We start from the raw sequence: 117,556 nt of genomic DNA, 5'->3' as shown, positions 1-117,556 counted from the left end.
AATAGAGAAAAGAGAATCAACATTAACAAAAACATAGTACTGAAAGATAGTGCCTAAACTTAATAAAAGGCAATTTACACAGCCTGTTTGATTACTGAGATTGAGGCACTGTTAACAGTTTATTTTAAATCAATCTGTATACAGAAACGCATGTTCAACAACACAAACTGGATACATAGTTAAAATACAAAAACATAAATCCTGGTTGGTCCTACATTTGCTTTACCATATACAACCATTAATGACCCCATACTAAAGAAACATTTCCTGAACTACAACCATACTTGCCTAAAAGCAGCCATTAAATACTCACCGTTGCTATTGTTCTAAAAATACCTCCTGCCCATTCTCCAGTAGGACTAGTTACCTGTGTAGCTGTTTATCTTTCCTCAGCACACTGAAGAGTAGTGCACAACACACAACAGAATACTGTTGCTACATGCTAACTTAAAAAAAAGAAAAAAGGGGCAAAGAAAAAAAAAGAACTCAATATAAATGAAAACTAGTTTTATTTGCAATGGTCACAGAAAGTTTTACTTTAAAAAGGAAGACTCCTAGTTGTGTGCATGTACAAGTCTCTCTGCTTCTCGTATAGTGGGCAAATTGTTCAGACTCCAGTTCCCTATAGAGAAATACGACCTCTGTAATTGCTGTCAAGGTCAATCAGAACAGGATAAGTGCTTAAGTGCTGGACATATAATTTACATCAGCCTGGAGCAATTTTAACATGAATTTTCAACTTTATCAACCTGTTCATTTAATGCTTATTCAAACACTACAGTTTTGAAAAAAATAGTTATTTTGAAAAAATAAAGTTATCACGTAAGTCTATTTGACAACAATTTCTGCTTTCAAATAGGCACACTGCCTTCTATGCAACCATCTATAGCAAGATTTAGAAGAACTATGGATTTGAAGAACTAAAAGTCAAATGGCATCACTTTCCCTTTCGAAATAAACAACCCCAAGATGCTCCAGGTTGAAAAAGACAAAAAAGCAGAACCATAAATGGTAATCTTATTTCCTCACAATTTGAGGATATATTTTTTGTGCAATTAGTTAACTGTTGTTAGCATTTATTCAATTTAACTGAAACATCTCAATTCCAATACACAGTCTGCAAAGTTCAGTCTCTGGGCTACATCTGTTAACAAAATGCTGCTAAGAGAAAGCAGATTTGTTTAGGTTAGACAGGAATGTGTTCCCAACAGATTCCAGTAACAAGGTTGCATTGGTAGTGAAACGATAGATATATGCAATGATGAATTTTGACCCAAATGTAGGCTTTATTTACCATTCCTATTTAACACCTCCTTAAACCCACTTGGTGCAGTTCTAAGATGAAAGCAACCTGGGATGGTAACAGAGCAAAACCGATGCACAGTTCATTAACCAAACCAGGAAACACTATTCTTCATGATATTAATTAAAAAAAAAAAAAACACGAAACAAAAAAAAACCACCAAGGAAAAACGCATAAAGACCAAATTCACCTTCTTCCTTTCTTTTCCTTCACACCTGTAGTTAAGAAAACACAAAACTCTGGGACTATGCTAAGCTTATCATAAATGCAGGAAAACAAAAAGGAAGGTACTGAATGTGCCCTTTTACAGCTTTGACCTAGGAAAACAAATCAGCCCAATATTCTGAGGATATTTATTTTGCCATAGGAAAGTGCACATATTCTCTGCACACCAAAGATGACACTATCTTCTTTAGAAAAAGATGCCTTGTCAAGCTCTCAAAGAAATCTCTCGATTTCAACTCATATACTTGGCTACCTGCTAGGAACAAGATTTACTCCTCCTAAGTCACTGAAATAACACAAGATTATGTGCCTGGCAAGATCACATTTTATACTACTTTTCTGTAATTCCTAAACTCACAGTTTTGAATCGGTCGGTACCACAGTTAGAAATACTTGGAAAAGCAGTGCAATTACCAAGGGGCATTAGAAGTTGACATAAAAATTCTGACCAAAAGTGCTGCAATGCTAACAGACATGGTAGAGGAAGGCAAAGGCTATATAAATTACTAAACAATGCTATTAAGCAGATGCCATGTCATACTGTGTATTTGCATGTGCTGTAAGTCCAGAACAACTGCCAATTGAAGAGTGACTGTTTTCTTGTTAAGGCGTATCACAGAATCTTTGAGTTGGGAGGGACCTCTTGAGATCACCTAGTCCATCCCATCCTGCTCAAGCAGGGTCATCTAGAGGAGGCTACCCTGGACTGTGTTAAGTCAGGTTTTGACTCTCTCCACAACCTCTCTGGGCAGCGTGTTCTAGTATTTGACCACCTTCACAAGAACAAAATTTTTTTCTTGTGTTCAAATGGAATTTCATGCATTTTATTTTGTGCTCATTGCCTCCTATACTGTCACTGGACACTACCAAGAAGAGTCTGGCTCCCTCATCTTCATCCCCTCCTGTAAGGTATCTATACACTTTGATAAGATCAGACCCCCCCGCCAGCCGCAAAGCTTCTCCAGGCTAAATAGTCCCAGCTCTCAACCTCTCTTCATAGTAAAGATACTCCAGTGCCTTAGTCATCTTCATGGCTCCTTACTGGACTCACACCAGTACGTCCAAGCCTCTCTTGTACTTGGGAGCCCAGGATGGGACCCAGCACACTAGATGTGGTCTCACCAGGGCTAAGTAGAGAGGAAAGATCCCTCTCTCAACCTGCTGGCCACGCTCTTCCTAATGCAGCCCAAGTCGCTGTTGGCCTTCTTTACTGAGAGGGTGTGTTCCTGGCTCATGGTCAGCTTGGTGTCCACCAGGAGCCCAAGGTCCTTCTCTGCAGAGCTGCTTTCCAGCTGGTCAGCCCCCAGTATATACTGGTGCATGGGATCATTCCCCCCCAGGTTCAGAATTTTTTATTTCCCCTTGCTGAAAGTCTTAAAGTTCCTCTGTGCTCACTTCTCCAGCATGCCCAGGTCCCTCTGAATGGTGGCACAACCATCTGGTGTATCAGCCACCCCCCCACAGTTTGTATCATCTGCAAACTTGATGAGGGTGTACTGTCCCACCATCTAGGTCATCAATGAAGATGTTAAATGGTACTGGCCCCAGTATTGATCCCTGAGGTACACCACTAGTGACTTGCCTCTAGCTGGACTTCATGCCACTCATCACAACTCTCTGGGCCCAGCCATTCAGCAAGTTTTCAATCCACCTCACTGTCCCCTTATCTAATCCATACTTCCTCCACTTGTCTATTAGGATATTATGAGAAATAGCATCAAAAGCCTTACTGAAGTCAAGGTAAACAGCATCCATTGCTCTCCCCTCACCCATCAAACTAGTCACCTCATTACAGAAGGCTATCAGGTTGGTTAAGCATGATTTCCCCTTCATAAAACCATGATGAATACTTCCAATAACCTTCTTGCCTTTCACATTTCTGGAAATCGTTTCCAGAATTAGTTGTTACAATACCTTCTCACCTCCTGCGGTGAGGCTGACCAGCCCGTAGTTCCTCTTCTTGAAGACAGGGGTTACATTTGCTTTATTACAGTCTTCAGAAACCTACCCCGATTACCACAACCTTTCAAAGATAATCAAGAGTTGCCTTGCAATGGCATCAGCCAGACCCCACAGCACTCATGGGTGCAATCCATTAGGCCCCATGGACTTAGAGATGTCCAGTTTGTTCAAGTACTCCCTAACCTGATCCTCCTCCACCAAGAGTGAGTCTTTGTTGCTTCGTACTTCTCTTTGGGTCTCAGAGACCTGCGATTCCTGAAAACTTGTTTCTGTATTAAGGGTTATCTTAACATATTGACCAAAACCAAAGCATTTCTAGATCAAATCCTGCTCCTAACTCTTCCCCACAAAAGCCTGCACATGAACAGTAGTATTTTCTTCCAGTCCTCCTCTACGTGTACCTATTTTAAGTTAGGTACTGCTACTGCAGTTCATGACAATAAGACGATATATAGTAAAGAAATACCTCTGAAATCAAAGGAAAGTTTACAGAAGTGCAATTACATTGACTGAACTATTCAAAAATTTAAAAAAAAAAAACAAAAAACAAAAACAACCCCCAAAACCCCCAAACAATTCCAGTGTGAAACACAAGGCAGAGAAACATCAGGTTATAGGAAAACATATTGATTTTAGATGAGCCTTAGAGTAGCTAACTATACCAGTTACTTTTAACAGTGATGAAAAGAAATACTACCTTCACACATGAGAGTTTTTTTGACTATTGTATAGGGTTCTTTCCCAATGTGGAATGAAGGCCACAAACAGATTCAGAGTAATTTAAAGACTAAAAATAGAAACATAAAAAAATACCACTGTGGTGAGTCACATGTGAAGCTCACCAGAAAAAGCACTCTGTCAAATTGGTACAATAAAATCTGTGCCCTTGAGGTCAATCCAGTTCAATCAAGTTCATTAACGTAAACGCAAGTCAAGCCTTTACATTGGTTTATTTTCATGCCGTCCTCCTACCCTCCAAATCTGCTGAAGTTGCATTAAACTTCATTGATAAAGTTCTTGCGAAAGGAGCTCTGAAATGGAGGTACATTTCTCAACCATGCGACTGCAAAACTACATGATAGATGACCCGGGTTTAAGATTGCACATGGCAACTTTTGCTATTCACACAGAGGACAGAAAGAAGAAATACACAGCAACAGAGTGAAGGACTGAGATTCTATCAATACTGCAAATCAATGCTTTTCACAGTGCCATCTGGCAAACATCATTTAATGTAACGTTAACGGGAAGTATAAACATGATATACAGACATATGTACTTCCAGATTCTGTGGTTACTAAAATAATTTCTAATGAAGGCTTGGAAAACGCCTTCAGGGATACTGCCAGGTAAGATTCTGACAGTAACTCTGCAAGATCATGATAACATGCCTAATAACCATTGAGAAACAAGAAATTCTGCTGTGCCAGACTTCGATTAAGGACCAACTTTGAAATCGGGAATCTTTGTTGTACATGCAAAAAGGCTGCAGCAAATTACATACATGCATCATAAGTATCAGAAGTGTTCTTTCACACATGGAAAAATAGTCTGTTGAGGACAAAAGACAGTATGGATCCAAAATCTGGGTGCCAGACATGCTGTAAAACTGCACAAAAATATGGGGGGAGGGAGGGGAAACCCCAAACCAAAAAAACCCAAACCCACACAGTGACCAACTGCAACAACCCAACAAATACCTCAATGAGAAGCTATGTTCTTCCCCAACAACAGCTGGAAATACAAAGTCGATCCCAGGACCTACTGCAGACAGAAGTGAAGGAGACCCCAAAAATGTAACAGGTCTATTATGGAAGTGACAAGAAAATAAGCTTTACAAAAATCAGCACATGGAATAGGATTGTTTCTCAGTATGCAGAGAACCAAACTAATAAGTGCCTTTTTTTTTTTTTTTTATTAAAGGTGTTCCAGCCTTCTCTTCCCCTTCCTCCCTCAGATCCCCAAAATCAACACAATTCTTTCTAGCCCTCCAGAACATCAAGCAGTCTAGCACAACTAAATAACTGTCCCAGAAGTACATATGTAGCTATAAGATGTTTACCAACCAAAAGTGTCACTATCATTGTGATGCTGCAGTTAAAGAAATTAAGTTTCTTCAGTGTTCTTTGCTGCAAGTCTCTATATTCAAATTTTGTGACAAGTCTTTACTTCCGTGATGTTAATCTAGAAATTCAGAATTATGTCATTAATCAACATAGTATCTACAGGAAAAAAAAAATATCTTTCTTCCATCGTAAAATAAGTTATCCCGCACGTTTGCTTTCATTTTGTATTAATTGCAAAGACAAAGAATCAGATACCAGCATTTGCTTGTTTCCTTGACTTTTCATTTAATATTTTATGAGTCTTAAAGACTGCTAAGAAATACCCACCATGGTATAAGTGGATGGTCTAAACAAACCCAAATTACAAAATTAATTACAGCAGCAATTTCTCATGACAATTTGAACAGATTTCCACTATTACTCTGGATTTATCTTGTATCAGAAAACACCTGCGACATATGTACATCTGTGTTGTTAGCCCTCTTTGGCAGGGGAACTCTTTAAGTTTACAGACACAGTGGAAGGATCATCTTGGAGAAGGCCAGACAGACATGGCCAGAACATAATCACCAAGCGGAGGGCGCACGCACGCACATGCACACGCACACCCTCCCTCAGGTACCGCTGCTTCCCTCAGGCTCGGCTCTAGGTTCCCCAAAGCAGAATCTCTAATCAAGGCCTTCAAAATAAAAAACATAACTTATTCTGTCTGTGGTGCACAAATTTAGACAGCTTGAGCTGGGTGCCTCCAGGGAGGGACCCCAAACACTAAAATCCCTGGGCAATTATACCCTTACAATCTAAGTTCCCACCCCTCACACCATAGTCTGGTCCAAGAGTAATATTTGGGCCTGGGGTCATCTTCTCTCCCACTGGGTCCTTTTTATTGTCTCTATGCAGGTTCTTTCTCTTTCCTGTTTTTTAGGCTAGTTGTTACTAGTCTCCTTTGCCTGGCTCAAACTGGCTCTGGGGCTTTCGGAATCTTATTCCTCCAGTCAGAGAACAGGTCAACATTAAGCAAAGGATTAAGCAAGCTACGAGTTGTGCTTTATCATGAATGACTACTTTTTAGCAGCTAAACAAAGTCCTTAAAACCCTCCAGAACATATTAACAGCCTCTATAATTTATATATATTCCTATGCTATTACAGCCTTACAATCTTATCCCATTATTGCCACGTGCTATTTACGTCTCATTCGGGTGTGGTCCGCATGCTCATGTAGCTCATCTTTGCCACCTTCCACAACAAACCTTGGAGAAGAAACAAAGAGAACAGCAAGTCTTGCAGTTCATAAGAAGCAGGAAAGTCAATGGCAGCAAAACAGAGAAAGACCAAGGTAGAAAGGAGCTCAGCTAACCTCCAATTATCTATAAAGATGCTCTTTTGCTATGTATAGTCTATGTGTGTTTAGGAAGAATTGTTAACTCCCTGCAGCATGTTTGGACATGTAATCACTTCGGGATCAAAATAATATTCCTGGCTTTCCTATGCAGTAGTAAAATACAGCGTCAATATGCTTTTCAACTACTAGTTACGTAATATGACTCATAAGTGCCGTTAAAAGGCCATTCTTCCATGGACACAAAGGGGGAAAAGAGTAACTCCATTTGAAAATGAAAGAGTGACAGCTATTCAAAGGGGAAAGGCCACATACAGACATCAATTCAATGGTGCTGCACCTGCCCACTTTAGACCTGAATTTGACCCAAAATACCAAACTGGAAGAGAACAAATAAGCTCTTTGAAAATACATTTATTGAAAATAGTGAATGTATTAAAGTCAGAATAAGAATCACTACTCTCCAAATACTAAATAAGCTTCACACTTACAGTGTGTTTTTTAACTGAGGCTTACATATCATCACAAAATAAATACACCACCCATACTCCCCCATATGTACATAAATCCTCAACATCCAGTACATCTTTGACTTCATTTTTAGCCATGCAAAATGTAAAGGTTCAACAAAGTAAAATTACTTGATTATGGTTTAACCTCAAACCTGTGACAAAACTGGATTACTGAACTCCGCATTATCATTACTTTGTTTTAATGCTGTTGCATTAAGGTAAAATCTACTTGCTGCAAAAACTTAGATACGGTTCCCCCAAGCTTTGCTCAGAGATTGTGAGTTAACTGATAAAGGACACTAAGCTCACAACCATCTAACAAAATGAACTGCAGCACTGTTATGTTCAATAGGTGTAACAATGTATGCCTTATATACTTGCAGCTACAATAGGAAGAATTCAGTATCATCATTTAACACACGCTCAAGGGGGCCCCAAGGCTCCAAGTGACTGACAGCTCCAGCTCCCCCAAGCTCAGAGACTCACCCCATCTAGTGCAACCAAGATATACTTTGTGGTTCCTACAGCTTCAGTGACTCCAACGGACAATTTAAAAGTTCATCTGCAGGCTATACAGGAGTCTCATATTATAAAACACCCTGAGTTGGGATGACATCAACTACAAACACGGAACCTTCTCTGCTCTGCAGCATGAAGAAGAACAGACCTACTAGTTATGAAAAGGGGAGAAAACTGCACAGTCTGAAGCAGATTTCATATAATTTAATAACATAATAAACCCAAAGAATCTTATTTTTCAGATGCATTTAAGGCAGTGAAAGTAATCACTGTTATACATGTAGCTTGACAACAATTAGCTTAAACATGCTTTAAAAAAATGCAGAATTGTTCAATTAAAAAACAAAAGATGGCCAATGAGAAGCACACAGTGTACAAATATTAAAGAACCTTGCTTTGAGTGTCCCTGTATATATTTTAGAGAGTGTACCCATCAGTATAATCTGACATCAGCGAACAAAGATTTTAACTTACCTTATTAAGAATCCTTTCTACCATAGAAGTCTGGCTCACATTTATGTGATACTGCTCTAATTTCAAAACAACACTTCACTGCCTGAAGAGAGATGGCAATTTAGAAGCCTACTCCTCTCCTCTTCAGCAGGTTTTCATAGAGACTCATGTTCTCAGTGAGCTAGAAGTTCAACAGGATCTGAGAGCCGTTACAGTTTTTCTAATTTGCTTGCCTATCTGCCTCTATTTACTACCCTTATTGCTTCAGTCATGGTAAATTCAGGATGTAATATGCAATTTACCAACTCTTTCAATGAGTTTTAGTAAGTCTGCTTCTTAAAAAAAAAAAAAAAAAAGCAGGGGAAGGAGAGAAGAGTGAATTTTGCTACTACAAGTCCTTTGGGTTCCACACAGATTCAGATAAGAGTGGAGATAAGTCCTACGCTTTACAGCTGCCTTTATGATTTCTTTACTGCAGCAGTAAGTGGTAACAAGCATTTATTTCACCTGTTATTTCTGTAATTTTCAAACAAAATCTGCCTTTGCCTACAAGCACAAAGCCTGCCTTTACCCATAACTCTTTTAAATGAGGATTCTATTAAAGGAAGTGAGTTTCTCTTTGTACTGGAAGAACTTGAAGAAATGCAAAGGGAAAGGTGGCAAAGTGAGTAGATCCCTGGCAAAGAGGTATTATAGTTCTTTACCATTATAGTGGAAAAAAAAAAAAAAAAAGGCTTCATTGACACAGTAGATTACTGAGGAGTACAGAGAATAATTACACTCTGAAACTGAGAGAAAACAACATACTAGATATAGTTGCTGGGAATCTTCTAAGGAGGAAAGTCAGAGAGCACAAGGAACAAGCAATTAAACAGCATGGCAAAAAGTAAACAAAGGCACAGAGAGAATGATCATGGAAAGCAAAGAGACAGAGGAATCTCACACACAGGGAAAAGAAACAGCAAAGGATGCAGGAAAGGTATTCATGAAATCGCATCGGGTAAGCAGAGGTCCTATGCCAGATTTTGATTTAGGAAGATATATATGCCTTGATGCTGCTTGCTGCCTGATATGCAAGATTTAGAGATTATTTTTAGGAAAACTGAGACAATTCTCACCTGAATTTTTTATTTCAGAGTAACATTAAACAATCAACTGCTTCTGTCAGTCAACGACATGCCGTATCTTTTAAATAAATGCATTTTGAAAGGACGGATTTTCAACATCATTAAAATAATGTCTTGGGGGATGGGGGAAGACAGCACTTACATCGACATGATTGCAACTGAACAAAACGTGAAGCAAATAAACCATTTGGCTGCAACTACAAAAAGCAATTTAGCCAGTGGAATTCCATGCTGATTTTCTGCTTTCTTGGACAAGAGGGGCATGAAAACCTGCTACTGACATATAAAACACAAAAGAGCATCTGTCAAAATACTGCTCTCTGATCTTAAACTGGCAGGGTTGCAGAGAACAATTCTGCTTTTAACTAAAGAATGAAACAAATCACTGGTTTCATCAATTCTTAATGGACTTCAATTTCAAAATTAGCAGCAAATGTTAATACTGCTAACTTAGCAACGCCTGTGTATAAAATGGAACAAAGAAAATCAAATTGGTGATCTAACAGTAATGCAACTTCTTTGGGCCAGTATTAGCATTTTTGAGTGGTCATGTGAATACCCTTCCTCTCCATGGCTCAGCTGAAAATGAGACACCTGTCACGCAATTACATTACTAAGCACAGGACATGACCAAAGCATGTAGGGCAATAGTAAGACAGATAACATTAGTCATTTAGTTTGAGTGCAATGCAGAAGTGTTTGTGTTGGGGATATTAAACATACATGATCAATATTAATATAAATAATAAGACTGTTATTGAGTACTTTGGCCAATTCTGCAAAAGTAAAAATTAACATTTTAAAATTTTTTACAAAGTTACAAAATATGCAATCATCGCCAGCGGATTTTAGCACGGTTGCTGCATAAAATAAACCTAGTATTTTGTAGCCTATACCTGGTTTTAAACTTGAGTACAGTCCACAGTCTGAGCAAAATGCACACAAGCTGCAAATAAGCTAGCCCCCGAAATACATATTGATGGACTGAGTTTTTCCCATTTTGCATGGATATTGCACACCAGGAGTTAGTACCTATTATTTCTTAGAGAAATAAAATAAAATAAAATAAATGACCCCAAAAAGCCATTTCCTAATAACTATTGTGTAATTTTTTCCTTAAGAAACCTTACAGACTAAGTAGCAAAACATGGACTGAAAGGTTCCAGGATATAGGTAGTATGTAGGCAGAGATGAGAAACTATTGTTCACAACTCCCTTGTCTCAGAAAGGTCAGTTAGACACTTGCTAGTAGAAAATGCATCCCATAAATAGAGTGATGATTTGATAAGAGATTGCAGTTAGGTTTGTACAGAAATGGAAGACAAAAATCCCCAAAGGATATGTTGGCAATTTTGGTCTATCAATCCAAAATGACTAAAGATCCTGTGTGCTAAAAAGGAAAGGTGACAGCTCTTTTCTCTTGTTTCATCTTGGGTTTCTGGGTTTTCAGTTTTGTTAACTACTGGTCTTGATTATGCTTCTATACTGTTTGTGATGATTGGTCACCTCACATAACACCATATTTTCTATTCTCTGGTTTTATGCCAAATTTCAATGAAAAAGTAAAGCAATTTAACACACAAGTAAAGACTTCATAATGATCCCAAAGCCTTCAGACAAAAACCTTTGTGCAGAACGCAGACCAACTCAAATAATAGTGAAATTATTCCCTCAGTTCATCAACGTTGTCATAATCACAATATTGTTTTTATAGGTATATTTAGAAAACTAATATAAATGGTCATGAACATCAAAGCAAATGCTCAGTTTTTACTTAAGCAAACGTTGGCTGATTCTTCGTGCCATATTCACCAAGTTGTAACTAGAAATACCTGTGGCAAAGGCCACACCGAACCCCCTGTGGACTAAATTTTCTCTATAGGGGAATATATATGATAATACATCATGTATAATCTGTGTATATAGTGATACATGTCTGTTTATAACAAGCAATATAAAAAGGATTAAGTAGGATTTGTGATAAGGATTTGTGCATGATTTGTTCCAGTTTAGCACTTTTTAGACGTTATGACATCATAGTTAATTCTAAACCTCTTGATGTATTTAACCTGATTTATAAGAGTATCATATTCTCACTTGGGTATAAGAGAAACGGAATACTAAATATCACAGCTGACACCCTTCCCAAAGGCACTATCAAATATTTCATTGAAGATCTTAAGCTGTAATAACCCAAAATCCCAGCCATTAAAAAACCTTCACACATGAACATATCCACTTACTGTTTCAACAAAATGCTTCTAATATTAGAGCTACAGCTCTCCCATACAAATCAATTCCTTGTTTCACTTTGTCACCATCTATGTAATAAGAGATATTAGAATTGAATGTAAGGAAGATCACCCATTATTAACAGATTGCATTAATTACCTTCCTAATGACGTTAATAATTCTGCAAAATAAGGAACACTCGAGACTTCAGAATGGAATCAAACTTTCATTGTGTCAATGGCAGCCAACTCATACATATTGCTACTGGAGTAGGAAACTAAACTTCAATTCCTTCAGAACGATCGGTGCAATTTCCTGTAACTATCGCAAACTGTTGCCTCTTTTATCAGTTCGCTTTACCCTGTATTTACAAGTACTCCTCTACAGAAACTTCTACCATTGACTGTAGCCTCTAAGTAAATAAGTAAAATTTTCTTCCCTCAATTTCTGCCTCAGTAGAACAGCTATCATGGCAAATCTGCTGTCTAATCACAATAAAAATTCCCGCGAACCACTGAACTATTGTTTCAGTAGGTAGGCAGCAGAAGGGAAACTGTATCAGACAAGTTTTAAATGAAATCCGAAATGCAAGACATTATAGAAAAAAAATCATTTTGGTTTGTTCAGAATCAGCACATCCAGCCTGGAAAGAGTATGAAACACGATGTCTCTACTCATACCTAAAATACAGAAAAAATACGCTTATTAAATTCACCGCATAAGTTCTCCACATACCAACGCTATTTCAATGTTACTACAGTCCCTTTACATCCAAGAGATGAAAAGAGAAATAGCTGAGTATTCAGATGTCTGCAACTGTGAGGACTGGAATTCCAATCACTGTTAGATCTAACCAAAGCCTGATGATCTTATGCAATACTTGCTTCTTGGATTGCATCAAACATTTACTTTGTGAAAGATTTAGATGATTTTAAGTACAGATTTTATCTTTTCAGATCTGAGTCAGAATCAGCAGTACAAATGAGCAGGGTGTTTGGCTGTTGCTGGACTGGTTTGGTTAAGTAATACACATCTTTAATTGAAAGCAGGGCGTTTGTACTGGTGACACCAATAATGAAATATGATCTTTTTGTTGAAAGGTGTAGGACATAGCTGAAGCTATAAATCATTAGTCTTTCTGAATGCCTAACTCAAAAGCATGCTTTGCTTTCCCTCGGCTTGCCATCAAACATCCATCCTCAGTAAGGCCAAAGCACACAGTTCTTCCAACGGATACTTCTAAAATATCTTTTTCCACAGGATCTGCTGCAGTGATTTAGGGCTGTCCCTGGATCCTGTATCATTTTCTCCTTTTTCCTTAGTTCACTGATTTTATTTTTTTTCTTCTCCCTAGACTCAACACCCAACAGCACTACAAGTACACGACCTCTCACTCTGCAAAATAGGATTTAATTACCTCAGTGGACATGTGAGCAGGACAATGTAAAACTTCTTTGGGGGAGGACTGTACTGCCTCTAGGAAGACGGTTGGTTAGGCCTATATAGGATGCACCTTTTGACGTGCCAGACCTACCTTGTTCTTCAAGAGACAATCTACACTCCTTAGAAGGAAGGCTCATTCAAATTCAACTGCATCATCCCTGAACAGTATATGATGCCTGCCATTCCTAGTATCATTTTAACACTTTGGGTTAAAATATGGAATTTGGGGGAGAGATGAGAGAAATGAATAGCAGGGGTTAGAACAGAATCCATTCTGTAACTACAAATAGGGTGAGGGCAAACACTGTCAGCGAGCTGTCATTAAAACCACTTTTTTTGTTGTTATTGATGGCTAGTTCTTCTAATATAAAGAATTATAAAATCAGACAGATGATGTGTGGCAGCATATAAAAAGGAAAATAATTTTAATGTTAGGAGTATCCTATCTTTTCAAGAAAGCAGATTTTGCATATTTTTTTGACTTAATATTACCCGAGAATACCCTTACAAAATCTGTAACTGTCAGGTGGTATGAATTTAAGAAATTCCAGTAAAATTTGTCCCTTTAACAACACAGGTTATGGAACCTGGCCATAAGCATGTGATCTGGAACAGAACTTGGCACAAACATATTTTAGCTAGGAGCATTTTATCTTAGAAAGATACACTCAGAAAATTTAGTTCAGCAATGTGTAGACTACAGATCTATAAACCCCAAAAAAGCTATATTAGCACCTGAGCTGAACACACTCCATTTCTACCCTGTGTTTGCAGGTAGACTTTTTTGACCAATGCATAGTAAGGCTGCAGCATGAACAAAGCCCTTTACAGACACCAAAGAATCTCCAGGAGAGACAGTACATCTATGAGAAAGATTTTTTTTGGTGTCTGATAGAGGCTGAGCTCACCCATGATGAGGATAACAATGCAAGTTCTTTCCTTTATTCAGACTTCCTTTTTCCAAACTTCTATTAAAAGCTTGCCTAACTAGAGTGTATGTATAGTCCTCTAACAATTTCAGTTTATCAGTGATCGGCCATGCTTCTCTTCCGCCCCCAATACAATATTGCCCAAATCCTTCCAATAATCCCTATGCTTACCACCACCACCAATTATTTTTGTCTTGCCTACCCGCTGGGCAAGCACTGGCCTATGATGTAGCTGTAACATTGTGCTAATCGGTCGGTAAGGCTGCACATGCAGAGTGGCCAACAGTTGTACCTGTTCTGAATGGGAGACTAAACAGAGCATTTTGCATTTCTGATGCTTCAGGGCTGCACAAGCCCTTAGTTTATTGAGCAGGCCTTGTGAACAATGCAGTATCAAAATGGCCACCCCTCTGTCAAACCTGGTTAAAATTGGTAATCAGCTCAGAGGTTACTAACAGGGACATGAAAGACAGACATGGCACAGTTGAGTAATTCTCATGTCCTTAGGAAATCAGGTTAAAATATAAGTTTGGGGTACTATTTGTTTCAAAGATGTTTTTCTCTGAAATTACAAAATTAAGTTGGAAGTCTAATAAAACAGCACTGCAATTTGTAGTCGTAAAGTTTGAGTTTTAAAATAAGAGAGAAAACTACCACAAAATTTCTGTGGTGCATGGAAGATGGGACATGTTAAAACTCTAGTTTTATGCATTTATGAAAGCAGTCAAGAATCATTGACCGAAAATGGCTCTAAAGATTAAAGACAAGTCTCAGAAAACAGAACAGCTAAAATGAACATTACAGGTGAGAACGTTGTTATACCAACCCTAATGTGGAAAATTATGCATTTCAAGCAAAATCATAAATATTAACCTGCATGAACAAAATTTAGAACTATTCCCTTTCTTAAAAAAAAACAAAACAAAAAAAACCCATTCTGAGTTACTAGTGCCATTTTCTTTGTTTCCCGTTGTGCTCCTTGGTTGCCTCGCAATCCCAGATAGGGTTTGATCCAGTAAATGTTTCCAGATGTAAAGCTCATATTTAATACTCCACCTAGAAGTAAATCTTATTCCCACTAGTTACTGTTTGTATAACCCTTCTGAGTTCAGCCTTTAAAAAAAAAAAAAAAAACACAAAAAAAACCCAAAGTCCATATCCATTAGAAAGTTACTAACTTCCTTATTCCTTGTCAAAGATAAAGGAACACAGGCCTAGGCCATCAATCAAGGTATGCAGATCATCCATTTTAGTAAGGTAAAGTTCCCACTGACTTCCGTGGAACTTGGGATCTCAGCCAGGTTATTGACAATCTGACTCAGGACCAACAGAGAAGGGGAGTGTGGGGTAGAGAGCGACAATCTCCTCAATCTTTCCACTGCTCCACAGCAACAGCACAGGCTTACATATTTAGTCTATGCCATTGTGCATTACCTACCATCCTATTGTAAATATAGTAAATAGCCCACAAGACATATTAAAGGGACAGAATAAGGCTTTTACCCAATTGTTCACCCAACAGAAAAAGGACAGTACTTAGGTTACCTACAGCATTCTTTCATTGGCCAACAAGTGGGGCTAGCCTTCAGTTGTGTACAATACAGTAGATTGCTTTCCATGCCATCTAGCCATCTTCCGGGCATCAGTAAAGTTATTTCTGTTTTTTCCTATTACTTCTAAATCTTCCTTGAAACTCAGGCCAGAAACTCAGTGAGATAACAGACATGGTAGTGCTAAAAACTACTATAATCAGGTCTACAATGCTGACAGGACTTCTGTGTCCCTTTGTACACCAAGATAAGAAATCAAATGAAGCCTTTAAACAGTGGCAAGAAGCATGATGAGATCTCTAAGACTTAACTCTTTGCAAAAAGAATAATAAATTTCTACTATTATCCAGAAATCCAAAGTGCCTCTCAGATAATTTACCTCTCCCAGACAAGCACAAGTAAATATACACACTGAAAACTGCCTATAAAAGGATGTTCAGGGATCTCAGTAGATTCTTCTTTGTTGTCTTTCCTCTATTTCCTTGCAACAGAATAACTGACTTTTTTTGAGCTACATAATTTTGCCTCTTTTGAGGAAAAGAAATCAAGTCGTTTCTCCTAAAAATAATTTCAAAGTTGCTTTATTAATGTAAACTTAAGAAGTAAGAAAGCAAAAAAGTAAAATAATAGCACATTCCAGACAGTTTATTAAATAAAATACAAAAGCACCCCTTGGGTGCTGGAAGCATTCATGCTTCAGCCTTGTGCCTTTACAGCGGCCCCGTCATGTGTTAATGATTACATATATTCATTCACTACCAAAAATAGTTTCCTCTAGAATTATGCACAAAGAACATTTGTCCACAGTGAATTTCAAGCTTGGCTAGTCTGCTTGGGTTACAGTTACTCCTAATTTTACAGTGGCAAAAATCCAGAAGTCTACTTTGTGTTAGCAGTTTATCTTTTATGTCAGAATATTTTATTCATTCATTCAAAAGTTAGGAAAGTAGCAGCACCTAAAAGCTGAAATCTTTACTTTACCCATGGAACCAGTTATCACAATATACAGATCACTATACCAAAATCCTAGTTCGCTTATCTGGAAAGAGCATATCTCTCTCTCTCCCTCACCCCCCCTGCTTCTCCTCTCATTTTGGTCTCCTTAGGAAACCTCAAGTAGGATCTTCTTGATCACTTTCACATGCCTTAAGAAATTAGTATATGCTATCAATATAGAAATATTTGCAAGCTTAGTAAGTAACGGTTAGAAAACCAGTAGAAAGGGAAATATACAACAAAAATCATGTGTATTTTTAATATGTCCACAGTCTTAAAAAATATGAGTGCCTCAGGGTCGGGGCGGGGGAGGGGGTGTTGCTGCACATTTTTCCAAGTACAGACATATATTACATAAGGTATAAAACATTTTACATATATTTTAAAAGTTAGCTGCATAGAAGCCTCTCGAAGATTTCTCCTGTGTTGCTTTGAAGCCCTCTATTTCCCCCCGCCTCTCTCCTTTTTTTGGATGCAGAGAAAAATTGCTCCATTCCTGCTTGGAATCCAAAGAACAGGAAGTAACGTCTGAGCTCCATAGAGATTCATTTTTATTTGCTTACAGGACATGAAGGATTCAAAAACTGGCTTCATTTTTCAGTATCCTTAAAGGACCTAACTTTTTTTTTTTTCTTTTTGGCAGGGACCATGGTTGGAACTTCCAAGTTCAGCCAAAATAGACAATAAAACAGTAAGAAGGCATAATGCCAAAAATGCAAAGGCATCAGCGTCCAGAGCATAATTCCACCCTTTTTTCTCTCCCCGCCCCCCCCATGATTTACACAGGAAAACGTAAAAACCAGAAAACTCTCTTTGTCCTAGAATGAACTCCTCATATTTTAAAACAGCCTATGAACATCTCAGACCCACTGGAGGCGAGCTGAAGAATGATATTGCTCATTTAAGCTGACAGATTTTTTTTTTAATCCATATGTTTTATTGTTATGTTCTTTTGAATATCATACTTTGTTCTGCTTCTTGGGAGAAAACATTTGTATGAAGTAACAACATGTGGTATCTCTCACACAACACAATATGAAATTTGGTTCAAGAGTAGCCTTTTTTCCTCCTCCCTCATGACACACAGTTTTAAACATTATTCTTACTGGAAGCAAGCCTGTGCTAGCCTCTAAGCCAAAAAAGTTCCAATTAATTTAAAAACCTCATTTTGTTGCAGCGAAACTGATTTTTTTAAATTTTATTTTTTATTTGGAGAGTCTAACCTGCAAATAATGCTATGAAAATTATGTGAAATGACCAACAGAAAAGTAAAGCTTCTCTGTGAAGATATGTGCAAATGTTTCCTCACATTTGCAACAGGAAGCCAGGCAGGATGGGTCTGGGGGAAGGTCTGGAAGCTGTACAGCAAAAGTGGAGGGAAAGACAAAAATAGATTTTAAAGAGGATATTGTCTTCCTTACTGCATTAATCCTTGTTTGGAATTAGAAGCAAACTATTCAGTGTTTCCTTTTCATCGCATAAAATTGAACCTATATAATTTGCAGAAAATATCCAGAAGCCACACAATGCCTTCTATTTATTAACAAAAGTCAAAGAACTACCTCTGCAGAAGCATGTGTCCAACTCATAAACCAAAAAATGGCAACATAGAGGCTATCTCCTTTATGTAAGAGGTGCAAAGTGCACCTGAAAAATATTAACTTTTTCTTTCTGAAGAAAGAAAATAAAGAATAACTATGACACATTACAAGCAACTAAAATGCTAACTGAAGAAAAAAGGTAGACTTTTTGCGAGGGTGCAAGTATTTTTGCAAAGCATTTGTGAGGCCAAACACTAGAAACCTGTGTAACTGTAAAGAAAAATAGAAAAGACGATCAAATCACTGAGGATTTAAACACACGGTTTTCAGAGGAACTGCAGTATGAACTCACTTTGAAACAGGTGGGGCAAAATGCCACACTAGTCTGAGCTAGTGAAAATACAGATCACCCAGCACAATTAGTAGGAGCGTAGTAGAAACAACAATAGCAGAGTAAAAAGAAAGGAAAAACAAAAAAAAACAAAACCCAAAAACAAACAAAAAACCCCCAAAACCAAAAAAAACCCAAACAAACCTGAGAAAAGTTCCATGGCATTGACATTTCAGGTTGCCAGGTTCAGAAAAGAAAGTGTAGCAGGTATGGCAAATTCAAATACACAGCAGATGGCTTCTGCCCGGCCTTGTGCTGATCATGTGAATAAAACAAGGCAAAACAAAACAAAAAGCCAACCAATGAAAACAAAAACTCAAAAACACATCACATACCATGCAGACAATCAGGACAGTAGACCCTGAAAGGATGAAACAATTGGCTGCTATGGATTATTTAACAAATCCCTGTAAATTAAAAAAGATGAACGATAGATTGTCTGTTTGGATACTCAATACACAAGTATTTGCATGAGACATGCATCTTGCTGGTGTCATGTCAAAAACCACATGAAGTTACGAGGACAAACATCATATAGCATTTTAGATGGGGATTTCTAAAAGAAAAAGAAAAAAAAAAAGAAAAAAAACCCAAAACCACAATGGAAGCTGACAATGTAGCTGGTAAAAAGATATCCACTAGGATGCCCAGGTTTCCAGAGGAAAAAATTAGGCTTTTGATTATGGATGGGCTGGACACAAACCTCTGCTTCATCTGAATGATCATGGTATCTCCTGAAAATTCAATTTCAAGTCCCTCATGTATCCATTCTACAAAGGAAGTCCTGCTTCCTGGCTAGACTGTAACTTCCCTTAATGAACTGTAGCTGAGTTCTAGTGGTATGTTATGAAAATGCACCAAGCAGCACAATTACTGACTCTGCTGTGGCCACTGGACTTGTGAGACGTTGTTAAATGTCTATCAACACAGTCCTTTGCAAGCAAGTGCACACATGCTCTGCCTACTCTCCATATTGGCTGGGTGCAAGTAAAGCCTGAACACAGCTCAGGCTTGATGCTGTACTGACAAAGATGTACTGTTTTGAGGCAAATCTCAAACATTTTGCATTCAGTTGTTTCCAGCCATAAGGCTAACCCCATTTACAAAAGACTGCATATAGGAACATTTAAAATTTTCAAGCGCTTTTTTTGTTAAATTGTTACGTCCCAAACATTACTCAGAATTGAACTCCAATTTACCCCATGGCTAAATACATGACTCTTCAGCTCTAACCTGGGAATCATAAACAAGAAATAACAACAGTCAGTACAATAGAAATAGCTTGAATCTTCAGGATACTATAAACCCAGTACAGTAGTAAGAATGTGGTGTATAGACTATTTTAGAGTGGGAGAATATTGCTGCAATATGCCATAATAAGAAATGTCTATACCCTAGAAATCTGTAAATGTACAGGATAATCACATCCAAAGACACCGGAGACAGGTGCTCAGAGTGAGGTCTCTATTTGCAGTTTGGGTTTGGCATTGGGAGGTGGGTGTGTGGGTGTTAATTCATTTTTGGTTTTAAGGGGGGGGGGGTGTCTTTATTTTGCTGACTTCTAATGTACATACAAACTACATTTGGAAAGAGACAATATCAGAATACATATACCACTTCTGCAATAATATAAGGTGAAAGGGCTCATCTGAGTTCTAGGAGCACCAAAGCAGAAAGAGAGCTGATTCTAGAGCTGATAAATTTTCACTCTAACAGGACTCAGCATTAGCAGAAACCCTTTGTGTGCTTATTTACTAGTACCATATTCTTTGTTAAAGACCTAAGACAAAAAAAAAAATCCCACCCCTGCATACTCTTTATCAACCTCATGAACACACTGTTCAAATGACAGCAGAATGGTTAAGTGGCCTAGTGGGCCTACAACCAAGAAAGCAAGCTAAGACCGGAGGAATGGGAATGAAGCCAATTGTCTAGACAGCAAGCAAAAAAACATGCTGGCTAAATTTAATCAGCTGCCTCCTTTATTTTGTAAAGTGAATGGGTAGATTATAGCCAGGGTGACACATAATTTGTGATTGAAATTGCTTGTTTAATTGTAATTTAAAGAGATGAACTTCATCCCTGTTCCACATCCATCATTTTCATACTTGCACATCAAACCAAGAGCCATCTTCAAAATAAACAGCAGCTGTTGAAAGCCCCCTACTTCAGCAGTGGCTCTGCACTCTCCCTCCCTATCTTTATAGATTCTTTTGCTGATCCCCTCACTCACCCCTAAAAGAGGAAAAGAAGCCCTTTTCCAGGCTACCATAAGCTCTCTGCTCTCCACAGAGGGTCTTTTAAGATTCAGACTGGCAGCTTCTTTCTTGAGAAGGGGGCAAAGTTGGCAACGGACAAATAACGTGATTTATAACATATACTGACTACAATCAGTTGCACAGACTGCAGTACAGAACAGCTGGCAGGATAGTGAAGAATAGTTCTTATTAGAGATCTGCTATTTAAACTCAGTAACTATATCCAAATTTTGATCCAAAGGCCTTAGAACAACCATGGTGGAATTCTAAAACATTGTGGGAGGTGGGGATAAAATGGTGGTACAGATGTCTAAAACTCTCAACACTCAGTTTAACCCTTCTCTAAAATTTAAGGTGGAATTTGTGATTACAGACCTCATGCAATACATCACCCAGTTGGAAGGAAAACAGGAAAAAAAATGGGATATTAGTAATAGTTACAGCTAAAGCAGAAAACTCTCAATCCCAAAATGAAGTGTTAATGTAATTTAAGTTGCCTCTCCCACCACCATTGCTTTGTCTTAAAGTACTGAAATTTGAGAAAAATCAAGATGAGTTGGTAAGATTATCTCCAATCGTTTATTTTTCATCTAACACAGCCACTGAAAGTCCCAGTGGAAATTTTAATGAACATTTGAATATTGACCAATTCTGTTGCTTAAAGCCAGCTTTTCACATACTTTGATGCTGCTGCTTATGGTAGTAAAAATATCTCTTAAGCAATTGTATACAGAATTGACAAAGTTTTGCTTAAACCTATGTAAAAAGTATTCAAATGAAACATTTAATCCTGAAACTGTCAGCCCTGTAAAAGTAATAGCACCCTTTTTAATTTTTTTTTTTTTTAAGAAAAGCAGAATTGCCTTTTATTACCTTCTCAGGTTGAAGTAAAATAGTGTATTATGATCCCTTTTTAAAAATAGAGAATGGTATCAACAATAAACTCCTTACCCAATGCGAGGACACAATATAAAGAGTTAATAGCATTACAGGTTCTTTTTAATCTAGAAAAATATCACTAAAATACATCTATAATTAACATACTAGTTTAAAAAAGTGTACTCACATGTGCTGGACAATGTTTCCTGAGAAATTCTGGTGAGTTATAGCAAGCTTATTTATTCAAACAGCAACAGCTAAGTAAATATTGAAGAATATGCACTGAAAACATATTCAAAGTCCACAATCACAAGCACTGATGTTAAAAATCCTATCTCCTGCACTCAGACTCAGAGAACATACATGATCATGAAATTCACACCACAATTCAAATAATGTCTATTTCACATAGTATCAGAAGTGACAGACCAAGAGCTATTTATAGGCTTTTGATCAGATGTCTGTAAAAAAACAAATAAACTTAAGAAAATTGCATCTGATTCACAGATAATCTTGATCAAAGATATTATATTGAACTGCTACGATCACAGCAGGTTCCCCTAATCACCTCCCAGTATAAAATACTGAAAAATAAACACTTTTCTGCTCACCAAAGGAAAGCATGGATATAATTTATTAATTCAATACATTACCTCTTAAAAATGCCTGCTAACACATAACTACAATATGCTAATAACAACAAATAATTATATATGTGTGTGTTATTTGTATATACACAGAAACCCCCCTGGTTTAATTTTTTTGATAGGTGCAAACATTGAAAGGAAAAAGAAAAAAAAAAATCAGCCAGTGAACCTGTATGGAATCAATAGACTACTACTAAGTTAACCTATAAAATACAATACTGCAGATGATTTTTGGGTCAGTTTGCAGGCTTTCTATTATCTCCTGCATCAGGGTGGCATTGGGTTCCATGCACCTGCATAACACAAGCCAGCACAGATGAGAGCTGCACTATAGGCAAGAAAAGCTTGAGGAAAAAAAAAAAGAAAAAAAAAAAAGGAATCACATGTTTGCACTAGGAAAGATGCTGTTCCTCAGTGTTCTGTACAGCTTCCGGGATTGCTTTACCTCTCAGTCTGGAACAGCTACCATAGTAGATGAAACAAACTTCACTACAGGGCATGGGTTGTCAGTGTTTTATTTAATTCCATATTCAATGCATATAGCATCTAAAATACAGTCTTCACATACAGTGGATTTCATCCTTTGTTTACTAACTTGGATGTATGGAGGAATAGGCCAGAAGGCACACATTGTGAACACTGAAACAGTGAAAAACAAAATGAAGAGGCAAAGCAAAAGTCTTACGCTCATGAAAGAGCAAACACCTATGCTAGCAACTTTCTAATAACCATAAATTCATGTCAATGGAAGAGATGTAAAAAAGGTATCAGGAAGAGAATATAAAGAAATACAAATGACAAAGTATGGCAAACTGATATGTATTTGATTCTGGGATAAAAGTTAAATGAATAGACATGTACTGGCAAAAGGCCAGCTCCTAACAGAACACAAACCTTGTAAGGTTTGAGTTCTGTTTTTAATTTTAAACCCATGAACTTTAAGTGGATTTGAAATCAGGCAAAACATGTTCATCTATTCCTATTTATAATAGGGAAGACGGACTGAAGTCTGGTAAAGCAGAGCACGTGTATCCTGCTTTAAAGACACCACAAAGGAGCAGCTCACAGCTGGCAATGCCCATCCTGGAAGACTGCAAAGTGTACAGGCCTCCTGATTGTCAAAAGCTCTCTTTTGTCTGTTTTTTGTTGTTGTTGTTGTTTTCAAGTTTACAAGAAAAGGTTTCTATTCAATGAGGCAAAGGGGACAGGGGGACAGGACGGGGGGATCCTCCTGTAGAATTTCATGCAGGCAAGCCTAGTTGGAGAGACGCACTGCACACATTGCAGCAATAGCATTACTGAAACCACTATGGTCTAAGAACATAGGATAGACAAATTTGCAGAGATCAGTAACAACTCTTATTAGGCAAACAGAGATAACTGGGAAAGGGAAACAATGTTTCAGGCACACAAGGACTTGTATTTCAGACCTGAAGAAAAGCTGGTGTGTCTGAAATCTCACTTGCTTTTTCCAGTTTCATTATCAGGTCTACTGCAAGGTATTATTCCTCTCAACAAACTCCTTTGAACAAAAAATTTTTTTGAAATTATATGTAAAATTTCATTTACATTCGGAAGCCTAGAGCAGGCTTCAAAACAGAATGGTAAGAACACCGTTAGCTCTGGCTCTAATGCTTGTGCTGTAATTTGTTTCACGGTCTCTCGCTGAGACATCTCACCCTTTACCTAGCAAAGAACATATGACACATTCTCTTTGGACAGAATTATTATCACCACACTTGGAATCAACTGAGAAAAGCAGATCAGAAGAAGGTATTGCTGCAGTTGGAACCTGCTACAGCCTGATGTCCCATGTCATCCATACCAGGTCTCTGGAACACTACATTCCTCTCTGGAATAGCCAGTGTTCAGTACGAGTAATGCAATAGCGCACAGTGGTTACTGCCTTAAGCAGAGAATACCAGAACTGTTAATGACAAAGAGGAGCATGAAACTCATTCTTCAGCTTTTCCTTCTTTCCAATGAGCTCAATCAGAGCAAATTCTTTGGCAAAAAAAGTTAACAAAAAGATCCAAGAAATCAAACATAAATCTGGTAATCTGCCGAGAGGGGAAAAGCAGACGGGGAAGAGAACTGGCAGGCTTTATTATTAAATACACTTTGTGTTATCCAACAGATCCAAGATTAACATACAGAGATTGGATTCTACACAGGAAATCTATTGTACTGACTGCTCTCCAGTTATATATATTGATGATTTCAGAAAGATCGAATGCCTAACTCTGAATGCCTCAGGAATAAACATGAATAAGTTTCTATTTTCTTCTTTGAGATAGAGCTAGTCAAAATTTTTCCATGGAAGCTGTTCCTCAGCAGCAAAACAGGTTTTCAATTTTTTTGTTTTGTTTTGTTTTTATGAAAAGTATCTGCTTTTGGATATTTTCCTGAGATGTAATCCAGCTAGGAAACCAGGCCCCTAGAGCAAGTAAGCTTATTTTTATAATCAAAACCTGAAGTTTTCAGTTTTTCATTTTAAAGTTGTAATTCTGTTTGGTGGGAACCCCTTTCTAGTGAGACCTCTTTTTTGGGCATTTCCATGCAGGGAATCCCTTCAGAATTCCATAACATTGGTACGTTTTAGCACTTGGATTTAGATTTTGCGTGTGTAAACCATCCTTTTTCCCAGTTTTAGTTTTCCATTAAGTAGAATTTGCAGAAAAATAATGATCACATGAGATCACAGTCTATTCTGACCTTGTTCAGATGCTTAGTACTTGTGAACTTGCAGCATGAGTCATTGGCCTTCCTGCTCAAAGGGGGCTCAATGAGAGCTCAGGACACCATGGTTTCTGAATACGGGACCACCCTATCTTCCCCTCACAATTGGCTTCGTCTCACTGCATGGTCCTTCTGTGAACCAACAACAACCTGCAGAAAGAGCGCTTTCCTTGATACACTAGTTTAGCATTTTTAACTGTAAAGACAGTTAAACACCGGAATTGACTGCCTGGAAGGCCTTAGACTTTTTACCACTAGATGTTTCAAGACAAACACTGACAAACTTACTACTGAAGCTGATCCTGCGCTGGGTGACACTCAAATGACAGTTTACACGATTCCTCAGCTGTGCTTTCCATAATTCTACAACAACTTGCTCCAACTGACTGTAACAGAGATTGGACAATGATTTCATATCCTAGTGTTTAAGAGAAGTGCACCAGGTTTAATTCCTTGCCAATTAAAAATAGATAATATTTAAAATAAGGAATAAATGTTAATCCGGATTAATCTCTCCAATTTTAAAATCAAGAAAATCTTAAATTAAGGTCTTTTAACCTGCAAAGCTTTTCTGTGTAATTTCTAAAAGCCTGCTTTTCACTATTTCAGCCAGAAACAAGTGCTCCTAGACAGAAACCACAGTACCGTTCTACAACCAGAGCTATGTGTTTATGAAAAAAGTGATAAATCCCTGAAAAGAATTGTCTGATAACTGAAGTGCTGCCGCAAACTGCTTTGTAGCAAAATGAATAAAATAAGCAAATTGCTTTAGACTTGACAAAATTCCATGCCTAGAAAATCTGCATCTAATAAATAAATTTCCTTTTAAACCTTTTACATAAATACAGCAAGATTCAATGCTAAATGAGAAGCAGGCCATGTTAAATTTAACAACTGACTTTTTAAAGTAATGATTTCCTATTTTTTCTACATTTTTAATGAAATAAGCAGCCTTTATATGCTAGACATTCTGGATTTAATTAATTTCAGAGATATTTAGATTAATTTTCTCCCTTGGAGAATACTTTCAAGACACTGATCAACAGTTTCCTAAGATTAAGTTAAAGAACTACATTCATCATAAGCACTTTGTATCTGTTATATACAATTTCTTTTTATATGAAAAATAAATACATGAAGTATAAATATTCTTCTTTTTCTTTCTCACCTCCCCAAACTTACAAATCAGCAAGTCTTTCCACAGTAACAACTACGAAACAGCAACTGAAATTGAGAGACATGCCTACTATGAAATGTAGATTAGAGCATTAATTCTGCTAGTTGGTTACAGCAATACGAACTTTTAAGATGTTTTTCACATTTAGTCAACAGTTTTGTGTGATTTTATACAGTTGCAATGCCTCAACTAGATTTTTTTTTTTTTAAGATTGTAATCTTGTTCAATGAGACAGCACTGATTAATTTCAAAAGGACTCCTTATATGATCAGATTTACTTGGCTGTGCTATAGAAGTCAGCACCTGGAGTTCCAATGAGTACTATCTACTCAGTTTAACATGCATTATATATAATTAAAAATGGATAACCACACTGGTTCCATAGCCATAAAACTTTTAAAACTGCCTTTTACGTCCCATAAAGCAGATCTGTGGGTTCCCAAACTTGCAGTTGAGTACTAAGGGGGATTCACAAGTAACTCACTCTGTTTTGTGACATAATGAGAAAGTGGCTCTCAAAGTAGTTTTAATCATCACAACCCAAAGAGTTCTAGAATAACTGGTTCCAGCGAATGATATTCCACACTTTCTAAACAATCCGTGTAAGGGAATATCTACTCTAGCCCTCTCTACCTAGTAACACCATTAGTTTGTCTGTTATCCCAGGACTTTCATTCCACCCATAGAGCCATCTTTTCTTCTTAAGAAATACACCGCTTCTTCCTATCTACAAACCATCTCCCTCCTTCAAATTCTACACCCTACAAGGTACCCCATATTTTCACCTTGTTTGTAGTCTTCTCCCTCTCTTGCACTCCTTGATGCTTTTCTTTACTGTGCCCTTTTCCTTATTGAGCTTACACACGCTTAAAGTTTGGATAAACTACAAGGAGAAAATTATCAGTGGTATAAATAAAAGTGGTAATACAAAATTTAAAAAGGCATCAGAATAGATCACAACGTAGATAAGTGCTACAGAGAAAGGTGAAAGAGAAACAGGGTTTGCCCAAACTGAAAATAGAAACAGATTGCCAAAAATGTCATAGTAAATCCACAGCTGAAGGGGGAATACAGATTATACCTTATAGCATACAAACCAAGGCTCCGCTCCATCTCTCAGACAGCGTGAGCAATTGCTGCAGGCACAGAGACCTATAGAATTCAGTTCTTCAGTTGCCTCACTCTCAGCTCTCCTTCAACACCGATCTGTGCAAGTCTTTCCATGCTTAACTGCTTCAGCCTTTTTTACTAATGCACACCAATGTTTTTGCTTTTCATGGTATTTACTTAGCCATGGGACTTTTATGTTTCTTCCTAGTGGAAGAAAAAGCATGAAGCATCATCTTCACTATATACCTACTAATGGAGTTAAATGCCATCCTGCATACTGGAGGATTCCTTAATACATCACTTCTGGGTCATACAACATATATGCAACTAGAACTGTGCAGTAATTGGAGAATTAGAAGACCAAGTAGCAACTGTAACTAAATAATTTAAAGTCATATTTCATGATCTCATGAAACCATCAACTGTTCTAGCAAAAAATACAAAAAGCTATTATCTTCTCTTATGTAAACACCCCAACATTATTCCTTTTTCTGTCTTCTCAACCTCCAACACTTTATGAAAAGCACTGCTCTTAGGCCAACAACAAGACAAATTTAAATTTAAACAATGCATAGGTCAAACGAAAGAGTGAAACATTTCAGTTTTATAACAGATGATGCCATTCAAATTGGAAAAACAGCCATATTATTTTCCCTTTGTTTATTTTAAGAGAAGTACAATACATTGCAAACATCACTCCTGCAGAAGCAAAAAATTAGGACTAATATACAAAGATTTGCTAGGGAAAGGGGTGGATGCAGGGGGATGACCAATACACATAGCTCAAAAGGCAAAGCCATTAAATCCAGCTTACAAGAATCAGGTGTTTGGAATTAAAGAGAAAGTATAGGATTTCAGCATGTTTTTCGCTAAAAAGAAAAAAAAAAAAAACTTCTCTCAACTCTCCCTCACTTTCCCAAACATTGAAAAAACATACCACAGAAGACATTTAGAAAATGTATAGCCCACTGTTAGAATTGCATTCTATATAGCTTGTGATGAAAGCATGTGCCCTATTTATTAGGTGCCACTCAAAAGATCTCACATTCTACTGCTTTTGTACTTCAAACTTCATTATCATACGAAAGTGTACCAACAAGTTTACCCATAGTTATTATACCATACAGCTATAGTACAAGTTTTGATGCAGCATTTGGTGCCCAGGATGTGCTCCTGAAAGAAGCTATGCCACTCCCCAGGAATTTTTGCATATCTATTTTGCTAATTATTCTAACGACTTGTTGGTAGAGACCAGTTCTAACTTTCCTTACACACCAGCAAAATAAATAACAATGCTATTTCAGCATCTTAAAGTTCTGTAACCTTTCAGAAGTGTTAAAATAATGAGCGCAAAAAATATGGAAGCTGTACTTCTGTATTCACAATGTATTCCTAAGAAGCCAACATAACCCTCAGCTTCTTTAAACCATTTCAACACTTCAACACTTTCGTTGTTGCAAAGCGAAAAAGGAGCCTGTGGATGGAGTATATGTACCCACTTTATCTCTCTTTGTATGCTTCTTCCCAGTATCACTAGTATAGATAACTCGGTTTCTGTCCAAGTTATCTAAGCAGAGGACAGCCTTCACTCTTGGCACATTATTCAAATGCAATGTTTTTATAACCTCCATTAGCTGTCATGCTTCTTGAAAGTGAAAAATGTTATATAAATAAGACAACCGAGTGCTGGATTACAGCAGAACTTTGTCAGTATATATTGTTAAGCAATCATTCATTGCTAGGCATGACATTCCTACTGAAAGGATATTTTAGTTTATTTTAACGGTACACAGAGAAAACTAGAGGAGTCAAAACACTGAAATTACCAACACTGACCTCCACTGAGAAGAATAGGGCAATGACTGGCTAACAGAGCCATGATATACAATGAAAGCAACTATTTTAAGCTCATCAGGGTGACAATTCTGAAAAGTTTAAAAGAATTTTTCATAACTTAATCCTGGAATGTAAGAACAACTTCTTCTAGTGTACTGTGTGGAAACCAAGCAGTATTTGTTGCTTGTTTCTGCACATACAGTGGCTTTGCTAATAGTAATGTGGCACCATTTCCACATACAGCCTTCGAATAACCAACATGTGCAGCCAAAGCATGCTTGCTGAACTAGCTCATGAAAAACGTCAATACATTTCTATCCATATTTAAAATCAAGGATAATTTTGTTGTTGCACAAGCAAAGCAGTGATAAATTAACACATCTTGGTCTCAGAAAAAATGGCAGCATTCAGGCTTAAGAACATGCATTAAAATACCATTCACTATCAAAATATTGCAAAAGAAGGATGCTGTCTGAGTCCTGATAACAGTAAGACTCAGCAGACTAGCTATAGGTATCTGGTTTTTAAAAAGTCTTACTAAAAACATTTAAGCTAGCCAAGACAATTTTGACTCAACCAGGCTAGAGCAGCTACACCTAGAGTTATGTTAGCAGAACAGAAGGATGATAGCCTTTGGCAAAGTTAAAAACAAAACAAAATAGAACAAAACAAGGCAACTAACTGACAGTGAGTTAAGTTGGTAATCACTTAACTCCAAACAGCTGTAGCCAAGAGCATGCTTGACCATACCTTACATCACTAAGATAAACTCTATTGGGAGATCCTTCCTTTTCTCCACTACTGAAAATGTTTAGTGGAAACTCCTTAGATTTTAAAGGAGGCCCGGTGAATGAAGCTTCCCCTTTACATTTGTCCCAATACAGAAACTGGTATCTGGCTAGATTCTGAAGGAAGATAGCGACCAATCTGAGCAGAAAAATCAACACTTGCCCATCTGATTTTTTTCCTCATTTGTTAGAAAATACTCAGTTCCATTCTTAATGCAGATACAGATGTTTTCTTTAGGAACTAAACAAAAAGAGGTATTTCACTAATAAAAAGAGACTAGCAAACCAGTAGCTGGTTCTTTAATGCATATTCCATTGTATTATTCTACTCAGAGCCTGTGTTTTTATCACAGGCAGCATGATGGAGAGCTGCCAGCAAATACAGGTGGCATTAACAGCAGTTAGATTGCTGTTTTGCTGTGATCATGAATACACGGTAGCTAGGTGAATTCTTTTTATTTACAAGCCAACCAATATTCAGTATTGAATTTTTTTCTCCTAAGCTTCTGTGTATTATGTTAAAATACCAGCAAATGATATTAAGAAATAGAAGGAGAAACAGCTATGAGAGCAAGCTAAGTGGTTTGCATTTTGAAATTTAATTTAAAAGTTAGAACTTTCATCGTTCCTTCTTCCCTCATCACTTTAACATATCTTGGATAAAAATTTTAAGGTTTATTTTACTGAAAGTATCAGAAAGTATTAGCAGACATTAAGAATTATTTACAAAAGAAATCACACATCCTCCAATCTTGTTCAGCTGTACAGATCTTCTCCCTAACAACAGAAATAACTCATGCTAGTAGTCATGCATTCATCAATATACAGTCTTTTACTACTAAGCCACAAAAATGGACTTGTGAATCCATTGTTTTATGCAAGACAAACTATTATTTGGTAGAATAACGTAACAAGCCACAATGGAGGTTCTGGTAATGCTGCCCTCTGACCACAAGTTACTTTTTTTTTTTTTTTTTTAACAGAAGTAATGACCTAGACCAGCGTTTCTCATACCTGAACTGCAACTCTCAATGAAGTAACAGGAAGATTCAAAGGGTGGGAGTCATAAATAGGTAGGGGAAAACTTAATTAAAAAATTAAGCTATTAAAAAATAACAAGAAAAACAATAAAACCAAATTACCCTGATTTACAGCTGGAAGCAGCTCATTTCCTCCAGGGGAGTCAGAAGCAGCTATAATTATCAGCTGCACATATTTACACTAGCTAGGGAACTACCAGCTCCCTTAAACTGCTGGCAGCAGCTCAGTTCCTCCCAGGCAATATATAGAGTGTTTACACCTGCAGCTGATAATTACAGCTGATTTTCATGCCTTTCCCACCCCAACACCCTGAGGAACTTAGCTGCTGCCAGCAATTAAAGTAGGACAGTAGTAAATTTTTCCTTGGGGATTGCATAAAAGCAGATGAGCCCAAACAGTGTTCACATTTGCAAGAATTTTGGGAAACACTCATCTACCCCATCCACTACTTCATCAGTGAAGAAAATATGTGTTAATTAATACAATCAAATATGCCTGAAACTAGGACCATGCTATTTTTCAGGGTTTATAAAAAAACTCTTCTATCTAGATATAACAGAGGCGTACAGTAATTCAGGGCCAGAAATCACACAGCTATTCAAACACTACTTACAGAAGACTTCAATTTCATACTGCTTTACTTCATTCTACCTGAGCATCTGATCTAGTAAAAACATTGTGTCTCACTCCTCAAGCCATCAGTGTTTCCAAGAAACCATCCAATTCACAAAGGTGGTATAATATAGTCCCACTGTAGGTACATGGGGCATTCCTGGAAGATTTCCCTACAGGCACACGGGTCACAGGATTAGAAAAATCATTAAGCTTCCAAAAATGTGCTCTCCATCCACACTAAAATTTGGCTTAGCTTACTGAAATGGAAAAACGTTCTGTGCTGGCTGCTGCCTGCTTTACCACATAGAGTGGTAAATTTTCAGATGGTGCAGTTATGTAAGGGGTAATCCTTTCCATTTGTAAATGAGAATATCCCTACCTTAATATAATAAAAGTATATGCAGCAGTAAGCCACTTTTGGGTGAGTGGGCAGTTTTACGCTGTCTAGCAATGCTGTATGTCCTATTTTTATGCTACGAATTTATCAAGGCATCATTCTACATAAATGTAGATTCTTCCTCCTCTCTGCCCACCAGAACACTTATCATGAAGATACGCATCTTCCTCAAGACTGACATTTATTTAAAAAAAAAATTAAAATATTTATTTCTGATGCAGAATATGATGTTAACTATACCCTCTGATAAGCCTCAGATACACTACACAATATGCAAGATGGAAAAAAACCCTTCACAATAGATATATATTCATCATAATTAGCTTTAGAACATCAAATCAGAACTTTTTTTTTTCCTCCCCAACTGTTCTGCAAGCAATTTTCTCCCAATCCCATCTTTCTCATGCATTCTTTTAACTGAAAGAGAGAGACATTTTCCAGGGGATCTCTTAATCATGTAGTGGGCAAAGGCGTATACCACTAGCCTATGGCTGTGGACTTGTTTATTTTCTATGAATGGGGAAACACAGCATCAGTCTGACAGTTTCCAGTTCTCTGAATTTTACATTATTTATATACTGTAAAACAGAGCATTTAAAAGAAAGCATCGCCCATGTACAGTCTCAGTATGAAAATTCTGAAAATCTAGTCAAAAGAATAATGGCAGGGTGGTTTTATTTTTAAAAACCACTAGTTATTTTCAGGTCATTTAATTTTACAACTTCACCTTTTGCTTTTGGAAAACCTATAGATTTCAAAACACATACAACATCACATCTTCCAGTTTCTAGGTACTTACAATTATATTCAGCTAGGAATGTGCATCTGTGCCAGAAATAAAACTCAAAAAAAAAAAATCTCATAATCTAAGCTTTCTCCTAATTTATTTTTAAATTTAAACTAGTTCATTCCACAATTAAAATACGCTCTTTGTTATTCTTTTTACATTATAGCACACTGCATGATTACTGTACTTTCCAGTGGATAATTGCATAAACAGACCTACTGCAGAGCGGACGTTGATGTAGCGGAGGCTGTAACCCCGCATTCCTCACAAGCAGCCCTGTCCTCCAAGCTGTCATGGGACAGGGAGGCATTCCACGGCTACACCCCCTTAACCATTGCAGGTCTGTCAGCCCCAAGCACCACCCTCTACCTTCACTGACATGTAGTTACATTTCTTAATAGTCATTTTTGTCATTAAAAGCCTACATGGAGGCAAGGTTTCACTAAACTACCTCCCAGCAGGTAGAGAGTAAGCCTTAAAACTGTCTTGTGTCCAGTGTTTCTGAAAGGATAGCTAACATGGACTTTGTTGCAGCAGCTCTAACTTGCAGGTTACAGGGGCCAGTCAACTCAAATTAAAGGCATTATAGGTCATAACATGTTTACCTGTGATGAAGTCAGAGACAACGTGCAAATTAAAATTCTAGTTAACTAGGAATATTTGATCAGGAGATTTAGAAAACATCTGCAAAGCAGTTTGAGGTTACTTCTGAGTTACATTTAAGGTCATTAAAAATTTAGCACTCAAGCAAAACCATTTTAAAGTGGTACATACATAAGATATAGATCACTACTACTACTGCAATGCATATGAACATAGGTACACCAGCATTCTACACCACATAAGGGATCAAATATTGAGAAGTTCATAAAGTTTTACAAACTAGTAAGTTGGCATTACTTTACATCCATTTCTTCAAATAAACAAAGAGTGATCAGAGAGGGATAGAAACCATACAGTGTCCACACTCAGGCTAGATCAGCAACAGGTATTAACAGTAGAGCTTGGGAGAGACATCATTACTGAGCCCCCACAGAACTGAAGAAGTATTTTTCATTATTGAACCTATTCTGTGAGAAGGAAAAACAGATCAAAACCAGCCTTCAAAATGCACAGTGAAGTCCCACTGGAGAAAGAAAAAAAAAAGGGGAGAAATAGAATGAATGAATCAAAAAAGAATTACTCCTACACTGCTGGCAGCTACTTGGGAGTTACAAATATGTTCAGATTTATTAATTCAAAGGGCTGCCTGAAGAGGGAGAGATTAAGAAAAAAGTGAAAGTTAAATGTCATTGACAATTAATTCCTCTCCCTTCTCCCTCTCCACCCTACCTCACCAAGTCAAAGCTCAGAAAGAAAGTCCTACTTCTGATCAATTAGTATACGACAACCTTAACTTACCTAAAGCAGGTCACCAGGCCATCCAGAAGAGAAAAATGACTACTGGCTGTCAACCTTGCCACTCCCTAATTTCCCTAGCAAAGGATGCCACACACATCTATTTGATCACCTGGCTCAGTCAGCCTACACTCCTACAGTGCTCCCTATCACAAACAGCTCCTTCACGCCCCCTCACCGCCGCACAGCCCTCTTCCACCATCCTTTCCTCTTCCACCAGCAAAGACCCTTCCTTAAGCCTTCCCCAGTCTTCTTCCCTGTCACTTTATCCCCCTTCCTGGGGCGAGAGGACACTGAGGACACAGTCTCCCCCTCCAGCCATGAGGGCTGTGCCACAGGCTGCTTGCTGCTCCCCGACCCCCCGCCAGCTCCCACCTGCCCCTTCCCGCCGACGGGCCTCCCGCACAGCGCGGGCTGAGCTGCAGGCACTGCCTTCAGCCCCTCTCCGGAGAAAGACAAGACACCACCTTCCTCTTATACCTTTATTTTTTAGGGGGGGGGGGGGGGGGGAGTTTATTTTTGTTGTTGTCTGGGTTGTTGGGTTTGGGGAGGGCTCTCCAAGATCTTTCTCACCCTGTGCTCGCCAACAAGCCGCCTCCACAGGCAGCTCCAGCAGGACGCGACCGACCTTCCACACCTCAGCACAGCCCCTTCGGCCCCCTGCCTTCACCCCCAAACCCCTCCGCTGCGGGCAGGGAAGTGCCACCATCCCCGACACCCGGAGCCCTGAGCCACGGCTCGGCGACTCCCCCCGCCCCCGCCGGTCTGTCAGCGACCCGAGCAAGCGCTCGCAGCCCCGCTCGTGTGTCGTCGTCGTCCCCCAAAAAAAAGGTTTTCCTCACGCTCGTTACTAATTTCTTGCACAGCCAGCCTCACCGCCCTCCTTCCCACACTTAGGAACGACGAACGCTTCGGCGGAGCTCGCCACCGCACAGGCGGACGGACGAACGGATCACCGCGTCCCGGTCACCTCACCTCCACAGCGGGGTCGGGCGGGACCGAGGGCCGGGGGCAACCGCCTTCCCGCCTCCAGTAGCCGAGGGTCTAAGACCCTGCCCGCGCCTCACTCACCTTCGGCTGGGCCGTCAGTCAGGGCAGCCGCCCGGGCGGGGGAGGTCGGACTCTCCCGCCCAGCGGCCCAGCCCCGGCCAGGGAGGCAACGAGGAGCGGCGCCGTGCACCTGCTGCCGGCCGGCGGGCGGCCGTTGGGCTGGCGCGGCGGCGGCGGCGCAGGGGTGAGGCCGTGAGAGGGGGAGGGAGGTGAGAGCGGGCGGGATGAGCGCTCGGGAGACCGAAATTAAATCTGAGGGAGGTTAATTGAGCAGTTTAGCCTAATCCCGAGCGCCGCTGGAAGAAAAGTTCGCATGCCGGCGACGTGGCTTTCCGCTGGTGGAAGCGCGGGGAGCGGGGTTCCCCTCAGCCGTCCGCGGGGGAAGGGAGGGCGGCGGCAGCGGCGCGGCTTGTGAGGAGGTAACGTACGAAGTCAGAGACCGCAACGGAACGCGCGTTTTTGTGATTCCCCACACACACCCCCCCCCCAAGGGGTAGTTTGGGGGTTTTCTTCTTTTGCTGCACAGCGGAGGGTTTGTGAAAGGCTCTTTATTTCCTGTTAAAGAACTAAAACTCATGTGAAAAACACGATATTCTTACATTCATGCAGCGCCTTTATTCCGAGACCAGTTTACAAGACGTGGCCCTGACTTTGGGCTACTGAGTAATTAGCGCAAGTCCCCAAGAAGTCTTCAGGTATTTACAGGATCTGGGTTTATATATGACTAAGTATGTCAACTCCAAAATATAGCCGCTTTAGGATAAAGAATGGCAGCCCAACAGGGACAAGCACACCCTGCGGTAGTGGAATGGAGGGTGGTTTAACTTGGAAAGACAGAATTAAAGAGAAGAAAAAACAAGAAAACACTTGATACCTCAATTCTGAATGCATCATATTAAAGGATTAATCAAATTACTTTATTCAAAGCTCCATAAAGGTGTCAAGCAATGGTATTTTCCTGTGCATTTCATTTTCCTTTTGCATCCAGTCCCAAGGAGGTGAGGTGATTGCCCTTTCATTTTCAACCCAATGCATCTGTCAATAGTTTCCCACTAAATCTGCAAAAACTTAGGTCAGGGTCTTTGTGCTTGGGATGAAGCCCATATAGAAACAACTAAAATAAAGTATTTTTCAAAAAAATCAATTTTAGAATCTAAGAATGAAAGAAAAAAGACATCAGACTGATAAATTTTTTAACAGTGATTTTTAATATATGCTAAACTTCTAAGAGAATTTATCTGAAACCAGTTAGTTAAAGCGAAGAAAAAAAAAAAACAACAACTTAAAAAGAACATGTATGTTATAGTTCATAAATTGGGGCACAGTTGTAGCTTGCTCATATGGCATCCTTAAAAGACCCTGCACTCTTCTGAACTATGATGGTCTAGGTGAAATATAGCTCTTGCCCCCTCTAATCAAACATTTCCTATTTCATTATTAAATATATAATTTACACAACTTCTCTTTCAATAGCTAATTTGGAGTGATCAAATGCTAGGAGTAAAACCTTTCAGTGTACAGGGAAAAGTTAATTCCCAATTCACAAGGCAAAATCGTTCAAGTGGATTTAGGTGTCTACACATGGAAAGAACTGTATAAACAAAGGTTTCACTTCTGACTGGGAAATACTGATACCTATGATTTAAAATTTTTTCAGTGTACAATTCAAATCTTATAAACTTTATAAATAAATTGTCAGTGTTTTGTGATAAAGATACTAGTATTTACTTTTTGTTGATTAGATGCTTCTGTTCATGTTATGCGTATAGATAAAAGATAAGAATTAGTCACCACTTGTACATCAATCTGAAAACCTAAGATACTCACTGTTATATTCTAGGACTCTTATCTTAGCACACAAGAAACTTGAAAGCATTAGAGATGTCAAATCAGTATGTTTTTCACACTGCCTTTTTTTAACCTAGATTTCAACAGTGTTTTGCTCTACCACATGGTGCAGAAAGGCCTAATAATTTAAAAGTCATGTTTATCGTCATTTGTAAAAGTGTCTTCATTCATTTATTCCAACTAAGTTTATCTCCTCTTTTTTTTGCCTGTTGGAAGTTGTATGTACATAAAGACTCTGGAAGTCTTTTCATGATTACAGAAATGTGACATTAATCATGTTTGAAGAAATTAATATGGTAAACAACAAAATTCTGCTAACAGCATTAAAATACTGAGGTACAATCTACTTTAGCAAGAATTGTGTAGAGCCTTTAATCTTGGTTTAGCTGAATCATTATTTATTCATACAAAGTGTGTAGTTGGAATTTTATAGTAATATATTAAGCTGTTAGCAGTTTACAACCCTACTTGCTACTTTTTTGATACCTGTTCTATGTTTATCCATGTATTACAGCAAATAGAATATTATATTGTTAAAATCAAATTTCAGTTCTGTTTAGCATTTGCTCACTGCTTCACTTTCTTTAGGCCTGACCTTTTCTGTATTTATATCCCATATAAAGGATTTCTTTTTGAGTTTGTGATTTTTTTCAAATGTAAGCATAGGTTCAGTATAGCTTTAGTTGAATGATACACATCAATGGCTTGCATTTTTATCTCTCAACATGACATAGTTTTAATCTGTAGTAAGGAAGAAAATGCCACCTCTAGTTAGGAGAGAATTTTTTGAGTAAACCATAACTTCATAACCAGCGCTGGAGTGTTCATGTTTCCACCGATAGTTTATATGATAGCTCAAGTGGATGTGAATTTTCAGTAGCAGTGATTCTCTTCAGTGTTAAGCTGTTTTCATTTATGCAAGTCCTTAAGAGCTGAGCCATCCTTAGGCAGCTTGGAGATTAAGATGTGGAGCTCAAGTCTGAATAGCTGTTAAAGCTGCCCTAGAGAGCCATGCTGCCATTCTGTATCATCGACCTCTCCTCCTGATCAGAAGTCAGAGCAAACCAGGTAGGAGTTACACCACACGGACGCAGCAGGCAGTTCTTTCAAAAACTTCCTTTAGTAACTTCCACCCCATTTTTCTTCACTTGCTGCAGTTCACTTCCAAATCAAACCTCGTCAAGGGACTCTGCGTTGTATAGAAATCACATTAATGAATAGAGAAAAACTGCTGATTTTATCTAACTGTGGAAACAACCATTTACCTGGTATACCAGGCTAAGCCACCATCTCAGGAAACAGAAGGTAACAGCAGCATTTCTTAAAAAATATTTGAAATAGTTCATGACACTAACAGCTCCAAACTTTTCATTCTGAAATCACATGTTAAAAAAAAAAAAAAAAATCTTTAAACAGCATATTGTCCTTTCCCTTCTTTTTAATAAAGTTACATACGTGGCAGATAAACTGGAAAAAAACCCAAAACATGAAGCCCAGAACTTAGAAAGCTACTAGAATCTTGACCATGATGCCTGTTAAACTGGCTGCCTTTAAGCAAATCAATATTGTTTCAGTTATTTCCCAAGGTTGGAAAACCAGACCATAACTATTGTACCAAGCTAGATAATCACAAATTATTGGCATCTGCTTCATTGTACTTACAAAATGGGAGCCAAGAGCAAAATTTCTTGGGAGGATCAGCTGGAAGTGATGAACATAGGGGAATTTTACAAGGAGAAACATAAGAATTATGCATTGTGTCATGCCAAAACCCCATTGCCATACTTAAAGCTTGCTATTGAAAAGCAATAATTTAGGCAAGGAGAATTACATAGGTGAATGTATTAGGTTATCATTTTTCATTAATTCTTTTTCCTTCAAATTTTAAAAAAATTTGCAAAACCCAACAAGAGATTTAAAGTTAAAATAGATAATGCCAGTGATGTCTGACACCCTGCGTCATACAGAATTAACTTCTCATCACATAGGTACAGTTTTTGTTGATTAAAAGCAGATATGTGAGAACAGACTTCAGCACCTCATGTTGGAATTAGTAGCTGGCAACCAAAGAATAAGGTATTGCAATTCTGGATTACATGCCTCTCGTTTTTACTTTTTTGACACCTGGCTACGCAAGTTTCTGACTGTAGTTGAGCAACTAAGTGCTGTACACAATTCAGACTGACTTGGAATGGGACCAATAATCAGGTTCAGACTGAATAGGAACTAGTTAAACTAGCTAATGTTAGAAATACTAACTGGAAAGGTGCACATACTGAGGACTTAGACACCTTAAAATCTGCAACAGAAAAGTCCCAAACTGTTTCCCAAGCATGGGCATCGATGCTTCCTTTAAACAAACAAACAAACAAAAAAAAAAAAAAAAAAGAAAAGTGTGTTAGATCATACCTTTTTTAAAAAAAAAAAGCCAAGAGAGAAAAGAGAGAAAGAGGCTTTCACCTTTTAACCCAGTCCTGCAGATAGCAGAGCATTTTATCATACGTTCATTTAAAAACAGAAGCTGCTCTCTGACTACCAACTAGAACATAGACCTCCCCCTCAGTGCCTTAAACACCATGTTATGAGGTCATTCTCAGTCTTTGTTTTTCCATCGCTGGTCCAGGGAGCCCCTAATTCCCTATGTACCTGCCAGTGTTTCCAAGGAAACTAAGCAAGCAAAATACTGCTAATTTCTGAACCAGTAATCAGGGCAAGTTCTACGTTTGTTTTGAACTTGACCTGATATCACCCAACACTATGCAAAATGGCCCAGAAAACTCTTTTAGTTCCTGCCTTTGGTTTTTTCCTGACGTGCTGTCTATTTCAGAAGGAGTAAAAGAATCTTCATTATTCATTTTTGGAAAGGATCAGTTCTTAATCCCCAAAATGATGAAGAAGAACAGAACACAGTCTTTTTATACGATTTCCTAACATTCATAAGAGTTTCTGCATATATGTACACGTGTATACTTTGCTACTCTCTTAGGGCCATTGGCAAGCTGAGCCAAGCAGGTGGATTTCTACACCTCTGAAAAACCACAGATATCAAGGGACTTCAGCAGGCTATGGAGGTCCACCTGAGTAGATCTGACTGCACAGTTGGGGTCATAGGTCCAGCCTGACTACCTAGACTTCTCCAGCACTGCTTTCATTCAGCCTCCAAGGGTTGAATCACTTTGAAACCTACTAATGCAAATAACAGCAAAATCTCCATCTGAGATCTTGGTAGGTTTATAATAAAGCCCATGCTCAGCCTTTTTAATCCTCCCTTCGAGTTGGCTGTGTGGATAAGCCGCACAGCAAAATATCCCAATAGAGCTCACAATCTATCAAGATTCTTGGAGACAAAATCAGAACTGAAAAACTTTTGTTTAAAAAACACCTGCAATTACAAACAAGTACATAGAAATGTTAAAAAGAAGTTACCAAAAACTAAATTTCCACAAAAATCAGAAGCAGTTCTGTGGCTGCTACAGTCATTAACTATTATGCATTTGGCATGATTCACAACAGTCAGCACACTGCTAAACTGATTATAACTGGATCCACTTCAACGTATAGTGTGTCACAAGAGGGACTAGAATATTGTGACCCATAGGAAGGTCACCGAGATTAAGAATATGCCAAAAGCATCAGATATTCTAACTGCTGCATAAGTAAAGATCTGTATGATTTTCATCAGTGCTGACGTGGAATCAAAGGGAGCCAGAAGATTAAAACCGAGCATGAGTATGATTAAAAATGTATGCACAGACATCGCTGGTTTATTTTTAGTGCAAGAGGACAATAATATATAGTGACCACTGGCTAATAATCTACAGCATACACAGATATTGAAGTTTCTGTATTAATTTAGTACCTTACAGGTCCAACTCAAGTACAACTTTCAACTCTTGAAGGTATCAGCAATGAATAGGAAAATGATAAAATCACTACTTAGAGAAGAGAATGTAAAAAACTGCAGCTAGATTAAAAAACAAAACATTGCTTAACTTTTCAGCAAATAGCATAGTTATATGTATTAAAATGGCAGTTTATTCTTCCTTCTACATGATGGCTTAAACCAATCATCACAGGAGTTAAGGCAGCCCAGAATAGAGCGTTGTACAATTGGTTAGATGTGACACAGTAAAAGCTTTCTTCACAAGGCACTCTTTTTTATTTGGTAAACCAAATCTGTATCATGTTGTGGCAAATACTGCACTTTCAGTTTTCTAATTAATCGGCTCCACAAACAGAAACAGCATAAATGCAGGGATGTGTATTAGATTATTTAGCATTCTTCCATTTTAACATGCCAGAGCAGTGGTAGTAACACACATGCAAGAAGCTTTAAAAACATGTTATTTTTAATCTGGCAGTATTAGTTTAAGGGCTGAACAACAAGGGGTGGGGGGGGAGGCAAGGAAGGAAAGGACTGACTGTACTGTAATTATATAGCATCAATCAACAATATCTACCAAATTGTAACGTGACTTGGCCTGCTGCACAAGACTGAATCTGCTGCAAACATATTCTAGGCACCTGTGGGAGAGATCTATAATGAGAATGATGGAAACCACAAATTTAACAGGTTTTATTTAGTGCTATCATATTTCACTGCACTAGAAAGCATGAGTGCTTTAAACAGGTGACTTTACCAGGTAAGCACATTGTCAAAACTTGTTTTTAATAATACACTAGTCTATAATAACCTACAATAGTAACTCAAACTGACATTATCTGTAAAGCGTAAGATCCAATAAAATTCAATTAAATACCAATCTAACAATGTTTATGCAAATTACTTTACTCCATCTCGTACATTCCTTTATCTCTGGGGATCATTCTCAATTTCCTTTTCTGTAGCTTTTCTAGCGCTACGCTGCATTTTGGTAATATCACCACTGAAGCTGAAGACAATATTTCAACTATTAAGCCTACCAGAAAATTATAGTTAGATTTATATCTGTTTTAGTCATACAACTTTGCTTTCCAATGATTTTTCAAAGTACTTTTCCATAAAGACTAGAAAGTTCAGACAGGACACCAACATTGTTTTCAGTCTATTCTGACTTTCAAACTAGTTTTCAAGTATATTAATAGCCTTGGTACAAGCATGTTCATTAGAAAGAAGGCTGTTAGCACATCCTAGGTTGCCAGACTCTTCCCATTTTAAGTCCCAGTTGCTTATAACTTTGCCAAACATTAAATGCTTGGGCTGAAATTTTCCATGCAATGTCTGTGCCTCAAGCTAAGATGTGTTGGAAAATTTCAGCTAAAGAAATACAACCGTTTCCAAGAATGAGGGTAGGGGAAAAACATTCTGTTTCACTCATGAAAAAAAAAAAGAAAAAAAAAGAAAAGAAAAAAAAAGAAAAGAAAAAAAATCAGAGACATTTTCACTGCAAAGATCACTTGCTCTCATGCACTGCCCTGAAATTGGCAGGAAGAAATAGTTTCATTAGGAATTACACTTTTTTTACTTTCCCCGTGAAAATCAACCCTGTATGGGCTCCTTATAAGCCTTTGAAAAATTGTGGCCTGCGTGAATTCACTACAACATGGGATTGGAAAGAACTGCCTAATGGACTGAATTCAGTCCCATGCAGTCATGACAAATGCACGGTAGATGTCCAGGTCCAAGAGCTCCGCAATCTTGGCATGTGCTCCTGCAAGCCCTTGGCCCCAAAACATTCTATTATAATGCTCTATTACAACACACTGAAAACACGAAGCTTGAGATTAAAGCCATTATGCCAGTTTGGTACAGGAAGAAAGTAGCAGAACTGGAGAAAGAGGTGGGAAGGAATTGCTAATATAGTGGCTGAATAAAATTTCAAGGTGACCCAAGGACCGGACTGCTGGGCAAACAGCAGGCTACAGGGGAGGGCAATGGTCCTTTGCAATTTGATGTGGGGGGAAGATTCCTCCTGACCCCAAGTCTGGACTTCAGTTACAGCAGCAACCATCACTGGCAATGACATCCATGCTGACAAGACTTTCATCTCTGGTCTGGGCATTACTGGAGCGTGTTTGTGAACAGAAAACACGGTATCTGTCTCTCCAGTACTTTTAGTGACCCGCTGCTACTGACAAAGAGGAAGAAGCTGATTAATTCAGAAATCAGAAGAACAAGACCTAGCCCCACAGCAGCAGCTGCGATGCCTACAAAGGGAGTCAACTGGGAGGAGAAACCTGGATTGGACTGATATTGGTTGAGTCTGTAGGGGCAAGGGAAGACTGCAGTGCTCGACAACCCACATATGGCACACACACAGCATTTTCAACTTTGATATCCAGATGATTTCAAAAGGCTGTTCTGCCACCAGCCTTTCAAATATGCAAGCCATCACTTTTCTGCAACCACAAAATAGCAGTTTGCTAAAACTGTGACTTTCCTGGGATATTCAGCTTCATAAGCCATGACAAAAAAGACAGGCAGCATCCCCAGAATCATGATTGGCACCAAAGTTCTTATAAGGGTTGTTATAAAGAATGAACAAGATTCCAGCTTATCTGAACTTCCTTTTTGAATTGTATAACTTACAATTGCTTCCTATTTTGGTATTCTTAGCTGATTTTGCCCCCGTCTTCCACAAAGCTCTAGCACAGTCATTATGCTTTTTAGTACCTGTTGTGGTTAATAACCTCTGGTTTCTTCACAGGGGCAACATACAGACACAATCACTCCAACTCAGTCCAGAGCATTACCCTGTTATTTTACAAAGGCATCTCATGCAAATAAAAAGCTTTTGTTGTCAGAGCGTCATAAACATCTAGCTACCATCAGCCCAACCTTTGACCTGCAAGCAACAAATGAACTAGTTGCAGATCTGGTGAAGACTGTGAGAACCAACTTCTAAGTAGCTATCATGGCTCATTTCTGTACCAGCTCAGGTATTTACAATAAATGCTGTGGTTCAAGAGGTTTGGGGTAAGTTTCTACACGAGTTCATGAAAACTTGTTTTTGTATGTGGAAATTCTGGAACCATTGCTGGTCAAACTGAAAAGTTATATAAACGCATTATGTTTTCTCCTTGTATGCATCCTACAGATATGCCATGTGCATTTAAAGAGAGGTACAATTACAGCATGAATCACATTAGCCTTGTTTACTCCAGATTCAAAGCTTCATAGCACTGCTCCAAGTGACTGCCCATCATGAAGACTTGTGCAAGGACAAAATGCTCCTCTGATAGATTCACAGCTGTTTCATTCTGCCACAAATAGACAAAAAATGAGCATCCTGCTGAACCATTAAAGACAGACAGTGTACCACATATCAGTGCTTATTCACATTCAACTTTGGATGGCATTAGGACAGCTGGGATATATCCCTGCATGCTTTAGCATCACCCACAAGTATTCAGAAACTGAAGATGTCTGGTATGTTGTGGTAACAGAAAATTGTGAGCAGAGAGGGGTAATTTGTAGGCCTTGAGTTCAGGGCAGAGCCATAGAGTTTACTTGCTGTGGAGAAGTGCTGTAGAAGTGATGGACATTAGAGGATAAAGAACTACATCTGCTTCTGCTGTAGAGGTCCTATATGGTAGAAATAAAATAATAATAATATTTTCCACAGCTAGACACCTAATCACGTAGTGCTTCTTTTCTGACTAGAGATTCAAGAACATGATCTGAGGAAATGCAGAGCTGTCACAACTGGAGCTAAGATAATTGAGGATTGCAACTTAGGCATATAAAGTGCAATAATAAAGCTATGAACTCTTGAAGCTCAGGAACCTCGACTTCAGCATCTGAAATTTGTGAACGCTTTTAGCCTCAGATAATGCCTATGAAAGACAAGAAAGCTGCTTGGCAGACCAAGCAGTTTAAGAAGGTCCGTGGAAGGATGACTATTGTAGAAGAGGGATACCCTTTGTTACCTATGACTGTCATCCCATGTTGTTACTCAGTTGTGTATGGGTACGTGTATTTGTATGAAACTTTTGGACTGTGTGGGTGAAAACACATTTTAAATTATCTTCTCAAAGTAATATCATACATCACAAAAAAGCCTGAAATAGTAAATCAAAGAAAGAAGAAAAGCTATTCTACTACATCATCCACAATATGCTGCTTTAGAAATAATATATTGTTCCTCCCTTCCCACAAAGGCTATCTTGCGTAAAAAGAAAAGGGTGCAGGCTTGTTATTTTGCAGCAACTGTAGTAGTGTGTGCATATATTGGAGCATCTTTAGAAAAAATCATCCCAATGTTATTTTGCATTATGGGATAGATAGATCTTTTCATCTGGAAGACCCAAAAGAACTGCCAGTGAATCGTACTGGTAACTGCACTTCTGTTTCATCCATTAGGGGTAGAATCAGCATTTTTTAATTGAACAAATAAAATTCTTAGTCAAGTCAATTTTGATGCTTTAAAGAAAAAGTCAAGCATAAGCTAGGCACAGCAGTTTCAACAATATTTTGAAGTGGCTTTCTTCCTTGCTCAACTAGTTCAAAATGCACAAGCAAACAATTTTATGAAACATCAACCTGAGAAGAAAATCTTTAAAGTTCATAAAAAAGTAGTCCCTTCATACATTAAGTTATAGATGGATGAACTGGGAGGTCTGAATGGGCACCAATTCAACATTAAATTGCACCACTGTTACCACAAAGCCACCCCCCCTATTAACACGTATAACTAACATTTTCATCATTGATCTACACTATGCTACCATATATCAATATGATCTATATATTTATTGAGTTCTTCATGTGATATTACTTTAAGACTCAAGGTGTTTCATTTCGGATGGAAAGGGCAAGAGCCTTCATCACAGACTTTGCTGTTCTCCCCTCCAAGTCCACTTTCCTTTGGATCCTGTTTTGCTCCATTCTTACCTGTACTGGACACCTAGAAACTCTAAGAGGGCTTCATTCACAAAAGCAGTTATAGGATGAGGACCTTCCTCTGGTTTGTGAACCTGCTACTAGCTGCAGCCTGCATTGAAATCAGTGAATATTTGAAGAGAAATCAAATCAGAGAACAGTACAGGAATTACAAAACTTGCTCTCCTAGAGGCAAGTAATGTCTTCATTTTATTCTTTTCTTGTTTTCTCTCCTCTCATAAGTGCATGGAAGATCTACCCACTTTAAGCATCTCCTAGTCTTTGGATTTGCATATGGACAATTTAAAATAAACTTTTATTGTTAACTTAACAAAATGCCCTAAACTAGAGGGGAAAGGACTCAGTGCCATTGAGCAGTCGGTCCTAACTTAGGTCCCTCACCCAAAGTCTTTATAGTTATTGACCTGTCTAAAAGTTAGCATATGCTTAACTCTATAGGATTAATGTGTTCATGAACTAATGAGTATTTTAATAATTTAGGTACATATATAAATGCAAGAAAAACAAAATAGTGGAATTCTAAGTTAAAAAATGAGGGGCTTTATGGTCAGAAATACCAAAAAAATTAAGTCATTCAACACAATGGTGATTTATCACTGCAGAAGATTTAGCTCTTATGGGATGCCCTGAAACACTTGATAAAGGTTTCTGTTCCACAAAAAATATTATATGCAGTCATTGTGCCTGAGCTAACTTTGAGGCTAACATCACTTCTTAAATTTCTCAAGTAAAAGCTTGACGTCTCAAATTCATATTGCACAAGTCTTTGCATTGATTTTCCTTGTTTAGAAATTAAGAAAGAAATCAGGAACAACTACAGTGCATATACACTTTGTTAAGTATTTAAGGGACCTTAGCATGGTTAAGTCTTTTTAATGAGGGAAGAAATCTTAACTATGCTAAGACACTATAAACGCTTAAGTCTCCTTAGGAGTTTAGAGTAGCCCAGCCATGCTAGGACACTGTAAGAGCTTAAAGAAATTTTAATTGGTTAATAAGCCGTAAATTCTTTACCAATCTTAGAGTTAAGTGCTATAATCCCAAATGCTTGATTCTTTTATCCAGTCAAAACAATCAACAAGGTCAAAACTGTAAGCCTCTGAAGTTCAGTATAATTTTCCTTTGTATCACTGGGCCAAAGTCTGCAACCAAAGTCTACAATCCATGCTCAAGCAAATCTTCAGTAGTCAGTGAGCTTGGCCTGCTCTGAATTAATATCTCTTTGCCATTTGGATGAATTTGAACAAAGAGTTCAGTCCTAAATACTGGTTACCTGAAATGTTACCTGAATCCTGCCCCAAGCCTCCGGTGGTACTCACTAGATGTATTTACTTAGGATTGAGCAAAAAATCTGCAGTCAAGCACTGAGTTGCCTGCTGGTCTCTTAGTTCCCAAGCCAGTGCCTAACTAGTGGCATGTCCTGTGACCAAGGAAGTCTAGCAGGAAGATTAAAAAGACGTATCAGTTATAAATAAAATTGAATTTCAACCATACAAATAGATTATCTTGTTGGGAAAACAAGAAAATCTAGTACTTCCTAAGAAAATGCAGCAAGCAGTTAGCGATCGCTTTCAAAATGGCTGCTCCAGATATGTTAGTGAGCTGCACATCAAAATGCTAAGATAAAGTTCCTATACCTTATATAGTGGAGAGTTGTAACTACCATGTAAAAACATGCGTTTATAATCAAATTATCTGTGTCCGTCTCCGTCCCACCTCCTCGTATGCTATTGGTTAAATACACTTATTTAAAATTTTTTAGGTGTAGCCCAATACCTAATTTTTTTTTAATGGTTGGCTGACATTGTTTTTTCTGACAGTAGTTGATACTAGTAAAAGTAATTTACTGACCCTTCCTGGTTAAGTACCAGCAGGACAAAAACTCAGCTGAACATCATTTAACAGGGCAGTCACTATAAACAGAAACCTCTGACTCTGAAGTCAGTAAGCCAAAGGGAATGTGAGGATTAAGGCAGTGTTCCAGGTAAATTTATAGGATTAAATTAGCCAGATTAATTTAAAATATTATGTCACAGTGATATAGCTGAGAAAATACACATTTATTAGAGAGCAGTGACTTTCTTGCAATTTTAGTACCTATTTCAAGAGGGAGGGAGCTTTTAAAACCACCTAATAAATTTGGGCATACTGATCCTATACACTGCTGCTTTTAAGCCTTACAGATAGCAAAAGACACACCCCCCAGCCCCCCATCAATATATCAATATTTCATTAGTGGCAATGCTATGTTTATATGTTTCCTGACTTCTTGCAGAAAACTTGTTTATGACCAATAGACATCCCTATGAATAGGTAGTAAATTTTGGCCACTACTCATGGACTGGAATCCTACTGTCTCCTCGATATAGAAGGGGTCTATATACCAAGGCCCTATATTTGTAGAATGGAACAATCTCGCAGAATAACTATAGCTATATTGCCAGTGAAAGGTTAAACTGCATTTTTGCAGCTTTGAAATGAATCAGAGGACATTACTGAAGAGCAGTTATGCTTCTTATGCACCACTAAACGAGGTTTGAGGGGGTCTTTTGTTTATTTTTGTTTGCTATGGAATCACCTTAAGCAGCAGCAGCCCATAGCTGGACGTGTAAAGCCTGGTTCAGATGTTTGGTGTGTCATAATACAGGGGAACAAACAAACGATGGGTGAAAAAACAGGAGGTACCACACAGTTTCTGTGGTACCGAAAGAAAGTGCGGTAGACAATTTTAAGGACTTAGAAGAAAAAAAAAAAGGATGAAAGAAAACCTTGTAACATTGGCCCTGTTTAAGACAATTCTCAGCTAGAGAGTTGCAAGAAACACAAACAAGGGAACAGAAGAGTGTCCAGAGAAAGGAATCTGGTTCTGGAGCCACATCGAAGGCTTGCAATGAAGGAGGAAGACAAGGAGGCTGGTAAACAAAGATTTAACATCCTGGTTGAGATGTTGTAGTATGCAGGTTTTAGACTTGAAGTGGCTCCACATGGCCTCAGAGTTTTGTGGTGTTACCAGCTATATGTACTGGAAAGTGGCAGTCAGTCTTCAAAATATGATGACCTAAAAATAATTAGATTTGTAAAAATAAATATCTTATGTGCTTTTTTTGATTACAATCTGTATGTTCAGGAACAAGTCAAAATTGGGTTCAACTTCTTTCTCTACAACTGTAAAAACTAGAAATCATGATTAAAAATATGTATTGTTTAAAAAAAATGACATTTCTGTCTTCTATCACATAAGTTTAAGGGATGGGACAAATATGCCACATCCATGCCTGTGAGCTAATCTGCCTCGCTACTTCCTGTAACAGTCAGTTTTACTGGAACAAACTGTAATTATGACCTTCGTTTGAATATTTGCTGTTGCCTGAGTGTAACTCAGCTTAATAGTGCAATTGCCATATATCTGACAAATCACTACTGCTCAAACAAGACTAGTCCCAGGCCTACCTGAAGCAAGAGAAGAATCATTACTACTCTTTATTATACTCATAGTTCATAACTAGAATAGTGCTTATGTTCATCTAGCAACTTACAATTCCTAAAAGCTATTGAAACCTAAGAAAGCATTGCAAGTTATAAAACATGTACTTACTACAAGTTTCCTGGATTTTGAAAAAAAAAAAAAAAAACCAACACATTTAGATATTTAAAAATTGCAAAGCAAATGCTATGTTAAACAGAATAAATATATTTGAAAAAATGTTATTTGCATACAGGCTAATTCCCTCTAAATAGCAAAAATAAGCACCTTTACAAGCTATCTGTAGATACTTTTTAAGGGCCATTTATGCTTTTTAGATATGAGAATAGACTAATTTTTCCATCCTTTATTTTTGCCATAATCAGATTAAATTGTTTCCAAAACTGAAGTTATTGAAGTTACATGTATTATATATGTAAATGTCACATACACACACAGACATATAGATATACAATTTTCAAGCTTCTCTTGGCTGGCATGAGGAAAAGGATGGAGGACGGACCAGCAAAATGATTGTAGGGAGAAATTATCTGAGCCATCAGCTACTTGGCCAACTCTCCTAGCAAACCCAGGAAGGTTTCTGCTTAGCCTTATTCTAGTCTATTTGGTTTGAGTATGGCTCACATTCCTTTTAGCTAATTCTTTCTAGCCAATTTTGCTGTGTTATGGTTTAGCTGCATGCTTGCTTTTCCAAGGCTGGATTAATCTAGGCCACTCAGGGAATTTTTTTTGAATTTTTTTTTTTTTTTTGGTGCTCCTCATAGCATCAATTTTAAGTCACATTTCTGATTATCTTTCTTTCTTTGTGCTTATTACCACTACAGAGCTTAGGGCTATTGGTCTTTTGGACAGTTAGCAATTGCACCTATTACAGTGTTTGTTCTACAGTTCTGGGGAAAAGATATTGGAGATGAATCTTTTCCTTTCCTTCCACCTTATTATACCAAAGGAATAGCATCTCCCAGATATACCACATACAGTATTTGCGTACCAAACACTGATGTGTTTGGATATTTGTAGTTAATAAAAGAGGTTGTGGCCTGATATTTACTCAATCGGTGTTGATGCCAAATTAGTTGTTTCACAGTAAGAGCTACTCAACAGGTGCCAAGGTTGAAACTAGTGAGAGTCTGTGAATGCTATTTTGTCAAAATAAATTGGTAACTCTCTGCATTTAACAATTTCCAATTAAAATTCAGAGAGTGGCTGTTACTAGAAATCCGCTATGCATTTTTTTTTCTGTTTACACTTGGTAGGTCTCATTCAGGTCATTATTGTTGCCTGTGTTCAGTAACAAGGGACAAATAAAGAGCTTCTTTCTTTTCAAAAAGGCCACTGGTTGTGTTTCTAGTTCTGATACAAAAAAAATTGTACTGTGAATTCTTGATCTGTTTCATTATTTTGACAGCTTTCATACTGCCTGACAGCTATTTATAAAATAAAGGAGGGGGGGAGTTTCATGGCATGGTGACTTTTCCCAGCTATTTGCTAGCTATCTAATGCCACAAGGAAAATTAATGAATAGTCTAGAGACCTAATGAATTTGAATGCATACTTATATTCTAATGAAGTCTGTAGGTCTGTCTTGGGCACGCAGTTGAGTACTTGGCTGTGTGTCTAAGTACAAGAAAATCCACAATAAAAAAAGAATGCAAGCTTAAAACTTAAATATATTCACAATACACATTTTCAGAAGTAATCTCTGGAAAGATGTATGTATTTTTCCAGGGATATTGTCTTTACTTAATAGTTGTATTTAATTCTGAACTTACCTGCTTGTGACATACTAGAGAACCACCAACATGCCTTCTTCTCTACCTCATTCTATATATGTGCGGAAAAGGAATAATCTGTTGACAGACAAACATATATAATGAGGTTTGCAATACTTTTCTAGCAGCAAGCATGCTTTATAGCTTCTGTAACATCACAACAATGTTAGCCTATTGTATTTTTTTCTAGCAGACTTACGTTAAAGAAACAAACTTCCCTCTGTGCAATTTGCACCAGCAAAAGGAAAATGGAGCTATTCTAAAATCTTGTGCTGGTGTTAAAATAACAGTGTTGCCGCTATTCCAAGAGTGCTACAGCAAATAAATCACAGCAGTACAGTGCAGTACACTGCTGTGTCCACAGGGATGTGCCCCCCTTTGCTTTCTGTCACCAGCCAGCTGCCTTTAGGTGGTCAACATGCAGACAAATATGGTTGAAAAAACCTGAAAAGGAATGATCTTTATTTATATGCAGTGCTGTCTGGACTTTAACCAACTTCTCTGCCTCAACCTGTGGTTGTTCTGCCCCACCTTGCCTTTCTTCTGTGGCTTGCAACTGAGGGACAAGGTGGAACATAGCCCTGTATGACCCTTAGAAAGCTGGTTTGCTCCTGCATCACGTAATCAGATCTGTAACTGCATCAAAACCAGTTCAGACCACGGGTAACGTGGCCCTCGTTTCTCCTCAGCAATGTCTTCCGTGTCCATCAAAGGTCAGTGCTCCTACATGCCGGCCTGGGTCCTGCTTGCCCTCCTTAGGAGGTAAGTTGCCTGAAGCTGCTAGCATGTGTCTTTTTACGCTATCTGTTTGGGCAGATAGCCCTCAGGCTTGGCGGAGACTGACCTAGAAGGACTGGAGTTGCCCTTCTTTGGTAAGAATTTCTATTTCTGGGCCACTGTCGCGATGAGCTCATGCCCCATCTGTGATACAGTGTGGGCTCTCCAGCAGCACCTGGAAGACCAGCATTGTGGGCATGGACTCAAGTGTCCGTGTTGCTGGAAGAGAAGGGTTGGATCTCAGAAATATCCTATAAATCATCAAAGTGGCCATTAGGAATCTGTGTTAATTAAAGATCAGCTATGCTGCAAATCCCTGATAGGTGTCTGTTGTACATTATTTATTCATTCTGCTCCATAAGTGCCATGAATAGCACGACCAACCAGTTAATTCATATAACAGTAATTATATAATCTGCTTTGCAAATACAGCCAGGCAGAGACAATATCATTCCTGGAGCTAGAGTATTTCAGGAATGATGTCAGCCAGTTCTATTTATATATTACCCAGCAAAACTATTTTCTCAAAGTACAGCGACAAGCAAAGAGACACACCAACACACACAAGCCTGTGAGATGGACAGATCTGCCCATTGGGTCCCCAACCCTTAAACTGATGAAACAGGTTTAGATTGCCTTGCTTAAGTTGCATTTTAACTTGTTTTTCAATATCAAGAACATTTGGAAACTATTACACAAACCATAATCCAGATTATTATGGAACAGAGTCGCTAATCTTAGTTCCTTGACTAAGACTCATTTGTTTAGTACCAATATTGAAGGAGTTGGGGTAAGGGAAAACTGTCTGGAAAGGAAGAAATTGCACACATGAGGACTTCAAGTGCATCACATCACACCAATTTTAACCTAAAGAAGAATTTTATACCAGGAAAATCCAAAACCCAGTAATAAAACCCTAGTGGCATCTCTGTTTAGCTAAATAACCAACATTTTTTGCTTCTAGAAGTCCAGGATCATTCAACTGACTTTACATGGATGTATATGAGTATGGCCTTACATTCTTTTTCATCAGTTTCCAATATGAATGTGGAGCTGGAGACAAATGGGAGTGTCACCTCCAGTCAGGACTGCAATAAACTAAAAAAACCCCCTTTTTTGTAAGCGAGGTTGGCATCAATGTGGCAAGTCATCAGACCCTTATAGTCTTTTCAACTGTACCAGAAGTGTGGAAAACAATCCATTTAAGACAATATCCCAAACAAAGACTTTGTGGTGATGCGGGGGTTAATTACAAACAACAGAGGTTCATTATACATTCCAGAATGTTGTTCTCTCACACAAAAGGCGCTCTCACTTGTTAAATGTCTAGCCTAGACTATCAGAAATTGCATTACACTTGCTGCCCCTCCCCTTATTCCCGGACTTTCTTACCCTGGCCTTTTTTTTTTTTTTTCCTTCCTCCCATCTCTATTGAAAGATAGTAATTAAACACTAAAGCCTCTCAGTTTCTGCAGCACTGCAGGGGAACTCCTCCCTGTAATAAGCTCCAATTACTGGCTGCGACTGCAGCTGATGAAGGATTATCCTCTCACTCGGCTACGGCAAGCTCTAGAGTATAATCTTCAATTAGTTCAATTCATGTAGCACACTGGCAGGCAGGCCACTACATTTCCCACGACTTACACAAACAGCCTTTCTTTGACACCCCCCAACTCCGCACAGATGGTCCCAGGACTGTCTGTTGCAAAGTTCAGTGCATCTGGCCCCTAAACCCACCTAATGCAGGCAGCAAAACAAAGACTGGGACTCAAGTGCTCTACAGTACCTATTTGTTTCAGTAACAGCAGGCTTTTTTTTTTTTTTTTTTTTTTAAATAAAAGAAAGAGAAATTATTCAAGGAGTCAGAAAACAGGTGGATAAACAAAAAACAAGCAACAAATCTTCTGGACCAATGCTATAAATCACTTCTAGTCATCTTTAACTACGTTTAAATTTCTAAAAATCCAGTCTTATACTAATATAAATGATATGTCCGCAACAGGCAAAAGCTAAGGAGGAGAAAATTAAAACTACAAGTCTATTTTTAGCTCTTTCCCTTTGTGCTTAGGTATTGCTGGTATCTTCAAGAAATAGTTGATTTTTTTTTTTTTTTTTGCAGCATGTCTGTTCAGTACTTGGAACAAAGGCTGTTGTGAACTCAGATTTACTCTGGGCTCTGACTTCTGCATTCTGACATTTTATATGGTCTATGTATCAACTTTAATTGCTGACTTTAAAAAGAAAGTGTTACATATTTAAAGAAAATATTTAAAAGCAGGTAAAGTTTAACTTGTTGGTCTGCCTTTATGTTTTTGATACTGGAAGATTTTGCTGTATGACAGCTAAAAATAATAATTAAACAGACTAAAATAGATTAGTTCCACTGACATCATCGTCTCGTACACTGAATAATTCTGTTGCCACTGCCTTCGCTTCAGGGGAGCTCCCAGGACCATAGGGAAGGCTGTACCTAAAGGCACACTGCTCCCAACACCTGCTTTTATGGCCTTGTATTTACATCTGTCAGATGCAATTTCCATTGCTGCCTCCATGTGGCTGCCTAAACAGAAAGAGAAGGGGTTGTTTTTCCAAAATGGGGGCTTGTCTTCACCTGGAAAGAGGTTGTGTAACCTTGCAGGATGAATTACAGCAGATAATCGACCATATTGTGAAAAAACACACCACCACAATGGTAACTGCATTGGTACTGCTTTCCCATATCGACTGGATGCAGAGGCCTCCATTTCCAAGCCTATAGGTCAAAGAAATTTAGCAATATAAAGATAGTCTTTCGAAAAATCCGCCCTACCATAGTAACAAACGTCAAGTGTGCATTTTTAAAATGATTCCTTGTCTCAGGGCCTCTATTTCCAGGATCCTAAGGAGCAGCATCTTACTCCATACTGCATCCCACTGAGCGGAGGAACGGGATGTCCTTGCGTGGGGACCCAGTTCAATGCATCCGAGTACCTGAACTTCTAGGACAGCCGCAGTACGGTTACAGAGTAGAACTGAGCTTATGAACACTTTTTTTTTTTTTTTTGAACCAGAGCACAGTAACTTCTTTTCCAACATAACGGACTTTATGCTTTTATGTACTTAAGGTATATGGGCTCTTATATGTCCTCAGACCTGGAAAAGCACTTGTATGTCTGAAAGTGTATCTGTTGGGTTTTTTCCAGCTACATTGATTGGGATTTAATAAGAGATTGTTTTAATTTGTAAAGCTTGCCTCAGTCACATCCGTATACTATCATTTATATCATCTCGAGGAGCATACCACTATATACACTTCAATCCTAAAAAAACCCAAACCAGACAGACAAAAACCCCACATTTGTTTTAGCTGGGCTGTTTGTTTCAGACAGCATGGCAAGAAAGCCAAAAGTAAAGTGTAGGTACCAGTTTGTAAAATGCCAAATACCTCATGAAACTTTCAAGTGAATGCTCTCTAGCCATTCTTCACTCTTCCACTGCTCTAACTCGCCAAGTTATATGCTGATGTAGGTGTTTTCATCGAGAATTAAAAAAAAAAAAAAAAAAAATCAGCTGTTGCCCTAAGGAACATTTCGTTTATAAAGGTGTTTTTCAAGATAGAAGTTGTATTTGCAGTAGTTCAGACTTTTAGAGTTCAAGTACCCTAGGTTAGTACTGTGTAAACACGTGCACAACTTCCAGACAGAGGCAGAATACTAATAAAGAGGATCTGAAAGGGAATACCCTTCCCATTTCCTACAGACCCAGGAGTCAAAGGGATCCAAGTTGTAGATTTCTAATATTTTGGGGGGGAATCGAGGCATCCTGCCATTATGAAAACCAGCAAGTGTGAAGAAAAATATTCCATAAAATTAACTTTCCTTTCTGCTGGGAGCTCATAGGAAAAAACCACAGTGAACAACGGACTACCCTCACTTGTCACGTGGACAGTTTTCAAGCGCAAGGCCTTACATGCATGTTTATAACCCACATCAGGATATTGAAATGGGCACGTAGTTTTATTAAAATCAGAAGACTGTCTCTTCAGTGCTGCTATAAACACCCAACTATAGGATTTGATCATATTAAAGTGTCATGTTTAAAACCGTATTTATCATGGGCCTCAATTTAAAAGCATAGAAGGTTTCTTTATTTTATAACTCAGTTGACTGACAGTGACCTGAGCTCACACCAAGCTTACAAACCTCATATCTAACCAGGTGAATTCCTGCACTGACTACTTGAGCAGTTTAAGTTTAAAGGTAAAACTGTCTGATGAAGTAAAGATGCATCAGGGAGAAAAGCACTTTGCATCTGAGCTTTCCTGACTTTGGTTGTCCTCTTTTGCCTTCTCCTTCCATAACTTGTCTCACATTGAACAACGTATTTGGCTCACTACCTAGCTAAGTAACACACAACACAAAATGGGCTCATGCTCTCCTTCATCCGCTGGGTATTTTAGTCACAGAGAATCACACAGAGACAATTACAAATAGAGAAAAGTTTCCCCCCAAAATGCTGTGACCTCTGAACTTTGAGGAAATAGAAAACTAACTAAAGAAAATTAGCAGGAAGAGTCAAGTGAGCAACTAATCACTGACCCTTGCCAGCTATAGCCAGGGGCAAGCAGCAGGTCATGACCATCATGCAATGCAAGTGTTGCTTCTTCTGCATCATGAAAGGGATCACGGGTATTAAACCTCCATTCTCCACTCAGGAAGAAAAAGTAAATAAGGCAGGCAAAAAGTACCAAGCCCATAAGGATTTAAAAAAATGTGAAGCACTGAACAGATAAACAGACTCCATATATTACACACAAACCCCTGAGGGATATATCATAGAATCTCTCAAGTTGGAAGGGACTTATAAGGTTCATCAAGTCCAACATCCTGAGAACATAACCTCAGGCCTGAAAAAAAGTTTTCAGAATTGGATACACTACATTCATAAAAGACAAAAATCAGAGTATATTTGTATGAAAAGAACATGACACCAGTACTTGCTGGGGACCCTTGGTTTTTTAATTGACAATTTTCTTTGCTTAACTAGAATATAAGAAGAAAGCAGTGCAAAGGTAAGCAATTGTGGTATTACCTTAACTGAGGCATTGTATCTTGGATTAATTTTGCTAAGTGATCTCCTACCTTGGAACCCTGCCATTAACTGGTTATTCTTGAATGACCCTCTAATCTAGTTTAAATTTCTAGTTCAGGCTCTAGGCCCTATCAACCGCCATTTTCAACTAGCAGGAAGAAAGCCGATACAGGAATCTAACAGAAAAATCACTTTGATAAATCAACGCATAGATCTTTTTATATGTATAAACACATATATTTATGTGCGTATATATATCTGCAACCATGCTAAGAGCGAGCTCTATTGATAGTCTATGGCTACTGCCCATGCACCAACACATGTGGCACTGGGAAAGAACAGGAGGAACCGGAGCTCTGTGTGCCATTGAGGGGCTACAGTCCCACTGGGATCACAAAGACGTGGTGGGGTAGCTCAAACAGGAGCGCGGCAATAGCTGGATACAGGCTTTTTAGGAAGGCCAGACTGGGAAGCTGAGGAGGGAGAGTTGCTCAGTACGTGAGAAAGCAGCAGGAACGCACGGAGATGTGGTGGTGGGCGTTTGCTGTGGTCTGCCTGGTCAAGAAGCAGCTGTTTTCAGACTGCTGGAAGAAGGAGCCTCCCGTTCACATGCCCTGGTCCTTACAAGAGGCTTGAACCTCCCCAGTCTCGGCTGAAAGGCAGCACAGCAGGACACAAGCAGTGCGGGAGGTTTCTGGAGCGCATCGCCAACAGCTCTCCGACACAGGGGACTGAGGACCCAACGCAGAGAAGTGCTCTGCTGGACCTGGTCCTTACGAGCAAGGAGGATCAGGTCAGGAAAGAGAAGGGTTGAGGCAGCGAGCGGCGAAGTGGTTGTTTATTTCAAGCACAAACCAGCAAAGAACAGCAAGTTTCAGGGATCCAGTCACCTGCTTAAAGTTAGGTGCATGCTTAAAAGCTTTCCTGGATCAGGGCCGTTATTGGCCATTAGTATATACACTGGGAAAAAACCATGCCAAATAGGTTATAACCATGCCAAATAGGCTATAATGCATCTAAAGAGCAAACTGCATCTTGAACACTGCACATACACTATTGTGCTCTGACTTGGTGAAGCATACATAATTATAGTGTTTGCTTTAAACAATGTGCTATGTTTCATGTAAATACCATAAACAGGAGGCAAGTTGAACAAAGAATTATGTCATACCTTTTAATTGAGAGCAGGAGGATTTAAGTCTAAAAATCTCTTTGGATAACACCAATCATGCTCCTTTATAAACTGCTGAGTCCTTAAAGGACAGCTTTCTCTCTAGCCCCCTAGGAAATATAAAAAGCTTGATGTGTTATTACTGAAAATATTTGTAAGGCATTAACAAAGTTTGCAACCAGCATTATTAACTGCGCAATAACAGGGGCTTTATTCATCAGGATGCACATGTAATTTATTCCATGTAAAAATCATTATCACAAATATCAAACATGCTGTGGATAATAAATGACAGGGCAGTAATAAAACAAAAAGAGCTTTGTTTCAGGACACAAAAGCAAGTTGACCCTTTCGATTTATTTGTTTTTCTAAAGGAAGGAAATGCTCATTTAGCAGATTAAAGATGAAAGAGGGAAGTTGAATGACAAATCTTGATGAAGATGGTACTTGTTAGAACTGTATGGAAAGATAACAAGTGATTATAACAGAAAATGTGAACAGTCCAATAAAACACAAGTATGATCAAAGCTGTGAAAAAAGCAATTAAGCTGTTTTGACATTTGACTGATGTGTTGAATGTGTGTGTGGATTTGAGGCATTTAAACTATGTTCACGAACAATTCTGTTTAGTGAGCACCTAGTATATAATTTTCTTTCATATTGCCATATAAAGCAAAATGGAAAATATTTCAAGAAATACAGTGTCACTGGATTAGTCAGATTTATTTTGCTACGCTTTCTTAAAATACGTGCACTTTATATTCCTGTAGGAACAACACCTTAAAGTTATTGAATAGTTGGAAGATTTATTGTAACACAGGGTGGAAAAGTAGCTCCAGTACTCAGTTTCCTTTTGAAGAAACTTCTTTATGTAAATAACTGAGCTATTCAATATGCAAGTATATCAAGATAACTGGAAGCTTTTTTCCTTTCCAGGCTACAGGGGAAAAAAATGGAAATAGTTTGTTTAGTATCTAAATCCAAAACGAGAATTGGATCTAGAAGGCTTTTTAAGGTCCGACATAATTCAATAAAATAGTTTAATTCAGGTTAACATTAGATTCAATTGCATTAGACATTGGGTTGAGATGTAATGTTAAGAAGAACTGTAAGGTGGTAAAGAGGACACAGTTGTTTCTAATTGATACCACATTTTTGATGCAAGTTCCTAACTGCAGAAGTCAAAGGAAGTTTTTGCATTGATCTCAATGAAATCAGGGTTTCATGCCTATCATCTGTACTCTCAAATGCTTGAGTCTTTTTTTTCTAAAGTTACTACGTGAGGTGTTTGACAGGAAATCTAAATAAATGGTAGCAAATAAGAACAAGACACAACTTTTTCAGTGTTTCTTTGTAGTGTGCAAATATAAAGCAGGACTTCCACGTAGACATTTCCAGGGAAACTTTGGACAAAACATGCTATTCTCTAACCTTGCAAAGGCAGCTCTACTCAGCTGAGACCCATTACACTGAACACAGAACAGAAATACCTGTGTCACCCCAACTAACAGGCAAGTAGAGGTTGCATTAAAGAGGTAAGGTTTGAATACAAGATTCCTAAATACACTATCCAGGAGAGCCAGTGCTTTGAAACACAGGAAGATGACAAAAGTTGCCCCCCCCCCCAACCCCCCCAAACCATCAGCCAATAAAATCCAATGGCCGCTATTCTTGTTTGCTTGTTGTTTCTGAAGGAGTGAAAAAGTGATGGAAAAAAATGTTTCCTTTGTGGAAAGCAAATAGGAAAAGGCTAGGAGAAGGCTGGTATCCTGACTTTTCATCTACAGCAGTGCTGACTGCCTTCTGCTCTCATTCCTCCTTTGCACCTAGGAGTGGTGGAAAAAGGCAAATGAAAAGAGATAAATATCTCAGGTTGGTTTGTCCTGATGCCATGCCAAAAAGAGACTGAAATGGAGCAGTATGGAAGCAGGTAACCTTGTTTCAAGACACTCTAGTTTTGAGTGAGGGCTTAAGGACAATGAACTGTGAAATGGTAAGATGAACATGTTTAGTACATCCAATTTAGTTACACACATGCTGACAAATCTAAATAAAAGCTTCACGATTCCAGTTAGAGACGACATTACTACAGCTGAAGTCTCAGATCTTAAGAGTAGTAACTAGACCACACTGAAAACAAAAGAAGAGAGAAAGGTAGGAAAAAACTAGCCACAAGGAACCACAGATGCAAAAGAATTTCTATTCCATGCAGCGTCCTACAGACACCTAAAATACCCCGTCATAAGCCTTGGAGATGAAGAGTTGTAGATACAAATGTAGACTTGACAGTTTGGAAGGAAACTGCTGAATTAGCCTTAGAGAAAGCTGTCAGGCTCCCCCAGCTCATGAAGCCCAAAACACTACAGGGCCTGTTCTGCTGTCATTTATGCCACATGCAGCTTGGCTTTGGGTGTCACGTACAGCATGAGTCACCGCGTCACTCCCAGTTTATGCAGAAATTAGCAAATCTCACACTATTTCTTAGTGAGGCAGGGAGGAAGTCGCCTCCCAGAGGGGTCTTTTTTCCAAATGAACTAATTACAGCCACTCTTCCTTTGAAAAAGCTTACATTCCCCCACCCCATGCAAAACTTGTACCACACTTAACTCTGTGTGCAACTGAGAGCACTGCAAAGAGAGGCTTCACAAGACAAACTCCAAGATAATAATTTCTGTGATACATACCCCTTGACACAGCTGGCTGCCATAACTTGGGTGAGTACAAATTCTCTCGTACTTCACCCTTGCAGGGTGGAGACTTGAGCATTGCCATGTCCACTGTCCCCCTTTCTGGCTAGTCTAGACAGGCGGTTGCCCAGTTTACTTCTCTCTCTTGCTCTCCCTTCAATCATTCACCCCGACAGCTCCCCTTCACATTTTCCTCTCTTCAGTTTCCTACACCTCACATTTTCCTTTTGTGCCTTGTCACATTCTTCAGCCTGCTTCTTCCTCTTCACATCCTCCAGCACGTATGTGAGCATACATCCCTCCCCTCCTGCAGCATTTCCAAATTTCTTATAGCATCCCAGCTAACTTCTCAAAACACTACTTCTACTTACTGTTCCTGCCAGTGTCCTAACAACTCCATGTCTACACCACCCTGCCTGCCCCCCATCATGAGTAGCATGCTACCTCATTTCTCAACAGCAGCTTACCTGCATCCTTTTAGAAACACAGTCTTGCCAATCCTAGACATTAAGCAATCCTTATAGTAGCTTGAGCTACAGAGGTTTTCCAGAAAACAAACAAAAAGCCACTGTAGAATCATTTTATAATTTTTTCTGGTTTTTTGAGCCTTTGTCTTGGATTTTTCAAACTTTCTCCAAAACACAAGCATTAGAATGATTTTACTTTTTAATTAAAATATACATAATTTTTTTAGACAGTCATAATTGACATTGCCAATACTAATATGAAAAATAACCAAAAATGTTACAACTCCATAACCTTTCAGGAATAGAAATTGCCTTTTTGTTCTGTTGGGATAACACCTGAGTTCTGTCAACAGTGTTAGTACAAATGCTAACAACCACAATATTGTCACTTGGCTTTGATTTCTTGGACCATGCTTTAAATTCTGGTTAAATTGCGTCTCAAAGTTTAGAGGAACAATCTTGTGACTATGACTTCAGCTATTTTCATTATCATAAAGAGTAGTGAACATTTTGGATTACGCTACTTCAAAAGACCAAAAGTAGCAAGTTAGTCTCAAGAACTAATTAGTGGCAAGAACTGGAGAGAATAGCTTAGGTAGGGATGCGCAGTATTTTTGGTCATCTTTATTGCTACACTACTAAAATAATTATTCCGGCACAAATCACATGCAACCAAAAGTTATCCCACTGGGATATAGACAAATAATTCCTCCAAAGTACATTTACACTGCTTCCACATCCGTTGCAAAGCAAATGCAAGACCTTAAGCTAAAATGTTTGAAACACAAGCTAGTAAGAATTTAGCTGTGCCTCTATACATTGATTTCTTTACATTTTTTTTATTTGGGGTAATTTGATACTTTGAGACTTGTAGCAGTTGCATTGGAAGATACAACAAGGATCAAATCTATTATGTTTCACTGCCAAATACTGGCAACATGCTGAGAAATATGTAATTACATTTACTATGTGATAATCCCTTTAGATGCTGTATCTATGGTGATATCCTTTTTAATAAAGTCGTGACAAGGGAAGAAACCTATTATGTGAATGAGAAGCCTACAGGAAAATGATGAAATGCACTGCCCCAGCATTCGCCCTCATGTCCTTATTATGCAGCTTATCAAGGAATAATCACACCTGGGGCTGAAGGGATTGCTGTGTGGCTCTTGGCCACGGCTCACTGCTAACCTAGGTCCTGGCTCAGTTCTCTTTAAAGTGGACGACAGTAAAACTCCTCTGCATGTCATTTAGGGCAGGTCCAGGCCCCTTAAGTTCACAGAAAACAGAAATGAAAGTAAAGAGAGGTTAGATAGCACTGTTTGCTGCTCACATACATTGGGCTTGAAAGAAGTGAGAAGGGGCAACAATAAAAGTGAACTGGTCAAGCTTCAAACTGGAAGAGATCTGCAAAAAGTTTTGCTGAAACAATGGGATGGATCTGCTACTGCCAGAAGCAAGCACAGACAGAAGTGTGGAGCTGAGTATATGCAGAAATACCTATTACTGTTATTATAGAATTAGGTTATATTAAGAATTGGGTCCTTCCAGCCCTTTTCGCAGCAGGTGAAAATAGGAGGAAGACACCAGTTCTGGGGCTATTCCACTCAGTTACTCCAGCACGTGAATAACAGATGTATTTGCCAAGAAATCATTGAAACTTCAGAGCTGGCTTTGGTAACTAGTGCAAGTGTGATAGAAAGATAATTGCAGAAGGATTAAATTTAATGTTAATGACAGTTTGACACATAGCTGCACATTTGGGAGGGGAGAAATCAAGTACACCAAGCTGTGCTTGGTGACATCAGAGAAAGGGGGTGAAATACAGAGCGCGACATCATCTGTAGAGAGTGTAGGGACAAGTATTTTGGATTCAAGCTAGGGGCTTTTGAGGTAGAAATGAGGAGAACAGGGTCATCTGGTTATTTTAATTGACCACAAGTTGACTATGCATTGCTGATAGGATGCAGCTATGGAAAGATATATTGGGATTCATTAACATTTCCCTGAAAAAGAATTATGAAATTTATTACAAGAGCACTCATGAGACTTCATGCAGAATATCTGTATGCTGTTCTGGTCATATGAAGATGAAAAACAGAAAAACATGTTAGCAGAGGAATACAAAGTAGACTGGAAAACAGCTTGACTTGCTTAGCCTAGGATTAAATAAGGCTCAATAGGGAGTCTGAAAGACTACAATTGCTTGAGATCAATAATAGGGAAGGAGAAGGATCATTTAAATGAAAAACCATGTCAGCCCAGTACAAAGTGATGCAAAATAGGAATAAAACTAGGCTCAAAATTAGAAAGATTCTGGATCAGTCAACTTCTTGAGATATGAAGAGCAAAATACCTCTCTACTTTCAAGGTGGCAAGGTGAGCTTGCAACAGACTGGCCTTAGGCTTGGAGATCTTTGCTAGTCACATGTTCCTAAAAGGGGTAAATTTAAAAAAAAAGAAATCAGAGTTAATGAGTGATAAAAAAACTGCATGGAAAACAGAATTTTAAGAATGCTACATGATGGAACAGAGACAATGTAATACACTTGCCCTTGGCTTTGGCATCTCTTAATTTTAAACCCCCTAACCACAAAACTCTGCAGCTCAGTTACAAATTTGGGCATACAGTTGAGTTTATATAGTGTTGATGAAAGACAGGAATAAGCTAACTAAAAGAGTATGAAAATCACATGGGTGATAGTTTATCTGATGGACTGAATGTACAAGGTAAATTCAGACAGCAAAACACATTTTTACTGCAGTTTAATAATGTTGTTTTGAAGTAAGGCTGAAATTCTTTGTAGTTTTAGTTTCATAACACTACCCAGCTGGAATTTCCATTTCAAGTTATGATAATACAAAGCTTTACAGTGGTATTTTAACTGTTCATTTTGGATGGTTTTCACACAGAGAAGTTTACTTGAATACCAAATATACTGTAAACATACTGAACATCTGGTAATTAAGTATAGTGCACAGTAATCTCCATAAAGCCTGTATCTGTGGTGAAATCTTTTTAATAAATAGTTGATAATGGAATGAAGCTATTAAAGGAATTACAGCACACATGGTGAAGTACAGCAGTTATTAATTCCATAGCATGAATAAAAGCTTTTAACTGTCCATTTTACCAAGAATTTTCAAGACGGGACTGTTCTGAAGTGAGTGTCAGCATAGAAATATCCCATTTGCAATAGAAAAAAAAATAGACTCTCTAATTCCACTAGATCATTTTCATAACTATTCAAATACCCAGTGAACTCTGTACAGTTCTCAAACTGCTCATACCCCACTTTGTGATAGCATAACCTCAAAAGTCTTCTTTAATCTGGCCAGGACACCATTCACTTTACAACATGGGAACGGAGGGTCACTTTTACCCCCTTGTAAGAAATACAAGGAGTAGTTCATGTGCACTATTTGGTGTGTCCATTTTCACCCGCAGCAGCAGCAGAGAAGTTTTCTTCTCTAAGCAGCATGAGAACATGTCCAAACAAACATAAGCACCTACCTCTCCTTGTTTAAGATTTCTTCAGAGGACTCTGAATGCAGTGGCGTTGTATAGATATGGATTCCTTTATTCTATTAACAAACTGGAGATCCCATTCTTTGAGCTCAATTCACAGACACTTCACAATATCCCAGACAAGTCATTATGCCACCAGCCCTTAAGTTGCATTACCTGATTGCCACCTACACTTTATTTCAAGAAACACCTGTCAGAACAAACAGTTAACAGAACCTTTTTGTGCATCCCCTTCTACCAATGTCTGCTTAAAAAAATAATCCTGACCTTTTTTTTTTTTAATAGCAACTTTTTTCCCCTTGCATTTATCAGTGATTCTTATTCTTAAATCAAGTAATCCAAGGCTAAGTTCATCATCCCCCTTGAGCTACCAGGTTTGAAAGGTTGCATGCCTTCAGATTCATAGGGGCAGCCTGTTTATACTACTGGGTATTTTTCAACCTCAGCTTTTCCAATGACTATTTAAGGCCGCCTGTACTTTTTCCAGGAGTGCTGGCACATTGTTTAAATCACTGGTATGACTCATTAGCTTATTCTGTATTTTAGCCAGTTAAGTTCATCTACCTTACACTCCTTTATATTTCCATTCATTTTTTTCTTCAAGAAATCAATGTCAAGACAGCTTATGAAGCTGGTTGACAGTTGTCAAGCAAAATGTGAATTCATGCTAGCACTAAACGTCAATACCATACACCCCAAGCTACCCACATCCGCTGTCACAGAGCCGCTTCTGTGGCACATCACCTCCCTACATACATTCTGCTCTCAGCTGCAAATAGTTCCCCTGCTATTTTGTTTCATGTAGCTCTGGACAGGAGAGTGAATGCAACCAGTGACGGCAATATTCTACTATTGACATTTATCAAGACACCCCCTCACAGCTGTTCACCTCCGATGCGCAGGAGATCAAACAGGACACTCTTATCATTCATTTCTACTGTCAAGTTCTCTACCTACCCTATCTTTGCAATGTGTCCATAAAGTAGCTTCCCATTGTAATTCATACTTTATATTCGCTCCTTCTGGCTATTAAGCCTTTGAGTCTCCTTAAGGGCCTTCATGGGTGTATCTTTATGCATCTATGTTTGCCAGATGTTCCTGGGGGTGGTGGCAGGGTAACAAGCAAAGACTGGATACACACCTCCTGCTCATCTCACCCATCTCTTCTCTGCCTCACAGGTAGTTTGCAGAGGGGCTATTACAACATCTTGCAGAAGGCAAGGCTGAGATTCTTCTCCACTCCGCATTTACCAACACAGTAAAGGACGTGGGAAGAGCACACTTGCTACAGCTGCCAGCACTCCACCTGACACATGGCAAGTTGTCTTTCTAAGCAAGTGACATCCCAGCCACAGACCAGGGCAGGGACATTCAGAAGCTTGCAGAAGTTCAGCAATGTTGTTCCTTAGGTTAATTCCTAGACCTGTCTTACCTGCCATGTGTGTATATATTCCCATTTTCAAAAAAAGCATTGGTACAGCACTGTTTCTGAGGAGCCTTAGAGCTTGTTTCAATCCTAGAACAATCAAGCATCTTGAGCCTATATTTTCAATGCTGACACCTCATAGAAAAAGCTAGAATATAGGCCAAGGTTTTTATAGCAAAACATCAAAATCAAAGCATCGGCATATTTTTCAAATATACTAAATAATGACAGCTTTTGATAAATTCAGCAGATATTCATCAAATCTGATGTAAAACAACACAGGAGCCCAAATTTACATATCTAAGTTCAAAAATATTGGTGTTGATTTTCTTTGAACCTCCTTCAGTCCTTCCCCCCCTCCAGAAGAAAACCCCTTTCACGTGGTGATCCAGCCAGCTGTACAAACAAAGCACAAGTTGCCACAAACCTTGAGTTGTTTGACAGGCAATTTATGCTGTGGAAAGCGACAGAAAAGGAGGTATTTCATGAGGACTTCAAACTTCACATTGATCTGACTGCTATTGTTATGGAGCCAATGTATGGCTCTCCAGTCAGTTCAGTATATCCTTGCCTATGCTTGAGTACGTGTGTCTGGCAAACCATCATGGAAGCTCACAGAAAGTGGAGCAGGTGTTAAGCTCTTAAAATGAAGAAGAATTTTAGTAGCTGCACAAGAATAGTGCAACACAAAGTTATTTCACCACCAGCTCCAGAGCTATAATGGACTTTTTGGCACAAAAGAAGTCATAGAGGTTCTATTCAGAGTTGTTTTTACTACTTGGCATGCTCTTTCTCCTTTAACTTTTAGTGGCTTTTCTCCAACAGTAAGCAAAAGAGGACAAAGCTTGAAAGAAAAGAAAAACTAAATAAATTTATTAGAATATAAATGTATTCAGGGAATATCCCAAAATATTAAGAATTGTTGGCGCCAACTTCTATCATTGATTTTTAAAGCTCAGTCATTACTCTTCTGAGCAGAAGAAATGTTCTTTTTTTCTTTTTATTTTAGAATATTCTGATGAGGAAGAGTTATCAAAATCTGTATACTCTGGAGTTGAAAGGACTCAGATTCAGGTTTCTTACCAGAAAAATGGACACTTATTTTCTGAAAACCTGGAAAAAAAAAAACCAACCCAAAACACACTAATGTTTCTGTAGCCACTGACACCAAATTAAGTTTCAAGTGCCTTTAAAAAAAACAAAACCAAAACCAAAAACAAAACAAACACCCACACCAAAACAAAATAGGATTTGGAGTGTTGTAAGAATTGCTGAGTATATCTGAAAAATACGTGCTTCCAAGTCCTTGAAAATCTGAGTTCTTGTCCATTAAAAACCTCCCTGTTCCCTTGAGGACTGCTTATGTGTACAGCACATGCAGTACTGGAAACCTAGTAGGTGGCAAGGGAGAAATTATTTTAAATTTTTTTAAATGTTTGTTTTCTATTAAAACACTTTCGAGTGCCAGGATGATTAAGATCTGTCACTTGCACCAAATGATGCTTCTACTGTCATACTGGATAGGACGGTGGGGAATTTTGCTTCATTTTGCTGTTTGGGTCTTTGGCCCATAGTCCACATAGTTGATATGGCAATCCAATATATTTATGTTTGGAATTGTGGGAAAAGACTTATACAATAGCACAACACAGGCTGAATTTTGATTTGTAAACTTACTGGTTCATACTTTATTGATTGGAAACCTACCTCCTGAAAACAAACAATGGAAAAAAGATGACTGCAATAAGTCTTACAAAAGGATGTCATACAAATTACCATAGCTTGTGGCCAAATGTTGAGAAGTAAATTATTAACTGATATAGTCAGTAAGGATCTTCACTAGCAAAGCTGAAAAGATCCTAGAGAAAAAAAGAAAAACAGAGTCAAAATCCCCTGTGAAGCTACCTTCTTTGAAAAGGAAAGGTAATTTTCCACCTCTGCTCTTGCCAGCAGAATCTACCAGAAAAGACAGATATATGGATTTATGCACAGTTTGGGGGATGCTCAAGTATCTGTACCTACTCCAGTGTAAAGCTCAGTTGTGAGCCACCAACACTCAAGCATGGTAGAACTTGTGCTTCCTGAAACACAAGTAAATAGCTCAAGAATTAGTTACAATTTTGTCTTTCTACACAAGGAGTTTGTGCTGGTATGTGAACACTGGTGACCAGGACAAACCTGGTAAATGAGAATTCACAAGAATTTTCCAGATGGTAGCTATGCAATCAAGGCATGGTCCATCCATCTACCCACAGACCTCAGACCAGGATCTGACAGTAAAGTAATTCTGGCTTTGGGGCTCCTTTAGATAAAAAAATGCTACAGCCTACATGACATAATGCACTTGTCTGCTACGCACGCTTTGCCAGTTCAAATTTGTTCCCAAAATGTTGGCATGTCAACTCAGCATTAGTTGCCAGACCAATTACCTGTTCACTATACTCTAACATCACACTGGGTCAGGTATCTTCTGTCCTCCTGCAGCTAGCACTAAGCTGGCTCAAAAGCAAAAAGGAACACAACCTCCATGTTCTGCTCCCTGACTAATCTGATATAAATGTGATAAGGTGCTCACATCTGACTCAGATTCACTCTGTCCTGTGGCTCAGTCAGGCAAAGCTGATGAAACCAGAGTGAACAGAGATAAAAGTCATAAGGGACCATTACAATCAGATCAGCCAGTAACTACCCAACATTTTGTGCCCTGAGCTCAAAATCTTTCATCTGAACTACAGCACATCCAGCAAGCCTTTATTCTGTGATGCTTCGCAGTTTGATGCTGCACTACCAAATGAACTTTTAGATAAAATGACAAAGACTGTCCTTAGCTTTTCTTCCCACACACAGTAAGGCTGCCACCTGACATGCCCAGTTTAGCAGATTTAGCATACTTAGGATATGGAGGTGGAATGTCTTAAGAAAGTAGCTTGCTTTGATCCAAACTAATTAAGTGTGTCTATGGCTGAGCAGTTTAGATATGTTGGCCATCTAATACTGCTTAAACTTCAAATCCTATGGATTTGCACTAATGCTAAGCCAGTCTAACTGCAGGTGCTGCCCACAGAAACTGAAAAGATGAGCCTTCCCAGCATTATTCCTTTACTTCAGAGGTAGCATCCTATAGTACCACATTCTAGCTGCTGTACCATTCCTGACATGAGAAAAAAGTCTGCATACTGAACTGCTAGCCTATACCTGGAAAAAAACCCCACTCATTTACAGTATTCTTTTACCATGGCACTTCCATTCTGGAAGGTTTTTGAAGGCAGTTTCTTGCGTAATTACTCATTAAAGCATGTTGGGGAATGGAGATCTATGCTACCAGTTCTGTATTACATTGCATTGGCCTTCAAGTTGGCTTGGGCATCCCAGGTCCTAAAAGGATTTAATTTCTCTATGGATGCAGTCAATAAATGAAATCCATCACTTAAGTATTAAAACATATCTGAAAAGGACCTGAGTTAGCAGCTGCCTTCCTACAGCACCCACATCTCCCTTTGCATGTCAGAGATTGCAAACTGAAAGAGCTATAACCACAGAGAACTCGAGCAGTTATGCGGGTAACCACATTGCAGGAGGCTTTTCAGGTGAAATACATTCTGCTGTAATAAGGTACTTCACAATTCCTTTACAAAGACAGCTGTCATAATTGTACTTCAGTATGTCACTTTTCATATATTAAATTAAAGCTTTAACAAAGCTCCAGGATGTATGTGGATACAGAATTGCAATAGCTACCTACTAGCAGTGAACTAAGGAGAATAATGAGAGAAAAATCAGACACTAAGCATATAGCCCTAAGTGAAAGGCTACTTCAAATAACTTTTATAAAGAGGGGGGCATGAGGTTTATTGTATAAGAAGTACAGTGATGCTGCCTCTGAATCAAAAATGTTTTCTGAAGACATTAAGACAGTGAGCCAGATTTTCATTTACTGTGAACCAGAGTTGTTCCGATGACTTATAATCACCTTTTTAACCAATTCAGGCTGTAACCTGGGAGTGATTTTTCTTTTTAGAGATGGCAAGTGTTTATTGTTTGTTGATTTTCTGTAATCAGGAAGAAGCTGCATGGAGAGGAACTGCACAGATAAGCCCACATTCTTGCCTAAATGACACGCTACAGTGTGGGGAAAAAAAGGTTTTATCTAGAAATATTTAGACACTACCATAAAGGTGCAGCAGAGAGGTAGAATATATGCACTTAGAAATTTGACCCCAATGGAAAGGATTTTCCTCAGTTTGAACTGAAATGTTGCCTTTTCACATAAAGATCTACTGTTACACATTTTTTTCTACTGCAATTTAGCCATGCCTCTGCATAGAAATCTCTGGTTTTGGACTATGGGATTTCAACTAAACAAGTCACGTCTCAAAGTACCGTAAGCACAATTATCTTGCCTTTACCCCCTTCCTCTCCTGAGGGGCTTAGGTATTTATATTGCAATAAAATAGCAACGATATCCTAAGTTCTGAACTAGGATCCTATCCTGCAAGGTCCTGTGCAAAAACAGAACAAAAGGCACTCTCTTTAAAAGGCTTTTTAAAGCGTGCAAGAAGATAACCCGAAAGTTTTTAGTTTCAGCAAAATAAATTCAATCCACAGCAAATATGAAGGCATAGGGGTCAAACATGTAGATGCTGGAGATCCATAAGGAAGAGGTATCTAAGGTTACTGTATGGGCTAAGTGGGAAAGAGTCCGCCTCTGTACGGTACAAGAGACCTTCGTAAGAGGAAAAGTTGTGTAGTCTTACATCCCACAGGAAGGAGCTAAATAGGTTGTAACACAGCAATGGGATATTCCCCTCCTTTGTCAGAGGGGCAAAGTGCACATATGACATTGTTTACTTGGTCAGGCAAATGAGGTCTCAGACTTACAAATGTGCCTCAAAAGCTTCTTTGTTTAATGCAAATAAAAAAAGTAGTTGCCTTAGGCAAGTTTGGCATCTCAACTGATGGACAAACCACAGTGACAGAGCTGTACGCTATGGGTCTATCCTTATTATAAAAAAAAGTATTAGTAAGGTCTTCCTTAGGCCAGAGCAACAATCTCCTGTCAATTAACTATGATGTTATCAAATTGTCAGGGAGTTAAGGAAACCAGCTACATTGCACTGTTACCAAATTCCAGGCTGGTTAATTTTTCATGGGTCATATTGAGCAAGTTGAGAGAATGAAAGTCTGAAAGAAAAATCCTTTCCCTTCCAGAAACAATGCAAAGAATATAGAAAAGAAATAATAATAGATATTGTTTGTTCCCCTTCTAAATACACTAGCTTGCTTTCAAAATGAACACTTCACCAAAAAATACATACAAGTGCATAACTTAAAAATGTCTTAAATACACTGCCACGTCATTCAAGTCTTTTGGGGTTTTGATCACATACCTCTTAAAATTAGTGCATACTCTTTCTTGTATCTTACAATTCAAAACATCTAAAACATTAAGAGAAATCTTTCTATACTGGCTTTTTAGTGGTTTGCATGTCAAACCCAATACATCTCCCACCTCCCAATGCAATAGTACCTTAAGTCCTCAAACAAGGATTCCACCTTTGATGCTAGAATGACACCACTAACTGAAACACTTTAGTAGCTGGGTATTAAAGATCCACTTTCTTAAAGTATTAAACACATACTTCTGTCCCGCTCAGCCCCAAATCACAACATACAAGTTTGGTAGTATACAGTAGGCAGACTAAGTATAAAAAAATACAATAAAATAAAAAAATAATAAAAAACTAACAGCTCAGGCTGTTAGCTGCCATTTGCACTCAAAATAGGTATCATGTTGACAAAAACAACAAGAGTACTTGAATAAAGGAGCTACTCCAGTATCCTGCATCTGAGTCTGTATTTTCACATAATTATAGCCAATTAATTGTTACATGATACTGACCAAAACACCTACTGATTCAGGGTCTCAATTGCTCTAGATAGAAGCATATATGGGAGAAGAGATTATTTTTTTTTTCTTCCACCCCCCCCTTTACTCCAAGCCCAAAGTTACACCTCTCAGGAGACCCTCTCAAAAATAATGAGGTCCCCTGAAGAAATTCAGCACCAAAGAAAAGACGAGCTCTCAGTAAACAAAGCTCCAGTTACAGAAGCAAGTATACACTTTTGATTATTATTGTCCAGTATCCCCAACCATTTTATTCTAATGACACCTACTCAGTTTTCCTGATCCTTTTTAGAGGTGGTGCAAGGTGGATTTCTGTAACAGAATGAGGAATTAATGTGGACTGAGGAAAGTGCAAAAAGAGCAATACCCCCGTCCCAAACCCAAACAGCAGCAACGCTCCCCCTCCTTCACATCCATTTGAAGACAAGCCACTGTCTTGTCCTCATTCATGCCCAACGTAGCACACCATCCGTCAGCAACCCTACCCTTGGTGCTCTGCACAAAGGGAACCAAGCTAACTTGTTCATGATCATGCACGGTACATTGGCCTCACCTAAGCTTTAATGAAAGATTATACATATTATTACTGTTTCTGCATTGCGGCCACCCACTTCAAGAATCCATCAAAAGCAACAGGTTAAAAAGGTCCGTAATCACCACAATGAAGAACAGCAAAATACACTTGCAGATTTTTCTCTTCATCAGTAGTGGCAAAGTAGAAAGCAACTGTTCTCCTGCAGTGAAGCCTCTGGTTTATATCACCAAACTAACATTTCACAACTGATTTTATCTTGCTCATCTGTCACCAAATAGTGAAAAGTCAGTTATCACTGCCTTTGGAACATGCCTGTACAGGTGCAGAAATCCCCAATTGCATTAACTCAAGAGGCTGACCACAATAACTGTATTAGTTGCTAAGTATTAATTACAATTTGTTTGCAATCTCCCTGGCCCAGAACATTATGGAAGTTGACATAAAGGAAGTGCAAGTGACAAGAGCCTCAGGGAATTGCAATAATAGCTGACTGTTTTCCTTTGAGTTAGGTTGGGTTTTGGTACTCTTTGTATCTGGTTTCATAATTCCATTCTTTTGTCATTATTTCACCTGTGAAACAGCCTCTCCGTCACATCCCCTTGCACCCCCTGAGCTCCTGCAGTTCAGACTCAATACCATCACATCAATAGAGACAACCTACAAGAAGATCTTACAAAAACACTTATCTCCGTGATCCATTATAGATGCTCTCATTCAGCCACGGCAATCTTTCTGCAGCTCAGCTATCGAGGCAGAGACAGCCCCGATGGGGCAATCACACACTGCGCTGGGCACTTCTGACAAGAGACTCGTTCAGCCCTTTCCCCCACCATAAGTCCACAGCTGTATTTAAGCGATGTCTGGTCATTCTCTCTCTATCCATTGAGGAGATCAAGGGAGCAATTGCTGGTGATCCTCCCGCCTGAACTGTAACTAAGAAAAAAATTTGAAGATGATTAAACCCAGTCTTTTCACCTTTTCTTCAAGCGTCTGTGACAGCAAGCCACAGGACTGATGGATTTGCAGCTCCAGTTTTACAGAGTTTGGCCAGGAAAAGGCATAATAGCTGCCCTCACCCACGCACTCCTTTACTTGGCTAAAGCTAACAATACACATAGTCCTTACAAGCTTTAGCCTACTACACTATCACATATATTGCACACAAACTGTTGAGCACACTGATAGCACTGTTACGCCCAATTAATATCTTGCTTTGTACTCCTTGCTTGCAGGATCTTTGTCTCCTGGGTGGCCTTTCTGCTAATAATTCAAAGCGACTTTTGACAAGGCTGCACTTAAGTAGGACACACGGCTAAGCAATACAAGATGACAGGCGGTGCATTGTTGGGTGATTATCGTATGCCTCAGGTAGCAGCAAGAGGCTAAAGTGCAAGTGACTTCAACCACCCAGCAAGTACGGTAATCCCCCTGCCACGCACAGTTTGGAACTGCATCCTGATGGGAACATCAGGGAAATAAGTCAGCCATCTGCATTTAATGGGTATTATGGGAACAAATACAATTGTTAAAAAGTTCAGAGACAATCCATAAATCAGAGAAGATGCTGAATTATGCCTTTTTTGCTGTTCTTGCGCCTTTCCACAAACTGTGATTGTCTATTGACACAATTACCAAGAAATGCTCTTCCCTGCAAGAAACAAAAAAGTCCCCATCCCATCCCTCCTAAAACACAGAACACCTCCACACCAGGGCCTGCTCTCCTTAGGAATGCAACTCACAAAAACCCACGAGTCCAGCCACAGCAGGACTCCCGGGGGGGGACAAGCCAACACCTGAGGGTGACCCCAGTGCAACACCCTCAGCCCTCAGGGTGCGAGGGGGCTGGGACACTGGCAGTGCCCAGATCCACCAGTGCTCCCAGCCCAGGTGAGATGATGAGCTGGCTTGGGCTCCGTCCAGACAGCATGGTCAGGAACAGCATGAAATGAGCCTAGAAGCAGAGCTACCTATAACAAATTTTCTAGCCAGGAAAAAGGACCAGAGGCAGGGCTAGACACAACGCTACCTGAAACACAGCTTTAGGGTCCACCCAGGAAGACCAGTCAGGAAACTGGGAGGAGCAGGAACCAGAGCAGAAGCCCAGTGAAATAGCTCAGGAGAGAACTCAAACCCCCAAGATGAGCTTAAATAGGGCTCCTGGAGTGCTAGCTGGAGTTTGCCCAGGTGGAGGGCCCAGGTGTGGCTGTTTAGGGCAGTTAAGACCTATTAGTGCCCTTAGGGTCCAGGCACAGCCAAGGAAGGTCCTCTGACATGGTGGTAGGAGGAGGTAAGGTGGAAGCAATAACCTCCTCGTATGCCTCAGATCATTCATTCATTCATTCAGGTGACCTAAGTCCCAGCTCTCTGCTTGGCCCACTTAAAGGTGAAAATAACTGTTGATAACAGTTGTGAAAGAGCTTCTAAATGGGTTAGCTGAAGTAGCTCTTAAAGTTGGCTTTGCTTCAAAAGAGAGATGAGCAATGGGTGCATTAGAGCAGTATCACAGGCAGCTTCCCACACATCTGAAGACAGCGCTCTCTCTTCTATGCTTCATAAAGCACACCAGGGTTTTGGGTTGGGTTTTTTTTTCATGGTATGAATGAGTAATTAGAAAGTGTCTGGAAGGTGCCGTAAATGCCAAGGAAGATACTGAAGTCTTTAAATAACAGTAAAAATAGCATATACTTTGAGGGGTTATTATTGAAAGAGTTGATGCCTCTATTTCTAGATGTAGAAGACTGAGTATGGGAGTCTATCGCATTACCTACGGATATAGTTGAAACACTGTTAGCTGAGGACGGTTAGGAGATCCCACCTACAAGGCACTGTGTTGCCATGGTATAGGGCACTATAGGACAATGCACTAAAACAACCCCTTATATACCGCCACAGTTCCTGAAAAGAATCCCCTGCTGCACAGAGGTTTGAAAACAGCTGCAACAATTTCCTTACTGTGAATGAATTTATAACTTTAAACCTTTTTGACTCCGTTGTGTACTGAGATTTCTTCCGTTTAATTCTGACCAGTTGCCCTAGGCTCGGTTTGCTGTTTCTGTAAAGGCCAGCTCAAAGCTAACTTCTCTTATTGTCTGCTGCACGCATAGGTACAGGAACTGAGCGCTCGGAAGCCTGATTCATGCATAATCATCTTAAATACAGCCAAGTCCCCCACCCTTCAGACCTGGTAGGAAACAGAGCACTTAGTATCATCGTGGCTGCTTAGTCAAGCAAACAAGCTTGTTGCAAACAGCTGACAGACGCTGCTGGAAGCTCAATTAATTACCCACTAGGAAGGCAGTCCTGCTGAAGAGATGGTGTTAAAGTTGTTTAAAGTGTGGCCTAAGTGACCCCCCTGTTGCAGAAAACCAGTATCCTGGGACAAAAGTCCAGCTAGTCTCTGCGTGGGCACCCTGCCATCTGAACAGATGGATGTGAATGTGGGCAGCCAGGAGTCCTCCACGTATGTGTATTCAGTGTAGACACTTGGAGAGACATTAATAATGGGAATTGTCCAAATGTCCCTTCACCCTGAGTTCCTAAATGAAGCTTTGTGTGTGAGTGTGTGTTTAGGGAATCTACATCAATGAAGTAAGACCAACAAAGAGCGACTACAATGATCACATGTATAAAACCTGACCTCTCTGTCTCTCTCATACCTATAAACACACCTTTAGCAATGAGAGATTTTGTAGCAAAAAAAAACCTTCTCAGGAGGTAGAACTATTTTATTTTCAATTGCTGATCTTGGCTGTGTTTGCGATGAGGCATGTGCTAGTCAATGCCTGTGCTATCCAGTGTTCAGGAAAGAGTGAAGAGTTTCCTGTATAATCCAGGAAAACAGGAGTTCAGGGGAATGCAAAGGCTGCTCTTGATGTCCTGAGCCCTCAAATGGCACCGTGTTAAACTCTGGAAAGCGTTTTTATCTTCAGGGAAGGAATGGCTTCACTCACTGCTGTGAGAGGAAAAGGGCTTTCAGTTCAAAGGAATCACTGAAGTCCTGTAGGACTTTCCCTTGTAGTCCTGCTAATCATCTTTATTAGATTTCTGATCATTCCCCTTCCTGAAAGGGAAGTTAAAGAAATAGCTTTGATACAACTGATGGGCATCCAGGGATGCGTGGAGAAGGCAATAAGGCCTGTTAGCAGATAGGGGATGGGGGGGGCTGTGTTGCTTTTCTCCACCATGAGATTTCTTGGTGGGATCATGCAGTGGCTGGACCTCAGTGAAGCACAAGGCTGTTCTTCCAGCGTGCTCCTACAAAGATATTCCTAGAACTCCTTCCTCTCCGGTATTCAGGACCACGTGCAACTCTGGATCTACACTTTGGCGAAGCAAACACATACAGAAAATGAGCTTCCACCTGCATTGGGCCCCGTGGAATTTTCCAGGAAACCTGGCCAGAGTTTTGTGTTTCTAACAAAACCAAAACAGTTTTTAAATCCAGCTTCAAGCTTCGTTGCAAATATTTCTCACAGGCCTCTGTAGCAGGAATAATTACTATCCTTATTTATCGGGTAGATTATACAAATCCCCTAGTAAGTAAATTGTAGGATTAAGAGGAAGGTTAATGTGCTAGATTAAACTGACACATTTATTTACTTCCTCCCAGAAGGAAAGAGTAAAGGACAGTGACCTATCACGTGTATTAATTCAACATTTAACCCTGCCTCAGCTCCAGTGATTATCTCTGCGAGTGCCAAGTCTCGGTCTAGCAGATTCCACTGCAATACTTCATACACAGAAGTTCTGCTGTCTCAAATATTTTATCCCTTCAGCTCCCAATTTTTCAGATGGTAATGTGTACTGGTTTTGGCTAGGATAGAGTTAATTTTCTTCATAGTAGCTGGTATGGGGCTACGTTTTGGATTTGTGCTGAAAACTGTTGATAATGCCGAGATGTTTTCATTACTGCTGAGCAGTGCTTACCGAGCCAAGGCCTTCTCTGCTTCTCACCTCACCCCACCAGCGAGTAGGCTGGGGGGGCACAAGGAGTTGGGAGGGGACACAGCTGGGACAGCTGACCCCAGCTGACCCAAGGGATATTCCAGACCATATGACGGGATGCTCAGCATAGAAAGCTGGGGGAAGAAGAAGGAAGGGGGGGACGTTCGGGGTGACGGCGTTTGTCTTCCCAAGTCACCATTAGGCATGATGGAGCCCTGCTGTCCTGGAGATGGCTGAACACCTGCCTGCCCATGGGAAGTGATGAATGAATTCCTTGTTTGGCTTTGCTTGCGTGCACGGCTTTTGCTTTACTTATTAAACTGTCTTTATCTCAATCCCCGAGTTTTCTCACTTTTACTCTTCTGATTCTCTCCCCCATCCCACCAGGGGGGCTTAGTTGCCGGCTGGGGTTAAACCACGACATAATGTGCTGTACTTTTGCAGTGCCTTCCCTCTAGAGTTTCAAAGGGTTCACAACGAATTACACCTGCATTCACCCCACAGAAAGCATTACTTATCCTCATTTTACAAGTATTCGCTCTAACACAGGGATTAATGCCAATTTTTTCTATGACTTGTCTGGATGAAGTGGACAATTTGTGCATGATTCAGAGTCACTGGGTTCTTTGGGAGTCCCTTAGACTGATTTTTTCCTATTGTAAAAGCCACAATCCAGGCTATGACAATATCCCAAACTGTACATCCTTCAGAGCAAAGATGCCAGCTGGGTTTCCTGCTACTTTCTGATACCGACACCGGTATTGCGGTCATGTTGCCTGGGGGTTGATGCTGCAGTTGAGGACAGTAATGAAAAGGCAGATAGGGATCTTACCTTCTGTTAGCTCTGTAACATCAGTGCATGTATGCCTCAATAGGGGCTGGGCTGCTTTGCTTTTCAAGCGAGTATTCTTGTCTGCTTTCCTGTATTTCATTCTCTATCAGTAACCAAGTTGCATCCAACAGCACTGCCTGAGCACATGTATCATCACGAGTAGCACATAATGCCCAGACTTGCCCAAGCAGATAATTTTCTGCAAATTAACGTTAGAGATTTTATGAGACTACTGAGGTGGAGACTTCTTGCAGCATGTTGTGTGTGCATCCCTGCACTACCTCACTAGCCAGTGAAAGGAGGAGAGAGAAGCAGATACCAAATGGAGAAGCAACTTTCCTACAATCACAAGCAAGGGATGTGGCAGGAGCAGGACTATGGTCTCCAGAAAACTAACCTCCCGTGCCTAAACTCCTAGTCTTAGTGTTGTGAGCTCCTCAAGAGTGGGATGTGGTAATGCACTGAAACAGGCAACACCGTCTGACACAGACACGTCTTTCCTCATCCCAACATTAGTGTTGTGCCTTCACCACTCTGGTAACCCTTCTAGGGCAACTTGGAAAAGCCATCTAGGTGCAAATGCCACCTAGGTTTGCACAGCAGGTTGGGAGCAGGGCTGGGATTTACCTCAAACCCAGTGACATGACCATCTGCCTGTTCCCCCCCTCTTCAAATAAAAGTTTCGTCCCTACATGCTGGCCCCGACAGGTTTCTATATTTATCCATTCTTATTTTAGGAGGCCTGCAGGAGAAACGTATAGATTACAGATGTGGTGCTCCTTGTTCTAGCTAAGGTTTCCAATAGGGATAGTTGTTTTGGGACAGAATCCCAGCCGACAGTCATTTGCTGTTCGCCTGCCAAAGGGGACTGCAAGCATTGCCAATGCTCTGCTTGACTTAGATTGAACAGTTCACAGCCTCTGAGGAAGGGGAGGAAAATTCCATCGTGAAATAGCTGATTTAAAGTGCTGTATCCCACAGCGACAGTAAAGAGTGTTTGCTAATACTAATGCAGCTTTCAGAAAGAGACTTTAAGTTCAGCTTTCAAAACGTGTTTCTGCTTGGGAGAGGGCCCACATTAAACCCCTCCATCAGTTCAAAACTTCAGTGAGTTTTGGACAGAAAACCGATTCTGATTTCGCAGCTGATGCCAGTTTTGCAAAACGTGACTGGTTACAGAGAGGAGGAGGAGGAGGAGGAGGAGGAGGAAGAGATTCTAGTGACATATCCACCTCCTCTTCTCTACATATGGAGCAAGGCATAGCTGCGAGCGTACAGGCCTGTCTCCCAGTCATCAGTGGGATTTTGCTTGTGTCAGAAATGGATATACAAGAGGAAGATAGGAAGTGACCCTGCAAAATGTAAAACTTTATTCAGAAATTTACTTGCAAGCAAAATTTGCATTGTTTAATATGTTGATGACTAGCATATGTTCAAAACTCCTCTCTATCGATACGCAATTTTTGCAGATAATACAATATGTAGAGATGCTCCAAAAAATAGCAAAAGCAAAGAACCAGAATGACAGTATCTATCAGAGACCCTGATAAAGATCATTTTCAAGATCATAAACTTCTTTCCATCAAAGGATGCTAAAAAAGGAAATCATTCTATCCAGAGTTTTTGATCCTACAGAACGATCGTAGTTTGCAGGGGTTAAATAGTCACAGCATTTTTATGTGTTTACATCTGTTAACTCCCAGTAGAGACAAACATATTTAGTGCTTGAAATGTAAGTTAACACTGGACATCTTAAACATATTACAAGAGATTCATCAGAAAGGACATTAAAGACTATTATTAGCCCCAGCTGCAAATATCCATCACGAAGGAATGGCTCTATGTGAGTTAATTGCCTTCAAAATGGTAGGCCTTATTTAAAACCCTTTTCAGTGGATGTCTTTCCACTGATTTCAGCAGCCTTTGGGTCAAGTCGTCTTTTATTAGAAAGACATTTCATTTAATAGTGAGAGGAAGGACTGAAAAGCCAGACACCAACATTTCCTTTGCCTTCTCATGACAGGCAAGGTTAGTCGGTGTATTCAGCAATTGAGATTTGGAACATCTTAACCAATGTAACCTGGACATCAGCTGCAGGAAAACATCTTTGGTAAAAGATCAAACTAAATGGGTCAGAACTTCAGATGGAGAACAGGGGCTTATTCCAGTTTCCACTAAAACCAGCTGACAAATTTCTACATACTTTAACTAGCACTGGTACTAGCTGTTCCTTCTCTGTTAAAAGCAATGGAAATTTTGCTACTGACTTCAATTAGGGGAGAACTAAAGCTGTGTGACTTGGTATAATTATACAGATAGACGTTTCAAAAGGAAACAAGGATCAGATAGCTACATGAGTTACATCTGTTTTTGAAAGGGCAACCCTATGTGAAGTGGAAAAGGATTGTGAGTATTACAGGGTTTTTTGATACAGAACTCCCAAGTGTATCCCTAATTTAGCACTCTAACTTCCCTATGATTAAGTTAGACTGATATCAATGAAGAGAAATCAATTTTTTCCTAGTGATAAGCTAATAGATACAAGAAATATGACGTCTAATGGAAACAATGTGGAAAGGCCACAAAAGCTACATCAAATATTGATTTTTATTTTTTTTTTTTTACTAACAAGATGTGGCCAGTCAGCTATTACATTAGTCAGCTTACCTCTGTATTGCATCCTTCCATAGTATGACTTAAGTAAATTTAAATTTCCCAGTATCCCCAAAAAGCAGGAAAATCAAATGATAGATTAGGCCCAAGTGGCCTATCAATTTATGCTTGAACACATGGCCACACCAAAACCAGAGAATCACGGTAGCAAGAGTCATCAGCAGCCTGTCAGAGAAGAATTTTGTAGGAGAGGAGATCTGTGATCAAAGGCTGCAGAATTCATCCCCCCTCCAGGGATGTGGCACAGCCAGGTCAGACCACATCCCTCCAGAAACTGGGCGGTCAAGAACTGGGAAAAAGAGGCAAGTCTGTCCATATTGAATGGGAAAACCCCCAAAAGTACGGCCTGTACAAAACTGTGTTTAAATAAGTAGGAAAGGAAAGACAGCCAGGTGGCTTATGAGATGGATGATATTTTAACTTTAGGCTCATCTTTCAAATTCAGCTTGGGCTGTTAGTGGTTGAAACTTGTTATGAGGGTTTATCTTTTACATTTAGGCTACTTCTTAATAACTAAGTGGCCACCCCAGAGGATCAGTGCTGCCTTTCATCAGTATGACAGTCTCAAAATGGGAATAGTGGCAAATATTTTCAGAAGATACCAGCCTGACTGGGATACCCTAATTACACTGAATAGCCTAGAAGCTCCCACTAAATTCAAAAGTAATGCTTCATGCCAGGTAAGGGGAGGAATTTGGCCCTTGCTCTTCTGGGTTAACAGGCTGAGTAATTCACACTTTCAGTCTGTCATTCATAACTAGTACAGATGGTTTATCTGGAAGGAAGGATGGAAATGCTGTCTTCCATTGACTGCAAGTAACACAAATGGACACATCTAACTGGCATGTTATCACTCTACAGTGCTTTCTAGGTCTGGCGTATGCGCTTTCATATCTTATGACAGTTTGGGGCTGATGTTTCATGTTCTTGTAAAATATCAAGTTACATTAGATCAGTAGTCCCATGTACTACAGTAAAAGACACCGCCAATAAATGAATATGGTATAGAAACATTTTTAGTTGTTCTTTTTCCCCGGAACCACTGCCTGGCTCTTAGCTTTCTAAAAAATAATCTGTGTTGAGACATTGTAAGGTGGAAAGGAGAGTAAGAACAACAGTTATGCAAAAATGTTAAGAAACTTTAATGACTTGTGAAAACATATAATTAGGGATTTGCAGCCCACCCAGGAAATTTTGCATGTTGAATTACCACACTACTCAAAGTATGTATTTTAATTGCTGGGTGAAGTGCATACATGTAAGCCAAACTGTTGAAAGAGCAGCTGCAGTAGTGTTACCACAATGATATGCAAGCCACAAATCCTGCTGTTGAAATAGGTTATTCACAAACTGCTTCTATGACATCCTCTGTCTGTGAAGTTAGTTGGGCTGTAGGGAAAAAAAAGAACATCTGATGTTCTGTTTTACCTTCTCAGCATTAACTCACTGACATTAAACAGATATTTATTACACTTGTGGTTTTAACATTTTAAATCTGCACATATTTCCTACCCATTTATAGCCATTGTGTAGGGATGATGCTGTAAAAAAGCCGTCACCTCACTGATAATGTCACAAGCCGAGCATGTAATCACCTTTCAGGGGAAGCCTCAGTGAATCACAGAGGATCTGACCCTGTTTCACAGAATGATTCAGGTTGGAAGGGACCTCAGTCCAACCTCCTGCTCAATGCAGGGACAACTACGAGGTCAGACCGGGTTGCTCAGGGCTTCACCCAGCTGGGTCCTGAAAGCCTCCAAGCACAGAGGCTGCACAGCCTCTCTGTCCAGCCTCTTCTACTGCTTGACTTGCCTCCTGGTGAAAAAGTGGGGGTTTTATATCCAGCACAAACATCTCTTGTTTCAACTTAGGTCCTTTGTCTCTCATCCTCCTACCACGCACGACTGTGAACAGCCTGGCTCCATCTTCTTGATAACTTTCTTGTGGGTAGTGGAAGGCCCTCAGTTCCCCCTGAAGCCATCTCTTCTCCAGGCTGAACAAGTCCAGTTCCCTCAGCCTCTCCTCACCAGCCACGTGCTCTAGCCCCAGGCCATCCTGGTGGTCCTCCACTGAACTTGCTTCCTTTTATTGATGCCTATCTTCTATCGGAAGGGGTGGGTAAAACAGTATTATAAGTGCAGTCTAACAAATGCTGGGTAAAGGAAGATGGTAACTTCCCTCAACTACTGCCTGTGCTCCCGTTAATACAGCCAAGGATGCTGTTAGCCATCATCTCTGCCAGGGCACGGGACTGCCTTGTGCTCAGCTTGCTGTCTGCCAAGACCCCCAGGACCGTTCCTGCAGAGCTGCTCCCCAGCCTGTATCACTGCAGGGGGATTCTTCCTGCCCGAGTACAGGACTTCACGTTTATTCCTGTAGAATTTTGTAGGGTTCCCGTTGACCCATTCCTCCACCCTGTCTAGGTCCCTCTGGATGGCAGTCCTGCCCTCAGGTGTATCAGTTGCTCCCTCCGATTTGGTGTCATCTGCAAACTTCATAAACGTGCGCTCTACCACCTCCAGGTCACTGCTGTACAGGATCGGTCCCAGGAGAGACCCCTGCGGTGCTCCCCTTGTCACTCACCTCCTGCTAGAGTACGACCCACTAATCACTACCCTCTGAGCCTGACCATCCAAACATTTTCTTATGCATCTATTTGTCCACCCGTGCAGACCATAAAGCCCTAACTTGGGTGCGACAACATTGTCATTCAGCAACCAATGTTGAAAGGCCTTGCTAAAGTGAGATCCAGTGCTCTCCCCTCCTCCACAAATCCAGTGATTTTATCCTGGAAGTCAAGGAGATCGGTCAGGTATGATTTACCTGTTTGGTACTGTCTCTTCTCTGCTTTTTTCAAAAAGAAAGGCAATTCAGCATGCTTACTATCAAGAAGAACTTCATACCTTCTCACAAAGCTGTATTTTTACCATCAAAGAATTTAAAATATGCAATGATTTATAAGTAAAATACACCTCAGAGCTCCAGAGAGGGCCACCAGCAGTGAAGCAATGACTAATGCCTGTAAGTAAGACCATGGCCTTGACATGCTTAAGAACCAAGGAACCGTGGAAATCAGTAGCTACATACAGACTAATAAATTCAGTGCCTGAGCTGTTCGTGTGCCCTGGGACAGGACTGACTGTGCTGTTAGCACATTCACTGGCGCTGCTTGGCCTGGGCCAACTAAAACTCTTCCAAATAATTCCTGGCCACAATCTGGCAGCTGAAATGTCCCAGGGACTGCTCCCAATAGGCAATTTGCATGCAAACATCCTGTTTTAGGGACCGGGAGTTTACTAACGTAAATGTGGGCTGTTCCAGGCCGACTGGCCCCTAAACCCAGGACATTCCCGGACATGTTTAATCAGCTTTTATATACTGAGCCACTGCAAGTTTTTTCCCAATTCAACTGGTTCACATGTGACTCTGTCCTGATCAATGTGTGCCTCTTTCACCCACGAAGATTTAAAAACTAAGAATCAGTTGCATATCACTTTTTTTTTTGAAGACTCATGCTAATACAACCATTGAAGACTCATGCTAATACAACCAAACCACTTCTCCTGTGTGCATTTATGAAGGTGAAAGCTACTCCACAGATAATTTTCAAAGTAAGCTTGTATAGCAGCTGGTGTGATACTGTTTTATCACAAGCATGAATATGCACCATCACGTAGCATTTCTTTCCTTATCTGAACAGTATCACTAAACTGATGACACCCAGCTCCTTTCAGAGAGTTAAATTCCTCCCTCACGTACGAACATGACGTTCCCACAGTGCTAGAAAGCGTGAAATAATATGGTGAGAGAACTGGCTACTAAGATAGAGAAAAGTCACTTTCTCCAGTCAGATTGGGATGATTTTTCAGAGGCGTAAGAGACACCCGACTCCCATTAAGGATGAATGACAATTAGCCATCCATCCTCACGCAGTGCCCTGCAAGCACTAGAAAGGGGGATTCTGCATCCCTGCTAAGAAAAAACTCCAAATGGATGTGTCTAATGCAGGGCTTAGCAGGTTGCCCACCTCCAGGTGCATTCATTCACTGGTTCTTGCAGCTGACCGGGACACGGTCGTACACCGACATCCCAACTATCTTCAGGAGATGCGTGCTCCTCCCCAGGAGGCAGAAGAGCAGGGAACAGCTTGGAGCTGAAACCTACCTTTAGGTATAATTGAAGCATAATACCCAAGCTGGTGAGAGAAAGCCACAATGAGATCAGAGTTTTTGTATTGCATTAGTTTTGTTGATAGCTAAACAGTTCCACAGATGTGCTGAACCATGAAACACATAAACACGCAAGAGGAAAGACATATTTTGTCAGTAAACTTTATGTAAATGTAGCACAAATATGAAAACATCAGTAATGGGGTATGGCTTAAATGAAAACATGGTCAGTTTTCTGTGGACAAAACAGCTGGTTTGCTGTAATGTGAGACTTTTGGATTAAATTAGTAGTTTTTAATTACCCCAATGAAAGTTCTCTTTTGACAGGACCGGTGAACTCTCTTCTGCATCAAGACATGAGGAAGAGGAGAGAATTACAAGCTTTCAGTCATAACTTGGTGTCCCACCAGGAGCTGTACAGTGAAACTGTGGGGTGCAGAGGTCCTCACGTCACCCCTGCCCAGGAGAGGACCATCACGGGCAGCAGCAGAAGCCAGCCGTGCCCACGGAGACTCTGCGTCCTGCAGGAACGGGCCAGTTCATTGTGCTTGGTTTTCTTCCCACTATTCACTTTCTCTGCTGGCTCACCCTACCAAAGCAATCAGGCTCACAATAAAAAAACGTCATGGCACTTCATTCCAGCGTAGATACGCCGTAGGCCTACAAATTGGACTAGGCTGTTATCAGTCAAACACAGATCTCCCAAGTACATAACACTTACTTCTATCTTCATTCAAGAACTCCTCCAAATCTATCTGCCTGTCTCGTCAGCTTACAATGACGACTCACTGATTACGTTAATGAAACATGAGAGGGCTCCATCGGTTCACGAACAACTAGGAAACAGCAACTGAATACAAAGACATTTTCCATTGGGTTTTTTTGTTTGGTTTTTTTTTGTTTGTTTGGTTGGTTAGTTTTTTTCAACAGAACAGTCAGGTTTGCATTACGGTGCCTGCTTCCATGACAGAAAGCTCAGACTGGGAAGTGTCTTCCAGGTTTTTAATCAGTCTCCTGATCCCAGATGTGCCAGGACAGCTGGTTTTGCAACCTTCATGATGGACAAAATCACAGGTGTTGAGGGAGGACTGAGACTTCTCCTGAGTTTAGCCTTGTCAGAAAAGCTTTTGGGGCTGGACAAGACACTGATTTTATACTAAGATAAATGGTTTTGTACAAAGATAGCAGTGGTTCCATCTGTTCTCAGGAAACTAAGACTCTCTGGGGTCTGTGACTCCCAGGTTGCAGCTCTCCTTCCGAGGGAGACTGCAGGATGAAGCACAAGGGGAAAGTTGATCAGCTGGACACGGGACAAAAAAGAATCTCTCTCTGCAGTAATGATGGTACAGCTTTCAGTCCGGTAATGCAAAAGCCCAGAAGAGGAGCAGGATGCTGAACACCTTATTAATGTGGCCAAAATGAAGCTTCAGCTCAGTTACCTGTAGATGTTTCCACACCCTTAATATAACAGCTATTTGTAAACAGAATATCCAGCCATAAGTACTCAGGAAATATGTCACCTACCCTCAATTTTATTTGTATTTATATCTGCTGTACATATCTTTGCTGGAGTTCTAATAGATTCATACTTCTGGCTGCCCAAAGCACACGGAGTTTACTTTGCATTGGCAAAGCACAGGCAAAAAAATCAAGCCTAGGAAAGAGCATGATACCACCTAAAATAACCGTTGTGAGTGTTTAAATTTGGATATGTGTATATACATTTGTTTATTTGCAAATGCGTATGGAAAAATAAGAGACAGAAGTGTCTTTGTCCTTCCATCAACTACAAAGGGAGTTTAGATGGTGAGATCATCTGTCAACATCTATCCCATAAATGTTTAAATATGGACAGATGAGAGTGTCATTGATTATCTGGTTCCTTTATGCTGTAGATTGGAGACTAGATGAATAGCGGTTTACCAGGAGAAGCATGAACCCAGGCAGTAAGATGGCAGTTGCATCCAGTCAACGCAGAGCTGGAAAACTGTCTTTATGCTTAGTCAGCAAGTAGCAGGGAAGTTAGGGGTGGATTTTGTTGGATGCAGTATCCTTCCCTTTCTATCCTGAACTGTTGTATTGCACTGTCCCCTTGTATGGGCTGTGCAAATTGTGTGCTTTGAGTTCTCTGAATTTTTAAAACTGTTGTATAAATGGTAATTATTAAAAAAAAAGAGCACAAAAAAAGTGCGTGCTCTAAAGCTCATAGAAGCCAATGTGCAGATATCAGTGACTTCAGAGGGCTCTGTATCAGGCCCTATGCCTTTAATTCTGTTTGAAGTGAGAACATAAATCTGAAATGTTTTACAAAAATAAAACTTCCTATGCCAATGTAACAAAACTTCTAACGTATGCCTGCTCAGGAAGTTGAGCTCTTTGTGGGACCAAATTAACAACTTCTATCCCTGAATGAGATAAAACTGAACAGAAACTCCTTGTGGAAGACTTTCCAACTATTTATTAAAAGCACACAGAGCTGATATAATATTATCCTGTTCCAATTCATTCTTTCTCCAGACTACTGCACTTTTTTGTTGGGCCAACGCATTTTCCAGGACTGGCCTTTTCCTTGCTCTTTTCCTGTGCTGGCATCTTTCGGAGGTCTGTTTCCTTCATGCTACAGCGCTACACAGCTGCCCTCAGGAACATCAGATCATGCAAATTCCACGTTAAACTCCATTGGTAAATGACACCAGCCTTCATGGAGTTTAAATTATTTGGAGATATCAAGAACGATGTGCTGGACAATTCTACGGAGCAAAATGAAGCTAGATGCCTGGTTCACATCATGCTCATATAAAGTCAGTATTCGCTGGCTTCAGGTGATTTCTCAGTAATAGGACTACAAATGGATTAGCAGTATATCTGTGATGTCTCAGACTTTTATGGTGGCATCATCCACATATAAACCTACAGACCAAGATGTGCAAGTAAAAGTATTCAGACTGCATCTATGAAGGCAACAATTTAAACCTTCTTGCTCATTCTCTCTTTGCCCATCTGGAATAAAATGTCTGAGGACAAAGACATTGGAAATTTCATCTGTAGAGACATTTTAAGTACAAAACCCCTAACTATAAAACAATCCAGTTTTTCCCTTATAAAAATACACTTTCACGTATCCTCCACTTCCTTGAACTCCATCTATATAATAGTTTTTACCACATCAGAAAATAATTTTTAAACACTGATAAAAAAAAGTGGTTCCAACTAATACAGTTGTTCTGGCCACCACAGAAAGAGCAATTTTCCTGCTAGTACTTCGCCTGCATTCCCCCCTCCACCCCCAAAACCCACAGTGGGATCACTGTATGTTTAATTGTGGTGTAGCCTATAAAGCACAGACACAGAACAAGAAAGGGCAAAGAAAAAAGGGAGCAAGGAACTGTTTGAAGAGAGGGAGACCATAAAATCATTGCCTCTGCAGCTTAAAGATGTAGCAACCTGTTTTGCTGTAGCAACCCAAAGCTCCAGGGCAACTTGGAGTACCTGAAGGTATGTGTGGACTGATGGTGATTACTAGTAATTTTTGTGTTCCTGAAAAGGATATAGCACAGGAGCTATGCATTACTACAAAACTGGTGTTGCTGAAGAAAGTATCATGATTTGGTATGAATATGCTAAATAAGTCTTTATTAAATATGGTTTTGGTATTATTATTATTATTATTATTATTATTATTAAATACGTATTTAAGTATTTCCAGTCCTAAGTGCTTACAAAAATCACAGGCTTTTCTAGAAGGAAAAATTATATTTGTAACTTTGAGATTATTGGGGGGGGGGGAAGAGGGACATTTGGGATCTTCTTTCAGATGTTAGATTTCATACACCCAACTTTCCTCTATAATCAAGAATGGTTAAGTCATGAAAGCTGCAATTCTGCTGTCAGAACAAAGTTTCTTTCACAGGAGATGCAGAAAACCATTAAGTGTAAGACCATCAGAATCAACACTAAGTATTTTTGGTTGCTTTTTTCAGGTGTTCATCGTAGGGTTTTCATTTGTTATTGTACTTTATTTTAGCCAACCACAATGTCATCTAAAATGTTCCTCAAATGCATGTCATTGTTTTCTGCCTTTCTATATTCTTAACGAGTCAACTGATCTTGCTCTCGTTGGGTTTTACCGAGTAGGGGGAAGTGCCTCTGACTACCGATCCCTCTAGTCTAGAAGACTGACTGCACCAGGTAACTTCTAAATACAGGGGACAGTTGGCTTGTAGAGAGTTACGTGGAAATTGTATAATTACGTACAAGAAACATGAGGGGAAGAAAGCACACAAATCTGCTTCTCTGCAGTCATAATTTTGTTGAAAGTCAACCGAGGGAACAATTCCAAATTGCCGTCTATCTTTTTTGCTGCCTCTGCATCAGAAGTAGATCAAGTACTGCCTGATGGGGAGAATATACAGCAAAAGGTTTAATTCTACTAATACTACTACTAATAATAAATAACTTATGCTACTGTAACACAAACTGAAGGAGGCTAAAACCAGAGCAGCACGTGGCAATCATGCTCCTTGAAGTTTGGCTTGTTCAGGCAATCACGAGGGCTAAAAACCAGAGGAGAAGGCTGAGCTATCACATGTCAGTGGACCACCCCAGCCACCAAATCTACTGCGGAGCGTCTTCAGGTACCGCTGCTTTTAGCTGTTAACACATTCCCAGCAGGGTGCCATCGGTGAGATAATTTTACCTGCTCAGAATAAACAATCTTTCGGTGTGCATGTGGTTACACACTCACTGGCAGAAGCTTGCAATAAATCTTGGGTAATGAACTAAATGATAATTTCTATGTATAAAGGATTTTAAAAAATAAAATCCACATTTAGAAAAGTAAATGTAATACTAGGTACTTAAAGTTAAGCATCCTTTAAGAAGGAAATAATCATGGCTTCAGCTTTCCTGCCCATAAAATGGGGGTAATGTTACATAGCCATTTTCTAAATTACTACAGGATGTTTAGATGGGAGCCTCTACATTAGGGCACGATAGTGCTATTTTCAATCTCTCTCCACACAATATTAAGTGCAATGCTTCCAAAAACATGCCCTGTCTACACTGCCACATAGTCAAGTCTGATTTTAAAAAAATAAAGGAAAGTGAGTGATCAAGCACACATTACAGCTGTGCCACTGGGTCAGTAAGTGAGAAGTTAAAATAAGAAGTTCATTCAATAAAATATTGATTCTGGAAACAGATTACAGGAAATCATACCGTACCACTAACTTAATTTATGAGTATTTATATTGCAGGAATTATACCAATATATCAAACACAATGCCTTCAACCTTAGTTCAAAAGAGAATTTTATCTCTAAGCTTTAACAACAGGGCTGAAAATAATTCAGATTATATGGGCAGCATTTTAGCAGCCCATTTTCATCTTCTTTAAAAGCAACACTCTAATGCATGATGGTTAAGGATCAAGTTGGGATTATGTGGAGAATGTTAAACATATACCAAATAATACATCTGTTTTGAATAAAAGATGTTGCATAGAGTTCCAGTTCATTTTTTTCAACTCTTTGCTGTACGTGTTGTAGCTGCTAAGTGAAACCACGCATCAGATAAATACATCACTTCAGCAACAGATTGCTGATCAATTGTCTGACATGTTCTGAAATATGTGGGTTAAAAATACTTGGGGGCAAAGGCTTTTCTAGTTTGGGAAAAAAACTGTTTCATGTTCTCTTGTGGTTCATTCTTCCATCTCTGAGCTTCTAGGAGTGCTAACATTTCTCTAGGCTGGTGCTAGATCATTTCTTCTGTGGTGGGAAAGCAGCAGACCTTATACCATGTTCTCTGCCCATTTACAAAAGCTAGTCTGACTGCAGTCATACTTGATGACCTGTCAGTCTCTGGCCAACAAACAGATTGCTCCCAATAAGAGAACCACTAATATACTCTGTTTGATTGCTGTATCTTACGACTTGAATATCGTTTTGAAGCAACTCGTTCTTCAGAAAATTCATTCAGAAATTCTGATACTTGGATTTATTTTTTTTAAATCAATTGAAATAGGAAACTGAAAACTTTCCATAGCAGTTTGTCAAAAGTACTACCTTTGACTCACTAATAATTTCATTTCAATAACGTCAAAACATTACACTATAACATATTGATGTTAAATATCTACGTTATCAAATCTGTATGATAACAGTATCAATAACTAGCATGACTAGTTACTAACATTCAAACAAAAATAGTTTTGATACTTTAATACTTTCATTGAAACAGCTGTTTAGCACTTTTCCTGGTCCTCGCAGAGGGCAACCGAAGAAGACCCCACCTCGCATCAGGGCTGCTCGCCACGGGAGACCAATTCCTTCTCTGCCCCGCTTTCCCTGTAGGCTCCAGACCTGCTACCCGCCTCCCTGGGCACATCCACGAGGAAGCGCGGACCTTCGTCTCAGGGGCAGATGTGAAAACTACAAGTCAGAGCCCAATGCATGCTTCTCTGGCGGGAAGAGAGGCCCTCTCTATAACATTGGAGAAGGATTCCACCGGGCCCCTGGCCAAGACCCTCCTGAGGATGGGCCAAAGGCGACAACTGCCCCAGCAGTGCGGGCTGCTGAGAAAGCTCTGCCACCACTTCCATCCCCCTCACCAGGTCCCTAATAGCGATGGTCTGTGGGCTGGTGGGACTGTATTTCATGGGACTGAGTGGATCCCGTGCTGCTCACCCAGCACACTGCGTAAGCAGCAACTGCACATCCCACAACGTACTCTAGAAGAAGAGGGACACTTTGAATCCCACAATCTTCTGTCTTGGGTAACTCCTCTGCAAGAGTAACCCAGAGCAGACCCTGAAGAGCTCCTCTGCCTCATGAGCCTCCCCGGCCGCTTCCCACCCAGCACTACTGTAAGCCCCAGTGATGCCTGGCCAGCGTGCCTCCACACTGTGCCCCCAAAACTGTGGCACAGGCTCATATTCCTCTCACTCCCTTTTCCAGCAACTAGACCACAAAGTGACTGCCCCTCTCGCCGTCACAAGAGGCTGTCCCTTTTACCATCACACAGCTGGTGAGGAACCCCGGTTGGCCAGCTTGCACTCCAAGCTACAAGCAATTTGGTCCACTGGGGACACGAGTTGGAAACTTCTTTGTGTAGCAGTAGATCGCCTGGGCATGGTCACAGGGCTGACCCACATCACTTCCCGATACAAGGGAAAATGGGTGCACGTGAACACAGTGTGTGCTAGGCTGCAGCCGCTATTCTGGTTCCTCCAGAACTTCTTACTGAATTTCTGGCAGCATTCCTCATCTTTTCTCATTCTTGATACCCTCCCCATCTGCAGCCTCACCTCCTTGTCCTTAGAGGAGCTCTCTGTCAGCCTCCTCCAGAGGCAGAGGAGGAAGGCATTTAGATCTGGATTTCCTAATGAGGGAAAAACAGTAGAAACAGCTGCCCTACAAAGGCCTAGAGTCTAAGAACAGTGCAATTATACAAATACTTGCCCTGAATACTCATCCAGCCTCCAACTGACTCCACTCAGGAACCAGAGGTATTTTCCATGTATTGAGTAATTTAAACTCTATTTGATGCCCTCTACTCATACTGGAAAAAAAACAGTGAACAACCAATCCCTCTTCAGCTTCTTCACTCCACTCACGCCTATTGTATCATCGTTCAGTGACTTCTTTTCAGTGCTGAAGTGCATTGGACAATTAATTTTGGTAACCACACAAGTCCATATACACTGAAGGGTCCTGGAGCTGCCAGCTCCCAGGAGCTCAACCATTCCTACATCAACAGGTATCAGAGACAGAAAGCTTAGTAAAAATACAATCATCACCTGTCACCCAGACTGATCCTGGGCTGACCTTTGAATATTTCCTCACTGGTGTAATTCTCTGCGGTTTTCTGATAACCTAAGGCAGATGCATGTGATGACAGAAGAAATACTTTGAACCTGATATACTGCTGGGTTATGGTTTTGTGCAGTCCTTTTGCAGTGACTGTGAAGCAGGCAGGGAGAGTTCTTGCTTGCTGTAGTATCTGCTAAGCACCAGGGCCATTTACAGTCCCACTGGGATCTGGCCGAAGACCCAGCTCCTTTCTACTACACAGAGCAATCCTCCTAGGGCAGTCTCTTTAGCGTAAGAAAGCTGCTAGTGCAAGGGCAAAAATACTGTGTTTCTGAGGCAAAGAAAACCAAGTCACATCGGCAGATGTTCCTGCAGCTAGTGGAAACTGGCACAGACAAGAAATGTAACTTCCAGGGGGAAAAAAAAATTGATTTATGGAGTGGGAAGTTTTCAAAGGGGCTCTTGCAGTCCAAAGGGACACCTACTACCAGCCCTGCCAATGACTCTTGCTGTGTTCTCAGCATCCAGTTCTCAGTATCTTTGTCTCCTCTTTGTTCTCGTGCAAGGTACATCTCAACTACTGGCCTAAGTAAGCTTCAGACTAGGATCTGTCTACAGTTACAGTCACCGGGAGTGTCACACCAGCACAGCCACGACAGTGAACCTCTGCAGCATGGGTGCAAGGTTTGCCAACCGAAGGAGCTTTTGTGCCATTGTAGTTACACTAGGCTCTGAACCCAACAAGTTAATCTGGCAGCAGCTTTCTCCTGGCAGCACAGCTGTGTCCACACCAGGAACTTTGCTGGCTGAGCTCCACTGAGCAGGTGGGATTTTTTTTTTTTTTTTCCAAACACAGGCTAACATCATTGTGTGAGCAAAACTTTCTAATGTAGGACTGGTTCTAAAAAGAACATCTCCAACACCTCTGATGTAAAAAGCTCTGTTACCTCTGCATGTATCAAGCTGTCTTGTCCCTCAACTCCAACTATAAAAAAAATAAATTTGTGTCCTCCAAAAAAGGAGGTGGGAAGACCGGTGATGCTTATGGATCACAGGAACGTCAGAACTGCTTTACTAGTTTTTCTGTGGCAGCAGCATTTGATTGCTGGACTAAAAAGGCAATGAGTGAAGCTTTTTGATACTGCTGGTACGTGAGGGACACAGGATCATGATGCACATTAGAGCAGAATCAGCTTCAGCTTTGGAAAGCAGAGAAAACACACCCACTTTTTTTAGAACCTGTAGGACCACTGCCATGCAAAGTCTTTTTTTAAAAAGGGGTTTAGTTAATTTGTTTGATTACTGGGCTTACAGATGTCCTACTTTCAATTCTAGCAAAGGGATAGGAAAGATACACAAAATTAATATGCATTTAGAAATTAATCAACACATTGAACGTTAATGCCAGATTATCTGTTTACATGTTGATATTTAGTATCTTTTTGCTATAGGACCTCATTAGCCTTGTCAGAAAAAAAAAACCCTCTTTGTATAAAGCTCCTCAGAAAAATAACGTAAGCTGGAGATCTTACACAGTTTGATAAACAGCTTTGAGTAGGAAACAAAGTGATGTGAAAGGGCTTTTCTTCATGTGCCTTCTGTTAGTAATGACAGTTTGCTCTTCCTTATAGTTACATGTGGGTTACTTCAGTATTTCATTTTGAAAAGCCAAAGTATATCCAGCATACCTCAACTCCAGAGAGTCAGATAAAAAGATTAGTCAACAGAAAAGACAAAAAGAATAAGCAAGTAATGTGTCATCCCTATATACGTGTCAGGCTCAGACCACTTTACCCGTCCCTGTTTTGAACTGCTGTCACCAAGTGCATCCTCCACTATACTCAAGCACCTTGTAGCATTTTACAGATATTTCTTCTGAATCACTTGATTTAAAAACAAAGCAATCTTCACTGAGAGAAATTCTGTAACGTGTGACAGATACCTTGAACCAAGACCAGTCAGACATTTTAAGTCAGGTGTTAAATAAAGAAAAACAGAGTGCCAATGCAATATTAACACTGGTCATTTTATAAATTAGGAAAACAAAAAAGATCTTGAAAGATAATATGAGACTCTTCGGATTCAGGCGGTATATTACATGTCTTTGATTACTAAATATGTGTGTTAACCTAATGATTGTTATTTTAAGTGAATAATCATTAAATGTACAGGATATGTAGAGCATAAAGTCACACCCCTGTAAAAAGCCTATCTTTTACATTTCCTGACTTAAAAAAACACTTGAAAACTTGATAAACTTCATAAAATCTGCAATATGGTACATTAATAATAACTCAGTGTTATGTAAAGTTAAAATCTGCTGCCAAACTTTAAGGCTGCCAAGTTAACGCTGACTTGCAGATAACCATTATCATGGTGGAGAGTTTTTCCTGGATAATAACTTATTCACTAAAAATGCAGTTTTCACAAATCAAAGAAATCTTTAACTCATGTCAAATCTGGCAAACACATCTGAACATTTTTTTTTCAGTGATGAAAATGTGTTGGCTCTATTAATTCAGTAGATGAAGAGCATTCAAGAGCGTGACCCCACAGGGCAAAGGTTAAGGCATTTGCCTCTGAGTTAGGATATCTATTTTGCACTTTCTGTTCCAAATTCACTAAAGAGGAGATCTGACTATTTGTCTTTTAGTTCTCCAGGTAACTACTCACTGGGCTGCTAGTAAAAGGAGAGAGGAAAGGAGGAATAATGAAAATTATCATCTATTTATTCAGATACATTACTCACTCTCTTTACTTTCATTAAAAGTGGCCAGAAATACTTTGTATAAGACAGTTATGTTAATAGGCCATTATTAAAATGTTTGATCTTGGCTCTACCTGAACCAATGTTTAAAACCTCAGCATGGCTGCTGAAACCAAAACATCATTTACTCACCTCTTTTTTTAAATCAGTACCTTTAGTAATGCATTTTCCAGGTCTCTCTTCCTTCAGAAAAACCTGTCTTGCAGAACCCGGCCACATACAGAGAAACAGAAAGCAATCAAACGCAGCCAGGATGCAAAAATCTCATTGCTATGCATATGCAGGGACAGGAAGCAGGAACAATGTTAACAATCAATAACTAAGAGAATTAATACAGAGCCTAGCTTTTACCACAAAGCACAGGTTGCAGGCGCTGTAGCCAACATATTCATCGCATAGAAAAGCAGATTTTTATCGGTTAGAATGCTTCACTTCCATATGTAATACCAAAAAAAATACAGTCAGCGTCTGAACTGCCCGGACCAGGTAAATGGTGATGGATCGGACTCTGACCGCGCGCCTTGGCTGAGATCAGCCTCCCTGAGTGCTCCTTCCTCAGATGCATTTAGAATTAATCCCACATGATCCAGATTAGAGTGAGTGGAAACACAGATTAGATACCACTCCCATTTAAAATATAAACCCAAGAAAATTATATTAGTATATTTTAGAGGTTTCTAAGATAGTCCAAGTCCATTTAACTGACCTAAGAATGTTAAAGAAATTGCAGCAAGTAACAAAGAAGGCACCTAGCTGGGAACCTGTTTTTCCAGGGTTTGGGGATACCTTATTCATTTTACTATTTTTTTTTTCTTTTACAAGTTTCCTGGTTTAGACCTTTTAAGAAAAAGCTGTCTTTAAGATGTTAAAAAAAAAAAAAAATCTTCTCAAGAATCGGCAATACTCTCTAGGGGTTATTTTAGGCAATTCTAATTCTACAGTTTCCTCTTCACATGGGATAAGGATCTTGGATAGTGTCAGAGATTCGGTATGTGCACAAAATCTTGGCCCTGGAACATTAAGTTGTCATAGCTACTTTGGATGGTTTCTAAACACGAGCAAATCCTCCACAGGATCCTTCCCAAGTTTAAAGGGCTCTTCTGCAAAAGCTGGTTCCGAGTGTTTCAAAGCAAGTCTCACTGTTTCGCCTCTATGTATCTGTACAACTAATACAAAGAAAAGCATTCACTAAATCAATGACAAGGTAAGTTTAACAATAAATAACTAAATAAAAGGAGTCCAGGACTGCTTAAGAGCAATGTTCCTCAGACTTCAACAGGGCATTTTCATGGTCTGCAGGGGACTTCTCTTTAAAAAACAAGAGTTTGCAAGACTGTGTGTGTAACACAGTTTTTCAGGTAGAGAGTTTGTCATTGTTCTTTTGAAAATACACATTTTTTAAAAATTATAAGGAAAAGGGTGAGAGAGAGACTACAGATCAACTAAGAGAAAGCTCATCTTCTGAAAACAGAAGAAAATGGTCCAATTCTTAGATGCAGACTATACAATAAATTCTGGTTTGCTCACAGCAGTGTAAAACTGGAATAAATTCATCAACAGCAGAGAAGCTGAACTGGAATTAGAACAGCTGAGAGCAAAGCTAGGCCTTTAGTTTTACATTTTGTTCCGTTCTCCTACAACTTGAGAAGAATCATAAATCAGCAGCTCATTGTCTCTGGAAATATATGGAAAACTAAGTAATTTTCTTCTGGGCCTAAAGATGGAAGAATGGTTTAATTACCTTTAGCATCAAAGCAATAATCTTGATTTGAAGGTACGGTTATACTTTAGAATATGGTATTATAAACCCTCTGACACAGGAGAAAGCAACATTTTCCAAACTGTATTTTACCCTAGATCTTCAGGTTAGTCTCTATTCTTTTCCATTGTCAATGCAAGACACGAGAGCAGAATAAATTGTGAACTTGAACTGTTAAAAGAAGAACAGGGATTGTTGATTCCAAAGGTAACTACAGGGTACGTTCATAGCAGAGGAGATAAAAAGGGAAATCTAGTAAATGGAAATCGGTTTGGAACAAGCTCTTCAGTGAGAACTATTGCCATAAAATGCTGCTTTTGAAATACAAACAAAAAAAAAACCCCCAAAACAACCCAGCTTAGTAGGTTAGGTCTGCTTTGAGTAGGAGGTTGGACCAGATGATCTCCCAAGTCCCTTCCAACCTAAATCATTCCATGATTCCAAACAAACTGGACTTTTCATTGTAAACATGTTTGTTCAAGAGATGAAAAGAGATTTTAAAAAATATATTGATTGGATAGGTAGTTACTACTATAGTAAAACTTACAAATAGTCACTTACAAATAGCAAAAATATTACTTCCCCAGGAATACAAAAAATAACGACCTTATGGTTTGATCATTCAAGTAAAGTCTGGTCAGAGAAAAATGTAGTGTATAACTCTTTTAGCATTTTCCCTAAGCTTTACCACTGATGGAGCACAACTTTTTGGTTATGTATATCGCTGCTTCTCTCTCAATTGCAGTCCTCTTGTTGCATTCCAAAAGACCCGAGGAAACAATGTTGTTGAATACAAAATTTTATGAATGTTATACAGTAAAGACCTGTTGGAAAATGTTTCAGTATATAACTTCTAGGAAATTTAGTTTTAATGTGGGATATGCATCACTCATGAACAGGGCACTTAATTTTTATTGCCTTGTTGGTTAAGTTAATTATGTTATAACTGCTAGCAATTTTTCATCAAAACAGGAGGCTGTTTTACCATATTTTTTACCTTTTGCTCCACTGGAGTGCACTGGAAAATATCACAAATGTAGACAGAGGAGCATTGTTAAGTGGTGGTATTTGTGCTTGTAAGTTCAACCTAAAATAAAGTTGCCATAAACCAACAATAAAATGGAATACAAGGCTGACATTAAGGTAAAGGAGTGGAATTTGCTACAGTGAAGTAATGAAAAGAGGAAAACTTTGGCAGCTTTAGCTTCAGATGTATATTAGGTGAAAAACAAGTAATACGTAAAGTTTTTTGTATTGATTCTCCTATTGCACTCGTGTTACTTGACAGTGCTTTGGGGTTCCAGTTGTGCATACGAACATGGTTAGGCAAGGTACTAAAAAAAAGCAACAACAAAAGAGTCACAGAGGCTCTGCTGATGCCAGTGCATGTGTACAGGCACAGTCTGGCATTGCTTCCCTACCTGAAAATCTCACTGAGATTTCTACTTCCATCCCACTCAATCTAACATCCACAGAGAGAATCCCTTTTTTCTTTTAAGGAAAAGATTAGAGTCAAAATGGACTGTTACACTAACTTGAGCAATAAATACAATATTTCTTCCTAGTGCAGTTAGAATATGCCCAAAGAGCTCTGTTGGTAAAAATCTGGTCATTTTTATGCTTGCATTTATGTGCAGATCTATAATCCTATGAGCTATTTTGGTATTCGTCATGTCCATCTCTGTGTTTTCCCACTGTTTTGATGTGAAGCTCAGTTTTTATATCTTCATGCAAGTCTGAACCAGCAGCAGTTCAGGTCCTGAAGGTATGGAAGGCACAACTGGCTGTAACCACTAGCTGTAAATGTTTAAGCTCACTCCTCTCCCAAAGAGAGACTGAACCACTTTCAGTGATTAAAGGTAGATATCAGTAAACAATTTCAGGATGCAATTATATAGCATTTTCACCCCTCTGACTGGAGGAAGCTAGGTGCTATTGACTTAAAGGGGTTTGAGCTTCTGCTGATAGTTATTCTCTAACAGTTGGGACCACTTTTGACCCACACAAGTGGAACTGATCTATACGGTACCACTATGGTCCTAAGAGGTATCTGGTTAAGATGTTCTTCAAGATCAGGCCCAAAGCACACGGAAAGGTTACTCAACTGCTATGAAAGGTACAAGTACCGTTATAGACGTATTTTCTGTTTTCTCTGCTTTCATCATGGCTTTGTTGGTAGTATTTCTTTTTTCTCTGAAAAGGCCACAGTTTAAACCCTCTCACAGAAATATATGTTTCCTTCGTGTGGTTTTATAGCTTGACATTTTTGGCCTTGATTTCCCTTGCTGTACACGTTCAAACATTTTTAGGCCATACATTTCTACAAGGAGCAGCTGATATTTCCTGAGACAATGAATGTCTCCTTTCTCACCAAAATGTATACTGCCCTCTCTCACTTTTTTTTTTGTTTTGGTGGGGTTTTTTTCCCTTTATTAATCATCATCTGCTTGGAAGTATGTATTTAAAAGATCGGTCCATCTTTCTTCAGATGAGGGCAGCTTATCACCAACATTTGTAAACCCGGGCCACTGCACAAGATGCTGTAAAGACACCAGCTATAAAGACAGTTCCTCTCCCGAAGACCTTACAATTAAGTGTCTGACAAGAGACCACAGCTGGACACAACCCGCACACACACAAAAAAAGAAGAGACTTGTAGTGGTATTTGGCAAAAGATCAGGTAAATTGTCACCGAGACAATACTCCCCTGTTAGAAGATCACTGATAAGACCTGAATGACTACATGAATGCTGTTCAGTTGTGCTTAACCAGCCAAGCTAACTCCAGGGAAAAACAAACCAGTCATGGAAATTGTGTTTCCCTCATTGTGTCCCTGGGTGAGAAGACAGGGTGCTGGACAGGACATCACAGCAACTCAGGAGCACAGAGAGATTCAGTTTTGAACCCTGGAGCCCCTGTACATCTAGGGAAGGAAACCTCCCCGACCTTTCCAGAGTACAATATTTTGAGGGCTTTTTCTGCTACTGTTCTCTCACTTAAACCTTTTTAAAGCCACCGCCAAGGAATGAAGAAGATCCAAAGACGAGAACTTAGAGTTCTCTGAGGTCCCACAGGTGGAAAACTTGGGACAGCTGGAGAAGAAGATTGTTTCCTCCTTCCATGTCCCTCCTCCTTCTTCTTACCCCTGCCTTGCCACGTAGTGCCTCTGTACTCTTAGAATATTTTGATTTGAGCTTAACTGTAACCAAATCCTACGCTACACTGCAGTAAGGCTAAGCTAAAAGGCCTGATGAGGAAATGCTGCTGGGAAACATCTGTGCTTTGTTTTATGCAACCGAAAAGTTAAAATTATTTTCATAAATACCATAATGTATAAAAGCTGTGAACACCCAACTGTAGTGTCAGACTTCCAAATTGTATAAATCTATTTGTCTCTCATATTAGTAAATGTTATTTGAACAGAAATAGTACATTGTAACAGCCTAACAAGAAGCAGTCTTTCTGATGACGTTTGAGACTTCTTTGCTCCACTGTATGGAAATATTTAAGACTTAAAAGATTTATATTACAAGACAGCATTTAAAATGGCTCAGTCCTGTTCCCAGTAAAGTCAAAGAGGATTTTTACCATCAACTTCAATGGAAACGGCATAAGGGCCAAGAGGCATTTTAACATTTTTTTTTTCCTATTTTGTTCTAAGAGTCAAGTAGTTTCTCCAAAGCCCGCCCCCCCTCACAAAAAAAAAAAAAAAGAAATTCAAGCAAGTTATCAAGTGTCAGTCACTGCCATGGCCAGACATTAACGTCCATTGAGACCTCTGCGCAGGTAACAGTAAGTGGGGTCTGAATATCACAGTTCCACCATGCACAGCACATTGGGCACAGAGAAACACAGTGTATTTCTAAGTTTGTTATTGGAAAACTTCTGTAGCCTTTTAGGATCCTTTCTCACAATATCCAACACACTTATTTGCTCTGAGACAAAAATTCTCACCTTATGCACACACTTCAAAGATAAAACTCAACATAAACTAGTAAGTGATAAAATCTGATCCTTTAAAGGGAATTGAGTTTGAGTAAACTCAGCAGCCTTTAATCCATTTTCTTTTTTTATGATTGACAGATGCCAAATCAAATGAGAAAAAAGAAACAGTACGATAAATTTTTAAAATCCATGTTTTAACTTAAATAACACAAGGACAAACACCATTTCTCTTCAACTGCATTTTTCCACCAGCCTCCAGTATTAAAATGTTTTTCTTGGTTGGTTTTTATGTTTTATGCTTTTTTTTTAAATAATTTTTTAGATCATGCATTTTGCATTTCTATTGAGCCTTAAGTGATATGTGAATAGCAAAAGCATATTTAGCTTCTTGATAGAAGTTTTCAGGAAACATGGAAATGGCATGTCCTAATATTTAGTTTATTCTTCCTTCTTCTGTTTTTTGGGTTGGGGTTTTTTTTTTCCCTCTCCTCTTTTAGATATTCCTCTGCTACAGTGCCCTAAATATTAATGTAACAGCAGAAGATTTTCTCTAAAGTATCCTCTACTGCATTTCTTAGTGGTGTATTTTCCAAAAAGCTTGTTTGATATCCCTTAAAATATCAACTGCATCAGGACACCAGTCCTCACAGAGTGAAAAATTATAACCCAGGCAAACTGCATATCTGCCCATCTTTTTAACTACATCCACTGGATTTATCTGACCACAGACATTTATCTCAAACAGCTGACTTTCAATTGGCACATCTAAAAGCTGAAATGAAGAAAAAAAAAAAAAACCCACAGGAATGAAAAATAATGACATTTCTCAGTTAGCTGTATAGTTTCATATATTTAAAGAAAACTAAAGGAAAACTAAACTTGCAATGAAGCCATTGAGCTGCAACAAAGGTGATTTTTTTTTTTTAATTGCTGGTTTGATCAAATATTTTTGTAGAAACTTAAGCATTGGCTAGTATGAAATTCATTTTCCCCCAAATATCAGATGGGAATAATAATAATAATAATAATAATAATAATAATAATAATAATAATATTTTCTTTCTCTTCATTTTTGTCCTGACCATTTATTTAGAATTATAAGCCCCATTGGAAACTACCTACTGTGCGTATGTCCAGACCCCACATTGATGGGTTCTTGATCTAGTTTGGTATTGCTAAATGTAGCAAAAGTATATTGGTCATGAAGAAAACATGTTTATGTGCTTCCTAGAAGTTATATTAAAAAAAAAGTCTGAGCATTTTTTAATGTGGTAGTATGCATCGTATTAGAACAGGAGTCATCTGATATCAACATTCAGGCCTGCATCTTTTGTCTTTAATATGTAAGCAGCAACTAGTTTCTGAAATATTTGCACTGTAGTTTTCAGCTGAGCATGTTTCAGCGAGTAAGGGGGAGGTGTATAGGATAAGTAGCTAAATTGCTTCCTAAATATTCAAGCAAGAATGAATACTCAAGGAGTCAACTGCTCATCAGAATCTGGAGTATGATGTTTGGAAACAGACTGCTATAATACATAAATAAAGAAATAATAAAGATTTGCCCACCTGCTCTTTGTTATAATTTCTGGTTAGTACTTTTATATATACATGTATATATACACACACACCCCATATATGAATAAAACAAGTTACACTGAAAAAAACCTTCCAGATCGCCTTCCTGTTTTGTTTTGGTTTTTTTTTTTCAGTGAATAATCAACCTACATTGCCATGAAACCTGTGTCTCAGTGGGTGAGCAACAATATTTACATATGCAGATAAACACAAGAAATGCTCTTGATGAAGTTTAGGGTTTATAATCCCCTGTTACTAGTAAAGTCTTCTATAATTTCCTGAAGTGTTTGCTGTTTGGGCTGAGGTTACATATTCTTGTACTACTCTTTGAACTTCCCTCCACCGGTTTAAAATCATGCAGGTACTCGGTGCCAGACACAGCGCAATCTTGTATGTGTGCAGTTGTGCATATGCCAGCCGATTAGTCTGAAAAGTAAGGCTGAACAACACAGCATCCCACACAGTCATTAAGGCACAGAAACACATCAGGCACAAATATGATGTCCCTGTGACAGTTGCCATGGGAAACCTAACTTTGAATTTCCTTAGGTCTCAGTGTAAAAAACTTTGACCATGTAGCATTAATACCAGGGGTTGGCTTTGCACCCTTTAGGAACAAAGCTAAACACTACAGGTGTTAAAGTGAAATCGTTGTGAGCGTTTTACTCGCTTCTTTTTCTCTGGTGCCGTGCTTCAGTGTTGCTCTGTTTGAAGAGCCCTAAGTGACCCTTTAAGCTTAAACACAGCCAGACAAACTTTTATCCCAGACAATTATGAGGGAAAACACGGTAATGTCACGCAAACGTGATCCAGTGACTTAATTAGAACCAAGTTAGCAGAGAGGGAGAGAAGCTGTAAATCTCCTGAGACTCCTCGGGGGGCTGTTGCGGGATGGTGAAACCCTTGCAAGGCTGGGAAAGGGCAATACGAGGGCGGCAAAAAAAAAACCCCAACAACAACAAAAAAAAACCAAAACACCTGCATTTTACAGGAAAAAAAATGTTAGAATAAGGCTGTATATTTTTAAAAGAAAATGTTAAGAAAGCCTTTAGGGAGAGAGCCCAAGGAGTTAATTTCTAGCAGCACTTGAGAGCAGGCAGCTGCCTGGGCAGGCTCCCGGCGCCCTCTGGTGCGAGGCAGCAGCAGCAGTGGAAATTTCCTCTGGAAACCAGCTTTGTTTCCAAGTTCAGACAGATTAAAATGACTCTTAAACGTGCCGACGGAACGAGGGGTAATTTCCCCCAGCGACGAGGCGGGACAAGGGGAGCCTTGCTTGGGGGACGGCTTAGTTTGGGGGTGATGGGGAAGGCTGCTTCATTTTTTATTATTATTATTTTGTCTTGATTATTTTTCCCCTCTTATTTCTGGTCCGGGGTCTCAAGTTGAGCCGGCTGCGATAGGAAGAAAGGAGCCTTGAAAACCGGGCGGTGTATGAAAACGTCGCAGGCTTCTCGGAATAATGGTTGCAGCGTGACAAACATCTTTCCAAAAAAAAAAAACAAACCCAAAACCAAACAACCCACCAAAAAAAAAAAAAAAACCGCACGCCTGTTTCCCTCCGGTCTGGAGTTTCCAAGGGAGGGCTAGCCTAAACGAGCACGGAGGAGAAATGTCTTCTTCCTACATGACTTTAATACTAAAAGGGAAGAGCCTCAAAAAAAAAAAAAAAAAAAAAAAGGCATTCTTGATTTCAAGCACTTCTCCCTTAAAATTGAAGGATATTGCCTAACTCCAATGGACACCCTTATTTTAATTGCCAGGACAGTGAGGAGGGCTCTCTGTTATCAGGCTGCGAAATCAGATTTTTTTTTTTTTTTAGATCTTTACAATAAATAACAACAAGTCATTTGTAGCTACTTTTGAGAAACAAAACGCACAAGCACACACACACAAAAGCCTACCTATAAACGAAAAGGGGCCAACAGCTCAGAATAGGAAAGCAAACCACAGGATTATTCCTTTAGGTACCTGCTGGGCAAATACACTTCGGTTTTAACCCCTAAAAAAGGAGGTGTGGGTGACTGGGGGGGGGGGCAGCTTCCCAGCTCATCTTTACCAGCTGTTTCTTCTTCATTCCTAATACCTCACCAAATGGCCCATTTTCCAGCAAATGCATCCTCCAACCCCTTCAGGAGACCTGACAAAAAGCAGGTACAGCTTTTTAGCAGGGGTGGGGGGTGGACCTGCAGCCGGAGCCCCCCCCACCGCGCTAAGCTGCCGTGGGGGGGCTCCGGCTGCAGGTCCACCCCCCGTGGAGATGGGTGGGCGATGGTCCTCGTCGGTACCTGGTTACAGCGATGATGTTAACGAGGTTTTTTAGCTCAGCTTTGCCCGCGTCTCTTCCTCTCGGCATGCTTTCCACGGGGGCAGCAGGAGCTGGGTTTCTCCCTCAGCTAAGGATAAATTTACCTTTAAAAAAAAAAAAAAGAGGTGTGGTTTTGGTGGGTTTTGGCTTTTTTTTTTTTCTTAAGGAGGCTTTTTTAAAAAAGGAGGGAGTTTGAGGGGTTTGGGTTTGGTGGGGGGTTTTTTGTTTGTTTGCTTTTGCCTTTTTTTTTTTTTTTAAAGGAGGATTTTAAAATAAGTGCTTTCACCTCCCGCCCTGACAACGCTTGAGAAAGTTTGGGGAAATAAGCGGCAAGTCCCTGACGGCCGCTCTGCTTTTTGCATTCCAACCAAAACACATTTCCTCGGGGAAAAAAAAAATACAAAACTAAACACAATTTATTTAATAAAAGCCAGCAGATTTCTGTTGTCAAGGTGCGGGCAAGGCTCCGCGCCTAACCTGGTTCGTAGACATACATGCATGCGACTCTTCCACCCCAAGCTCCCTATCGACGTGCTTTAAAAGGGAAAAGAGATATTTTTTTTTTTTTAATTAAAGGACCCATTTTGCAGCCAGCGATAAGTCAAAGCAAACTGTCGCCAAATATATGTAGGAAGGGTCATTTGCAGGCGGATTTGTCCTATTAATAGGACACAGGAAGAGCCGGGAGAGCAAACCCGTGCCCTGAAGACAACGTGGGATGTTATTTGGGGTAATAGATTAAGGACAGACACTGGAAGTCAGTACTTTGTGGATGCTCAAACGCGTCGTTATTTCGCGTTAAATAACATTTTAGAAGAAGCTCCCCCGGCTTTTCTGCTGGAAGGATACGGGATTATTTGGAAGCAGTGGTAAAAGGGGGGGGGGGGGTGGGTGGAAATGAACACAGACCACAGTTTCCTGTTGGGAAGCTAATCAACATTATAGATTATAAACGTTCGACTATCAAGGGCGGCTTTGCCGCAATTAGTTTTAAATCATAAACATATAAATACAGGAACTAATTATGAGACGACATCGGAGTTTATCTGGAAATGGCTGGAAAGTAACAGACCATTCCCGAAAACTGTCAGTACCTTCCAGGGAAGCCTGTTGATGCTGAAGTATTGATAGTCGGCGGCAAAAAAATAGGGCGGGGGGAGAAAACAGTGTCCCCCTGCTTAGAAGGCGACACACAATACGTTTCTAAAAATCCCGATCACCTAATTTTTATTTTTGTAGCTAAATATTGGCTGAAACCGTAGATGTTAAAGATATCTTAGTAACAGGCTATTACAGACGTAGGGAACATTTAAAATATGATCGTAACAGTTTAAGAAGTAAGCATTTTAAGTAACAAGACTATGATGGTTATTCATTTTCCCTAATTAGAAATAATTGATTTTTAATTAATTGTTTTTACAACAGCGACTTCACAAAAAAAGATTTCAGGTTTTTTGCTTATAGGTTGGTTTTGGGTTTTTTTTTTTAATTCGGGCTTTTACTGGGTTCGGGGTTTTTTTTATTGCCCACATTGTGTCCATGTTTATTACCATTAGTAAGAATTTCCAGAAGGGGGGGAAAAAAAAAAAAAAAAAAAAGGAGGGCCTGGCTCTACTTCTTTAATTAAGTGAAAGACAAACCTTCTATTGACTTACGTGGGAACAGAATGAGGCCCTACGAGAATTACTGCTGGGTGTCCCCTGCGCAGGAGCCAGCTTTATTTTCCTTTCTCCCTTCAGCCTTGCGAGAAGAGACGGACGCCGAATACACAAGGACCTCTTCTCCGACACGGGTGCGGTAGCGGCAGGGCTTGGAGCCGCCTGCACCTTCCCAGGGAAGGGCTCTGGAACCGGGGAGGAGGGCTGCTCCTTTCCCTGCCCCGCAGGCAGGGATCCCCTCCGAAAGCTCCCCCGCATCTCTCCCCGCCTTGCGCGGCCGTGGGGAGAGGAAAGGGGACACGCGTGGCAGCTGCCCGCTGTCGGAGGTTTGCCGCTTCGGTTTGCAGGGAGCCGGAGTAGGACCTGCGGACAGCAAGACCGACTGACGGACGTGTTAGCTGGCGGGCTCGCAGCCGGCGGGCTCGCTGGTTCCTCGGTGAGCGAGTGTTCCCACGCAGCAGAAACAAGCCAGGGGCTTTGCAAATGTTCTTTCCGCGGCGGAGTGAAAGGGGCTTAAACTGCATTATCAAGTACCCCGCAATATTCTGCTTTCATTCACGTTTCAAATAAATTATTTTATTAACGACCCATTAACTGTTTTAATGACCCATGTTATTTAATCACCAATGCTCCATGAAAGTTATTATTTATTTGAAACTTCATTGCAATTTCCAGTCACTCTCCGCTTCCCGTGGGTATAATACGCACTATAAGAAGAAAGCAAGAGGGCTCTCCAATAGAAAAACACAGAGTTAGTCCCACATATTGCAAGACGAACACTTAGGCTCCGAGTTCCATTTTCACTACAAATAAAAATATTTTCCCACTTGCTAAGCACTCACTATTCCTCTTGATCTCCCTGGAAGGTGTTGGGTACTGAAGCCTTAGGAGAAAACAGGCCATCTTTCAATAAAGGCCTAACTATGGATTTAAATAGCCTAACTTTAAGCACCTACATTAACAAACAAGAAGCCCTACGACTTCATTTCATTTCCCAATTCACTGTACCACGCTCCAAAGATGACATAAACAGACGTGAGCACTGTGGAAACAGTGTGCGAAAGTTAAAGCCAAAAAAAAAAAAAAAAAGGCTATCATAAACGAAAAATGATTTTAGGGGATGTTAGCACAGTGACAGCCGCACTTCAGAGCGCCGTCTGCAAACTCGTTCATTCCCTCTGGAAACACAGCCAGTCCATTCCCACCGCCATTCCTAATAATATCGGCAGCGTTACACTCGTCTGTAAGTCCCCACAGCACCGGCACCGACCCGCGGAGGGGGTATTTATGGAACAAGGGCCACAACTAATAACCCTACAGCAAAACTGCCGGGGGACGAGAGCCGAGTGATGCCCCCCGACACCAGCGATTTCTCTTCGTCCGGGTCCGGCCTTTGCAACCGACCAGATTTTTGCTCCGAGGCGGGGGCATAAAAAAAACCCTCAGTCCCCTAAAACTTAACCGTGCTGTGTCTGAAACGTAGCCCTGCGCCTAGCTCGCAGGCTTCAGACGCAGTGGAACAGATTAAGCCCACGCGGGAAGCGAGGAAACCACGGCACGACCAGGGTGACACGGGCGGCAGCTGGGACTCTCTGCCGGTGGGGCTAGGCAGGGCTGCGGGATCGGGCCAGCACGCCTCGTTCCCTGATCGTTAAATTAGCAACAGAAACAGTTAAAAGAATTACGGCAGACCTAAACTCAGAACATTGTTGCGATTTCAATAAAGCAAAGAAAAAAATACCCGAAACAGCAACGAAAAGACCCAACCCCAAATAAAAGCTTAGGACGGGCGGTCAGCAACACAGCACGACCTGGTCCTAACGACTGAACTGTTGCTCCGGTTTTCCTCCCCGACTCTCCCACCACGGAGGGAATAAACCTTTTTTTTTTTCCTGCAACGTCTCTTATCTTTTCTGCACGAGGCAGCAATCTCGTCTCTCTGCGCTAGGCCTTGTACAACGTCCTAGAACAGTGCAGCGTTAAATAAAGGGTATGCCCGAGATTGAGATACCCTGATTGACATTTATTTTATAAAAAACCCTGCATCTTTAAATATATCAGGCAACAAATTAGACCCGAGGTAATGCAAAGTCAGTAAACAGAAGCAGCTTTTCTAGCCAGGCATTGTCTTTATGTCTGGTTTATACAGTGCTTAGTAAAATGGATTAAACAGAACGATCCCTCGGTGAATCTAAGCAGTATGATAAACCACAGTGATAAAATATGACCGTACCATTCTCTACATAATACCTCCGGATTATTTTATAATGGTACATTCCCCGGTTATTACCTCTGGTCATGACTAACGACGACGGGGTTGGCTGCCAGAATTAAAATGCACCATCTAACCCGGGGAAAGTTTTAAATCCCAGGACTGACCTTCCCCTTCACAAACAGTAAAAAATGCAGAGTTCAGGAGGTGTAGCGATAAACTCTCATTAAAAATTGTGACACGGGAGCAGTGCATATATCATTAAATAATCGGCGTTATTATTTCTAAAGAATTATGATTTCAGTCTTCAAAATACACTTCGGGGGCCCTGAACATTACGTGTTCAACTACTTGGGCGGCAAAGGGCAAACCGGGGCACTCTGGATGTTCGCATTTTGGCAATATTTTTAGAAATAAGGCAGTACAAAACGAAAGGAGACCAGAAGCAGGAACAGACGGTCACTCCACACAAGCAGCACGCAGGCATCCTCGCCATTTTAAACAGTCACCACGAAGGCCCTGGTTCCTGCGCATTAAAAAGGACAGTGGAGGATGGGATTACATCAAATAGTAATAAAAGCATTAATTTGGCGACTGCGAAGAAGCCGAGTAACTGCTCTGCCCGGGGGGGGGGGGGGGGCGGTCCTGCCTGCGGGGTTACCGTAAAGGCTCGGCGATGGGAGAAGCGGAGCATGACCGTCCTTCGGATGGCCACACCGCCGTCGGGCTCCCGCACAGGCAGACAGGCAGTCACAGCCCCGCGCCCCGCGAAAATAAGCCTGTCACCCAGCCCGGCGGAGAGGCGGGAGGACCGAAAATAAAGATGTCTGCGCGCTGCCGTCGGGTACTCCCCCCCCCCCCCCGCTATGGCGGAAGGGGGCAGGGGGGCGGTCAGCCTCCGCCTCGCAAGCCCGGGGTCCCGCTGGCCGGCACCTGGCGGGCCCCGTCGCCCTCCCGCGGCACCCCCGGGGCCGTGACAGCCCGCACGCTCCCTTCGCCGGCCCGGAGGAAAAGGGCGGGCTCGGGGCGGCCGCGTCCTGTCAGTGCCTGCGTGCGGCCGGGCAGAGAGAGAAAATGGAGGAAGGCGGGATCCGGGCCGGCTGCCACCGGGGCCCGGGCAGAGCCGAGGCGGCTGCGCCAGCACCCCGCAGCTGCATGGCGGCAGGCGGGGCGGGCAGCCTCGGAGCGGGGACCCCGGGCGAGAGGAGCGGCGCGGCGTTTCTTTTCCGCCTCCGAAGGCGGACCGGGGGCCGGGCTGGCACCGCAGCGACCCGAGCTTCCTGCCGGGGGCGCCGGGGGGGGGGGGGGGGGAGCGAAGGAGCCTCCTCCCCCGCCCGTGTGGCGTACGCTTAACCGGGAGACTGCAACTACGCGCAGCCGTGTAGTAACCCTCGCCGCCCCGCCATGTCTGCGCGGCCCGCCACGGCCGCTGGAAATCCGCGTCTCGACACGCAGCGGCAGCAGCGCTGGGGGGGGGGGGGGGGCTCCGCCTGGCGCCGCGCCGGCTCTCCGCAAGCCGGTGCTCAATCCGAACCCGCTTGGGGACGGGGTGAGGCGCCCAAGCCGTGCCGGGGAACGGGGGCAGCCGGTCGGCAGGGCCGCGGCGGGCGGCCGGCCGCCGCGGGCTCGGCCCCTCACGGCCGGTAACGGGCCGCCGGGCGGAAGACGTAAACAGCCCCTTCCAGAACGTTCTCCGGGCGCTGACTGACAGGCCGGCACAGCCTGCGGCGAGCGGAGGGCGCCCTCTGCTGCCGCCCCGCGAGCACACCGACCCGGCCCGGCCCCGCCCGCCCTGCCCGCCGCCGGGGTCGCCTCACGGGAGTCCTGCCCCGTCCTCCGGGCCGCGACCGTCCCTCAGGGGCACCGGGCAAGCCGAGGGAAAACGGTTAAAGTTAAAAATGGAAAATTTAATAATTTTGTTTGTGTGCGTGTGGGAAATCGTCTTTCAAAGCTGATTTGGCATCCTGCGATACATATTCCCCCCCTGCCCCGGCGCCCCACCTGCTGTTTGTACAATTTTTGTCAGGATTTTGTCAAATTTCTTTTATTTACAGCCTGAGCGTTCTCAGGGAAAAGCGCTGCGTTGCCAAATAAAAGTTGAGCTAAACTCGGGTGATGAGCGCGGCATAGATTCTTTCATTCATTTTAAAAGTACGGGCCCGTTTTATCACCATTTTGTGGTGGTTTATAGCTCCATTAAATGGCTCTGAATATCAGATCGCAAATACAGAAAATGTAAATCCAGCTTGTCTAATCCAGAGTTTAAAATATTCTTGTGATGTCACAAAATGATGGCTTATAAAATATTTTCATTTAATTAGGAAGCACTAAGAGGATTTCTGCAAGGAAAAAAAAAAAAGGCAAGGAAGCTCAGTCTGAATTATTTATGTGCTGTGAACTATCATGATTACCGCTGCAGCTTTTCAAGTACAAAAATGCAGGCTTTGCTCGCTTTTTCATTTTTCAGCCCTAATTCTTTAATTATTCAGGCATGCAAATTCCTGTGAATGGGGATTAATTATGCAGGTAATCAAGGTTTTAGTCTAAGTTTACTTTTAAAAAGCAAAGATTAGCTGATACCCTGTACAGCGTTGCTGACGCTGTGATCATGCACTGAAATACTCTTTTAAGGTATGGTAAAGGTTTGGGGATTTCGTGGGAGTAAAAAGGGGTACGGGTGGATTCGTGCCTTGCGTAAGCGGAGGAACGCAATCCATGGCAGCACCGCTCGCTGGCACAGCTCGCTGTCCTGCAAGAGAGAAAGATGTCCTCCGGCGGGATCGAGAGCTCGTTGTCCCCTTCCTTTTGCAGTGCTGCGTCCAAAAAGATGTACCGCAGCGCGTGCCCTGAAGAAGTGGGGAGGTCAGAGGCTCTTTGGGATTGGGGAGAGTGAGATCGGAGCGAGAGGCAGGAGGAAGACCCTTAAATTCCACCGTTTTGTAACGCTGAGCTGGCCTCTGTCGGGGGTCTGTCTCCTCCAAGAAGGTGCAGCATTCATTACACAGCGTCGTCGTGGCACTTTATTTAGCTGCCCCGTTCCCACTTACTTCGCTAGTGCTCAGACGCTGAAATGGCGTTGAATATCTCGGTTTGGGTGCCAAAGCACACAAATCTAGCGGTGGCAGACCGTAACGTGGAGAAGCTCAACTTCTGTACATAAATGCTGCACTGTATCATTTAATAAATGATGCTGTCAGAAGTACCACAAAATAACACCAACAGTGACCACCGTTTACATCTCAAAAAATTTTTGCAGCTGTAATCACACTTAGATGCTTCAATTAGCAATCCCTTATTTAAAGCTGACGGTTATACTCGTATAGTTTCCAGATACACAAGTGTCATTAATATGACTTATTCCGGTAGAACTGTAATTTGTTACGAAAGACCTTCTCCCGACCCTTCAGACTAATATATTTTAACGCGGAGCTGAGCTTAAGGCCCTGAAAACAGCGAGGCTGAGGGCAGGGAGCGGTGGAGCCCTGCCAGGCTGCGGCCATCCTGCCCCGGGCCATCCGCGCCGCCATCTTGTGTGAGGCGGCGGGGAGGTGGCCGGCGCCTGTTTCAAGGGTCGCTTACAAGCTGTCAGTCACTTCGGTGCTTCTGGCTTGTAAGATGCGGTGTGTTAGAAAGTCAAGATTTGTGGATTGGCCTGTTTTGGATGCTGCTTAATCACGAGTCCCTTCGATCAGTTAAAGAAATAAAGCCATACCCTACAAAACGCCTTTCTGGAGTTGGAGAAAGGGAGTTGTTGTATGCCTCTGTCAAAAGACCTGGATCTGAAGAGTTAAGGAGGAATGTTACTTTATTCGTGGTCCAAGGGGAAGAAAATTAGGTTTATTTTAAATGCCAGAGGATTATTTTAAAATGTTAGGACAAGAGTTAGAGGTCTGTGGCATGGGCAGCCTGCGTCCGTTGGAGGCCTCGTGACTCTTTCATCTTCCTACCCCCCTGGAATTCCCATTCCACTCCAATTGTTCGAGGCACCCTCTGGGCAGCAGGGAGGGGTCCATGCCATTAAAAGAGCTATTTTATTCCAGACTGACAAAAATGCACTACAGCATCTGTCTCATGCACGCTCGGCAACTAAAAAAACCTTTTAGCTTCTCCCTACCAAAGTAGCTTCCTCAAGCCTCCCTCAGCAGCCACTCCTTACAGCAGGAAAAGGAAAAACCAAACCCTAACAACCTTTCCCCCACCAACTAATCTGCTGGCAGATATCCAAAAGGAGAAATGGACCTCTTACTTTCATTGAAGTTTAGTTTTTTAACTCACTGATGAGAGGGGTGATTAAGCAGCATTTACAGTGTGGCAGTTCTGACAATGTTAGAAGGAAAAAGCAGCATGGGGGATACCAGTACAGCAGGGAAAAAGTCTGCACATTTGATAACCGGTCACATTCAGTTAGATGAACATCATAATGCAATTAATTAATTATATAGAAAATTATATAGAAAACATTTATAGTAAATATAAATTTACTATTTACAAATAGTAAATAGCCTTCTCAAAGAATAGAAATAGTAATGCTAATCCTAATCAGTATTGGCATTGGTATTAGCATAGTGTTTTTCAGCCAGCTTGAAGGAAGACATCCTGTTATGAACACAACATACAAGTCCAAGCTCATTCTTTGTTCTGAAGATAACTTATGCAATTTAAGAAAAACTGGTTAGAAAAGGAACATGATTAAAAGAAAACGTGACTAGAGAACCTGCACGCTTGCATCTTCCAGTGGCATTTACTTGAGATAGGAAAGGAAGGGAGAGAAAAAGAGAGAAATTAAGCTCACCAGAAAAATCTGATTCACCCCCTTATTTTGTCAAAACATGATGAAATGTGAAGAAGGAAAAAAAGCCCATCATAGAAATGCAGACAAAGGAGCTAGAGACATGTGCACGCCTGCAGGGCTATGATCTTATTGGCATCACGGAGACGTAGTGGGATGGCTCCTGTGACCGGAGTGTTGGAATGGAAAGGACACAGGCTCTTTAGGAAGGACAGGCAGGGCAGACGAGGAGGGTCTGTCGGCCTCTGTGTCCATGACCAGCTGGAGTGCATGGAGCTCTGCCTGGGGATGGATGAGGAGCCGACCGAGAGCTTATGGGTCAGGATTCAAGGGAGGGCAGGGGCAGGTGACATTACAGTGGGGGTCTGCTACAGGCCACTCGACCAGGAAGACTGAGCGGATCAGGCCCTCTATAGACAGATAGGAGCAGCCTCACGTTCACAAGCCCTGGGCCTCATGTGGGACTTCAACCACCCTGATATGTGTGAGGGACAACACAGCAGGGCATAAGCAATCCAGGAGGTTCCTGGAATGCGTTGATGAGAACTTCCTTCTCCGAGTGACAGAGGAGCCAACGAGGAGAGGTGCTATGCTAGACCTTGTTCTCACCAACAAGGAGGGGCTGGTGGGGAACGTGAAGCTCAAGGGCAGCCTTGGCTGCAGTGACCATGAAAGTTCAAGATCCTTAGGGCAGTGAGGAGGGCGCACAGCAAGCTCGCTACCCTGGACTTCAGGAGAGCAGACTTTGTCCTCTTCAGGGATCTGCTTGGTGGAGTACCATGGGATAAAGCCCTGGAGGGAAGAGGGGCCCAAGAAAGCTGGTTAATATTCAAGGATCACCTCCTCCAAGCTCAGGAGCGATGCATCCCAAAAAAGAGGAAGTCAGGCTAAAACACCAGAAGGCCTGCATGGATGAACAAGGAGCTCCTGGACAAACACAAACATAAAAAGGAAGCCTACAGAGGGTGGAGGCAAGGACAGGTAGCCTGGGAGGAATACAGAGAAATTGTCCGAGGAGCCAGGTATCACGTTAAGAAACCTAAAGCCCTGATGGAATTAAATCTGGCCAGGGACGTCAAGGGCAACAAGAAAAGCTTCTGTAGGTATGTCGGTGTTAAAAGGAAGACTAGGGAAAATGTGGGCCCTCTCCAGAAGGAAATGGGAGACCTGGTTACCCAGGATATGGAGAAGGCTGAGGTACTCAACGACTTTTTTGCCTCAGCCTTCACTGGCAAGTGCTCCAGCCACACTGCCCAAGTCACAGAAGTCAAAGGCATGATTCTATGAAAACCATCGGCGCTTAGTAATGGAATTATGACAGTCTGTTTACTTCACTATAACAGTAAGGTATCATATATTGTCCTGCTTTTAGGACAGTTTACAGAATGCCCACATTCAGGACTTGCAAGCGATAGGGTTGCACACTGTGCTGTAGTTACATCAACATAGCCATCATGGTGCAGATCCCTTTGTAGATAGATACTGTAGTATTGGTGTGACTTCTGGAGAAACTTCCCGCCTAGGGACAAAAGGGGGTGGGGGGGACCAGACATCTCCTCTTCTCCCTTATGTTGCATTCAGTTTCTCAAAGCATTGTTTCTCCTGCCCCAGGGGTGGAAGCCACTTCCAGCTTTGGGTGGCTGGAAGAAGAAAGGCCAAGGAGCTCATCTTCAATTGTGTGGAGTGAACAGCAACAGATGGAGAAGTACGAGACAAATGAATTGTTCCTTCCCTTTCTGGATCTCTCTCTGGATTTAATTATCCAGTGATTTTGTAGCTGTCAACTGATGGATGTGCAGTCTACCAGTGCCTGCTGGCTAATCCACTTTTGGGCTGTATTAGATTGGTTGAAAAATGATTGAATTAGAATAATATTCTGCTGTAACATAAAACAATTGTGGGAGAATGAGGAAGTCTATGGAGAAAGTATTATTGGTATCAACAGAAGAAACTGAGTTTCAATTTCTAAGGGTTAAACCTGAGTGTCAGTTCCATTAGTGCAGCACCACAGAAAGAGTTGGGCTTGTTCTTATGAGATTGAGAATTACATAAAAGAAAAAATGAGAGACAGAAAAAATTAGCAAAAATATAATAGGATATAAGGTCTTGTGGTTTGGTAGGAATCCAAATAGAGGATATTAAATTTGGTTTGTGTGGTCAGTAGCATCTTGTAAACCCAGATGCAGAACATAGAGAGTGGTAAAACAATAACAACTGGAGGAAGAGAAATGGAAAGTTGTAGACCTATCAAAAGAAATACAAGTGAGCTCCTTTAAATGAGTACTTGAGGTTTACATAGCTGGAGATTTGTTTTATGCCATGAGAATTCTGTGTGTGTGTGAAGTTTTTATTCAATGAATCATGCTCAAATGAAAAAAAAAAAAAAAAAAAAAGGCAACACCACCAAAACCCAGAATGGTGCATAAACCAGAGTGTGTTTTGACACTGTGTATCCATTCTCATGCTCTTACCTCTGAGTAATGGTTTACTCTTAGAGCAGTGATCTGGAGTTGAGCCCTGAGTAAAATGAGGGATTCTGTGTATACTCTAAGGTCCAAGGAAACTTGTTTAGTATGTATGGGGTTTTTTAATATTTTGTGCTTAATGCAACAAAGACACTTGGTCTTTTGGCAGAAGTGTGAAAATAGTTTCTGCATCAATGGTATGCCTTTATCATCCTGAATTGTTTCCTCTTAGATATATCTACATACCAGTATTGCTGTTATCTTGGTAGAATTGAGCTTGACTCAATCTACTCTTCCATTTTCTCTAAGTAACTGGAAAAAGAAAGTATTTTTTCATACAGACTATTTGCATACTGAGAAATAGGATAGGGTAGAATAGAATAGGATAGGGTAGAATAGAATAGAATAGAATAGAATAGAATAGAATAGAATAGAATAGAATATTTCAGTCAGAAGGGACCTACAACAATCATCTAGTCCAACTGTCTGACCACTTCAGAGCTGTCCAAAAGTTAAAGCATGTTATTAAGGGCATTGTCCAAATGCCTCTTAAACACTGGCAGGCTTGGGGCATTGACCACCTCTTTAGGAAGCCCAGTCCAGTGTCTCTGGATACTTCACTGCTTTTAGGAAAGATAGGTAAATCATTATTTTAGTATCCAGTGTTTATGAGGGGTGTAGAAATGGCCACTGAAAGCAGAGGCCTTGTACTTTCACAGAATTCCCTGACAAGCCAAGAGTGACTCAGCGAGTATCAGTATAGCTCGCAAGATACATATGGTATCTTCAACAAGATAAGCCTGATCTCCTTACTTGTTTCTGTCCCTA

General features: G+C 40.3%; 1 long non-coding RNA gene across 1 annotated transcript; it reads right to left on the bottom strand.

The window, feature by feature from the left end:
- Positions 1-51,057: 51,057 nt before the first annotated feature.
- LOC128143529 (uncharacterized) lies at positions 51,058-105,704 on the bottom strand. Its single transcript, XR_008235785.1, has 3 exons — positions 105,585-105,704; positions 51,259-51,336; positions 51,058-51,103 (listed from the first exon to the last, which is right to left on the bottom strand). It is a non-coding gene; the product is annotated as an uncharacterized LOC128143529 (long non-coding RNA).
- Positions 105,705-117,556: the final 11,852 nt, after the last annotated feature.

The sequence above is a fragment of the Harpia harpyja genome, chromosome 6 (assembly GCF_026419915.1).
Source record: "Harpia harpyja isolate bHarHar1 chromosome 6, bHarHar1 primary haplotype, whole genome shotgun sequence".
Taxonomy (NCBI): Eukaryota; Metazoa; Chordata; class Aves; order Accipitriformes; family Accipitridae; genus Harpia; species Harpia harpyja.
This window is presented reverse-complemented; position numbering and strand designations above follow the sequence as displayed.